Raw genomic sequence first — 131,867 nt, 5'->3', positions numbered from 1 at the left:
TCAGTGATACCAGAAGCAGATTATTCGTGTCAGCATTCCAGTTTTAAAAAATCACATTTATATAGTTTGGCACAGGCCACACTATCAATGCTGGAGTGTTTTGATAGATAAGCTATTCTAGCCATTGACTATTATAGTGAACACAAGGATCTATGAGGTATTTAATCTTCTTGATCATTTATTTATCTATTTGTTTATTTATTTATCTATCTAGCTATCTACTTATTCATTGAGATACAGCATGAAATAGGCCCTTCCAGCCATTCAAGCCGTGCTACCCAGCAATCCCCTGATTTAATCCGAGCCTAATCATGGGACAATTTACAATACAAATTAGCCTACCAGCTGGTGGGTCTTTGGACTGTGGGAGGAAATCAGAGCACCCAGGGGAAACCCACATGGTCAGGGGGAGAATGTATGAACTCCTTACAGACAGCAGTGGGCATTGAACCCGGGTTGCCTGTATTGTAAAACGTTGTGCTAACCACTACACTACTGCGTCATTTTGAATCTCTGGAGCATAGTTCACAAAGTTGTTGACCTCAGAGGTAAGGAATCATTTTGCGAAACACCATACCATAAGATATAAGAGGAGAACTAGGCCATTTGGCCCATCGGATCTGTTCCTCCGTTTCATCATGGTTAATCCATGTCCCTCTCAGCCCCAGTCTCCTGCTTTCTCCCCGTATCCCTTCATGCCCTGACTCATCAGGAACTTATCTACCTCTGACTTAAATATGTCCGATGACTTGGCCTCCACAGCTGCCTGCGACAACAAATTCCACCAATTCACCATTCTCCAGCCAAAGAAGTTCCTCCTCACCTCCATTCTAAATGGACATCCCTCTAATCTGAGGCTATGCCCCTTGTTTATTTAAAGAGCAACAACAACAACGACGTCTTTCAGTTATTCATCCAACTACCCTCCCCTCACCACCTCCACCCAAAGCAGAATTCCTTACAGGGTAGCCCTCAACTCCTCAGCTAAACTGCAGGACTCTGAGCAGTTCATCTACAAGATCAGAGAGCGGACTAACAACACTTTGTCTAATCAAGGATCTGGGAAGATTATTTTCAGCCAGGTGTGAAATAATGTTAGAGTGCAACATAGGTGTAAAATATTATATTTTCGTCATCTTACACAAAATACCAAGCAACTTTAGAATGTGGAATAAGGTTAATTTCTCTTTTAAACGCAGATAACGGTAACGATTGACCTCATTCAGTCAGTGATCATAACATCAGTGACATCTAGTTAAATATAGCAAGATTGATTTTTGCGCTTAGAATTTTCCATGACTTTGAGGACATTTAATGAGAATAGCATGGGTTGTTTGTGTGGGTAGTGTGAGATTTTTCTCCTTTAGTCACAGCTTTTAATAAAAAGCTGATGCACAGAATTTGACGGTGAATGGCAACTGTGATCACTCATAAATATTTGAAATTATTTCCATTTTTAGATTCCAGGATCCTTTCAAGTTCAAAGTTATTGTCATAGGCATACTTACGCAGGGTATAAGTGCTATAACTATTGAATCTTTGCAGCAGCGGTACAATACATAACCAACATGAATCAGAAACAGATTTAATATCATAAGACCATAAGACATAGGGAAAGAATTAGGCCATTCAGCCCATCAGGTCTAATCCGCAATTTCATCATGGCTGATCCATTTCCCTTTCAACCCCATTCTCCTGCCTTCCCCCGTAACTTTCACACCCTGACTAGTTACGATCCTATCAACCTCCGCCTTAAATACACCCAATAACCTAGCCTCCATAGCCCCTTGAGCCAAAAACTCCACGGATTCACCGCCCTCCATTTAAAGAAATTCCTCCTCGTCTCCTTTCTAAATGGGCATCCCTTCTATTCTGAGGCTATGCTACCTGGTCCTAGGCATCCCCGCCATAAGAAACATCCTCTCCACGTCCATTCTATCTAGGCCTTTCAATGTTCAATAGGTTTCAATGAGATTCACTCTCGTTCTTCAAAACTCCAATGAATAAGGCCCCAGAGCCATCAATCACGCCTCATACGATAAGCTTTTCGTTCCTGGAATCACTCTCGCAAACATCCTCCGAACTCTCTGCAATGTCAGCACATCTTTTCTTAGATAAGGGGCTCAAAGCTACTCACAATACTCCAAGGGAGGCCTCATCAGCGCTTTATAAAGCCTCAGCCTTACTGACATCCCTATTTTTATATTCTAGTCCTTTTGAAATGAATGTTAACATTGCATTTGCCTTCCTCACCACCCAATCAACCTGCAAATTAACATTTAGGGAATCCTGCACAAGGACTCCCAAGTCCCTCTTTTGAAATTTTTGAATTTTCTCTCCATTTAGTAAATAGTCTACGCTTTTATTTCTTGTGTTCTTGACCATACACTTCCTGACACTGCCACTTCTTTACCCTTCTAACCTGTCTCAATCCTTCTGTGACTTCTCTGCTTCTTCAACACTACCTACCCCTTCACCTATCTTCATATTGTCCACAGACTTGGCCATAAAGCCATCAATTCCTTCATCCAAATCATTGACATATAATGTAAAAAGAAGCAGTCCCAACACAGACCCTTGTGGAATACTGCTAGTCACCAGCAGCCAACCAGAAAAGGCTCCCTTGATGCCCACTCTTTGCCTCCTGCCAGCCAGCCAATCCTGTAATACCTTGGACCCTTAACATGTTAAGCAGCCTCGTGCGGCACCTTGTCAAAGGCCTTCTGAAAATCCAAGTACACAACATCCACTGATTCTCCTTTATCCATCCTGCTTGTTATTTCTTCAAAGAATTCCGACAGATTTGTCAGGTAAGATTTTCCTTTTCGGAAACCATGCTGACTACAGCCTATTCTATCATGTGCCTCCAAGTACCCCGAAACCAGATCCTTAACAATTGACTCCAACATCTTCCCTACCACTGAAGTCAGACTAACTGGCCTGTTATTTCCTTTCTTCTGCCTCTCTCCCTTCTTGAAGAGTGGAATGACATCTTTACTACAGTTTGGGGTCTGTGCATAACTCCCATCATGAGCTTTTCACCCTTGCATTTTCTTAATTCTACCAATAAGGATTCTACATCTTCTCACCCTATGTCACATCTTTCTAATAATGTGATTTCATTTTTTACCAACAGAGCCACCCCACCCCTTCTGCCTACCTGCCTGTCCTTTCAATACCATGTGTACCCTGAGATGTTAAGCTTCCAACTATGATCTTCTTTCAGCCATGACTCGGTGATTCCCACAATCTCAAATTGCACTGCAAGATAATTTATTCTATTCTGTATACTGCGTGCATTCCAATATAACACGTTCAGTTTTGTACCCATCACTCTTTTTGATTTTGTCCTCCATTTTACACTGAAACTCATCCACCAACCACAATTTTGCCCTCTCATCTGCCTGTCCTTCCTGACAGTCACACCACACACCGCCGCTACTTGTAAACCAACAGGCCAATCACTCTGGTTCCCGTACCCTTGCCAAGTTTGTTTAAATCCTCCCCAACAGCTCTACCAATCCTGCCTGCAAGGATGTTGGTCCCCTTCAGGTTCAGGTGTAATCCATCCCCTTTTGTACGGGTCATACCCTCCCCAGAAGAGATCCCAGTTCTCCAGACATCTGAAGCTATGCCCCCTGCACCAGTTTCTCAGCCACACATTCATCTGCCAAATCATCCTATTCTTAACCCCACTGGCCTTGTGGCAAAGGCAGCAATCTGGAGTTTGCTAACCTGCAGGTTCTGCTTTACAGCTTTCTACCTAGCTACCTAAGTTCTCTCTTCGCTTTTCCTACCTATGTCATTGGTGCTAATACGTATGTACCAAGTCCACTGCTCTCCCTCCACCCTTAAGAATGTCATGGATCCGATCCGAGAAATCCCCGACCCCAGCGCCTAGGAGGCAACATACTATCTGGGTGTCTCTATCATGTCCACAGAATCCCTTGTCTTCTCCTCAAACTATGGAATCCCCTGTCATTACTGCAGTCCTCTTCTTCCCCCTTCCCTTCTGAGCTACAGCACCAGACTCAGTGCCAGAGACCCGGTTGCTGTAGCTCCCACTCTGGTAGGTTGCCCCCTCAACAGTATCTAAAACAGTATGTTTATTATTGCAGGGAATGGTCACGGAGGTACTCTGTACTGGCTGCCCATTTCCTTTACAATGAGATCTAGGTGTCCTCGTTCACCAGTCACTGAAAGTAAGCATGCAGGTACAGCAGGCAGTGAAGAAAGCTAATGGCATGCTGGCCTTCGTAACAAGAGGAGTTGAGTATAGGAGCAAAGAGGTCCTTCTGCAGTTGTACAGAGCCCTGGTGAGACCACACCTGGAGTACTGTGTGCAGTTTTGGTCTCCAAATTTGAGGAAGGACATTCTAGCTATTGAGGGAGTACAGCGTAGGTTCACAAGGTTAATTCCCAGGATGGCGGGACTATCATATGTTGAAAGATTGGAGCAACTGGGCTTGTATACACTGGAATTTAGAAGGCAGAGAGGGGATCTTATTGAAACATATAAGATTATTAAGGGATTGGACACGCTACAGGCAGGAAACATAGTCATAGTCATACTCATAGTCGTACTTTATTGATTCCGGGCGAAATTGGTTTTCATTACAGTTGCACCATAAATAATAAATAGTAATAGAAATAGTAACAGTAATATTACTATTAGTAAATAGTAAATAGTAATAGTCATAGAAATAATAACTAGTAATAGAATAGTAATAGAAAATAGTAATAAATAGTTAAATAGTACTATGTAAATTATGCCAGTAAATTATGACATAAGTCCAGGACCAGCCTATTGGCTCATGTTCCTGATGCTGGGGGAGTCCAGAACCAGAGGCCACAGTTTGAGAATAAGGGGTAGGCCATTTAGAACGGAGTTGAGAAAAAACTTTTTCACACAGAGAGTTGTAGATCTGTGGAATGCTCTGCCTCAGAAGGCAGTGGAGGCCAATTCTCTGGATGCTTTCAAGAAAGAGTTAGATAGAGCTCTTAAAGATAGTGGAGTGAAGGGATATGGGGAGAAGGCAGGAAAAGGGTACTGATTGTGGATGATCAGCCATGATCACAGTGAATGGTGGTGCTGGCTCGAAGGGCCAAATGGCCTACTCCTGCACCTGTTGTCTATTGTCTATTGTCTTTTTCTCTCCTGACAGTTACCCAGGTACCTGTCCCTTGCAACTTAGGGGTGACTACCTCCCTGTAGCTCCAATCTATCATCTCCTCAGTTTCCCCTGTGAGCTGAAGGTCATTGAGCTGCAGCTCCAGTTCCTTAGCACGTTTCCTGTGAAGTCGCAGCTCGGTGCACCAGGTGCAGATGTGGTTATCTGGGAGGCTGGAGGTCTCCCAGAATTCCCACATCTCACACAATGAATGCATCCCCTGGAGTCATCCTCACTGCCTGTAACTATGCACTAACAGATGAAGAATGAAGAAGAGGAAACTTGCCGGATACGTACCTTGCACGAGCTTGTTCCCACCGAAGTCTGATGAGCCAAAGCCTCCCCATTCTAACACTGGTCCACTTCAACAATGACCGCTCTACTTGCCCCACCTTATTTTTATTTGCCATTCCTAATGAGACCTCCTGCGCCGATTCGACTGTGACTGCACTGCTGAAAAACTCACCGTGAAATTTGTTGTTTTGCGGCAGCAGTACAGTGCAATACACAAAAAATATATATATTAAAATCAAAATTATCTTAAGATCAAAATTAGTGAGTTGGTGTTCATGGGTTCTTTCATTCTTCATTCAGAAATCTGATGGCAGGGAGAAGAAGTAGTTCTTAAAATATTGAGTGTGTGTCTTCAGGCTGTTCTACCTCCTCCTTGATGGTAGCAATGAGAAGAGGGAATGTCCTACTTGATGGGGTCCTTAATGTTGGATGCAACCTTTTTGAGGCATTGCCTTTTGAAGATGTTCTCGAAGTTGGGGAGGCAAGTGTCCATGGTGGGGCTGGCTGAGTAAACAACTTTCTGCAGCTTTTTCTGATCCTGTGCCATGGCCTGTCCATACCCGATGGTGATGTACCCAGTTAGAATGTGCCCCATGATACATCTGTAGAAAGTTGCAAGAGTCAGACCAAATCTCCTCAAACTCCTAATGAAATTGGATGCTGTAATACCTTTGTAATTGCATCAATATGTTGAGCCCAGGCTAGATCTTCAGACATGTTGACACCTAGGAACTGGAAACTTGCTTCCGGTCAAGATGGCGCCTGCGTACAACGCACCCACAGTCAACACCTTCTGGATAGACCAGAACATAATTTATTTCACTTCTTTTATGTCCTTTAGGTCTGCTTTTCTATTTGAATGTGCTTCTGGAGCTGTGGATGCCTGGGATTTTCAGTTTGGAGACTGTTTGGGTGATCCAGTGCTTTGCTGTCTCCGAGAGGAATCTGGGAGGCAGTGAGCGTGAACCTCGTGGTGAGAAGGCTGTGGGCGCGAGCCGATGTTCGACTCCATCTTGCCAATTAAAGCTTCCATTGTTCGCTGATTAAAGCGACGGGGGAGATTGAAACATCGAGGCAAATGTGGAAGGTGAGGGCCGGCTGCCTGTCTTTTGATCGCTGGTGGGATCGCTCTGCTGCTGGAGAGTGCCCGGAGAGTGCTTTTGAGGTTTTCTGCGTCTTGGATATGAATCCGGACTATAGACTCTGGACTTCAGTCTTATAGTTTTCTATATTCTGTGTTTTTTGCCTGATCTTTCTCAGTTTTTTTCTGTGGGGAGGGGGATTTGGGAACTGATGATCACGTACTCATTCTTTTTTTTCTTGGTTTCGTGCTATCTGGAGAAGAAGAATTTCAGAGTTGTATACTTTGTTAATAAAAGAACCTTTGAATCCTTGCCACTGCTGATCCCTCGAGGAGGACTGGTGTGTGTTCCCTCGAACTCCCCTTCTTGAAGTCCACAGTCAATTCCTTGGCCTAACTGACGTTGAGTGCAAGGTTGTTGTTGTGACGTCATTCAACCAGCTGATCAATTTCACTCCTGTACACCTCTCCATCACCATCTGAAGCTCTCTCAACAATAGTTGTGTCACTGGCAAATTTATAGATGGCATTGGAGCTTTCGCCAGCCACACAGTCGTGGGCATAGGGAGAGTAGAGCCGCGGGCTAAGCACCAGCCTTGAGGTGCACCAGTGTTGATTGTCAGCGAGGAGGTGATGTTATTTCCGATCGGCACTGTGAGGAAGTCCAGTTTCAGAGGGGGGTACAGAGGCCCAGGTTTTGGAGCTTGCTGATTAGTACTGAGGGTATGATAGTGTTGAATGCTGAGCTGTCATCAATAAAAAGCAGCCTGACGTAGGCAGTGCTATTGTCCCAGTGAACCAAGACTGATTGGAGAGCCAGAGAGGTTGCATCCATTGTAGACCTATTATGGCAATAGTCACATTGCAGAGGGTTCACATCCTTGCTTAGGCAGGAGTTGATTCTGGCCATGACCAACCTCTCAGAGCATTTCAGAGAGTGCAACTGGGCGACCGCCATTGAAGGGCAGCCCATCCTGTTCTTCGTGGGCACTGGTATGATTGTCCCCCTTTTGAATTACTTGGAAACCTCCAGCTGCAGCAGTGAGAGATTGAAGATGCCCTTGAACCATGAGGGCCTGACGCCTTGCGAGGGTTCACCCTTTGGAAAGACGTTCTGACGTCGGCCTCCGAGACAGAGATCACGGGGTCAACAGACGCTGCAGGGGTTCGTATAGGGGTAGTTTTATTCCCCCTTTAAAAGTGGGTATAAAAGGCATTGAGCTCATCTGGGAGTGAAGTATCACAGGAAACTCATGATATTAGGTTTCGCCTTGTAGGAGGTAATGGCCTGCAAACCTTGCCAGAGCTGACGTGCATCCAATTCCATCTCTATCTTCAATCAGAATTGTTGTTTCCCTCTTAAAATAGCCGTCCGTAGCTCATACCTGGACTTCTTGAATAGTTCTGGATCACCAGTCTTAAATGCTACAGATCTAGCCCACAGCAGACTACAGATCTCTTGGTTCATCGATGGCTTTTGGTTTGGGTATGTCCAGTATGACCTCAAAGGTACACACTCATCCACACAGGCCTTAATGACAACTGTGGCATATTCATTCTGATTCTAAGATGAAGCCTAGGATATTGGTAGAGGCAATAATTCCCTGTTAATATTCAGGCTACAGTGCATCTGTGACTTACAATACATATTGATTTTCCATGTGGCACCCTTACACCTAGAATCTTTGAAATCATTGTGGCTCCTATTGAATTACAGCCAGTTTTTCCACTCAGCTGCTAACTGCACGTCAGCAATATTTGATATCCTGCAGGTTGGTGGCAACAGGATGTGGTGGGGCATGGCATAGCACTGATAGGGGCATTCATGCTGAAGCTTATCACATTAATTTCACTAAAGTATCATGAAAGATATAAAAATAGCATTTGGCTCAAAGATTCCTGAAAGGGAATAGAAAATACACACAGTTATAGCTATATGCACAACTTATCTCAATTTATATTTGCTTCTGTTTGTCAGCAGAAGGTTTCATGCGGGTTAGTAGGTTCATTGGTCACATGGTTGTCATTGTGCAGTGTGAGTTTGTGAGCTGGAAGAACTTGTTACCATAGTGTATCTCCAGATATGACAAATAACTTCAGCCAATAGTTTCTTATGAGAAACAACATTGAACGCCTTCTGAAAATCTATTTAACTTGAGTCTATCGGTGAATCCCTGTCTATTAGTAGGTTATTTTTGAAAATCTTGAAGTAATAATTATCTTTCGACACAAAGTATCAAGGTGCATGAGGGAAACAGTCAGGGCAGACGATCAGATGTGCTTGGTTGAACAATGGCAGAGGCTATGTGGACCACTACTCATCAAGTCATAGAGAAGTACAGGCCCTTTGGCCTACCTACTCTGTGCTGAACCATTTAAACTGCCTACTCCTATTGACCTGCACTGGAACCACAGCCCTCCACACCCTTACCATCCAAACTTCTCTTAAATGTTGAAATTGAGCTCACATGCACCACTTACGCTGGCACTCTCACGACCCTCTGAGTGAAGAAATTTCCCCTCACGTTCCCCTTAAACTTTTCACCTTTCACCCTTAACCCCTGACCCCCAGTTATAGTCCCACCCAACCTCAGTGGAAAAAAGCCTGCTTGCATTTACCCTGTCTATACCCCTCATAATTTTGTATGCCTGTATCAAATCTCCTCTCAATCTTCTACATTCAAAGGAATAAAGTCCTAGCCTATTCAATCTTTGCTTGTCACCCAGGTCTTCTAGACCTGGCAACATCCTTGTAAATTTTCTCTCAACCTTATTTACATCTTACTGCATTTTACTCCTGTTACTGCCATAGTTTGCTTTCAACTCATATACTCAGTGAGCACTTTATCGGGGACACATACTCGTTAATAGAAATACCTAATCAATCAATCTTATGGCAGTAACTCAAAGCATAAAAGCTTGCAGACACAGTCAAGGCATTCAGTTATTCAGACCAAACATCAGAATTTGGAAGGAATATGATCTAAGTGACTTTGACCATGGAATGATTGTTGCTGCCAGATGGGGTGGTTTGAGTATCTCAAAAACAGCTGATCTCCTGGGATTTTTACACACAACAATCTCCAGAGTTTGCAGAGAATGGTGCAAAAAAACAAAAAAAATCCAGTGACCAGTGGTTCTGTGGGCGAAAACACCTCCTTAATCAGCGAGGTCAGAGGAGAATGGTCGTACTGGTTCACGCTGACAGGCATAAAAGAACCATGCATTACAACATCAGTGTACAGAAGAGCATCTCTGAATGCGCAACATGTCGAACCTTGAATTGGATGTTCTGCAGCAGCAGAAGGCTACATCAGGTCCCACTCCTGTACCTGATCAAGTGGCCACAGAGTGCATTTCTTAACTTGTTGTAAGTTTTAATGTTAAGCATTAATCCTTTCCACATTTAACTGATAGTTTAATTACATAGTTACTCTTTGGTGCACAGTACTTTCTGCTCTAAGAAGAAAAACAAAGCAAATTTAATTACCCATCCGACTCTCAGTCTAAGCTGAGGCCAGGACCCTCACAAGCCTGAGGTAAAGCAACTCATCGATGTGAGGCAGTCTTCTGGACTCAATAACAAATTCTTCAGTTTTACTTCACTAACTCTTCCCTTCTATCTGTATCAGAACTGGCCTGTTCTGACTGACATCATTCCGGCTGATATATTTTGCTTTTCACTTAACATTCAAAGTTCAAGGTAAATTTATGATCAAAGTACATATATGTTTCTATATACTACCTTGAGGTTCATTTTCTTGTGGGCATTTGCAGGAAAAAAAAATGAAATACAACAGAATTTTACAGAAAAAAAACTATATGTAAACAGATAAAGATTGTCAAACTCCAACATGTGAAAGAAGACAAACTACAAATAAAATAATACTTGGAACATTGGTTAAAAAGAGGTAATTTGCACTGTGGTTGAATGCCCAAGTAGATACACTTTATATTTTATACTTTATTGTCGCCAAACAATCGATACTAGAACATACAATCATCACAGCGATATTTGATTCTGCGCTTCATGCTCCCTGGAGTACAAATCGATAGTAAATATTAAAAATTGAAATTATAAATCATAAATAGAAAATAGAAAATGGAAAGTAAGGTAGTGCGAAAAAACCGAGAGGCAGGTCCAGATATTTGGAGGGTACGGCCCAGATTCGGTTCAGCAGTCTTTTATTGATTTGTTTATGGTTATTATATAACTTTTACTGCTCAGTGGAGGGGGTAGATGCTTTTTTGCTGGTGGGGGAGGGGGGTCATCGTTTTGCTGCTGCTTATTGCGTGGGAGAGGGGAGTTGGGGGGTCTTTAGGGTTCTAGCATTTAATTGTCATTCCTGCTGTGGGGTACCACTCTATTTTTGTGGATGTCTGCGAAGAAAAAGAATTTCAGGATGTATATTGTATTCATTTCTCTGACATTAAATGCACCTATTGAACCCATTTCTGTTTTGCACTGTGTTTAATCTATTTATTATACATATCCATACTTTGCACAATCTATCTATGTATGTATGTATTAATTTAATTATCTATTCTGTATTATTATGTATTGCATTGTACTGCTGCTGCTAAGTTAACAAATTTTATGACACATACCGGTGATAATAAATCTGATTCAGCTTCTGATTTTCTGATTCTTTAGATTGATTTGAGTATGACCACAGGAAAATGAATCTGAGGGTTGTATATGTACTTGGATAATAAAATTTACTTTGAACTTTGGAAGTGAGTCTGGAGGTTGTAGAACCAGTTCCGGGAGGTGGTGAGTGATGTTACACACGCCAGTTCAGGAACCTGATGGTTTTAGGGTAACAACTGTCGCTGAACTTGGAAGTAAGAGAAGTAACACACATAAAGTGCTGGAGGAACTCAGCAGATCCAGCAGGATCTATGGAAAAGAGTAAATAGTCGATGTTTCAGGACTGAGAAGGAAGGGGGGGAAGATGCCTGAATAAAAGAGGTGGAGGCAGGGGAAAGAGGCTTGGCTGGAAGGTGATGGGTGAAGACAGGTGGGAGGGAAAGGTGAAAGGCTGGAGAAGAAAGAATCTAATAGGAGAGGAGAGTGGACCATAGGAGAATGGGAAGGAGGAGGGGACGCAGGGGTAAGTAATAGGCAGGTGAGAAGAAGTGGAAGGTTAGAGTTTTTATTCAGGGATCTTACCCCTTCTTTCTGGGAAGGGTCTTGGCCCAAAGCGTCAGTTATTTTCTCATTTCCATAGATGCTGCCTGACTTGCTGAGTTCCTCCAGCATTTTGTGGGTGTTGCTTTGGATTTCCAGCATCTGCAGGCTTCCTCGTTTTGGTAGTATAAAATTGAAGGCTTCTGCACCCCCTACCCTATGGTAGTGATGAGAAGAGTGCAAGGCCTGGATTCCGATTCAGGTTCATTTATTTATCACATGTACATTAAAACATACAGTGAAATGTGTTGTTTGTGTTAACAACCTCCCTAAAGATGTGCTGGGGACAGCCGGTAAGTGTTGCTACACATTCGGGCGCCAACATAGCATGTGTAAAAGGCTTGGCAGAACAATATGGAGCACGACATATCAGAACACAACAAGCAACAAAACAACAACCGTGAAACAAGCCCCCTTCCTCCCTCTCACCCACCCGTCTGCTCAAACCCAGGGCAGGCCTCCAGGCCTCCAGTGGAATCCCGCAGACATCGGGCCTCTGACTTACCCAGTAAACTTCAGATGCGTAAACCCAGGGCTTTATCCATCGGCCTCAAAGTCCGGACTTCCAATCAATCTTCAGGCTCTGAACTTTGGATCTGAACCCAGGACTAGCCGGTGAAGTGACCCTGAGTTCCAGGCCTCAGGCTCTGGACTCACTCATGACAGGGCCCTGAAATCCAGGCTACGAACTCCAGGCTCACTGATCTGCGTGCCTAGAGGAGGCACGTCCCTCATCCTGGGGCAATGAACCAATAATATCCACATAAAAGGGTAAATGGTATTTGGGTTGCTTCTGCGGAAGGGGCTACAAGGCACCTGCTGCTTGGAGCAGGGGCTCTTTGATGATGGATGCTGTTTTGTTATGGCAATGCTCCATCTAGTATTTAATTTAGCATAGTCTGGTCAGCTGGGCACATGCTATAGCATTGGTATTAACAACACATTACAAAGACCATGAAGAATAATATGCTTCTAATTGCTACTCCACTACTGAACTGTGCAAAAGTCTTTGGCACATATATATAGCTAGGGTGCCTAAGACTATTGCACAGTACTGTATTTGTCAATGTGGAGTGGACAGCGAGTTTGTAAATCTGGCGGGAGCAAAGGATGTTGGGAATATTGAGGGTGCAGCATCGCGGATGGGCAGTGGGACAGGTGGCAGAGAAGGAGTGCCGGGGTTGGGGGGTGGTGTGGGTGCAGACACACCCAGCCCTGAGACATCAAGCAAGGTCATTTGAATCCAAACAATTGGTTTATTGATCATTATGGAAAGTTCCTCTGGTGCTTCCTGCTCCCTCCCCTCTTCCTTCTCTTCTTCCCAACCATGATTCCCCTCTCCCTGCCCCCTTCCCACTCTCAGTCCACAATAGAGACCCATATCAGAATCTGGTTACTACAGTACTGTGCAAAAGTCTTAGGCACCCTAGTTATATACATGATCCTAAAACTCTAGCACAGTACTGTACATTGACTCATGTGGTGTCACGAATTCTGAGATATTCCCCTTGTTCTCCCAATCCCTCCCCCATCTTCTCTGCTCCTGAAAATTAACTTACTTTCTCTTTTCCAGTGCTAGCCTGAAATGTTAAACATTTCTCTTCCCATAGATGCTGCCTGATCTGGTTCCGGCATTGTCTATTTTTGAAACAAAGTTAGGATTTCTTCATCACATTCAGTCAAAGTCATGCCTATTGTCATTTGCGCAAGTATGTGTAATGAAACCTTACCTGAAGCAGCATCGCGGGCGCATAGCATCATCTACATAGACTTCATGAGAAAAACATATGTTAAACATAAATTACACACAACTTTTGCAAGAAGGAACACTATTAGAATACAAAAAGATCAATCTTAGTGCAGTGCTCGAAGTGATGTATAGTGCTGCTAAACTGTTGCGAAGGCTGAAAATACTGTATATATTTGGTGAGGCAAATGAGAACAAGTGCTAATTCGTATAAATTATTGGGAGGGGGGAGATGGGAATAGCGTAAATGGAGCAGTGCTTGAGGCTAGAAACGAGTTGGTTCAATATTGTATTTGAGTATCTGCTTACTGACCTTGCCTGTTCTCATAAGGTCATTACATTTCTCTTCGTCCTTCACAAAGGCCGACTCTGTATTACTCCTGGTGTCAGGGGGTTCATTGCCTCCTCCAAGTGTGTTCCAAGATATCTCTGCTATTGTCATTCCAGCTGGGGACCATTAAGAAACCCAGGAGAACATCATGAACTGAATATGAATCAAATGCTGGTCCACCGAAACTGCTGCTTGCATCAATAATTCCTGCTTGTCCGAGTCACATTGACCAAAAGAGATCACCTCGCACTATTGTAACTTGCTAACTCACAGTCAGGTAGAAACGCGTGTGTTTGAATTACACACTCAAAATCCTGGAGGAACTCAGCAGGGCCAGGCAGCATCTACGGAAAAAAGTGCAGTCGACGTTTCAGGCCGAGGCCCTTCATGAGGACGTTTCTGGATATTACACCTGTGTTACTCTGGATTTCCAGCATCTCTCGTGTTTATGCGTTTTTGAATTAAAATGGGAGGCTATTCAGTTAAGTGTGAAACTGGATGTGACCGATTGATTTGTTCCTGATTTTAAATATAACATTATTGATCAGCTAATCCAATTCATACAATAAGGACCTCACAAAACCCACTTTATCCATACCTTTACTTAGAAATGCATAAATTGCTTCAGAAAATTTCAGAGGAGCTTGATTCTCTATGAATGCAAACTCTTTGTTCTTTTTGTTGCAGTGTTTTAGTTTAATTGTTTTGTAGGCAGTGTAGAATATCCTCCAGGCATCACGGGGGTGTTGATTTAGACCATTCTTCTTGCAGCCTCAATGCAATCCAATGGAAATTGATTTATCTTTTTGTATAAATGCTGCAGTGACAGAGATCAGAACACTCACTTTTGGCATTACTTTAGCACAGACTTCTACTGCAAAAGTACCTTTCGGTTTCTTCCCCTTTTGTCAGTGGATTACTGATCCTATATCATGGGTAGATAACCTGAGTGAGTTTACTTTCTGCAGCCAGCGCCTTCTCTGGATTTAACAAAGGTCAGTGCCTGTTATACTCAGAAAACTGCATTCGGGTAAATCTGAGCAGCATTCACTATAATGACGCCGCCATGTAGAATTTTATTTAAATCATAGATTCTTTTAGGTGCCGAATCACTAAAATGACAGAAAAGGTATTTTAAAACAGATAATAAATACATTGAAAAGCGTAAGGTATAGCTTAATACAGTGCCTGTTATGCTTTAGTGTTTTAATTTGACAACAGTGTTTTGGTATATTAACAATTAATAACTGTGTGTACTGGACATGAAAGAAAATGTTTTCAGGTCAGATTTTCCAGTCTTCCAACATGCTTAAATAGTAGGATTGTCTAAGAAGTCATACATCTCTGATGCGATATTCCAAAGCTACGTAAGAGTGCAATCAAGAAGGTATTTTACCTCTGTTTATTTTCTGATTTTCTGGTTTTTCCAGGTGTCAAAAATGGCAAGCAGTTTTAATTCTAACAATAATGTATTTTAGAGTACAATCAAACATACAAATACTAAGTAAGGAGTTTGGAAATGATGCTGAGAGGTGAATGTGATGACAAAAGAATAAAGAAGTAAAAGATGGTGCCTCTGAAAAATCTGTTACCTTTTTTAACCCAGAAATTTCTTAGATATGAATAAACTAGTTAATAGGCTACATAATTAAAACAATTACATCACATGGGTAATGTGCTAATACTTAGCCAGTGAAAAATGAGAAAGATGATACACCGTTAGTTTAGCTGCTATACCGATTTCTGCCAGTGAGTGGGGATGAACCACCACATACCGTGAAAAATACTTGAGTTTGTTAAAAAGTACAAATTTTATATAAAAAATGTGGTTTCCAACAAAGGCCTCTCCAAACTTTAGACATTTGATGCTGATGAGGCAGTTATGTGGTTGAGTGTGGAACAAGGGTTCTGCATTGATTCTCCCCCCAGTTTAATATCCCTAGTCCACAGGAGATCCATGTCCCAATTTTCCACCTACTGTCAACTATTGATTCACTCTTTGCCCCGTCTGGTCTCCCCAACTTTGTTCAAGTTGAAATAAAGTGACTTAGAGCAGGTTTTCTTGGCACTGCAATGTTAAGATGCAGAGTGCTTTGGCAATGTGCTGTTATTCCATCTGTCTTTTGACCTTTAAAAACTGTTATGACATATGGTAATCTGTGTGTCGGTATTTTAAGATATTGTAGAATCTTGTTGCAGCATATGTGACAAGGCGGGACTCACGCCTTTAGTATTCAAATCAGGCACAATTAATCATAAATGCACTTCCACGTGCACAGAGAAAGTCATACTTCTCTGTCTTAGCGAGCTCCACATGCATAAATCTTTGTTGGGAACTTTTCCCTCATTGCTACGATCCTATGAACCTGTCTATTTATATACAAGCCTCGTATGATTCCTTCCCTCACCCTTCTAACTTTAGTATACACCTGAGCTCTGAATTTCTGCTGTGAAGGTATTCAATTCCAAGATGAGTTAAACTTTACAAAGGCTGATACAATCGGGATACTTAAAAGACTCTTAGATGGGCATATGTTGTAAGAAAAGGGGAGGGTAATGGGCTGTGTAGGAGAGAAGAGTTGGACTAATCATGGAGTGGGTCTATACAAGCCAGGACATCAGGATGGTTTGAAGGGCTCATACTGTATTCTGCTGTGTTCTATGTTTTAAAGCACCTCAGAATTATTTTTCTATTCAATGTGCATTAAAAGAATTGTGATGAAAAGCAAGGCTGAAAATATGCACACTTATAGATGGAATGTATTGAAGATCATTGTAGGGACAAAGAAGATATATTTGATTTCCAAACGATTCATAATCCTCCCTCATTCGTAACAACGATTATTAAAATGAATTTAATTATTGGTTTGTGAGGTTATGATTTAACTCTATCTATGTGACACGTTTCAAATATTATCTTCTGTCATTTAGCTGAATATATATTCACATATATTCCACATATATTCTAGGGCCTTCTAGTCCCCGACCTGTCGGTTAATAGTAAAGCTTCATGACATGAAAAAGGTTGTGAACCTCTGTTCTAGGGTATTTATTGGTAACAGGTACTTTAAATAGGTACTCCCTAGTATAATTTTGTCAAATAGTTCGCAGAAGATTAACTTGTCAATCTCTTTTGGTGCAATGGAGTGTTCTTAATGTATAAAATATGGGACCATCAAAGAATCATTTGTCCCACCCAGACTGTTCCATAATACCATGAATGATCTGTAATTTAATTCCAACTATGGATATTATGTTGAAATTGTATAAGACGTTGGTGAGGCCTAATTTCGAGTATTGTGTTCAGTTTTGGTCACCTACCCTCAGGAAAAATGCTACTAAGTTGAAGGAGTACAGAGAAAATTTACAAGGGTGTTGCCGGGACTGCAAGACTTGCATTATAAGGAAAGATTGAATAGATTAGGACTTTATTCCTTGGAACGTAGAGGATTGAGAGGAGATTTGATAGAGCTATATAAAGCTATGAGGGGTATAGACAGGATAAATGAAAACAGGCTTTTTCCACTGAGGTTGGGTGGGACTACAACTAGACGTCATAGGTTAAGGGTGAAAAGTGAAAAGATTAGGGGGAACATGAGGGGAAACTTCTTCACTCAGAGGGTCATGACGATGTGGAACGAGCTGCCAGAGCAAGTGGGAGCATGCAAACTCAATTTCAAAGTTTCAGAGAAGTTTGGACAGGTACATTGCTGGTAGGGGTATGGGCCCGGTGCAGATCAATGGAAGTAGGGCAGTTTGAATGACTCAGCATGGACTAGATGGGCCAAAGAGCCTGTTTCTCTGCTGTACTTTTCTATGACTCTAAATACCTCACTTAACAAACCTGTCAATTTAAATGCATCGAATTATTATCTGTTGATCAAATTGCGTTTCTGACATTACAATCATCTCTGTTATCAGGATGCCATACTGAAATAAAGCCGTGAGGATGGGCGACTGGAATTTCCTTGGGGGGATTTTGGAGGAAGTGCACGTCCACTCCACCATTGTTGGGAAAATATGGCTGACCATCCTTTTCATATTCCGCATGCTGGTCCTTGGAGTGGCCGCTGAAGACGTGTGGAATGATGAGCAGGCTGAATTCATCTGCAACACAGAGCAGCCTGGCTGCCGGAATGTGTGCTATGACAAAGCTTTCCCGATCTCCCTCATTCGCTATTGGGTCCTGCAGGTCATCTTCGTGTCCTCGCCATCGTTGGTGTACATGGGCCATGCGCTGTATAGACTCAGGGCACTGGAAAAAGAGAGGCAGAAGAAGAAGGTTGAGTTGAAGGGCGAACTCGAAGAGACGTACGCAATGGATGAGGACAGGCGGAGGTTGGAGCGTGAGTTGAGGCAATTAGAGCACAGGAAGTTGAACAAAGCACCACTGAGGGGGTCTCTTCTGCGCACCTACGTGTTTCACATCCTCACCAGGTCCGTGGTCGAGGTCGGGTTTATGATGGGCCAAATTCTGCTCTATGGACTTGAACTGGATCCCCTGTACAAGTGTGAGCGGCTTCCCTGCCCCAATATCGTTGATTGCTTTGTCTCAAGACCCACCGAGAAGACAGTGTTCATGGTATTCATGCTGGGCATTGCCGCGGTTTCCCTGTTCCTAAACATCCTGGAAATCATTCACTTAGGCTGCAAGCAGATTGAGCTGGGGCTTTTTGGATACTACCCCAAACTGAAAGACGACATGAGGGATCTCTACATAAATAAACCGCAGAAAAACTCGAGCGTTCAGCAAATCTGCGTCTCCACCTCAAGACCTTCGCAGACAATGATCCCCACTGCCCCCAGCGGTTATAACCTGTTGCTTGAGAAACCGATGGAGTCCACCATGTACCCAATATTTACGCCGCCGCCTGGATTCAAGGCTCTTCAAGATGATCAGAAACCGTTTCAGAAAGTTGAGGAGCAGGAGCCAGGGGCCAATCAGTTTAACACAAACTGTCATTCCAGCGCCGGTGAGAGGCAGAAGAAGTCCAGTGGATCAGAGAACCCAAGCCAGCGTGGCGAAGAGCTGGAGCAGCCAACCACTGCCTCCCTTCCCGTCTGCGGCTCCCATCCAGCCAGTCAGATGGAACCATCGACGGCCGGAGTGTTGTACCCGCCCCTTCCCGCAGGTATGCCTTCATTCCCTGTCATTTCAGCCAGCTCCAGTCGCAAGCCACGTCGAGTCAGTGCCACCCTGAACTGTGCCACGGTGGCAGAGCGCAGCGGCTCTGCCACGGAATCTGAACCGAGTGACGGGGGAAGATGTGGCTTCGGTGCCAGGGCGGCTTCGAAATCAGACCTCAGGCGGCCCAGCAGATCCGACACCCCCGATTCCATCTGCGAATCCAGCTCAGAGTCGAAGCATAGTGGAAATGGCGACAGCCCCCAGGCTCTCTCTCCCTCACGGAGAATGTCATTGGCAAGTAACGCCAGCGGCAGGCGTGCTCCCACCGATCTTCAGATATGAGCGTTAGTTTAATTAATACCTTATCTCTGTTGAATACAATTTGGTTTTTTAGCAACCTAAGGTTCTGTTGTCTCAAATTCTTAGTTTACCTTCGGATTAGGGTTGTTTGATTCCATATGAAAATCTGGTCAAGATATAATGAATAGTCTCTACAGCCCAAACCTCTCGTTGACATATATTCTATACATATTAAGACAACTTGAACTTCAAACGTTTATTTTTCCCTTGAGAAAGAAGTGAAAGGGTTGAACCCCATTGTGTCAGGCACAGTCAACAGTTCACACAGGTAGCACACACAAAATGCTGGAGGAACTCAGCAGGTCAGACAGCATCTATGGAAATGAATAAAAGGTTCACGTTTTCCAACCCAGATCTGAAGAAAGGTTTAGGCCCCAGAGGTCAACTGCTTATCCATTTCCATAGATGCTGCCTGGCCTGCTGAGTTCCTCCAGCAGTTTGTGTGTGTTGCTTTGCAGTCGTTCTCCAGTTTATAATTTAAACAGGTAATTTAGAGATTGAAAGTTAAAGAAAACTGTAGATGATGGAAATCTGAAATAAAAGTTAAAGACAAGCTGGAAAAACACAGCAGATCAGTTAGCAGCTGAGAGAAATATTTAGGAACTAGTGGTTAGCTGATGCCTCTTGATTAACGCATGGAAAGAGGGACTAAGGGAACTCAGTTCTGAAGTGTTTTGAAGTGTTTTGAAGTGTTGAAAGCACAGATTAAAATAGACGTGGGCACAATCTTGTGCCTTGCTTGACACAGTCCTCAGTGCTGCAAATACATTTTAACAGACCAATAACTGAAGTGTGAAACTGCTGTCAGCCGCAGTGCAGGCTTGTCAAAATGGTTATTGGATATCAGCTTTGACTATTGACTTCAGGTAGTCTTTCAAGATGCTTGGTACACATTATGTACGGTTTGGTCTGTGCAGTACAAGCAATTGATTGTAGATTATCCAAGGATGCTCCAAAGAGATAAAGTAACATAATGGTTATTCAGATAATATCATGAAAGGCATTTTCAAAAAAAAGTTTTTCTTTGCTTACTGATGGGGAAAGTTATTTGGATCAACTGAATTCATCAGTTAGATTCATTATTTCTTTTGTAGAAAGCCGTAGATCATTAAGGGGGTCGTTTCAGAAATAATTCACAATGATAAACGAGTTACTGAAAATTTGCAGATTTTCTCTTGTTTTTAAAAATTTCAACACCATTTATTCTGTCAGAGGAGGTTTTAAACAATCCTTACACTACTTATAGGGAGCAACCAATATGATGAATGAAATTGTGGATATTAATTGAATTTTCTGCGGAGCCAACAGGCTAACTTTATATGTGCCTATCATTGACACCATGAACACTAATTTAACAACTGACTCAGCATATTACATGTTCTACGAGGAAATGTAAGAGCAAGTTATGAAATGTAGAAGTCTGATTCTGAACCTTTTTTCTCAATTTTATGTTATTTGTGTAATGTTGATAAAATGTTTCATAATCAGCTTAGTGCATTTCATTAATTCTTAACAAACAAATGTTCTAATCATTTCATTCTTTTTCTCTGAAACGATAGTTTCATTTAATAAGATTGTCTGAATGTAGCATGCTGCAATTAAGTAAAAGCTTTCATCTCGTTTAAAGGTAGGATTTTAGCAGATCGGGCATCATATAAGACCATATAGATATAGGAGCAGAATTAAGCCATTTGGCCCATCGAGTCTGCTCCTCCATTTCATCTTGGCTGATCCAATTTTCCCTCTCCTGCCTTCTCCCCATATCCCTTCATGCCCTGACTAATCAAGAATCTACTAACCTCGGCCTTACAAAGACATGTAGACTGCATCCAGATGCTGCAGAGGGATAAACAGTCAAAAGAGTCCTGATGAAAGGTCTCAGCCCAAAACATTGATTGTTTATTCCCCTACATAGGCTGAGGGTAGCAGACACCAACAGAATCAACAATGTTACACAAATAACATAAAATTGAGAAAAAAGGTTCAGAATCAGACTTCTACATTTCATAACTTGCTCTTACATTTCCTCGTAGAACATGTAATATGCTGAGTCAGTTGTTAAATTAGTGTTCATGGTGTCAATGATAGGCATTTGTAAGGCCAGTGATGTTGTGGGGATGGAACTGGACTCTCTGACGGTGGTATCCAAAAAGAGGATGCTGTCCAAGTTGCATGCCATCTTGGACAATGTCTCCCATCCACTACATAATGGACTGGTTGGGCACAGGAGTACATTCAGCCAGAGACTCATTCCACCGAGATGCAACACTGAGCGTCATAGGAAGTCATTCCTGCCTGTGGCCATCAAACTTTACAACTCCTCCCTTGGAGGGTCAGACACCCTGAGCCAGTAGGCTGGTCCTGGACTTATTTCCATCTGGCATAATTTACATATTACTATTTAATTATTTATGTTGCTATATTTATACTCTATTCTTGGTTGGTGCAACTGTAACAAAACCCAATTTCCCTCGGGATCAATAAAGTATGTCTATCTATCCATCTATCTATAGATGCTGCCTGACTTGCTGAGCTCCTCCAGCATGCTATGTGTGTTGCTCAAGACTTCCAGCATCTGCAGAATCTTGTGTTTAAAGGAAAGGTTTTAATCCTTTCAAGGACTCACCATCCCATGCAATATTGTGATTTTAGGCGAAGGCAGGAGCTGGTTCTCTTTCATTAAGTGCATTTGAGATAAAGTCATAAGCACCTCCTTGCTGCTGAGCATATTATTAATCTAAATAGGTGATTGTGGTTACTGATCCGCTCATCAGCAAGATGCTTATGAACCGTGCCATCTACTGGAATAAAGTGAGAGTGCAAGTTAGTGGACTGATAGAAACATAGAAACATAGAAACATAGAAAATAGGTGCGGGATTAGGCCATTCGGCCCTTCGAGCCTGCACCACCATTCAGTATGATCATGGCTGATCATCCAACTCAGAACCCTGTACCTGCCTTCTCTCCATACCCCCTGATCCCTTTAGCCACAAGGGCCATATCTAACTCCCTCTTAAATATAGCCAATGAACTGGCCTCAACTGTTTCCTGTGGCACAGAATTCCACAGATTCACCACTCTTTGTGTGAAGAAGTTTTTCCTAATCTCAGTCCTAAAAGGCTTCCCCTTTATCCTTAAACGGTGACCCCTCGTTCTGGACTTCCCCAACATCGGGAACAATCTTCCTGCACCTAGCCTGTCCAATCCCTTTAGGATTTTATACGTTTCAATAAGATCCCCCCTCAATCTTCTAATTTTCAGTGAGTATAAGCCTAGTCGATCCAGTCTTTCATCATATGAAAGTCCTGCCATCCCAGGAATCAATCTGGTGAACCTTCTTTGTACTCCCTCTATGGCAAGAACGTCTTTCCTCAGATTAGGGGACCAAAACTTTTACCAAATTTGCTAATTAGTCCTAATTGGAAATACTATTTAGAGGAACACAACAAGGAATCAAACTTGTTTATTGTAGAAATTATTTTTAGAAATATGTGTTGAATTTGCAAATAATGTATCAAAGGTTTTCCTTAAATGGTTGATCATGCTGCTTGATGGGCCACATCTGATATTGCAATAAAAATACAGGTTTTTTTGACAGTTTGTGTTGCTATGAAAGAAAGTTTGCATATTGGAAGCACAGTGCATCTGTTTTAATTTTATTATTATCAATACATCTTAGTGGTACTTATGTGTCATTGAAAAATGTCCAGTAATAATGTTCTGCCATCTGTTGAAATGTAGTCTGTTTCTCAGCACGACCAGAGAGCTTTAATGAAGTGGATCATGTTTTGGAATGAGAATACTGGCAAATGTTCTCCAGGTGCTTATGAGCAAGTGCTCCATCTGCGTGTGATCAAACATCCAAGAAGGGTCTCGGTCCAAAATGGCAGCTGTTTATTCCTCTCCATACATGCTGCCTGACCTGCTGAGTCCTTCCGGCATTTTCTGTGCCTTACTTCTACTATCATCAGTTTTCATGTCAGAATGAAGCAATAAAGTGGACGTTCTAGAATAATTTTTTCAGATTCAATTTTGAATATGAGAAACAATGATGGAATGTGCCATGAGCAGAGAATGGGAGCTGGTTCGATGTCAAGTAAACAGACTTGCAGTCTACAGGAATGAGAAAACAAAGCTTCATTCTAATGGAGATGTGTATTATATTTTATATATTTCTTGGTAGTATGGGAAAGGGTATTAAGATATTTGGAACCCTCAATGGAAATCCTAGTTTTTGACTTTCCCATTTCTTCCCACTGCCAAAAATTCCTTAATAAATTCTTCCTGAAGTATGCATTTTTCTGATCTTTCTTTCCTAATTATTTTCACTCAATGGCATCTCTTTATATTTTACTTAATATAAACATGAACAGATATGTAATTGAGATCAGGGAATTTAAGCCCTTTCCACTGACAAGCCATATACTTTGGGCTCTTTAAGTAGCTCGGACATATAGAACAGCACAGCAAAGGAACAAGCCCATCTGGGTAGCCTTTAACCTGATGGCATGAACATCGATTTCTCAAACTTCCGGTAGTTGCCCCCCACCCAACCATTCCCATTCCCATTTCACTCTCTTACCTCATGTCCTTATCTGCCTATTGCCTCCCTCTGGTGCTCCCCCCCGCACCCCACTTCCCTTTCTCCCATGGTCTTCTATCCTCTCCTATCAGATTCCCCCTTCTCCAGCCTTTTATCTCTTTCACCAATTGACTTCCCAGCTCTTTGCTTCACCCCTCCCCCTTTCCCGGTTCCCCCTACCACCTACCATCTTGTACTTCTCCCTCCTCTCCTCCCACCTTCTTGCTCTAACTTCTCATCTGTTTTTTCTGTCCCGACGAAGCATCTCGGCCTGAAGCGTTGACTGTTTACTCCTTTCCACAGATGCTGCCTAACCTGCTGAGTCCCGCCAGCATTCTGTGTGCACTGCACATATTAGCATCGGCCGTTCCAGAAATAGTGATCCCCCCCCTCCCCCCCGGCAAAGTTTGTCCAACTTCTCCTGGTGGGACACGCATATAATCCAGGCAATATCCTGATAAAACTCTTTTGCATTCTCTCCAAATCCCCCACATCCTTCCTATAATCAGAACTGAACGCAGTTCTCCAGGCCAGAGTTTTATAAAGCTGGAAGATAACTTCCTGAACCTTGAACTGAATTCCTTGATTAATAAAGGCAGGCGTGCCACCTGCCTTCCTTACCAGCCTATCAACCCATGTAGTCACTTTCAGGCAGCTATCCATTTCAACCCCAAGATCCCTCTGCTCATCAGCACTTAAGGATCTTGCCTTTAGCAGCGTACTGTCTCTTCAAATGTGATCTCCCAAAATTCAACACTTCACATTTGGCTTGATTAAACACCACCTGCCGTTTCTCCACCCAGCTCTTCAACTGATCGAGGTCCTCTTGTATCCTTTTCCAGTCTTTGTATCATCTGCAAAGTTGCTTTGTGTCTTCATATTAAAGCCAAAGTAAAGGCATCCGTTAGTCTTGCGAGACCATGGATCTGCGCCTGGAAAGTCTTCACTCTCCAGGGCGCAGGCCTGGGCAAAGTTGTATAGAAGACCAGCAGTTGCCCATGCTGCAGGTCTCGCCTCTCCACGACACTGATGTTGTCCAAGGGAAGGGCATTAGGACCCATACAGCTTGGCACCAGTGTCGTTGCAGAGCAATGTGTGATTAAGTGCCTTGCTCAAGGACACAACACATTGCCTCGGCCGGGGCTCGAACTCACGACCTTCAGGTCGCTAGTCCAATGCCTTAACCACTTGGCCACGTGCCCACACATCTTCATATTATCGGCAAAGTTACTAACCCACCCTGCTACATTATCATCCAGATTATCCATCTGTAATCAGGGGTTTGAATGTAGAACGCAGAAGTCTACAGCACATTACAATGTTGTGTGGACCATGTAACCTACACTAGAATTACCCTACCAGATACCCTTCTGTTTTCCTAATCTCCATGTCCCACCTTTTTTTATGCCATGGACTCCTACCATTAACCAGGCTGGGAACCTCTGATCTATCTATACCAAACCATAACCTAGATGGATGGGTTAGTCGCTTTGCAGATGATATGAAGATTTGTGGTGTTGTGGATAGCATGGAAGACTGGCAAAATACACAGAGGTCCCCGTACAGATCCCTACACAATACCACAAATCACAGACCTCCAGCCAGAGTAAGTCATATCAACCACTGCCCTCTAAAGGCAAGCCAGGTCTGAATCGAAGAAGTCAATTCACTGTGGATCTCCTGCTACTTAATAGAGATGATCTGCTTTACCTTCAGCTATACATCTGGGAATACTTAGGCAAACCGTACAGTACAGCATTCTGAAGAATCTTCTTAAAGACAGTAATCAGTAAATATCTAAATATGATACTGAACCTTGTTCCAGCTTAGATGTGGTGTGTAGGAGGGAGGAAGAATAAAGGCGGAGGTGGGGTGAGGGAAAAACTGATTCATAATGCATCAGTAAGGAAGTCTTGTGATCTTGTGTGGTTTGTTGACTTAGAGTTTTGGAATCAAAGAATGAGATGACTTCTTTAAGGTTCACAATATGCTGAATTTTAAGCTCGGTGGGTTGTGCTACTCTTGATTCTTTTTATCCTTCATGATTTCATCAATCATCTTCATTGATGTGCAACTCTAAAACAAAAGTGAAACTGAATCAAATAGTAGGGTTGTTGTGATGGGAGATTTTAACTTTCCTAACATTGACTGGCATCTCCTGAGAGCAAGGGGTGTGTTCAGGAAAGTTTCTTGACGCAATACGTAGATAAGCCAACTAGAGGAGAGGCTGTACTTGATCTGGTATTGGGAAATGAACTTGGTCAGGAGTCAGATCTCTCAGTGGGAGAGCATTTTGGAGGTAGTGACCACAACTCTATCTCCTTTACCATAGTGCTGGAGAGTGATTAGAGTCGACAATTTGGGAAAACGTTTAATTGGGGTAAGGGAAAATATGATGCTAATAGGCAGGAACTTGGAAGCGGATGTTCTCAGGGAAATGCATGGCAGATATGTGTCAATTGTTCAGGGAACATTTTCATGGCATTCAGCATAGGTATGTTCCTTTGAGGCAGGGTAAGGATGATGGGTAAAAGAACCATGGTGTACAAAGAATGTGGAATATTGAGTTAAGAAGAAAAGAAAAGCTTACGAAAGGTTCAAGAAACTAGGCGCTGATAGAGTTCTAGAAAATTACAAGGTTGCCAAGAAGGAGCTTAAGAATGAAATTAGGAGAGCCCAAAGGGGCCATGAGAAGGCCTTAGCAAGCAGGATTAAGGAAAACCCCAAGGCATTCTACAAGTATGTGAAGAGCAAGAGGATGAGCCGTGTGAGAATAGGACCAATCAGGAGCGAGAGTGCATGGAGTCGGAGGAGGTAGCAGAGGTACTTAATACTTTGGTTCAGTATTCACTAGAGAAAAGGACCTTGGCAATTGTGAGGATGACCTACAGTGGACTGAAACACTTAAGCATATAGACATTATGAAAGAGGATGCGGTGGAGCTCTTGAAAATCATTAAATTAGATAAGTCGCCAGGACCGGACGAGATGTACCCCAGGCTACTGTGGGAAGTGAGGGTGGAGATTGCTGAGCCTCTAGCAATGATCAATAGGGATGAGAGAAGTACTGGAGGATTGGAGGGTTGCAAATGTTGTTCCCTTGTTCAAGAAAGTGAGTAGAGATAACCCAGGAAATTATAGACCAGTGAGTCTTCCTTCAGTAGTGGGCAAGTTGTTGGAGAAGACTCTGAGAGGCAGGATTTATGAGCATTTGGAGAGACATAATCTGATAAGAGATAGTCAACATGGCTTTGTCAAGGGCAGACCGTGCCTTACAAGTTTGATTGAATTCTTTGAGGATGTAAGAAAACACATTGATGAATATAGAGCAGTGGATGTAGTGTATATGGATTTCAGTAAGGCATTTGATAAGGTCCCCCATGCAAGGCTCATTCAGAAAGTAAGGAGGCATGAGATCCAAGGAGACCTTGCTTTGTGGATCCAGAATTGGCTTGCCCACAGAAGGAAAAGGGTGGTTGTAGATGGTTTGTATTCTGCACTGAGGTTGGTGACCAGTGGTTCCACAGGGATCTGTTCTGGGACCCCTCCTCTTTGTGATTTTTATAAATGACCTGGATGAAGAAGTAGAAAGGTGGGTTAGTATGTTTACTGATAACACAAAGGTTGGGCACGTTGTGGATGGTCTGGAGGGTTGTCAGAGGTTACAGCGGGACATCAATAGGTTGCAGAACTGGGCTGAGAAGTGGCAGATGGATTTCAACCCAGATAAGTGTGAAATGGTTCATTTTGGTAGGTCAAATATGATGGCAGAATATATTGTTAATGGTAAGACTCTTGGCGATGTGGAGGATCAGAGAGATCTTGAGGATCAGAGGACACTCAAAGCTGCAGCGCAGGTTGACGGTGTTGTTAAGAAGGCATGTGTTAGCATTCATCAACTGTGGGATTGAGTTCAAGAGCTGTGATGTAATGTTACAGCTATACGAAACCTTGGTCAGACCCTGTTTGGAGTACTGTGTTCAGGTCTGGTCACCTCACTACAGGAAGAATGTAGATACTACAGAGAGAGTGCAAAGGAAATTTACAAGGATGTTGCCTGGATTGGAAAGTGGGCCTTATAAGAATTGGTGAACTCAGCCTTTTCTCCATGCAGCGACGGAGGATGAGAGGTGACCTGACAGAGGTGTATAAGATGATGAAAGGCATTGATCGTGTGGATAGGCAGAGGCTTTTTCCCAGGGCTGAAATGGCTAACACGAGAGGGCAAAGTTTTAAGATGCTTAGAAGTAGGTACGGAGGGGGTGTCAGGGGTAAGTTTTTCACACAGAGTGGTGGGTGGGGGGAATACACTGCCGGCAATGGTGGTGGAGTTGGATACAATAGGGATTATTAGATAGGTACATGGAATTTAGAAAAATAGAGGGCTATTGGGAGGGTAATTCTCGGTAGTTGCTAGAGTAAGTTACATGGTCGGCATAGCATTGTGGGCTGAACAGCCTGTAGATTTCTATGTTCTATATTCTACTTTGGGAGATCCTGGTTTTATCCTCTGCATAAATAGGAGGATGTCTTCCTTTAGGAAGGAAGTACTCATGCTTTATTCTGGCCGGTGGTGTAGTGGCATCAGCACTGGACTGCCGGGCAAGTGGTCCTGGGGTCAAATCCGGCTGGCTCCTTGCACGCTTTCCATCTATAAAAAACAGACGAATGCTAAAGAAAAGCTTGCCGACTGATGCACCACAAAGTGCAGAGAGGATTAACAATAATAATTCACTCGTTATCTGGCAAACTGAAATTTTACAGATGCCCTCATACCTTTGAACTGGCTGGTCCAGAGAATGAAATGAACACTTTTCATCATTGATCCAACAACATGGTAAGGAAAGGGTTATTTTTAGAGCTTAGTATTTTTAGTGTTATCTGTCTGAATATAATAACACTGATTACTCAAAGACAAGACTTTCTAAGCATCTAATTAATCAATAATTGAATATCTCATCTGAAGTTTGATGGTGACCAATAGATTCAACATTAAGTATTTTTAACACGACAGGATCTGCAGATGCTGGAAATTGAAAATAACACACAGAAAATGCTGGAGGAACTCAGCAGGTCAGGCAGCATCTATGGAAAAGTAAACAGTCGATGTTCCAGACCGAGACCCTTCATCAGGACTAAATATTTAAAATCTTTTTAATGGACAAAAATCATGGAAACAAATAACTCTGTGTATATTGTATGTTTATGAACTGTCTTTAAAATGGAAAAATGTCCCAAGGAACCAAGAATGAATGTAATTAAATGATGTAATAACTTATTTAAATCTACAAGTTTGTCTGTAATTAGTATGATCTTACTTGGGAAAACACTAAAATTGACTACAATTAGTCTACAGCTGCAACACGTTGAAAAAATATGGCAATTTATTCCTCCTCATCTTTCAGCTATAAGATAAATGCTAAAATTGCATAGTCCCTGTGGCGTGTTCATTCATTTCTCCTTTTCTTCCCTTTCAGATCACAGTACTTCAGCTCTTAACCATTATGAAAAAACAGAGTCAGTGACCAATGGCTTTAGGAGCTGCTGAAATTTTGCATTTGAACTGGAATGAATTATTGTATGTTCTCCACTCATTGGGAACGCAGTAAGTCCCATGCTTAATGGGCTAAGAGCAGACAGCTGTCTCATTTCACTGCGCTGAGAGGCTGTGGAGATATTCCTTTTACCTGACATTTGTAAGGAAGGAAAGTGCTGCAATCAGTGTTTTAATGCAACTTCTGTCAACTGTGCTCCAATTGTCCATCTGGATTTTGGAAAGACCTGATACTCATGCCATACTATGGCTGTAGGATTGATATAATATTGATAATAGAGCAGATATGGCCTCAGAGGCTGGTGCAGTGAACTATAGTGCTGAGGGCAGTGGATAGTCAGTTTTACTTTACAATATGCCAGGTGGTGGATTTCAATGCTCACCTCACATCCAGGGATTTCTGATCTTCTGTGGAGCATCTTCCCCCACAGAGACAGCCAGAGATGATTAAAATTAATGAACTACCACACTGCTGCTACCTCTGTAAGTCATATAAGGATAGCCATATGCAAAGACTTGGCAGAAAGTTACTTAACCGATAAACGCTTATCAGCGTTTATTTAACACTGGAGAATTTAACACCGAGCAAAAAGATTATGATAATGTTTTAACATTTTAATTATGACAATTTCTTTAGGTTCTAGCATTACCAGTGAACATTAGTAATGAACAAGTATTGATAAGCACGTCTGCTTGTTTGTCACCATACTCATTGACAATTCACAGCAATGCAATGATAAAATGAAGTTTTGTTTTATCTACATTGTCCTAACATTGAATTCACATCTTTAGTTGTGCTCTTGTTTCTTCTCATGCCTTTTGTAAGACCATCTTTTTTTCAGGAAATATCCCCCGAGTATTGATTTTTCACTCTCCAAATTCCCTTGCACTGAATCTCCCCCATGGCAGTCCTTGAGTTAGCTGATACTTTGAATGTCCTGCTCCCTTTCAAAGCTCTGCTCACCTATTCTCTTTTCAGAAACAAAACATGCTTGATCTCTCTAACTCAGTAAGCTATTGCTTTGTCCCTAACTTAACAACAATGCCAAAAGTTCTTGGAAGTTATGGGAATTCCAATTCCATGCCCATCTCTCCCATACTTATATCTTCGGTTTCTTCCAATCATGTTTCTGTTCCTGCAACAAAACTGAAATAGTCCTGATGAGACTCACAAGTAACACCCAACATGGTTCTGGGTATGGCAGATTATCTTTTATATTCTTCCTAACCAGTTTGCAACATCTGCCATGGTTGTTAATACCATCTTCCTCCAGTTGTCCGGGTATCAGGGACATCCTTGTGCTTTCAATCATTGGTTGTCCTGATCTATCTCCAGGATCACCTGCAATGATGTTCCTTCATGTTCTCATTTCTCAGAAGTCCCGGAAATATCTACTCCTATCTCCTCCTAGTTTTTACCTATTTGCCTTCTTGCAGTGACAACAACATTTCTAAACGTTAACAGTGGTGTCAGCACCACCACTTTTGAACTCTGATGTTTGTCAGACATCCGGTTCATGATTAGCATAAATTTTCTCCAAGTAGATTTTGGTAAAGACTATTGCCCTTGATCTTCACCATAAATTCTATTCCCAAGTACTGTAACTTTCCCTTATCTATCTGAAGTAGTCATGACGTTTGTACCTTGGTGTCATATTCAACCTGAAGATAAACTTCCAACTCCATATCTATGTCAATAGCAAGATCACCTGCCTTCAATTCCATAACATTGTCTAACTTTGCCCCTTCCCTAGCTCACCTGTTGACGAAAGTGCTACCTTCAGATTACATTATTTCATTCTTCTTTCTTCTGGCCTCCCATCTTACACATTATCTATCCAGAACTTTGCTACCCACATCTTAACTCACGCTAAAATGCGCTCCTAGCAATCCAGTGTTAGTTGCTCTGTTTTGCCAGTGCACCAGTTTTATAATCAGAAGATTTAATTTAAAATTCATTCACAGCCTCACCTCTCCTTACTGCCTCCACTATCCATTAAGTATTTCTTTCTACTCTGTTGTTCATCTTTGATTTTAATCACTCCACTGTTGGTAGCCACAACTTCAACGGTCCAAGTCTGTCAGAAAATGACTAACAAATATCTCTGTTTTCCTATCACAATGTCCTTTAAAACATTACTTAAAATACAACTCTTTAAGACCAGATCGGTAAACTGCCCTAATAGGTCCTTTTGAGACTATGTGTCAGGGTTGTTTTGCTAGCTCCTTTGGGATGTATCAGAGGGTTTTTTATTCCATGAAAGATGCTATAAATGCAAGCTGTGTTGCTACCAAGTAAACACTTCTCAGGAGTAACACACACAAAATCAGGACCTGATGAACGGTCTCGGCCCAAAATGTTGACTGTTTACTCTTTTCCATAGATGCTGCCTGGTCTACTGAGTTCCTCCTGCATTTTGCTTTGGATTTCCAGCATCTGCAGATTTTCTCATCCTTGTGATACTTCTCAGGAGTAGTCTGATTAAAAGTGCATGTTCTCCTTCTCAACATATTCACTCTGAACCATTTTTCCCAAATGCTTAATACATTGGGCTCTCCCTGTCCCTCTTGATATCTCCCAATACATCTGATCTCTGTTGACTCTGAGGATTATTGCATGCAGATTTACTCTATCTCATAAATCTGATGGACTCTTTACAATGACCATGTGTGCATTTTTTAAAGTAACATTTAAGCTGTTATCAGCACTTAGAAAAATAATGTTGATAAACTTATTTCTGCCGTTTTCCCTATTTCACTGCAACAGTATCATTATAATAGGTTAGGCTGTACTAATACATAATAATAATGGATTTTCACCACTCAACAAAATAGCTTTAAAAAGGGAGCATTGGTATAGGTCACTCATAAAGTTTATTGCATATGTAACCCTCAGGTTCGACTAGCGGCTTACTCAAGGGAAAGACAGCCCTCGACCCGGCCAGACTTGAGAAATCTTGTTTGGGTGGATGCTGCTTGATGCGTCCCCTGTTACAAATCAGTACCACGAAATAACAAACAGTACACAATATACAATTAAACGATTGAGCTTTATAATTCTAAATTTGACTATAGGGTTAGTAAAGAAACAACAAAAAAAAGGGCCCATTCTCATGAAACAGTCTACTTCGCAATGTTGGAGCTCACGGTTTTCCTGTCTGTTCGTTTTCCATCAATCTTCTCCCGGGTGTTGACTCCTGACCCCATTCTAAGTCCACTTCGCCCTGCAGTCCACAACTTCCCCATTCTGGCATCTTCTCTCTCCAACTTCCGTCAAACCAAAGACTGCAAAACCCCTTCTCTCAGACTCACAAGAAAGAATAACCTGCCTCTCACATTCCAAAACCCCCATTATCTCTAGTCATAACCCAAACATTGCTGCTACAGAGAAACCATTACATTAGCAGTGAAACCTTACAGCGTGTTACTCATAGTTATTATATTTATAATCAGCTAAAAGAATGAAATTTATAATACTTAATAATATCATTGCCAAGAACAATCATGGTCATAAAAAGACCAAGATCACCCATGTCATACGATACGGCACATAACGAACGAAAGAATAACATCATTCTGAAAATCTAGATTTAGCTTACTAACTTTCAGTGATTACAAATCTATGAAACAATTTCTAATTTAAAACCAGACTGATGCTCTTTTTAAAATCAAAAAAAATCCTTTTTAGTTTCTGCAAGATAGGATGTATATCAGAAATGGGTATATTTCCCTGTGCTGCCCTTCTGCCAAATCTGCCTCCCTCAAAACTGGAAATGTTTCGGAGGAGTAGTAGGCTTGGCTGCAACATTTTCATTTTTTTCTCCCCCTTACAATGTCTGCTGCCCCTCTCCTGCCTATCCTGTTGTAATGAGATGGTGGTGATTCAAGAAATGCCCAAAAATGATTCAACTACGAAGTTGCATTCTCAAGTTTATTTAGGTTCTTAAACTCTGGAGCAAGCCTTCAGAGAGAAACTGGGAAGCATAATAAAGAAAAAGTTCTGCTTCAACAATGAGGAACCACTGGAAGTTTGAAGAATTGTTTGTCCAATAAGTTGCCTCCAACAGGGAGAAACATGTGATCTAATAAACAAAAGGATTCATGTTACTATTTTCCTTTGTACTTGGGTTGTTGTTCTTAAAACTGTTGACTGCAACCTCAGCATTCTGATACATCTGGTGCATTCACTATTTCATAAATTCTTAAAATTACAAAAATAGCATGTTTGTTTCTCATTTAGTGAATGAGTCATTTAAATAACAGAAAAGTCCAGCATGAACGTCTTATAACATTAAAGTAACAGATTATACGAAGGGTGATTGATAAGTTCGTGGCCTAAGGTAGAAGGGGTCAATTTTAGAAAACTTAGCACATTTATTTTTTGCTACATTTACACACTTAGTCCAGCAGCCGTGGAGCATACGGATGCCTTCTTTGTAGAAGTCGGTGTCTTGGACCTCCAGAAAGTGGTCCACAGCTGGGGCGATTGATAAGGTAGAAGGAGATGAATTATTAACCTCAAAGTTTCTGCATTTTCACTCAAACAGTTGAGCTGCACATGCATGTAACGAGAGCTGTATAATTCAACTCCTTCTACTGTAGGCCACCAACTTATCAATCACCCCTGCTGTGGACCACCTGGAGGTCCAAGACGCTCTCGTTACATGCACGTGCAGTTCAACTCTTTGAATGATAATGCAGAAAGTTTGAAGTTAATAACTCATCTCCTTCTACCTTAGGCCAAGAACTTATCAATCACCCCTGCTGTGGACCACTTCTACAAAGAAGGGATCTGTACACTCCACGACTACTGGACTAAGTAGGTACATATAGGAGGGGACAATGTTGAAAAATAAATGTGCTGGATTTTCTAAAATTGACTCCTTCTACCTTAGGCCACGAACTTATTAATCACCCCTCGTACATTCACTGTATCTCTTGATTATGGCCAAGGTCAGTTTTAGTGATAAAAAGCTGAAGTTTCTGTAACTCAAAGCAATAACCTGATAAGGCAGAGCAAAACCATTCAACACAATAATAATTGACTCAACTTTTTGGTTTGTTTTCCCCAGTAATTGGGATCTGGGATCAGCCACGATGGAATACAGAGTAGACTTACTGGGCCGAGTGGCCTAATTCTGCTCCAAAGTCTTATGGTCTTATTGAATATGTCTTGAATAGCCTTTTAGCTAACTCATTCTCTCTTGTGACACTTTCCGCTTACTCATCGTTCTAGTCTACATTATCATCTCTGATTGTGTGAAGAGATAAAAGTGGAGTTGGTGATATCTTTCCACAATGTAGTATTGACCCTAGCCTACATCTATAATCAGTGTGATTTTTGTTTTCCTTCAGGTTTAGAATTACCAATTAATGAACCAGATGGAATGCTTTGCTTAAGTTACAGTTCATTTTACCCTAATTGCAGCTGGTGATGACACTTTTATTAATGATACTGCAAGTGTTACACAAACTATGAAAGATAGCGTTGGACTTTAGTCAGGCACCTTCAGAGGTAGTTACTGTAATTGATCAAATACCATCTGTGTGAAAGCAAATGCAGGAAGCAACTGTCTCCAGGATTTACCACAATTACATCTGTAGAGTTTTTGTAATCTTGACAGAAATTATTTTAGAATTTCTACTGGTCACTCCAATAGGTGCCATAATGACAGAAAAACTTCTGATAAAAACAGAACGTCTATGCTTTACATAAGGAAGTACTGCATGATCAGAGTGAAGCTTTTAGAGGAAATCTCAGAAAATCCCTTTTGGTAAACTTGCTCATTTTACCAAGAACCTGAAAGTCAACCATGCAAAGTTATGAGGAAATTGATTCATATTTCTGTATGGGTCAAAAATAATTATTCTATTTTCACATTTTATATCTTGTCACATATGTAAGCCATTCAGTTCCTCAGGTTTTTTTTCTGCCATTTAATGAAGTTTTGGCTGATTTGTTTAGTGCTTTATTCACTGACATTAAAGAAATGTTTATTGATCCCAGTCTTGAAAGCAAGAAAGCACCGTCCATCAATAGGGACCCCCACCACCTTCTTGCTGTTGCCATCAGGAAGAAGATAAAGGAGCCTCAGGACTCACACCTCCAGGTTCAGGAAGTTATTACCCCTCAACCATCAAGCTCCTGAAACAAGAGGGGATAACGTCTCTTGCCCCGTCACTGAACTGTTCTTGCAACCTATAGACTCACTTTCAAGGACCCTTCATCTCATGTTCTCGATATTTATTGCCTATTTATTTATTATTATATTTCTTTTTTCTTTCTTTTTGTGTTTGCACAGTTTGTTGCCTGCCCTGTTGGTGAGATCTTTCATTGATTCTATTATCATTACTGAGTATGCTTGCAAGTAAATGAATCTCAGGGTTGTATATGGTGAGATATATGTACTTTGATAGTACATTCACTGTGAACTTTTCAGTTGTTCCAACACCCACAACTTTTTGCAGGGGAAAGTTCCATACTGCTGCTGCTGTTGATGGTTTTTCAAAGTGAGGTGAATGGAACCTGGCTGGGAGTAAAACTTCAAAAGTACTCAGAGGCCCATCAGCACATATTCATTAATGTAAAACACTCACAATTATTTGGAGATTCCACTTGCTTATTGGTGGCATTCAATGGGTTATAATCTCTAAAGACACATCATTGACCAACAGATATCCCCTGAATGAGATAAGTTTGAAACGGTCACAGCTCAGTTTCTATGGGACAGACTCCATTTGCTGCAAGCAAAGAATATATTGGTTTTCATTTTCTTTTCGACTACCTGTTATGTAGCGGGCAGCAATGAAGGTCCTTCATCTCCGCCAGTTTCACTGTGTGTGTCAATATCTTCCCTTTGGTTTTCACTACTGCCAGTCAAGTAAGTCCTGGGTGGAGACTCAGGAATACCGTCACACTCAGATATCGGATTCTTCATTGCTGTTTCTGTAATAATTTTGTTTTATCAGTCGAGGTTGCTAGCCCTGAGCTGAACCACTGAACCTGGAGGACTGGTGGACCGCTCTTAGTTTGGCCTCTACCCTATGACCTTTTTGGCATGGGTGACCATACCAAGAGCTAAAGCACGAAGCCCTGACTCCAGCCAACATTGGTCATTGAGGTACGCAAGCCTCCAAACCAAGACAAGGGAGGTATTCATATTATGATGAGCCATAAAGACGACTGGAGTAGTGAATGGGAGCAAGACACTGGTGCCGGGAGGATGCCCTTCTAGCCAACAGAGACGTAAACACTCTTCCTGTTCTACCAGTCCTGAAGAGTGCAGGAATGGAATATGTGGTTAATTATCCTAACACAAGTATAAAAGGATTAATCAAGGCTGTCCATTTGGAATTTCTGATGCCTATCATAGCCCTGTTCCCCATTATGCCGAGTGTTGCTTCTCATGTAAATTCAATACAGCATTCTGTAGAAGTTAATAAGATGAAATAAAGATAAAGCCATGTTAATATCTGCAGCCTTATGTTGTCTACATGAAAGATAAACTGACATTCCTTTGCAGCCTTGTTCTATCAAATTTGAAACAAAAATGTTTTTGTTATTCATTTAGCTCTCGAGTCCATGGAGCTGGGAATTTGGTGATAAAGCAGGAATTTACTGGCTGTCACATTTTAAATGAGAAGGATTTCAGCCTGCTCACCTTTGCCTGGGACGAAAACTGCCCTTTTAAATATGGCACTCTTAAAGCAGTTTCAAACTGAAGTTCAGGAATTAATTAGGTTTTGAATGATCTCATTTAGAAACAGGGCAGGAGCAATGGATGGAGAAAAAAAGCAGAGAGAGAGTCAGAATAGAAGAGAGAGAAATGACTTGTGCTTGAAAACCTTTCATATTTGGAATTGTTAAAAAAAAATCAAGCATTACCGAAAGCTGCAAACTAATATCACAATTTATTTTGGAAAAAGCAAAGACGTAATGTCAAGACTTTATAAAGCACTGGTGAGGCCTCACTTGGAGTATTGGCGAGGCCCCACTTGGAGTATTGGCGAGGCCCCTTATCTTAGAAAGGTTGTGTTGACACTGGAGAGGGTTCAAATGAGGTTCACGAGAAGGATTCCAGGATTGTTTGGCTCTGGGCCTGTATTTGCTGAAATTCAGAATAATGAGGGGTGACCTCATTGAAACCTATTGAATGGTGAAAAATGTTGATAGAGTGGATGTGGCGGGGGGGATGTTTCCTTTGGTGGGAGAGTCTAAGACCAGAGGACACATCCTTAGAATAGAAGGGCATCATGTGAGGAGGAATTTCTTCAGCCAGGTTGGGGAATCTGTGGATTTTTTCCCTCAGGCAGCTGTGGATGCCAAGTCTTTAAGAATATTTAATGAAGAGGTTGATAGATTCTTAATTGGTCAGGGCATGAAGGGATATGGGGGGAAGGCAGGAGATTGGGGCTGAGAGGAAAAATGGATCAGCCATGATGAAATGGCAGAGCAGACTCGATGGGGCAAATAGCCCAATGCTGCTCCAATTTTTTATGGTCTGAAATATTAATTTGTTTACTGAAGGCTGACTCTTAGAAGATATATTCCTCCATTCTTTCCCACTCCTGCCATATTAAAATATATACTTTTCTCTTTTTACTCTGTGCCATTCCCTGAGTGAATGGTAATAAAGAAGACTCCACCAGGAGCTGTAGTGATGCACACTAGATGTCTTCTTCTACAAATTATCCTTGTGTGACGATTCCCTCTAACGATATCTGGAACGCTGAAAGGGAGGGTTACTGAGATGAACTTGCAACCTACCCCAATGCTAAACAAAACGAAAAGGGAACAGATTTGGATTTATATGCGGTGACAATACCCTTCAGTTGCATAGTGCTTTTAATGTGGTAACATACGCCAAAGCACCTGACGGGGTGTTATCAAAATGTGACACAAAGCCACATGAGAAGATATGACAGTCAGTGGCTAAACACTTGGTTGAAGAGATAAGGGAACCTGGAAGGGTGAAAGAGGGGCAAAGCAGTAGAGGGCTTGGTGGAGAAAATTTAAGAAAGAAAAGTATCTAGGGTGCTGAAAAAACAGCTTCCAAAATAGAACAACTATATTAATCAACGGGCAGAATGCGAGGAGTGCACATATCCACATATCCCAAAGGCTTTTAGATCGGGAAGGGAGGGGGCAATAATACAGTGGGTGAGAATATTCAGAGATCTGAAAGCAAAAATGATAATTTAAAAATTATGGTATAGTTTAACTCCCTGCCAGTACAAAGCCTCTCCAACAGCAAGCCTCATGTAGTGCCTCCTCGCTGGCGACACACGGGAACTGAACTCCTTTCGGACTCAGGCTGAACTACAGAGGACGGGGAGGAGGTCTGGCCCCTGCACACTTAGCACGCAAGCCCGCCGGTGTGTGGTGCTTGTGAACCAGATCCCTGGCTATGGGTAAGTAGCCCCACTGCCTTGTGGGCAGCCTTGGGACAGACGGAGGCTACAGGAGTAAATCCAGACAGCAAATCCGGAGTGGAGCTCCTACGGCGGCTGGACATCATTCTGGCAGCTCCTGCAGCCAAGCTGGTCCAAATATACTGCTTCATAAACTTTCCGTTGGACTACACTGGTAAGGCCAAGGGGGGATCTTGATGATTGGTCATCTTAGGATCTCCATACCTTCCGCCCAGGCTTGTGATGAAGATTATCATCACCCATTGTCCTTCCAGACAGACAGATGCCAACCAACACACACAAAATGGTGGAGAAACCCAGCAGGTCAGGCAGCATCTGTGGAAATGAATACAAAAGTAAAAACATCTCTTCAGCATTTTGTATTTGTTACTCTGGATTTCCAGCATCTGCAGAATCTCTTGTGTATATGGTATAGTTTAACCAAGATGTACTGTTGGGAGACAAAGCACTGAAGTGATGGATGAATGAAATTTAGAGCTGTGGATCAATACTTAAGTAAAAAGAAAAGATCCAAGAACATATCCTTGGAAACATTTGATGTATTGTTATGGGAATAAAAAGGAATACCACTGTTGGTAACTGCATATGACTGGACAGATATAAATGGAACCAAGAGACTGTAGTTTCACTGTAGTTATCTAGGATGAAACAGTAACCTTGATCTATAGTTCAAAGTTGATTGGAGATTTCAAGTAAAGAGTTTAATGTGATGAATAGAAATTTGGAAGGGTTGGGACTATTACACGTTAAAGGACTTCGGTGCCTTTGTGATCTCAGAATACTCTGATGAAGAATTTTTGAATTTTAGTCGCGGCTGCAACAAGAACATCAACATTCATTCCGTTGTCATATTAATGTCCAGAGACAATTTTCAAACTTGGAAACACTGAAGGGTTCTTTTCACGAATGTTTGGATTGTGATGTTTAATGAGATGTTAATGTTTAACCAACTTTGTAAAGGATCAGCAGTAAAGATCCCATTAACCAGAATGGTGAGGGGGCGCATGGATTTCTGTGGAATCAGTGATTTTCACAAGCCGTAACAAATAGCAGCTTCCTCGCCATACCACCTAAAAATGCAACTTAAAAGAGAAGAGATGCCAGTTACAATAAAAGAAGATTTATTGTAAAGGAAAAAAATCAGTAACTACTTTGTAAAAGAGAACTATTATTTTGCTGTAGATATGCACATTGAAAAACTTCTTCACACAGAGAGTGGTGAATCTGTGGAATTCTCTGCCACAGGAAACAGTTGAGGCCTGTTCATTGGCTATATTTAAGAGGGAGTTAGATATGGCCCTTGTGGATAAAGGGATCAGGGGGTATGGAGAGAAGGGAGGTACAGGGTTCTGAGTTGGATGATCAGCCATGATCATACTGAATGGCGGTGCAGGCTTGAAGGGCCGAATGGCCTACTCCTGCACTTATTTTCTATGTTTTTCTATGTGTCTTAATGGTAATGGATCTTACAATAGTGCACAACCCACTGATTAAAATTATATATTCATGCTTTGTACCTGACAATAGTTTCTTATGATACCAAGTTAAAATATGCAATGCAATAAATGTACAGAAAAACTTTCTAAAAATTATAATCATTTCCTGAATCACTTACATAAACTTTTATTGTAATACAATAATATAAAAATTGGAAAAGGAGTTTTCAAATGGGAAGGGTGTAAACCAGGACCATTCCAGCCATGTTGGCTCCCAATCACTTTAATCTCACTCTCTATTTTTTTTGTATCCCTGCAAATTATTCTGTCCCACACAGGCCCATGAACTCCCCCTGTGAGTTCTCTTGCCACTGAGGCAAAATCTACAGTAATCAATTACCCAACCAGCTTGTCTTTTGGGATGGGAAAGGAAACCCAAGTGCTGGGAGGAAAGGCACGCAGTCGTGAAAAGAACAGCCAAATTCTGCACAGAGGTCAGGATCAAAGCCAGGCTGTTAGCACAGTGAGGCAGTATCTGCTTGTCTTATATAATACAACACATGAAGCATTACAGTTTTATGAATTTATAGTATTCTCAGGAAAATATCCAATAAAATGTTTGTCAGAATACTGATGGAACTCAATACTTATCAAAAGTATCAAAATGGCAAACATTGATGAAAATACTAAAATATTTAATATACGAAGATGGATATGGGAAAACCTGAAATGAATCTGAAGTATTCAGCTGATTAATTAAAATCCTTCATTGGGCTTCCCACATGTATACTTTGTAATGTGTCAGAATGGAATCAAAGAAAAAGATCTCAGAGATACACAATACAATAAATCATCTAGAAAATTGACTATATCTTTGCCTAGAAATTTGATTTCTTCTTTGTTGGTATGCTAAAACGTTGTTGTATTTATTGCTAAAACTAAATAGGGTTCTCCCAAAGATTTAAAATTGAGTGCTTTCCGCGCAAAGTAATTTGGTTGTGACCTGCAGAGTTCCCAATGGAAACATCAGAATTTGTTGGATCGTCAGCACAATTTTCCCTTAGCAAACAGGGAAGTCAGGCATACGGTGCATCAGTGGCTACGAGGCTGGAAAGGCCATGATGAGAGTATGCAGAAAGGCATAGATGTGTTAGTGAATATTATACTCACCAGGTGTTAGAGCCCATATATAACAGAGCAAATGCTGAAAGCAAAGCACAGTGACCTCAGCAGATTTGTCAAGCGATCACACTAATGCAACTTAACACCAAAAAAAGCTTCTTAGCATCATACAGACTAAAATTCCACATATAACAACAATTCAATTTCTAGGCACAAAATCCACATTATTTCACACGTAATACAATACAAAGTTCCGTTATCAGGCTATACAACTTATACAGAACACCATCCCACATAGAATAACAAGGCAACTTGCAAGTTTATTCTGTTTTACTAGTCTTGGTTGAGAGAAGAATAATCAGTTGAAATGCCAAGGTCTCAACGATAGTTGACTGTGTGCTCCAGAATATTAAAGCAAATCAAGGACAATGATTTGCAATTATTTCAATTTTTTTTTGCATTAACAATTAATTTTAATTTTGTTTCAAAACGATATATTGTCCCACTTGTTTGGAGGTTGTCATGAGATATTTGTACTTCAGTGCTTCAATATGTGAATATGCAAAAGACTGATCAATTTCTGGAAGGAAGAGTCTACAATTTGGAATGCTGTTTCTCTTCACAGAGATGGGGTCTGACTATTTCAGCATATTCTGGTTTCATCTAGAAATAGACCTTTTTATTTTCATTGACCTATAATTTTTAAAATTATATTAATGTGATATAAATTACATAATGTATATCAGCCCCAGTAATAAATATAGAAAGTGATGGAAAGAGATGTAATGAGCTCCTTTCCTCTGCTAGCCTGCAGGTCACCCTTGGGCAAGGTGTTTAGCCCACCCGATTAGGGTCATGAGAAGCCATGGGAGCAGGTGGTGTGCATCACAGATCCTGCTTATGCGACCACTGATGCCAGGCAGGCAATCTCTGAAGAGTATTGGTAACAGCTGGGGTCACTTGTCTTGTAAAGACACTGCCCAGAAGAAGACAATGGCAAACCACTTCTGTAGAAAAATTTGCCCAGAACAGTCATGGTCATGAGACCATGATTGCCTACGTCATGCAACATAGCACATCACATGATGATGATGAATATGTTCTCCAGATTAAAAAAAATATATATTAATTTCTGTTTTGCAAATCTTTTCATTGGCTCTAATGTAAACTTACTATAATTTAATGGTACACCTTTCGTATATATCAAATTTGCCTCACGTTCAAAAAAAGTATTACAAAAGGACGCATCATTACATGAAAGTTAACTCACAGCTGATAGAAGGTATCATCTGTATTTGAAAACATCTTTTATGCTTGCAATTAAGTTTTCGTATAAGACGAGTTGGACCATATGTAGAAAATAAAAAGAGAACAACTCATTCACAGTGATCGCATTAACGAGACGTTAGGCTTAACATTATTATACCTTCAATTTCAAAGAGTGCTCATCTTGACAAGTAATCACCACTTTAAAAAGTAGGCAGTGCATTTCTATCACTATGCCATTTCCCAACACAAGCAGAGCGTAATAGATCACAATTTTAACAGCTTTAGTTGTTTTGGACATTATTTTAACAGGATCCAATATAAAGTTTTATATTCCTTTATAAACTGTCACAATAAGCTTCCTAACACTTTATACCAATGGTATTTTAAGTGTAATCACCATTGTAAAGTAGGAAATATGACAACTAATTTTTTTGTAGCAGTGCCCCACAAGGATTTTACTGCTGTTGGTTAAGCAATATATCACAGGCAAAAAGCTGGATACAACTGGTTTTCTCTTCTATAAATAGTGAGAGAATCTTTTTCTGTTCACTGCATTTTATCCTTTTTACTGAACAGACGGCATCTCTCACAAATGACACCCTGCACGTACTGCAGTGGGATATATTTAGGTTTTGTGCCCAGGTCTCTGTTTCTCAGAAAGGATAGTGACACTGACTCAAGGCTGACAGACTCCTATGATCTGGTTTTGGCTTCTACCCTCTTCCATTCCAGTCCTGACAAAGGGTCTCGACTCGAAATGTCATTATTCATTTTCTCCCATGGATGACACCTGACCTGCTGAGTTCCTGCAGCATCTTGTGTGTGTTGCTGAAGATTTGCAGCATCTGCAGAACTTCCTGTGTCTCCAGTTAGCTGTAGTTTGAGGATTACCTCATTACATCACCTGGCATGCTGTCACTTGGGCAGATGGCTGGCAGAAAAAAACACACTAGCTTCTTCTTCACACAGAAGTCCAGATCATCTCATGGGATAGTTCGCACTTACAGAATTACTGAACCCTGTGTAACAAATGGGCCCAGATGCAGTTTGCCATTGTTTGATGATTGTAACATTGGCCATGGAAGCAACCACCTGCAAGATGCAATCAATGACACACCCCAAACGGCCCCCTTCAATCACTTCACCCTTAACTTCAAGCTAACAAGCTCCTGGATAGAGTTTTGTCACGGCGGTGTTGTACATTGCTGCTCCTCACATCCCCATGTAAATTATTCTTTTGTGGTCCCTTCGAGCCTCCAGTCCTTTGTCCACAGGATTTTTTCTTTGCCAAGTGAGCCAAACGAAAAAAGAGACCTTGGCCCAAGCTACATAATAGAAATACATTCTGCCTACTTGATCCAGGTGCATTTTAACTTGCAGCAATAAGATGATGGAAATCAGGGTTTATTTATCACAGATTTTTTTTAGATTATGAGGACACGCAGTCCTCTTTTATTGGCATTTAGTAATGCATGCATTAAGGAATGATAATGTTCCTCCAGTGTGATATCACAGAAACACAAGACAGACCAAGACTGAAAAACTGACAAAAAAAAACATAATTATAACATATAGTTACAACGGTGCAAGCAATACCGTAATTTGATGAAGAACAGACCATGGGCACGGTAAAAAAAAGTCTCAAAGTCCCGATAGCCCCAACATCTCACGCAGATGGTAGAAGGAAGAAACTCTCCCTGCCATGAGCTTCCAGCGCCGCAAACTTGCCGATGCAGCATCCTGGAAGCACCCGACCACAGTCCGACTCTGAGTCCGTCCAAAAACTTCGAGCCTCCGACCAGCTCTCCGACACCGAGTACCATCTCTGCCGAGTGCTTCAACCCCAGCCCCGGCCGCCAGCAACAGGCAAAACCGAGGATTTGGGGCCTTCACCTCTGGAGATTCTTGATCGCACAGAAGCAGCGGCAGCGGACCCGGCATTTCAGAAGTTTCTCCAGATGTTCCTCCATGCTTCTCACGTCTGTCTCCATCAAATCAGAATTGTGCACGGCATCCTACTTACAAATACGATATCATTCACCGGAGAAGCCACGCGTGCTGCGTCGCGCCGTCATCTTCTCCTCCCTCCCAATTTTGATTTCTGAATAGCCTGAGTGATGCTGGTCGATACAGAAGATAAGTCTGTATAATCACTGACCGATTTTCTCAGTTGTAGCACTGATACCTCAAAGTCTGCCTCAGCCTAGAAATGAAACACATGATCCACACCTAAACCTACGCATCACTCTAACAAAGAGTAATTGTCATTTGGCTGGGATATCAAACTCAGGACCAACCTCCTTGTTCAAAAATCACATGGTGCTCTTCAAAGGTCAGAGAACTCCACTGATATCTCAGTTAATGTTCTCCCTAACTGAACTCATAGTTGATAGCTTTTCAACTGTTCCGTTTCATAAACGTTTTGCCTCTGCAAAAAGTAAACTTTAGAATAAAATGCTGTAAACTGTGCAGAGCGTACAGAGATATACTTCTTTTCACTTGTTTGTCAAGAATGGAAAGGCTTCCATGAGCTACATAATTTGAAATGAAGTGATTATGTTTAATATCGTCTTATCGCTTAGAATGGCAGTACTTCATGTGTACTGATTCATATTCTATTTTATTTTAAATTGGTTGAAATATTAATACATGTACACTGTGTCTGTAAGGAGTTCATATGTTCACCCTGTGACCGTGTGGGTTTCCTCCGGGTTCTCTGCTTTTCTTTTACGTTCCAAAGATGTATGCGTTAGTAGGTTTACTGGTCACATGGGTGTAATTGGGCGGTAAGGGCTTGTTGGGGCAGAAGGACCTGTTACTGTGCTGTATCGCTAAATACATAAGAAATGAAAATATGATGGCACAGTGGTGCTCAGATAGTACTGCTTCTGCAAAGCTTTGAGGACTTACAGTCAATCCCGACCTTGGTACCGCCCAAACAGAGTTTGCCACATTCTCTCTCTCTCTCTCTGTACTCTGGATTACCCCAGCACACCGAAGAATTGCTTGTAAGTTAACTGACTTATACCTTGTAGGGTAAGATAAAGGAAAAAAAACACTAAACAAGGGTGATTAGCATAGACCCAACAGGCCAAATGACTTTCTTTTGTGTTATATGCATTAAAAACTGAATGTTCATAATCAGAAAACAGTGGTTTAAAAACTATAATCCTCATGAGAAAATTTCTATTTTTAATATAGTGGTTCAACAGTCATTTCTGTGCTTTGCAGAAGAAATCGATGTCCCCTTCCCCCATGAGATCTTATTTCACTATCTACAAGGACATCGTATTAATGCTTCCTGTTGGCCAAGGTGAACACATACTGTGTTACAAAAATGGGAACTGGCTGAACAACAAAACTCTCAGTTCTCCCAACTTGACTGAATTTAACCTTAATTTTGCAACCATCGCCTGAAATTTGTTTGGCGACAATAAAGTATAAAGTATAAATGGAATTGTAATCAATGCTGGCTGTTGCTTCAGGCTTCCAGGTCTCATGCTCAGCAATTCTCTTTCAAAAGCTTCACTATCTTACCAGTTTTAAGATCTTTTTGTTAAATGTACTTCCATGAAAAGTTTTTAGTCTTCTCTTTGGCTTAGTTTGACTTTTCCACTTATGTCCAATAATGTACGTGTTGAAGATGCTGTAAATATGATTATGATTATGAAGACATGTAGTCCCCTTTTATTGTCATTTAGTAATGCATACATTAAGAAATCATACAATGTTTTTCCAGAATGATATCATGAAAACACATGACAAACGGACTTAAAAGCTAACAAAAACCACATAATTATAACATATAGTTACAACAGTGCAAAGCAATACCGTAATTTGATAAGAACAGACCATGGCACAGTAAAAGTCTCAAAGTCTCTCGAAAGTCCCATCATCTCACGCAGACGGTGAACCTCCAGCTCCGCAAACTTGCTGATGCAGCATCCCGGAAGCACCCGACCACAGTCTGACTCCGAGTCCGTCCGAAAACTCCGAGCCTCCGACCACCTCTTCGACACCGATGCACCGAGCACCATCTCTGCCGAGTGCTTCGATCCCGGCCCCGGCAACAGGCAAAGCCGAGGATTTGGGATCTTCATTTCCGGAGATTCTCGATTGCACAGTAGCAGCGGCAGCAAAGTGGGCATTTCAGAAGTTACTCCAGGTGTTCCTCTGCGCTTCTCACAGCTGTCCCCATCAAATCCGGATTCTGCACGGCCCCCTAGTTACACATAATCGATATTCATTCGGAACGGCCGCGCGCGCTGCGTCATGCCATCTTCTCCTCCCCCATATATTGTCTTAGAAATTCCATTGCATTGGACTACGTTTATACATGATACATAGCAGAGTTTCCTTGTTCAAAGCTTTGTTTTAAGTTGTTCACGTACATGATGTGGCGATACCCGGATTGCTGAATGTGGAATGAGGAGTCCCATGCATGTCCAGATGCTTCTTCCATCTTTGGTGTTTGCACATCACTCATGCAGAAGTGAGTCTTTGCGAGATCTTGAAGCGTGCTTTAGCGTAACTGATCAGGCTGCAGCCCAGGGTGTCCGACGCTCAAGTAAAAACCCATCCTCCATGGCCGCACTTTCAGGTCTCCAGTTTGCTGCTCATCCTTGATAGCAACCCCGACCGAAATTCTTGTGTGGATAACATTAATTGTCTGACTTGATCCTAGAAATCCCAGTTCCTCTCCTCCCCAACTAATACCTTGACCACTCTTACACCTATCTGTCCCCCCCCCACCCCTCTCTGGCTCTCTCGGTACCCCTGCATCCATCACCTATTATCCATAAACAAAACCCACACTTAATTCATTTACCCTGCTCATTTCGCAATGTTGAAGTACAGGAACAAAATTGAACATGGAGCCTCAGGCCTGATGTGCAATTGAACTGTGCAACGATGAGCCTTTGGGGGGGAAAAAAGATGTACAGAATCAGGCTTATTATCGTTGACGTGTTGTTTTTGTAGCAGGAGTACAGTGCAAGACATAAAAAAATTACTGTAAGTTACAAAAATAAATGAATGGTTCAAAATAAGAATTACGAGGTAGTGTTCCTGGACTTTCAAAACATATGATGGTGAAGGGGAAGAAGCTGTTACTAAAACATTGAGTGTAGGCCTTTAGGCTCCTGTACCTCATCTCTGATGGAAGTAATGGGAAGAAAGCACATCCCAGATGGTGAGGATCCTTAATAATTTGTCATCTATGTGCCTTGAAAATGTCCTTCCTTCATGGTGGGAAAACTTGTGGCTGTGCTGGAGATGGCTGAGTGTATAGCCCTCTGCAGCCTCTTTTAACCCTGCACACTGGAACCTGTGATGCGACCAGTCAGAATACTCTCCATCACACATCTGTAGAAATCTGCAAACACGAGGAATTCTGCAGATGCTGGAAATTCAAGCAACACACATCAAAATTGCTGCTCCTGTCCCATGATCCTCTCATATCCCTTTTGCCAATCACCTGTCCAGCTCTTGGCTCCATCCCTCCCCCTCCTGTCTTCTCCTATCATTTTGGATCTCCTCCCCCTCCCACTTTCAAATCTCTTACTAGCTCTTCTTTCAGTTGGTCCTGACGAAGGGTCTCAGCCCGAAACGTCGACTGTACCTCTTCCTAGAGATGCTGCTTGGCCTGCTGCGTCAACCAGCAACTTTGACGTGTGTTGTAGAAATCTGCAAGAGTCTTTGAGCCACAGTGAACCACATTTTAATGCATTTTTTTTCCAGTCCCTAAAGAATTTGTTCTTTATAACAAGATCTAATTCTTAAGGATGGATAAGCAGATAGCATTTAATTCTTGCAGCATATTTTCAGAAAAGAAAATGACAGACAACCTTCAAAATAGAGTATTTGTGTTGTATATTTTCAGGAAAAAATACATGACAGATAACAATAATCTACAGTCAAACCAGGCGACTTAACAGTTACTGCCTTACATTAGTTAAGCAATTCAGGGATTTGTTGCATATTGGTTAAACAAATCACTCCTTACAGTCACATGATGCACCTTGTACTCTGATCACAGGGGCTGCAGTCCAGTCTTAGTGCCAGAATTCAGCCACTTCCTTTCATCCTACTTTTTTCCCTCAACCATCAGCACTCCTCGCTATCAATCAGCTGTCATCCCTCCAATTCCACCTGACTCCCCCTTTGCTCCATTGCCAAACGCCGCTTCCTGGCTCAGGAGGAAGTCAGAAGTGGTCTGGGCAAGTCAGGTGATTTTAACACATGACAGATGCCACCAAACTTGACGGCCCCGAGCCCCCGATGGACACCGGGTTTAGCCAATGGACGTGAGGCACCGTGCGGTAGGGGTTGACGCAGTGGGGAGACGCGGCCAATAGGCGGTGAAAGCGAACAAGGAGGAAGCAGGGTGTAAGGTGAGGCGGGTTAGGTTGCACGGTTCGGGAAGCTCGAGCGCTGTTGTCCAGCTGAGTGCGGCCGAGTTCGGGCAGGGAGGCAGCGGCGGCGGCTCAACCTCGCGGGTCGCGACATGTCCATACAGTACGGTGACGAGGAGCCGCTGGCTGGCAGTTATGGCGGGGTGGACTCGTTCCCCAAGGACTTCGGTTATGGGGTGGAAGAAGCAGACATGGAAGGGAACGAGTCACAATCGGACAGCAAGCCCCGCATCCTACTGATGGGCCTCAGGCGCAGTGGCAAGTCGTCCATCCAGAAGGTGGTCTTCCATAAGATGTCCCCCAACGAGACCCTCTTCTTGGAGAGCACCAATAAGATCTACAAAGACGACATCTCCAACAGCTCCTTCGTCAACTTCCAGATCTGGGATTTCCCTGGGCAGGTGGACTTCTTCGATCCCACCTTTGACTATGAGATGATCTTCAGGGGCACGGGAGCGCTCATCTTCGTGATAGACGCGCAGGTAAGAGCTAACCGCATTGACGGAGGGCTTTGCAGTGTAGACACTTATTCCAATGATGTAATCTGTTTAAAATGGAGGGGAGGGAGCTGATAACTTCAGCCATGTATCTCCACCTCTTTTCTTCTCCCCCCTCCCCTTTTGAGTAGCAGCATCATGTGCAATCCTAAACAGATGTGTAGGTCCCCTCGCGTATTTTAAAAGAAAACATCCACCTTACTTGGTTTTATTGACTTCAACAGCTAGCCATATCTTGCGGTGCATTGGGATTATCTGGATATGCTTAAGGAGCTTTGGCCCAGGAAAACCTTAAGTATTATTTCTCACACAGTGTAATAGATAAATAGCGCTGATATATTTGGGATAGGTACTGTTCAGCATTTGTTCTTTTACAAATGTGATACTTGCTTTTCTCTATGGCTCACTGACAAGTTTTCAGTGATTTTTCCACATGATGTGCTTATTTTGAAATACCTTTAGAGGTGAACTGCATATCTAATATTGTTTTATCTGTTCAACTTTGGTTGCAATGAAAGCCTGAAATAATAGCTTGTTTAGGTATGAACAAACCTTGGAAGTATTTTCAAACTTCTGAATTTCTTTAGCCCCAGTAGAATGTCCTAAAACAATTGATTCTAATAGTATTCTATCCTTTAAGTTCTTTAATTGTATTTTAAATACCATCATGTTTATCAATGGAGCTGCCGTCTAGAAGTTACAGAACCTGGCTGCATACTATGATCAACCCCAATTGGCATCTCAGTGATAAACTGGATATACATTCCCACCTGCTCTTTTTTAATTAATTCTGAAATAATTTGAGCTGAGAAATATTTCTGTCTTTATCTAGGCTTTGTGAAATGTATCGTGCTTTCCTAAAGAAAATGGTAAACCCTTTTCTGTAGAAAGTTATGCCAGTCACTACCTTGCATAATTATTCATGGCCTTGGCCTTCTGTGGCTCTTGGTGTACTGTGGATAATAGAAAGTAAGCATTCACATTTGTAGAATGTATTCAGTCCCTGACTAACAGAATTCTTAGTGCAAAATGATCAAAATATAGCAACTAAGATCAAGAGAAAATCTGTAGCTGCTGGATATCCAAGCATCACACAAAATTGCTGGAGGAACTCAGCAGGCCAGGCAGCATCTATGGAAAAGAGTATCGTCGACATTTCAGGCAGAGACTCTTCGGCAGGACTGGAGAAAAAAAGATGAGTAGATTTTAAGTGTGGGGGAGGGGAGATAGAAACATAAGGTGACAGGTGAAATGGGAGGAGGTAAGGGATGAAGTAAGGAGCTGGGAAGTTGATTGGAGAAAGAGATAAAGTGCTGGAGAAGGGGGAGTCTGAAGAAGACAGAAGGCCATGAAAGAAGAAAAGGGAGCAGGAGCACCAGAGGGAGGTGATGGGCAGGAAAGGAGATGAGGTGAGAGAGGGAAAGGAGGATGGGGAATGGTGAAGGAGAAGGGTGGTAGGGAGGGGCTGTTACCAGAAGTTCAAGAAATCGTTGTTCATGCCGTCAGGTTGGAGGCTACCCAGATGGAATATAAGGTGTTTCTCCTCCAACGTGAGTGTGACCTCATCACGACAGTAGAGGAGGCTATGGATTGACATTTCAGAATGGGAAGTGGCATTAAAATGGTTGGCCACTGGGAGATCCCACTTCTTCTGGTGGACGGAGCGTAGGTGCTCCATGAAACGGTCAACCAATCTACATTATATAAAATATTATACAAAATATAGCAACATTAGGATTCTTTCAGTACAAGTAGTCATCTTATTTCTGTTCCATTCTTTGTTACACAGCATAATTGCTGCATCTTTCCTTAAAATGAGAAATAAAGATGATGGTGACAAGTTTATAGGAAAGGTTCAGGCACAAGTACTAGTTCTTCTAACTTTAACATTTAACTTCATGTACACTTCAAAGCCTTAGAATTTCTACCTTCCGTGGTTTCCGTGATATTTTTGAGAATATCAAAGAAGAAGTTTCTTGAACTTTAATTTCTGACCAGGTTAGTTTGGGTAGCATATTGGAATGGCTGGTATATCTGAGATCTATTGTTAGAAATGAAATTTACAAGTAACTTCCTGGTTCTCTTCTAGTTGAGTTTTGGGCTCTCATTCTCCTGATTTATGGGATGGGATTATTGTATTTAAGTTGGAGCTTTAGTTGTGACATGCCTTCATCTTTGATCTGGCAGCCACTAACCAAGTGCTCAACATGCAGCTGTGAAGGTAGGGGAATTCACTTGCCACTTTCAGATCCTCTGGTGCTTGAAGTCATGTTAGCAGGAACAAAAGTTGTCAGACATTACTATTGTATTTTTTTTTAACAAATGCTGAAATATGTAGTTCCAGCAATTAAACACTAATATTTCTGTTAAGTTTGGAATGTTATTGGTTTTCTAATGATAGTTTCTATATCTGAAATATAAATTTTTTACATTATCAATGCTCAAACTAAGTATTTTCAGCAATTTTCTGTTTTTAGTTCTGATTTGTATTCTGCAATTTTTCTTTTAGCTTTTGGAATGTATTGGACTGTCTCTGTGCTCTTATTTATACTCTTGATCAAATAACTAGACTCTAATTTTTGAATCTCTTCCAGATAATAGAGGAATCCTTGATCTTTTTGCAGCTGGATGCTTCAATGGCATTCCGATGTGTTGGGGTTCAGTACCCTGCAGTTTGTGTTGAGGCTGAAAATGAAGTGTCCCATTCTATGTAGTTTAGTAGTTTTAAATTTTTTGTTAAAATTCAAATTGAAATAAAAATGTTAATAGAGATGGCAGTACTGATATCGAACTAATAGTTTGAATCTGGATGCTATCAACTAAGAATTAATGCAGTTAAGGGAACTATGATCTTAAATGAAGCTTTTCTGTAGAAAAGGTGAGAGTGTTTCCATTCGGTGGGAGGAAGGTGCAGATTTGTAAGTTACACTGAGGCAGGCTGACAGTTAATGTAACACAGCATAATCATTTTAAGTTTATACCTGGATGCCAGTGATGGTGCAGATAGCAATCATTCACTTAACTCTAATAACTTTATCAATTTCTGTCTGATATTTTGATCCTAAGGGAAATATTTTTTAATGTTATCTCCTTGTAGTTTCTCATCCTATATTCTAATTCTTCCTCTCTTCTACAGACTGCCCCCTCCAAAAAAAACCTGGGCTCCCAACACATGAAAATTTAATGTAAGAAGTTGAATAACACTCAATGATTTAGCTCCTTTCTTTGAACTACTTTTACGTGAGATCAGTTGGAAGTGATAGTTGCCCACACTTCTTAACGTGGAATACATTTTTTTTGCCAAATGAAGCTGAAGGTTGTCAACTTGAATTGCATACCATGCCACTATAACCTTTAGAAACTTGCTCTGTCAGCATTGCAATCAGCAATAATTCGGCCTTCGATTGTGCAGTCTGATCAGCTGTGTTCTTTTGCTTCTGTGAAACTTCAGCTATCGGTTGCTTTTAATTCCTAGCACGTCTAATTAACAAGATAAATACTATGCATTGGAAGATGCTAAGTTTTCCAGATTAAGTATAGGTCTTTTGACTTGAGCAGCAATTATTCATTTTGGATATAGTAATTCAATACACTAAAAGGTGTTGCATCTTGTTTGTGTAACTGAGTTAATGCCACTCTTCTTCTGTCACATACTTTTAGATAGTGGCTTCTCTTCAATAGGTTCTATAGGTAGATTTAATGTCAGAAATGTATACATATGCATCCTGAAATTCTTTTTCTTTGCAAACATCCATGAAAACAGAGGAGTGTCCCAAAGAATGAATGACAGTTAAACGTTAGAACCCCAAAGCTCCCCCCCAGCTCCCCCTCCCACGCACACGCAGCAGCAAGGCAATAACCTCTCCCCCACCAGCCTAAAAAAAAATCAGCACCCTCCACCAAGCACTCGAACGTGTAGCAAAACATCAGTAAAGACACAGACTTGCAGTACCTCAAAGACCACTTGTTCACCTGGTAATTCAACATACCACAGGCTCGCTCCTTCCCTAATAAGGGAAAAAGAGGTGTCCCCATTTCACAGCGAGAGGGGAGACATAACAAACAACTCACAGATTTATGGTGTTAAAAGTCTGTTGCGCCTACAGAACCGACCCCGAGACTCAGGTCTCTGGACACACAGCCGCTCCTGATGTTCTGTGTTCTCCTGTGACGCCTCATCAGGGCCACCAGCCTTGAATCAGCCGTCTCCAGAGCCACGAAAATCCAGCACCCTGTAGTTGTGCTAGTCTTCCAGGCCGATCCTTGGGACATCAAAAAAACGGCCAGTTGTGAGGCCCTGCGAGCAGGTCCCATTCCCACAAAGAATCGAAGTCAGAGTGTAACTCCTGCTGAGGGTCTCCAAAAGAACCTTGAAAAGGGGAAAAAAAGGAGATATCAAAGATAGAAATAGAGCTGTTTCCGAAGATGCAAGCAAAGGAGTTGCTGTTTAGCGCCATTTTGACTTTGCTTCGCCTCAGTATTAACTAACTATACAGTATGTGAAAAGCAGTTTGTGCTCCTTGATTCTGTGCAGTTACCATATCATTACAGTGACTAGTTTGCATGATTGTAGGTGTTGATCAAATATGGACAACTAATCTCCAGAATTGAAGTTCTTCTTTTGCTCTTTTTATTTAGGGCAATATTCTTTTGAATATATAAAATAATTTTTAATGTCAGAAGTTTACATTGATATTTCAATTGTTTGAAAGTAGAAGTTTAGGAGGTGGTGTTTTTAGGTACTTTACCACTAACTTCAACTTTCTACACCTTCTATGTCCTCTTTAAACAGAAAAATAAATGTTTTAATTATGGTGCTGGCAGATGGAGGTAAAATTTGGAAAAGATGATGAAGCACAAGTGAGAATGACAACTGATATCAAGTTTTGAAACATAAGTTTCTGCCATGCCATTAGCTGTCCATTGTTAGCTGGCCTGCTGCGTTCACCAGCAACTTTGATGTATGTTGCTTGAATTTCCAGCATCTGCAGAATTCCTGTTGTTAGCTGTCCATTGTTAGTCAGTTTTCAGACGTCTTTAGTGTTCAGTGCTTTATGTGATGCATGTAAGTTAAAGTACCAGTGACTTGTTTCTCATTTTGGAAGTACTGTGATGTCACAAGACTTGTATATTTAAAATAAAATCTGAAATGAATTTTATCCTGAAGTTTTCCACTTGCACTTAGTAAGAAAATGTTTCTCTGCCTTCAAATATGTATTTTGTACAACTATAATAATAAGATTATTGCAGCTTTGAGAGGTGCGTTGTGGATTGCAACGTGGAGCAACATTCTGTGCATTCCTTGTTTTTTTTGAATTAGGGATTGAATTAATTAATATAAGCTAGTATATGAAATTGGAAGTTTTCACGGATGATTTTGTACTTGAGCTGGAAAATTCTAAAGTTATCAGAATATCTCAATTTTGAATCTCAGTCTCAGTCTTGCAGGAGGGTGGGAACCAGAGTGCTAGAACAGATAGTGGAGAGGTTGTGGAGACGTTATTCAGACCTCAAACAAAGTCAGGAATCAAAATGTTGAGCATGGTGTGACTAATGTCCTGAGCTCTGTATATTTCAATTCAAGAAGTATCGTAGGAAAGGCAGATGAGCTCAGGGCATGGATCAATACAGGTTTCCCCCGCCATCCGAAGGTAGAGCGTTCTTATGAAACGGTTCGTAAGCCGGAATGTCGTAAAGTGAAGAAGCAATTACCATTTATTTATATGGGAAAAATTTGTGAGCATTCGCAGACCCAAAAAATAACCTACCAAATCATGCCAAATAACAGATAAAACCTAAAATAACAGTAACATAGTAAAAGCAGGAACGATGTGATTAAATACATAGCCTATATAAAGTAGAAATTCTTTTCTGCAATCATTGCTGCACTGTCCACCGTAGTGAAAATGCAAGCGCTCTTGGCTGAAACACTCGGCACAAATGCTCTCGGCAGAAACACTCTCTCCAGTAACCTTTATGAAGCTGCCAAATCATACCAAATAACACATAAAAATACACAGCCTATATAAAGTTAAAATAGTGTATGTACAGTGTAGTATCACTTACCAGAATGGGGAAGACAGCGAGCACACTGATGGTGTGTTAGGTTGAGTTGTCGGAGGCTGGGGTGGTGGGACACTGGGGTGTCATCTCATCGTCGTCTGTTTCCATCAGGGCTGGTAGGTCTTCTTCTATGTCTGCCTGCCTCGATGTCGAAGGTCGAGGTTTGTCATCTGCTGTGGCTGATGTGGAAGGCTTGAAAAACGACAGTATGCTTGACTGCTTAGCTTCTCGCCGTTTTCTATCATACAGTTGGTTGTAAGCACTCAAACCATCCTGCAAATATGCCCTAAACCTACATACCCTTTAAAATTAAAGTCGTACTCTTCTGCAATCATTGTTGTCAATTGCAGCGAAAATCTCACGCAGTTGCTTCAAGTTCAGTTCCTGGACGACTTCACTTTCGGTCCATTTGCTACTGCATTCGGTTTCGATTGTTACCCTTTCCTCTTCCAATTGCATCAGCTCTTCATCTATCAGTTCTTGGTCATGGGATGCCAAAACCTCTTCAACATCATCTTCGTCAACTTCCACAAGCCAAACTCTCTTTGTCCTTACTTCGTTCACCACAATCAAAACGCTTAATTATGTCTAGTTTTAAGCTGTGTGACATCCTTATGAGCTCTTTTAGGCTTTTCCGATACCTTAGAACAGGGGTCCCCAACCTTTTTCGCACTGTGGACCGGTTTCATATTGACAATATTCTTGCGGACTGGCTGACCGGGGGTGGGGGGGGGTGCGGTGGGTGGTAAGGTTGCCAACGAACAAGAGTAGCAGTCAAATACTGTACGTTGTTTACCCCGAGAAAGACTACAATGACCATGAAGCCTTGCGCGGGCACCAGTGTGCATGTGTGTACGTGCTGATTTTTTTCTACAAATCGTTTTTGGCGATTCTGCTGGGGGGGTGTTAATCACGAATGCAATATAGGTGATAGGTGGCTAATACACTCAATTTCATTTCTAAAAGGGTTTATCTAACGAATTTAATATTAAACACAGCGCATATTTTCCTTGCATGAATATAGCGATAAGTCAATTATCAGGGGAGCTTGAAGTAAGTGTTGAACAAACTTCCAGTAGAAGTGGTAGAGGCAGGTTCGGTATTATCATTTAAAGAAAAATTGGATAGATATATAGACAGGAAAGGAATGGAGGGTTATGGGCTGAGTGCAGGTTGGTGGGACTAGGTGAAAGTAGCATTCAGCACAGACTAGAAGGGCAGAGATCGCCTGTTTCTGTGCTGTAATTGTTATATGGTTATATAAGTCAGTAGCATCATAACATTTTAAGTAACGTTTGGATGTTAAACACAGAGCACATAATTTCCCCGTATGAACATATAAAATCATTGCAACACACCAATATCGCTGAATCAGTGGGACGCCTGGGATTGTTTTCCTTTCACAACACGGTCCTATTGAAGAGTGACGAGAGACAGCGATACTCGAAGGAGGTTCCTTATGTCCAGTCTATTCCGCAATTTAGTTTTCGTTGCATTCATTGCAGAGATATGTTGGAAATGGAAGCAACGTTTTCAGTGCTTTTGTGGCTATCTCAGGATATTTAGCTTTGACTTTGATCCGGAATTCCGGCAGAGATGTTATGTCAAACATGCTTTTCAGCCCGCTGTCATTTCTAAGCTCGAGGAGTTGATCTCCTTCCCGTGCTGACATGGATGACGCGTGCGTAATGACCTCGTGTGCATTCAAGCTCAACAGTTGGCGTGACAGGGATTGTCACAGTCATACTTTATTGATCCTGGGGGAAATTGGTTTTCGTTACAGTTGCACCATAAAATAAATAGTAATAAAACCATAAATAATTAAATAGTAATATGTAAATTATGCCAGGAAATATGTCCAGGAATGAGGAAAGGTGCAGCTGACTCCTATCGCTAAATCATATCGTTTCCTCGCGGCCCGGTAGCGCATGCTTTGCGACCCGGTATCGGTCCGCAGCCCAGTGGTTGGGGACCGCTGCCTTAGAACTCATCCTGCTAACGGATGCTCAAAATGAATCGAGATAAAGCACAGATGCTCATAGGCACGTGTTTAAGCAATGCTGACAAGAATGCAGTTCTGGGGGAGGAGCTTGGCTGCTTGGGGCGCGCACTGCCTTTTTTCGTCACAGTGAAAACACCTTCTGTTAGCGAAAACAGGTAACTAATGTAGGTCTTTCGTAACAGCGAGGTGTTGTAAAGCAAATGTTCGAAAAGCGGGGGACACCTGTACTTGGAGTTATGATATTGTAACTATTAGTGAAACTTGGTTACAGGAGAAGCAGGACTGCAGTTCAATATTCTGGGGTTCCATTGTTTTAGACATGAGAACGGAAAGTATTAAAGAGCAGGGGTGGCGTTACTAGTCATGGCAGTGCTCAGTCAAGACAGACTGGAGAACTAATTTACTGAGGAGTTACGGGTGGAACTGAGGAATAAGGAAGGTATGACGACGTTAATGGGCTATATTACAGACCCAGCAGTCCGAGGGATTCAGAGGAACACACTTATAGAGAGATCATAGACTATTGCAAGAAACATAAGGTTGTTATAAAAGGTGATTTTAACTTTTCATATAGTGACTAGGACTCCCATACTGTAAAAGGACTAGATGGGATAGAGTTTGCCCAATGTGTTCAGGAAAGTTTCCTTAATCAGTACGTAGAAGTCCCAATGAGCGAGTGCGTGATACTTGATCTGCTAATAGGGAATGAGATAGGGCAGGTGACAAAGTTTGTGTAGGGGGACACTTTGTATCTAGTGATCATAATGCCAATAGTTTTAAAGTAAATGTGCAAAAAGAATTCTGAACTTGAGAAAGGCCAACTTTGACGGTATCAGAAAGGATCTGGCAAATGTGGAGTGGGACAGGCTGTTTTCTGGCAAAGGTATACTTGGAATTTTGAGAGTACAAGGCTCGGATGTGTCTGTCAGGGTAAAAGATAAAGAAGCTTTAGGGAACACACACAAAATGCTTCTAGTTCTGTGAAATTCTTGAGCCGTCTTGCATGCACTGCTCTTTTGAGGTCTATCCACAGATTCTCAATGATGTTTAGGTCAAGGGTCTGTGAAGGCCATGGCAAAACCTTAAGCTTGCGCCTCTTGAGGTAGTTCATTGTGGATTTTGAGGTGTGTTTAGGATCATTATCCTGTTGTAAAAGCCATCCTCTTTCCATCTTTGGCTTTTTTACAGACAGTGTGATGTTTGCTTCCAGAATTTGCTGGTATTTAATTGAATTATTTCTTCCGTCTACCAGTGAAATGTTCCCTGTGCCACTGGCTGCAACAAAAGCCCAAAGCATGATCAATCCACCCCCATGCTTAACAGTTGGAGAGGGGTTCTTTTCATGAGATTCTGCACCCTTTTTTCTCCAAATATACCTTTGCTCATTGCGGCCAAAAAGTTCTATTTTAACTTCATCAGTCCACAGGACTTGTTTCCAAAATGCATCAGGCTTGTTTAGATGTTCCTTTGAACCTTTTGAATAGAACTGTCTGTGGGGAAAAAAAAGAAAAAGCCAAAGATGAAAAGAGGATGGCTTCTACAACAGGATAATGAACCTAAACACACACCTCAAAATCCACAATGAACTACCTCAAGAGGCACAAGCTGTAGGTTTTGCCATGGCCCTCACAGTCCCCTGACCTAAACATCATCGAGAATCTGTGGATATACTTCAAAAGAGCAGTGCATGCAAGACGGTCCAAGAATCTCACAGAACTAGAAGCCTTTTGCAAGGAAGACTGGGCGAAAATCCCCCAAACAAGAATTGGAAGACTCTTAGCTGGCTACAAAAAGCGTTTACAAGCTGTGATACTTACCAAAGCGGGTGTTACTAAGTACTGACCACACAGGGCGCCCAAACTTTTGCTTCAGGCCCTTTTTGTTTGTTATTTTGAAACTGTAAAAGATGGAAATAAAAAAGTAATCTTGCTTAAAATATTAACAATGTGTCATCTTTAATTTTGTCTTTTGGAAATCAGTTTACCTTTTACTCGCTTAGCTATTCACAGTAACAGAAATCTTGACGGGGGTACCCAAACTTTTGCATGCCACTGTAGACATCAGTAGATAAGCTGTCTCCAGAGACAGAGATAAAGGAAAGGAAGAGAGATGTCAGAAATGGACCAGGTAAATTTGAGGGCAGGGTGGAAGTTGGAGGCAAAGTTGATGAAGGCAATAAGCTCAGCATGCGTGCAGGAAGCAGCGCCAATGCAGTCGTCGATGTACTGAAGGAAAAGTGGGGGACAGATACCAGTATAGGCTTGGAACATGGACTGTTCCACATAGCCAACAAAAAGGCGGGCATAGCTGGGATCCATACGGGTGCCCATGGCTACACCTTTAGTTTGAAGGAAGTGGGAGGAGCCAAAGGAGAAATTATTAAGGGTAAGGACCAATTCCGCAAGATGGAGGAGAGTGGTGGTAGAGGGGAACTGGTTGGGTCTGGAATCCAAAAAGAAACGGAGAGCTTTGAGACCTTCCTGGTGGGGGGTGGAGGTATATAGAGACTGGACATCCATGGTGAAAAGAAGACGATAGGAGCCATGGAACTTGAAATCATTGAAAAAATCCAGAGCATGAGAAGTGTCACAAACATAGGTGGGAAGGGATTGAACAAGGGGGGATAAAACAGTGTCGAGGTATGCAGAAATGAGTTTGGTGGGGTAGGAGCAAGCTGAAACAATGGGTCTACCTGGACAGGCAGGTTTGTGGATCTTGGGTAGGAGGTAGAAACGGGAACTGCGGAGTGTGGGAAGTTTTAGGGAATCTTGGTTTTCAAGAGCTGTTGAGGCCTTGTTTAAGAAAAGCGCATAGCAAGTATAGGCAGGTAGGAGCAAATGAGGTGGCTATGCAAGAGAACACTTAAGAAAGTAATCAGGAGGGTGAAAAAAAGTATGAGGTTGCCCTAGCAGGCAAGGTGAAGGAGAATCCTAAGGGATTCTACAGATATATTAAATGCAAAAGGATTGCAAGGGACAAAATTGGTCCTCTGGAAGATCAAAATGATAATCCATGCGTGGAGCCAAAAGAGATGGGGCAGGTCTTAAATTTTTTGCATCTGTGTTTACTAAGGATATGAGTCTATAGAAGTGAGGCAAAACAGCATCAACTTCATGGACTGTATACAGATTTGAGGAGGTGGTGTTTGCTGTCTAGAGGCAAATTAGGGTGGATAAATCCCCAGGGCTTGACAAGGTGTTCCCTCAGACCCTGTGGGAGGTAAGTGCAGAAATTGATGGGGCCTTTGCAGAAATACTTAAATCATCCTTGGAGACAGGTGAGGTACTAGAGAATTGTAGGATAGCTAATGTTCTGCTGTTTAAGAAAAGCTTTAAAAATAAACAAGGAAATTATAGTCCAGCGAGCATGACATCACTAGTAGGAAAGTTATTGGAAGGTGTTCTAAAGGACTGGCAATACAAGTATTTGGATAGACATGGACTGATTAGAATTAGTTAGCTTGACTTCTTGTGTGGTAGGTCATGTCTATTCCAGTCCTATAGCTTTTTGAGTAAGTTAACAGGGAAGTTGATAAAAGCAAGCCAGTGGATGTTGTCTACACGGACTTCAATGTGGGAGGTTGGTCAAGAAGGCTTAGTCACTCAGCATTCAAGATGTGGTAGTAAATTGGTTTAGATACTGGCTTTGTTGGAGAAGCCAGAGAGCGGTAGTAGATGGTTGCCTCTCTGACTTGAGGCCTGTGACTTGTGGAGTGCCACAGGGATTGGTGCTGGGTCTATTGTTGTTTGTCATCTACTGTATATCAACAATTTTCATTAATACTGTGGTTAACTGGACCAGCAAACTTGCAGATGACACCAAGGTTGGGGGTTTAGTGGACAGTGAAGAAGTCTTTCATGGCTTGCTATGGGATCTGGACCAGCAGAGGAAAAAGGCTGAAAATTGACAGATGGGATTTAATGCAGACAAGTGTGACTTGTTGCACTTTGGTAGGACTAACCAGGGTAGGTCTTACACAGTGAATGTTAGGGGTCATGGGTTAAGGGTGAAAGGTGAAAAGTTTAAGGGGAAAACATGGGGAAATTTCATTTAGAGGTTCTTGAGAGTGCGGAACGAGCTGCCAGCGCAAATAGTACATACGAGCTCAATTTTAACATTTAAGAGAAGCTTGGATGGTCGGGGTATAGAGGGCTATGGTCCCAGTGCAGGTTGATGGGAGTAGGCAGTTTAAATGGCTTGGCATGAACTAGATTGACTGAAAGGTCTGATTCTGTGAATGCACTGTTTCCAGAGGAGAAAAATCTATTTATGTAAGTGCCTCAAAGATATTGAAAGATAAATATAATAATCTGTTTTTAAAAAGCTTCAGATTCTTTATTAACTTTTAATTTGAAGCAGAAGAAAGATGAGTTTATTTTCTTTACTGAGAATCACAAAATACTTATTTCTTTACTGCTGCTATTCCTAGTGTAAGGTCAACCAATCATTTTTTAAAAAAACAAAGGAAATATCATAAGAATCAATATTTGTTTCTATATTTAGTTTTTTCTACATTATACTGTGGGATCTAACCCCTTTGGGGGTGGGGGGGGAAGCACATTTTCCAGTTACAGTGTGGGGAATGATATTGTCAATTGGGATTGCAATTTTAATGTTAATGCTGCTACCAATATCATGAAAAGGTCAGTTTTGCATGCACGACCAATATCCTGCAATTACAGTCATTTACTTTGACCATTATTTGTTGAATAACACCATTGATCACTTTCTTAATTGAGTTTGTTACTGCTTTGCCTGGCATTAAATTGGTAATGCTAACTTTGGCATACAAGGCAAAATCACCATTTCCTCGGAAATTCTCATGTGGAAGTATTTGTACTTTGTACGCTCCCAGATGGCAACAGTACATCATCAGTTTCTTTCATGTGCTTCATAGAATGGTGCACTAGCTGGCTGCTGGTTTTCAATTTGTCATTGCACCGGAATAGAGTATTCATTGTTGAATGTAATACCTTCCAGCTGTGACAGTCTGCTACAGAATACTTGGCAAATGTGCACATCTTCATTGTTGAAGAGTAGTGGTCACTTAAGTACCAGCAGTTGAAGGGAAGTCCAATAATTTGCCGTTAACCAGCTGGCTTTCAAACAGCTGGAGTTTGATTTCAAAAGTCCATACATGATTAAACCCGGCAAGCCTTCATTGAGAATAGTCAGTTTTGTGTGAAATGTGTGGTTTCCAGTTTGTGTTGCAATGAGTACTTGCTGGGTTTCTCTTCCCCAAAGAGGTGCATGTCTTTGTGTGAGACAATGCAAAGAACTGTGAATACTATACTTCATTTGTGTCACCTTGAACTTTGTATGGTATAGGCAACTTGCATTATGCATTTAAGTTCATTGGATTTACTGAAGTCACTTGCATAACGTCAATTTTATTTGCCATTGTATGGTATGATAGATGGTAATTTCAGCATGAGTTGGTTTTGCAAACCTGCAACACATTATTTTACAGAAATATAAAAAGTATAGCATATTCATTGTTGGACAGCTTCATGACAACTACCTTAATTGCATGTGTTCCCTGTTGTGCTATCAATAACCAGGCTGCTTTGCAGCATCTGATAACTTTAGGATTATAAATGTCACCTTGGGATATAGAGAAGATTGTATTTTGTTAATAGAAACATTCTGTGCTAGTAGTGGAATGGATTACTGTCCATTGTTGAACTTGTAAACACATGTAGATGTTTATGGTTCCTTGCATTTCTTAACAACATATTGCCAATGAGTCCATTTGATTTGAAGGAATGACTGGAAGATGGTTAGCTGGACATTACTGCTGTTTTAATTAAAGCTGTACCAGACATGACCTTTTTTGATAACTTCATTTATTGATGAACAATGTATTTCTGAGTATGTGTTGCTTGGTAAACTGTAACAAAAGCGAATTTAAAGAAGCTTGTCTCAAGATACAAGGTATCAATAAAGACAACGAACAAAGCAATGGGATGTACAGGATCGCCTGTGGGAGACTGCATCAAGAACTATGTTGGCCAGTCAGGATGTGTAAACTCAACTCGTTTGCGGGAACACAAGCTGATGGTACAGGGACGTGATCTACTGTCACTGATCTCGGTACATGAAGACTGAAATGGACACCACTTAACTGGGACACAACGGAGATTCTGGCACAGGCAAACACGAAGTAGGCATGTGACTTTTTAGAAGCATCTTTCTCTTATGGTAATTCCCTAAACAAACATTGAAATAGATGCCATGCAGAGAGCCCTAAGAGCCAATGAAATGTGAGCCAATAGAATTCAAAGATCAACTGAAGATGTAGCCAATCAGGACTGAGGCAAGTAAATGGGGGTGGGGGATGCTGTATAAATGCAATCACTCCCAAAAAGAGACACCAGCAGCTGTGCACTGTGGATGTCGCCTTGACTGGTGATGAAACGTCTGCAAGCTAATTGCCGAGCTCGGTGAATACCTCAACATCAAATGTACTGCATCTTCTCTGGGCAGACGGAATCACAATCTGGTTTAATAACACTTGTATATGTTGTGAAATTTGCTTTGCAGCAGCAGCACAGAGCAATACTAAAATTACTATAAATTACATTAAGAATATGTATGGTGCAAAAAGAGTGGAAATAGTGAGGTAGTGTTAGTGGGTTGATGGACCATTCAGAAATCCAATGGTGGAGGAGAATAAGCTGTTCCTAAAACATTGAGTGTGCGTCTTCAGACTCCTGTACAACCTCGTTGGTAGTAATGAGAAGAGGGCATGTCCTGGATAGTGAGTATCCTTCATGATGCTGTTGCTTTGAGACACTATCTTTTGAAGATGCTCTCGATTAAGTGGGTGGCTAGTGCTCTGATGGAGCTGGCTGTGTTTACAGCCTTCTGCAGCTTTTTATTATCCTGTGCATTGGTACATCCATACCAGATGTTGATGTAACCAATTGGAATGCTCTCTATGGTATATCTGTAGAAATTTGCTAGTCTTTGACAAATCAGATCTTAAACTCCTAATGAAACAGAGCCTGTGGTGTGCCTCTTTTATCATTTCATCAATATGTTGGAATGAGGATAGATCGTCAGAGATGGTGACACACAAGAACTTGAAGCTGCTCACCCTTTCCACTGCTGACCCCTCAGTGAGGATTGGTGTGTGTTCTCCTGTCTTTTCCTTTCTGAAGTCCACAATCAATTCCTTGGTCTTACTGACACCAGTTAAGTAGCCAATCTGTATCACTGCTGTTCGCCTCATCAGCATTTGAATACCCACACAGTTAGGTGTGTTGAGAGAGTAGAGAAGCAGGCTGAACACACATCCTTGAGTTGCGATGGTGTTAATTCAGTGAGGAGGAGATGTTATTTCTGATTCTTTTACCCCTTGCTGGCCTCCCCATGAGGAAGTCAAGGATCCAGTTGCAGAGGAAAGTAGAGAGGCCTGGACTTTGAAATTTGTTGATTAACAAGGGGATAATGGTGTTGAATACTGGGCTATAATCAATGATCAGCAGCCTGACATACTGTAGATATGTCCTGATGCTTCAAGTCCAAGCAGAGAGCCAGTGAGATTGCTTTGGCTAGAGAGCTGTTGTGGTGGTAGGCAAATTGCTCAGGCAGTATCTAATTCCAGCCAATACCAAACACTCTAGGCACTTCACCACAGTAAATGTGAGTGCTATTGGGCGATAGACATTAAGGCAGGTCATCCTGTTCTCCAATACCAGTATAATTGCTCATTTGCAGTAGCAAGTGAGAATCTCTTAACTGCAGCAATGAGAGGGCGAAGATGTCCTTGAACATGCCAGTCAACTGGTTGGCATAGATTTTCAATGCCCTGACAGGCGAACCATCAGGGCCTGATTCCTTGCAACCATTCACCTTCTTGAAAGATGTTCTGACGTCGGCCTCTGTGACATGTCACAGGATTGCTAGATGCTGCAGGTTTTTGCACTGGTGTAGTCTTATTCTCCCTTTCAAAGCATGAATAAAAGGTGTTTAGCTCATCAGAGAATGGAGCATCACAGCCATTGATGTTAGGTTTCACCTTGTAGGAGGAAGTAATGGCCTGCAAATCCTGCCATAGCTGATGTGCATCTAATTATTTCACTCAGAATTTCATTTTTCCTTCTTAAGACATCCTTCCATAGGCCATACCTGGACTTCTTCCAGAGTTCAGAGGTTCAGAATCATTGGTCTTGAATGCCTCAGATCTCCCCATAGCAAACTGTGAATCCCCTGGTTTATCCACAACTTCTGGTTTGAGAATGTCCCGTATGTTTTCGAAGACACACACTGGTCCACACAGGATGAAGTCTTGATGACAACTGTGGCATATTCATTAAGATCTAAAGATCAATCGTGTTATCCACTGTTCTTACAAAAAACATGCTGATGTGGTCTTTGGAAGCACCTTAGATTCTTTATAACTTATGTCCCTTAGTTTTTTGTGGCAAGCTGAAAACATTTAAGGAGTTATTTTTTTCAATTATTGACTATTTCATGGATAAAAACTATCTTAACTTTGATTTGTGTGAAGACCAAGCAGTTATGCAGTAGTTTATGGCAAGGAGCATGGGTATTGTGCAGTTGTTTTTATAAAATTGTGTACACGTCTTGAGGAAAATGTCCCTGCAACTATTTTAAATTACTCATGAAATCTGTTGTTCAAACTTGGCAGTTATTGCATGATACACACAAAAAATGCTGGTGAATGCAGCAGGCCAGGCAGCATCTATAGGAAGAGGTACAGTCGATGTTTCGGGCCGAGACCCTTCGTCAGGACTAACTGAAAGAAGAGATAGTAAGAGATTTGAAAGGGGGAGGGGGAGATCTGAAATGATAGGAGAAAGACAGGAGGGGGAGGGATGGAGCTAAGAGCTGGAAAGTTGATTGGCAAAAGGGATATGAGAGGATCATGGGACGGGAGGCCTAGGGAGAAAGAAAGGGGGGGGAACCCAGAGGATGGGCAAGGAGTTATAGTGAGAGGGACAGAGGGGGAAAAAAGGGGGAAAGAAAAAAAAAATAAGGGATGGGGTACGAAGGGGAGGTGGGGAATTAACAGAAGTTTGAGAAGTCAATATTCATGCCATCAGGTTGGAGGCTACCCAGACGGAATATAAGGTGTTGTTCCTCCAACCTGAGTGTGGCTTCATCTTGACAGTAGAAGAGGCCGTGGATAGACATATCAGAATGGGAATGGGACGTGGAATTAAAATGTGTGGCCACTGGGCGATCCTGCTTTCTCTGGCGGACAGAGTGTAGGTGTTCAGTAAATGGTCTCCCAGCCTGCGTTGAGTCTTGCCAATATATAGAAGGCCGCATCGGGACCACCGGATGCAGTATATCACCCCAGCCGACTCACAGGTGAAGTGTTGCCTCACCTGGAAGGACTGTTTGGGGCCCTGAATGGTGGTGAGGGAGGAAGTGTAAGGGCATGTGTAGCACTTGTTCCACTTACAAGGATAAGTGCCGGGAGGGAGATCGGTGGGGAGGGATGGGGGGTACGAATGGACAAGGGAGTCGCGTAGGGTGCGATCCCTGCGGAAAGCAGAGGGGTGGGGGAGGGAAAGATGTGCTTAGTGGTGGGATCCCGTTGGAGGTGGCAGAAGTTACAGAGAATAATATGTTGGACCCAGAGGCTGGTGGGGTGGTAGATGAGGACAAGGGGAACCTTATTCCTAGTGGGGTGCTGGGAGGATGGGGTGAGAGCAGATGTGCGTGAAATTGGGAAGATGCGTTTGAGAGCAGAGTTGATGGTGGAGGAAGGGAAGCCCCTTTCTTTAAAAAAGGAGGACATCTCCTTCATCCTGGAATGAAAAGCCTCATCCTGAGAGCAGATGTGGCGGAGACGGAGGAATTACGAGAAGGGGATAGCATTTTTGCAAGAGACAGGGTGGGAAGAGGAATAGTCCAGATAGCTGTGAGAGTATCCCTTTTGCCAATCAACTGTCCAGCTCTTAGCTCCATCCCTCCCCCTCCTGTCTTCTCCTATCATTTCAGATCTCCCCCTCCCTCTTCCACTTTCAAATCTCTTACTATCTCTTTCAGTTAGTCCTGACGAAGGGTCTCGGCCCGAAACATCGACTGTACTGCCTAGCCAGCTGCGTTCACCAGCGTTTTTTTGTGTGTGTTGCTTGAATTTCCAACATCTGCAGATTTCCTCATGTTTGAGTTATTGCATGATTTTTTGGCATTTTACCGTGCGCTGTGATTATTGGAATTTGTACAATATTCCAGCCAATGTATTGTGAAGGAGGCTGCTCAAACAACTTGCAGTTTTTTTTCCTAATCTTGTAACACCTGGTTTTTCAAACTTTGTTTTGCAGAAATTGTCATTGGATGATTTTCTATTGTGTTTTTAAGATGCCCACACCAGGCCATTAGTGAACATTTCTGGGATAGATGGAAAAGTTGGACTTTTGTCTGATCGCTGTTGTCCAAGGGTTGTTCATGTAATGCTTATTCAACTGGCTACAAAGCAATAACTTGTACATCTGCAGTAATGAGTAAAAAATCCTATAGTGTTCAATAAACTGGAAAAATATTTTGAAGAGAATATCTTGACAGGTTAATTTTCTAAGTATTTCATCCATATGCTATCTTGCAGAGTACAAAAAATCCTAGTTCCATCCCCAGTTTTGGAATGGTGCAAGATGTTAACTCAATCTTGAGTTATCTTTGATTTCCTGGATTATTTGCCATCATACATAGTTGTGAGGTTATTTCATTGTATTGTGGAAGTGGTAACTGCTTTGTCTATATCCCAAGCTCTGGAATTCACCTTCTCAATCTCACTTATTTCCAAAAGTGTTTTATTTAATTTATTTTTTTGGCGTGTGCCTGCGTGTGTGCGAGTCTCTGTGTGTGCGTGTATCCGTGATGTCTTTTTCATGGCTTTTACAAGGCGCAGAGCGAGAGAGAGACTGTGTGGCGCTCCACTCCTCACACAGACATTTTCACAGTATTTTTCCCTTTTATTTTACGAGGTCGAGTTGCGATCTTGACACACAACCCGGCACGGATGGATCATCTCAGATCATCTAAAATGATTTTGACTTGATAAATTTGAATATAAATGAGCCTCATAATTAAAGGAAATTAGTAAAACTTGACACTTAATATTCAGTCACTGGTAGCTACTGTATTTGAGGGAATATTGTGTAGTTAAGGTGTTGAGAGCTGGAGAACCATGCAAAACACAATCTGTATTACCTTTCCTGTCTACTTGGACTTCTAGTCAAATCTTTCCATTATAATTCCTCTGCTCACATTCAGTAATTGAAACTACTTGTGAAAATTTATAACTCCGCCATGGACGGTCCCAAGCCCGGCTGCGAAAGGAGGAGGGTTGGTCATGGGGCTTGCAACCCCATCCCTTTTTAAAAAAAAAACCCAGAGCTCCAGAAGCTCCAGAGACCTTACTCCAGGGCGAGAAAGGATCTTCACCTAGAAGACGTATGAGGTCGTGTGCTGAAAGGGGAAGCCGCAGGGCTGATCAACCTTCTTTTGACCCAGGGCATAGATGGCCTGTGCCCCAGTAAGGGTAATGGGCTTAAGATGTAAATATATCTGCAATAATTTCAAATTAATGAAGACCATGGATGGGTGGTTTCTGTTATGAATTTACTCAACTCTCAATCTTGCGCTGTAGCCTCCTCCTGCATTGACATCTTGGAGTGTGTCGTGTTAAAAGCAGCCAACAACAGTTAATGCAGATACGAGAGCAGTTTCTTGACTTTAAAATGATTGACGTGCCTACGTATCCTGGTTTAATTAACCTCAAGCAACACACATCAAAGTTGCTGGTGAACGCAGCAGGCCAGGCAGCATCTGTAGGAAGAGGTGCAGTCGACGTTTCAGGCCGAGACCCTTCGTCAGGACTAACTGAACGAAGGGTCTCGGCCTGAAACGTCTCTCTTCCTTCAGTTAGTCCTGACGAAGGGTCTCGGCCTGAAACGTCGACTGCACCTCTTCCTACAGATGCTGCCCGGCCTGCTGCGTTCACCAGCAACTTTGATGTGTGTTGCTTGAATTTCCAGCATCTGCAGAATTCCTGTTGTTTTAATTAACATCATTCAGTTTTAACTAAATGTAATACTTGGTGCTCCCTATCTGTGCTAGACAATTCGTATATCAGACTTTCCTGAAAGTGGAGTGGAAGAAAGTAATCCTTAATCCCATGGGACAGGTGAGGACATAAAGACAAATAATTTCTCTGAAGATTATGTGAAGGTTCAATTACTGAGGTTATCAACAGATGTGAGACTAGTGAAAGAAATTGACCTTAATGGTGAGGAGAAGAATGTCCTTATTTCTGATTCTTACGCACATCACGCCACCCACTCTGTCATGCCCAGCACACACTGGCTCTTGAATTTTCTAACTCCCTACACCCAAGTACACTCAGTTTTTCTCTGCCCTCTTCTGCCTTTGTGCTCTCCATGTTTGCTTGTGGACATTAGATAGGTTCAGGATATAATATCTCTCTGGACTCGTATTTCCAAGAGGAACACTCCTCAAGCTTCGAAGGAATAAAAGCAGAAAAGGCCGCATGAAAAATTTAACATTTCAGAACAATGGTTTTTCCTCATACTTTGAAAACTTTTAAATTAAATATTTTCCTTAATGTAGAGAAATTCTGGTGGGGCAATTGAAAAAAGGTATTTGTGATGAAGTTGGGGACTGGAGAGTTTAAACTAGACAAGTAGTGGTGATGCTGGCTGAAAGTGGTAAAGATTAGAGAATAGAGCTAAATGGAGGTGGTGTAAAAAGGAGGTGTTGAAAAAAGGAGGTGTTGAATGAAGTTCGAAATACTAGAGAAGGGTTTATTTTTAAAAATCTGTGAAAAAGTACAATACAAGAATGAAAGGCTTATCGAAAATTAAAATTCACTAAGGTCAGTGGGAGTTGAGTGGAGTATTGGTGACAACATCCAATTGCCTATAACTTTAATTCTCCATCCTACACTTACTCTGACATTCTGCCTACAAAACTCAATGTTAAGTTTGAGGAACTTGACGCATAGCAGTCTTCAGGACTCAACAGTGAATTAATAATTTCAGATGAACAGCCATTCCAGTCTTGTATTTGTTTCCTTTATCAACTTGTGCCTGGGATGAAATGGAGGCCCGTCTGGGTCGGAGAGAGGGTAAAGGGGCTTGTTTTGCTGTTGTTTCTTGTTGCTGCTTGTATTCTGTGGAGGATTGTGGTGTGCATGCTATTGTTGGTGTCAGAATGTGTGGCGACACTTGGAGGCTGACCTTAACACATTCTTGGGTGTGTTGGTTGTTAACACAAGACACATTTCACTGTATGCATGATACACATGCACTATACATGTGATAGATACAGTAAATCTGAACTTCAGATACAATTTACGATCTTTCTTGTACACTGGCTCCAGACACCTTTTTGTTATTCATTAGCCCTTACCATCCTTTTTCAGCTGGTGCTACCACCCCATGTCGTTGTCTCTCCCCTATTTGCATACAATTGGATTTCGATTTTCCCTTTCTCTCCATTGCTTGTACACACCCCCACTCTTCCCCCCCCCCCATATTTACAGCAGTAAATATGAATTAATAGTGACGCACATAAAATGCAGGAGGAACTCAGTAGGCCAGGCAACCTCTTTGGAAAAGAGTAAACAGTTGATGTTTCAGGCTGAGACCCTTCATCAGGACTGGAAAGGAAGGGGGAAGGAGTCAGAGTGAGGAGAGGAAGAAGTACAAAATGATAGGTGAAACTGGGGAGGTGTGAAGTAAAGAAATGGGAAGTTGATTGGTGAAAGAGATGAAGGGCTGGAGAAGGGGGAATCGAATGGGAGAGGACAGAAGACTATGGAAGAAAGGGAAGGGGTGATGGGCAGGTAAGGGAAGGAGTGAGAAGGAAACTGGAATGGGGAATAGTGAGAGAGGATGGGGTGGCAATTAGTGGAAGCTCGAGAAATGAATTACTATTTCTGTCAGGATTAGTATTTGGCTTCCATCAGGAAAACATACAGGGCCTATAAAAACATTTAAAAGTAACTAATAATAGGTGTATAGGATTTGTTTTTTCTTGTTTCTTCATCTTTCCCATTGCCAAGTACCCTTCTAATGTTTTATTAACCCTAACAGTGATGGTTGGATTGACAGAAAAATAAATTGAAGAGGACAATGATTTCTGGTTTACAAAAAAATGTTTTGATTTGCTTTTTCAAACGTGCGCTCCAAGTAGCTTTTATTTTTGTTAGCCTCCATTCAAATGGCAGATTACTGACGAGTGTTGTTCTTGACAGGATGATTATATGGAAGCTCTAGCAAGACTTCACCTGACAGTATCACGAGCATACAAAGTCAATCCTGAAATTAATTTTGAAGTATTCATCCACAAAGTAGATGGTTTGTCAGATGATCACAAGATAGAAACTCAAAGAGACATTCACCAGCGAGCCAATGATGACCTTGCTGACGCTGGTTTAGAGAAACTCCACCTAAGGTAAGCGGTGTTGTTATTGGACATGCCAGTAGTAAAATGCACTGTTCTTTCCCCAAAGAAATACAGCATGGTAGTTTTGTGACTGAGGATCTCTGAAGTAAAAGGCCTTGGTTTATACTCGCTGCTTTCAATGTTGTGATTGTTCTGAACCCTAAAATATTTTTGTAATCCTTCTCTAAGTGATGGACGCTGTTAATTTGAGTAAATTCTTAAAAAAAAGTGAAGTTACTTTTTAGAAATTGGTGGCCAGTTTATTCTATTTCACCATTTGCTTTGCGTAAGCAACATCTCACCTTTTGTTTCTAAATTTTTAAAGAGATTTCTGAATTTGCATATTAATTGCTGGTTAAATTTGCCACAAATCTTTCAGGTTGGTTGGAATAAAGTCAGGGATTTTTATTTGGTCTTTTTTTCCTGACTCAATTGAATATTAATCCTTTTGGCATTTCATTTTGACTTATTCTCTCTACTCAGTGGATTGGAAAACATAATGACTTCGACAATCACTGTCAGTGAGTTCTATTTGCTGAGTTCCCACCTGTACCTTTCGCTCTTGCATTGTTAGCAACCTGTATTTCCTACAGATTGCAGCAGAAAAAGTTTTAAATAAAGGATGCAGGAATGTATTCAATTGTCTGATCACCTGGTTTGTGTAGTCATCATTTTCTCAACTTTGCTTTTAGGTTCTCAGCATAATTTTTATTTTCAATTTATTTTTGACACGTTGGTTTCAGTTGTTTCTCCACTGTTTATACAGTGGATTCCAGTTAATTGAGACACATCAGTACCAGTACATCTTGGCCCAATTAAGTGGCTGCCCCAATTAGCCAAGGTTTCCTGGAAATGGTTCATGAAAAAAAGACAAACTACCATTTAATTGAGTAAAAATTGTATATTTAAATGAAATACAGAACAAATTAGAACACTGTCAATACTACTACAGTACTTTAAAATTATATTAGTTTCTAACAGTTAATGGAAGAACTGTGAGTACACTGTGTTCTTTTGACTGTAAATGAACGAAATCAGTAAGTAGTGAAATCATTTAATTTTCGCTCCTGGCCTTTCGTGGCATCTCCAAGCCTGAATGCTTGAAACCGTAGTTCTGAACTGTCTTGAACAAAAGAAAATCTGGAATGCTGGAAATCTTCTGAACTGTCTTGCTGCTTATTTCTCGCCAACTATGAGTGACAAAAATCACTGCTTCTTGAACACAAGCACACGCAATTGGCGCTATTTAGAAACTGATTGCTCTAAGCACAGTATAGTGTCTAAAGCCATACAAGTGCGCATGCCTGATAGTTAGAAACTGTTTGGCGACGGCCTCCTGCCCCAATTAAGCGGCATAGTATTCTAAATAAATAAAAGGAATCCTGGCTATTTTCTCAATTTAGTTTTTGTTCTTTAGAAGTTGGACCAAATAAGCAGCTGCTCCGATTAACCGATGGCCCAATTAACTGGAATCCATGGCATTTCTATTCGGCTTTCATTGCAGTTCATCGTTTCGCACTTATCAATTTGTTTGAGCTTCAGCTAAACTTGCATTACAATTGCTGTTTACCTTACCTCTTGGACAGGTGAAGCTTTGCCTAAATAGGTTAAACTACAGCTCTAGAATGATTTCTCCCTTGGAAAGTCCTTCCCAAACATCTGGGGGACAGGTGTCTTAATTGTGAAAGATGTTCCTCATGGTTGACAGTGATGCACAGAATCGTACTGTGCAGTTAAGATTCCATCAGTGTCTGAGCAAGTTAACCTCAGAAGGGGAGGGATGACAGTATACAGACAGGTGGAAGTAGCTGTAGATGTCCTCAACACTGACCACAGACCCCACAAATATAGTTGATGCTAGCTTCTGATTATTAGCTACTAACCCAGATAATTGTGAGTTGTTGCACTTTGGTAGGGCAGATGTAAGGAGACAGTACACTGTTAAAGGGCAAGATCCTTAATGATGTTGCTGAGCAGAGATATCTTGGGACCCAAGTTCATAGCTCCTTGAAAGAGGCTACGCAGGTCGATAAGGTGGTTAAGAAGACTTGTCAATGCTAGCTTTTATTGGTCGAGGCATTGAGTTCAAAAATCATGAAGTTGTGTTGCAACCTTGTAAAACTCTGTTTAGGCCACATTTGGAGTATTGCATGCAGTTCTGGTTGCCCCACTATAGGAAGTATGTTGAGGCTTTGGAGAGGGTGCAGAGGACATTTACCAGGATGCTGCGTGCATGGTTTAGAGGACATGTGCTACCATGAGAGGCTGGAAAAACATGGGTTGTTTTTTTTTCTGGAGTGGGGGAGGCTGAGGGATCAGTTATTATGGGAGGCATAGATACAGTAGACAGGGAGTAGTTGTTTCGCAGGATTGAAATGCCTAATATCAGTGGGTATGCATTGAAGGTGAGGGATTAGGTTCAAAAGGGATGTGAGTAGTAAGTTTTTTTTTCTCAGTGGTGGATGCTTGGAATCTGCTAACTGGTATAGTGGTAAGAGGCAAATACAATAGAGGCTTTTAAGAAATGTTTAGATAGGCATATGTATGTGAGGAAGACTGAGGGATATGAGCACTGTGTGGGTAGAAGGGATTAGTGTTTGTATGTTTTGATTTACTTTTTAGCTGGTTCAGCAGAACACTAGGCTGAAGGGCCTGTAACTGTTCTATGTTCTCTATCGTCTTTAATGTTGAACTGCACTTTGAGTAAACAAATGGTATGGACATCTGGTGGGTGACATTAGTACTTGAGTAATTGAGCTGGCAAAGTCTTGCAGGATCCAGCTGCAGATGGGCCTGGGTGTCTGGTAAAAGTATTTAGCCCCCAACCCTTTGTTCATGTAAATAAGTTGATCAAAATCCCTGGTTGCAATACTTGAACTGAAAATTTTTATTTGTGAATCGCCTTTTCATTTTCTCACAGAACTAAAAAAAAACAGAAAATTGTAAAGCATGGAAAAACTAAAAATTCAAAAATTGAAATGCCAGCCATCCTGCATTGCACAATGTAATTGAACAAGATTTGCTCAGTCCTCCTTGCAAAATTGCTCAAGATGTGCCAGGTTAGTTGGGGAGCGGCAGTGGGCAGCAGTCTTGAGGTCTTAATTGGGTTAGGGTCAGGACTTAAGGACATCAATTTTCTTCATTTGAAGCCACTCCATGGTTGCTCTGGTGGTGTGCTTTGGGTCATTGTCCTGCTGAAAGACTAATCCTCCCCAATTTAAGCTTTCTGGCAGAAGCTAGCGGGTTTTTAACCAGGACATCTCTGTATTTAACAGCATTCATCTTTCCATCAATCCTGACCAAATTTCTAGTCTCTGCTGCTGAAAAGCATTTCCATTGCATGATGCTACTTCCACCATACTTCCACCACACCATCCATACTATAATTTGGCTGATGCGCAGTATTAGATTTAAGCCACACGTACCGCTTTGTGTTGAGGCTAAAATGTTCCACTTTAGTCTCATCTGAACCACAAGACCTTCTTCCATATCTTTACAATATCTTCTAAGTGACGCTTTGCGAAGTCTTTATGGATAAGGATATGCTTTTTTTTAAAAACCAGGTCTTCTTCCTTGCCTCTCTTCCATAAATACCCCTTTTGTGCAAGGCTTGGAGATTGTGGAGCTATGAACTTCATCTCCAGTTGCAGCCACTGACTTCTGCAGCTCACCCAGAGTGACTATTGACATCACAGTAGCCTCTTTTATAAGTGCTATTCTTCTCCAGCAACTAACTTTAGAGGAGTTGGTTGCCTGACCTAGGCAGTGTGGCTGAGGTTTCATATTTTTTCCACTTTTTTATGATGGAATGCACTGAACTCCAAGGTATGTTTAGTGCCTTTGAGGTGCTCTTGTACCTTTCCTCAACTTTGTGCTTCTGTTAGAATTTCCCTGACTTGGCTTGAATGCTCTTTTGTTTTCATTTGACCATAAGATTTAGGAGCAGAAGTAGGCTACTCAGCCCATGTCTGCTCTGCCATTCAATCATGGGCTGATCCACTTCATCCAGTCATCCCCACTCCCCTGCTTTCATCCCATACCCTGGCTAATCAAGAACCTATCTCTCTCTGCCTTAGATATACCCAATGACTTGGCCTCCACAGCTGCTAGTGGAAACAAATTCCACAGTTTTATCACCCTCTGAACATAGAACATAGAATAGTACAGCACAGTACAGGCCCTTCGGCCCACAATGTTGTGCTGACCTTTAAACACTGCCTCCCATATACCCCCCCACCTTAAATTCCTGTATATACCTGTCTAGTAGGCTCTTAAATTTCACTAGCATATCTGCCTCCACCACTGACTCAGGCAGTGCATTCCATGCACCAACCACTCTCTGAGTAAAAAAACCTTCCTCTAATATCCCCCTTGAACTTCCCACCCCCTACCTTAAAGCCATGTCCTCTTGTATTGAGTTATTTCTCCATTTGGTTTGTCTGTTGAAAATCTACCATACTGTCGGACCTTACAGACAGGATATTTATGGTGATCCTCCAACTTCCCACATTAACAAATTGGGTAAGTTAGTAAGGTAATATACCGTATTGCACCTGAGGAAAGTGAGCGTAGTAATTACAAAGAGGATGAAACTTTTCAGCCTCAAGTTTGGTTTATAATTTTTAGTAAATTCTTGACAGGTTTTGGAATTTTTCTTTTGATTTGATATGATGCACAATGTTGTAGATTAGCTCAAGAAAAATCCTTCAATATATTAAATTTAGAAAGACAGTAAAATGTGAGAATAGTTATAGGGGTGGAATAATTTTACAGTGCACTGCAGGAAGCAAAAGGAATGAGGGGCAAGCAATCTTGACTCTTCCTTGCCAGTCTTCCTGTGGCAGTTCATTGTTGTCTGCTCCCACTGCGCAATCTTTGTGGAGGAGTTTTTCGAGGAGGTATCAGGAAAGTGGATGAAGGGAAGGCAGTGGATGTTGTCTACATGGACTTCAGTAAGGCCTTTGACAAGGTCCCGCATGGGAGGTTAATTAGGAAAATTCAGTCACTAGTATACATGGAGAGGTAGTAAATTGGATTAGACATTGGCTCAATGGAAGAAGCCAAAGAGTGGTAGTAGAGAATTGCTTCTCAGAGTGGAGGCCTGTGACTAGTGGTATGACACAGGGATCGGTGCTGGGTCCATTGTTATTTGTCATCTATATCAATGATCTGGATGATAATGTGGTAAATTGGATCAGCAAATTTGCTGATGATACAAAGATTGGAGGTGTAGTGGACAGTGAGGAAGGTTTTCAGAGCCTGCAGAGGGACTTGGACCAGCTGGAAAAATGGGCTGAAAAATGGCAGATGGAGTTTAATACAGACAAGTGTGAGGTATTGCACTTTGGAAGGACAACCAAGGTAGAACATACAGGGTAAATGGTAAGGCATTGAGGACTGCAGTAGAACAGAGGGATCTGGGAATACAGATACAAAATTCCCTAAAAGTGACGTCACAGGTAGATAGGGTCGTAAAGGGAGCTTTTGGTACATTGGCCTTTATTAATCAAAATATTGAATATAAGAGCTGGAATGTTATGATGAGGTTGTATAAGGCATTGGTGAGGCCGAATCTGGAGTATTGTGTTCAGTTTTGGTCACCAAATTACAGGAAGGATATTAATGAGGTTGAAAGAGTGCAGAGAAGGTTTACAAGGATGTTGCCGGGACTTGAGAAACTCAGTTACAGAGAAAGGTTGAATAGGTTAGGACTTTTATTCCCTGGAGCGTAGAAGAATGAGGGGAGATTTGATAGAGGTATATAAAATTATGATCGGTATAGATAGAGTGAATGCAAGCAGGCAGGGAGAAAAAAACCAGAGGACATGGGTTAAGGGTGAGGGGGGAAATGTTTAAAGGGAACATTAGGGGGGCTTCTTCACACAGAGAGTGGTGGGAGTATGGAATGAGCTGCCAGACGAGGTGGTAAATGCGGGTTCTTTTTTAACATTTAAGAATAAATTGGACAGATACATGGATGGGAGGTGTATGGAGGGATATGGACTGTGTGCAGGTCAGTGGGACTAAGAAAATAGTTCGGCACAGCCAAGAAGGGCCAAAAGGCCTGTTTTTGTGCTGTAGTTTTTTTTATGGTTTCTATGGAGTCCCAGCCTCGCACTGAGGACATTAATGCCTTGTATTATTTAGCACCAGTTGTACGACATGGTGTACAAATCACAACACATCTTGCACACCTGGAGGTCTGAGGTGCTATGAACCAGCTACAGCAGCAAAAATTAAATACCACTACAATACGTAACCTGCCGGCAGGAATATCCTTCAGACCACTGTTATAGTTATGCCAGGAGATAACATTTAAATGAAAAATGCAGGAGGATACACCAGAATTGGCACTTGGCATGAAAAGATGCTAACCTTTTCTTTTTGAAGTTCCATCACCATGCTAAGTGATCCCACGAGCAATATTTCCAATTGAGGACCTAGAGATCTGTCATATCTAGTTGGAAATGGTGTATGATTAAATAGTTAACTGAGAGGAAGCTTCCATCTGTCAATGCTTCAAGTGAAATTGTACAGGTATGGAGCATTCACAAAAAGCAGGAGGAGTTTATTCAGATTCATCACCAACCAGTGAGTCTGTTCTCTATTAGTAATAGAAGATGTAGTTGATTCCGTTGTCACATAATGCATGGGGAGGGACCAATCTCTCCATAAATAGCTAATGTGAGTAACATTTGGAATGTAATTATTTGTGGAAACACTTTCTAAAATGGTAAATAAAAGCAAAAAAGTTTTAACACTCCAAGTCATGCAGTATCCATATGTAGAGAAACATAGTGGGTGTTTCAGATTGAGGATCCTTCATTAAAGTGGAAAGAGTGTGAAAGCATCGTGCGTTTAATTGCGGGGGGGGGTGGTGGTGGCCGTAGGGGTGGTGCATGGAAAGAATGGGTCGAGGAACCAATCTTTTTAAAACTGGCAGAGATGAGTTTAAAAAATATAAAGTAAAAGGAAAGTACAACCGTGTGTGTGGAGAGATAAATGTTGTTACCTGAAATTATTGAATTCAGTATTGACGCCTGAAAGAATGCAAGATGAGGCACTGTTCCTTCATCTTTGTTAGAACAGTGTGAGAAGGTTAGGTTGGGACTGGGACTGAGAATTGAAGTGACAGGTGACTGGAAGCTCTGTCATCCTTGCAGACTGAACTGCAGTGTACAGCAAGCTATCAACCAGTCTGTACTCTCCAGGAACGCTAAGTTCCAGAAATAAGCTACCTTTCAGTTTAATATTAAACCAACTTGTTCCTGCTGGTTACATATTCTCATTTTCTTTCCATTTTTACGAAAAAGGGAGTTAAGTACATATACTGCATTGTGGCAGCGTGTGGAAGCTTTACCTGAAAAAAATAATTAAATGGATATTTCTTCCCCAGCATTTACCAATAATGCAAGAGAACATGTCCAAGATGACCAGTTTTATACTTTTCAGACATCAGCATGTTATTTCTCTGTATCTCCATGACTGTACAAGGTGAGGTTATCATATGAGGAGCTCTGCGTAGAAACGGCTAAAGATGAGCTTGAGTGCACCGTAACCTTGGCACATTCACTGTATGCAACGTAGGCATGAGAAATTCTGCAGATGCTTGAAATCTTGAGCAACACACAAAATGCTGGAGGAACTCGGGAGGTCAGGCAGCATCTATGGAAATGAATAACAGTCAATGTTTCGTGCCGAGATCTTTCATCAAGACTGCTGCAGTTCTGTTGCACATTCGTTATCTCCCATTTGTAACATAAATTTGGTATGATATAAGATGGAACATTAGAAATCAAAACTTTTGGAAAAACTTAATCAAAACTTATCAAAAACTTACCTTGGACAGGCTTGTTGCTGCTTATAAAGCAACAACTGCTGAAACAGTTCGGGCAGATATTTGTGGCCATAGTTGTGATTATAGATGCTAGTGAAAATAATGTCATTCTTCCATAAAAACCAGTCCATTCTGTATGGTAATGATGCGATCTTGTTGCTTAGGTGCTAGTCAGGGAGAAATTTAACCAACCACTGAGCTGGTATGTCTGATAATCATGTATCTTCCTTTATAGAATCTCTGAAAATTAAACAAATGATGCCCTTTTGGCTAAAATACAGATTAATATTGTGAATTTTCATGTCTCTATGGCTATACATAAGGGGAGACACGGTAAAATAGTGGTTAGCACAACACTTTACAGTACAGGAGACCGGTGTTCAATTCCCGTTGCTGCCTGTAAGAAGTTTGTATTTTCTCCCTGTAACTGCATGGGTTTCCTCCCATAGTCCAAAGACATACCGATTGGTAGGTTATGGTTATTTAAAATTGTCTGGTGACTAGGCTAGGATTGTATTGGGGATTGCTGTGTGGTGTGGCTCAAAGGACCGGGAGGGCCGATTTTTGTGCTGTATCTCAATAAGTAAGTGTTTGCCCAGTAAAACTGTTTCACCAGTTCTTGCAACAGCTGGCCTATTCAAGGAAGTGCACAATGTATTTGATAGGCTTCTCAAAAATGATGGTGACTAATATTCCTACCTTTTTTAAATTTGGGTGAATATACTTCTGGTTAGCTTCATGTTTTTGACTTGATGGATTTAGATCTGTTCATTATTACTAAAAATGTTCCCTTTTCTTTTTCAGCTTTTACTTAACCAGCATCTATGATCATTCAATATTTGAAGCATTTAGTAAAGTAGTACAGAAACTTATCCCACAGCTACCAACACTGGAAAATCTACTTAACATCTTTATATCAGTGAGTATCTGTTGCAGAATAAAGAATGAAGATTTTACTTAAATAAAGACATTTTATTTGACACTTTGGTGCACTCTGAAGTTATCTGTTATGGTAAAACTATCAGTTAAACTCAATGTGATGTGTCTTAGGTAGTTTTGTTGATCCATCCCAATAATACATCAACTGCTTCCATTAGTTTTGTGCCTTAACACATCAAGAGCTCTCACAGAAAGCAGTCTCAGACAGAAATTCTCATTAAGTTATGTAAGGAGAATTTATTATAGATGGCCAAAAGCTTGATAAAAGAAGCCAGTTTTAAGAAATACCTTACAGGGTGAGTTTTAATGAGAGAATTCAGAACATGGTTCTAAGTCTGCTGGAAGAGTGATTTTTAAATTTGAAGGTAATGACAGCAGAATTGGAGGAGTACAGATATTTCAGTGCTCCAGTGCCAGAGAAGATTATAATTAGGCTATACCATAGAGAGATTTGAAAATGGGGATGAGTTTTAACATTTAGGAACCAGTGTAGACCACTAAGCTTTGGTGATGAATGAGCTAGGTTTTCAACAGCAGTTTCGAAGTATTCTTGGAAAAGGAGGCATAAAGATCACTTGCTGTGGTTCATTTACAGGCTCTCGGGGCTACTCTTCATTTAACAAGATTGTGAGAGTTTACTTCTGAAACTGGACGTCTGAGCTGTAAATGAATAATAACAGACCCAGAGATGACTTGTTGACTCCTGATTTTTCAATGTTTACTTAGTTTACAAGCATTTTTTCCTATAATATTTGAGGTTTTCTCAGACCAAGACTGGATCTGTAATTGATAGTTGCCTAGATCATAATCCTAGTTGTCACAACAGTGGGATGCATGCAATGTGTTAACAGTTGTCTGAGAAATAGTGCAACCTTTCATGTTTTTTTAACATATTTTCGGAATAACACAAGCTGCTTTTAGCTGCCCTATTTTTCTCTAATAACCTTTCTCTGAAGATTTTTCATCAAATTCACTCCTCCAGCACAGTGAATTAAATCGTTAAGTTTTCAACAAAATACTTGATAGAGGTTGGTATTTAATGGATTACTTAATTAATTAGAATTCGCAAATCTGCAGTCTTTCCTATTAACTTGCTTTGCCCCTCCAGCCCAAGGTTTTTTTAAAAATTGGTAAGTAATGTTGTTCAAAACTATTTAACATTGGAGTTATAGAGTAATAATACTTAAGTGCTTGCATCTTAATTTTAGAATAATTTAATGAAGCATTGATAATAATTCAGTAAATGGGAGCCTGGTGTTGAAAGAATTGAATTATTACATCATAGGAGTGGCATCCATTTATTCAGTGCAGGGAAAGCTAGAACCTAAGAGACAAGTTATTACTTTCCCGAGTGCCCCCTCCTGTTTGCATCATCATCTGAGCAGTTTTGGCATCTTGTTGTACTGACTGCTGTAACAGTTCAGGAGCATTTAAAAAAATTGCAAAACTTATTGAAGCTTTATGTTGATTTTAAGTTATAGCAATTGTTAAGAAAACTTAAATGTTCAAACTTTTTTTTCCTTACAGAATTCAGGAATTGAAAAAGCCTTTCTTTTTGATGTAGTCAGTAAAATCTATATTGCCACAGACAGTTCACCTGTAGACATGCAGTCATACGAGTTGTGCTGTGATATGATAGATGTGGTGATTGACGTCTCCTGCATTTATGGGTAAGCAATAATGAGCATTTGCAATTCTGGATCAATTTCTGTACCATGAAATCAGACAAAGCAGTTAATCACTGATGATTGTAGACTGGGGAGGGGTGGTAAAAAAAGGTGGCACCTACATTCTGCCAGTACTTTTAAATTGTACATAATTTACCGAGATACAACACAGAGCGTCACAGGAAGTCATTCCTGCCTGTGGCCATCAAACTTTACAACTCCTCCCTTGGAGGGTCAGACACCCTGAGCCAATAGGCTGGTCCTGGACTTATTTCCTGGCATAATTTACATATTACTATTTAATTATTTATGGTTTAATTACTATTTAATTATTTATGGTGCAACTGTAACGAAAACCAATTTCCCCCGGGATCAATAAAGTATGACTATGACTATTTGAGGATATTCTGCAGGCATTGAATGTTGCATCACAAAATGATGCCATTTGGACCATTATCTGTTCTGGCTCGAAGAAATGATCAGTCTTGGTCCTTGTCCTTTTCCAAACAGCCCAACTCATTAATTTCCCTTTCAAGAGGGAAGTGGATGAACAATCACTCACTTCCCTTTTGAAAGTTATTTTTGAATCTCTCCATTTTTTTTGTGCAGTGCATTATACAATTACAACTGTTGCTTATTTTATACCAAACTTTTCACATCTTCCCCAGTTCATTTGCCAATTATTAAGTCTGTGGCGTACTTACCTTGAGCATTGTGAACAGTTTTGGGCTCCTTATCTAAGGAAAGATGTTCTGGTATTGGAGAGGGGTCAGAGAAGGTTCACAAGGATGATTATGAGAATGAAAAGGTTATCATACGAGGAACATTTGATAGATCTGGGTCTCTACTTGCTGGAATTTAGAAGGATGAGGGGTTTGGATCTCATTGAAACCTTACAAATGTTGAATGGCCTAGACAGTAGATGTGGAAAGGGTGCTTCCCATTGTGGAGGAGTTCAGGACAAGAGGGCACAGCCTCAGGATGGGGGGGGGGGGTCCATTTAAAACAGCAATGTGGAGAAATCTGTTTAGTCAGAAGGTGGTGAATTTGTGGAATTTATTACCACAGGCAGCTGCTGAAGCCAGGTAGTTGGGTGTATTTGAGGCAGAGCTTGATAGGTTCTTGATTGGACACGGCATCAAAGGTTACGAGGAGAAGGCCAGGGAGTGGGTCTAAGGAGGGGGAAAAAGGATCAGCCATGATTGAATGGTGGAACAGACTTGACGGGCCAAATGGCCTAATTCTGCTCCTATGTCTTATGGTCTTATTTGGTTACCTGCTCTTTGACAGAAGAAATGGTGTGTATTTACTTTCACTAATTAAAATAGTCACAATTGAGAGTATTCTTATTTTTCTGTATCTGTCCAGTCTAAATCAAACAACCCCAGTTTTTCTGTAACTGGGGTCTGGTATTCATGGTAATATTCAACTAAGTATTTTGGTCAGTCTTTCTGACGCTGACTGTTTTTCTAAATTGTAATGCCTAGAATTATACATAAACACAGCAAGGGTGTAGCCAGCTGGTGGCATAGTGGCTCCCGAGTTCGAATCCAGCCGGCTCCCGTGCACGCTTTCCATCCGTGCTGGTTTGAGTGTCGAGCTAGCAACTCGACCTCGTAAAAAAGAAATTGCCTGCTACAGAAACATCAACAGCAAAAAGTTGATGGCCTATGCTCTCTCGTGAGCTTAAAAGACAATTTCCTTCCTTTTTTTCCAGCAAGGGTGTAATGTGAATACTGGCATAATGATTATTACAGGATTATTCATCTAGAGATCTGGCCTAAATATCAAATGGTAACACTTCAAGACCATCATAACAGCCTGGAGAATTAAGTTCACATAATTAGTTAATGGGAAGGCAAAAACTGTAACCATAAAGGTGACCATAAAAAAATACTGAATTATTCACAGGAAAATAGATTTGTTGCCTTTACTGAATCTCCCTGGTGAATGAACCAGAGGTGAGTATATTTTAATTTAAAATGAGAAACATTTGCAATTATTCACTGCAAGAAGGGAGAATGAACACATTTTTTTAAGGTAAGAGTGATTATTAAAAGATAATCATGATGGACTGTTGAAGGATTGGGATTGGTAGTGTGATGGATTGAGACTTTATTGTGGTTGACTCAGAAAAGAGCTAATAGGCTCCTCAGTTGTATCAAACCACTATTATAAAATCTAAAGATGGTTCAAGAACCCAGTATCATTTTGAGAGCAGTTAGGTATGGGCAAAAATATGGCATTCATATTAGTAAATATGCTAATTTACTTTTTGTACTACTTTCTGCTTATGAAACCAAGAATTCCATGTTTATTTTTGAAAAACAATCTTAACATCAGTCTTGCCTTTTGCTTAGATATAAAATAACACACTGAAAGTCTTGGCATATGAGAATGTCAGTTTTCTAACAAAGCAGCATGCCCTTTAAATATGTAATGTTTTGAACTTCGGACTCGTGGAAGCTGTGTATATTCTGCCATCTAGTGGATGAAACTAAACACCACTCCATGTCATCTGAGTCAGTTTTTTGGACTCAAAGTATCTTGTACTCTAATTTTAAGGCCAAAGTGGGACTTGCAGACTCTGCCACTAATGAGGCAGGAGTTGATTGATGGGACAGATTTGGCAATCATACGATTGTGCTCTTGAGAAATGGAATCAAGTTTCTCATTACTGTTCTAAATATTACTGCTGCATTTAAACAGTCATGTATCAGGGGTTTCCACCAGTTGGTGGAGATATAGTACTTCAAGGAGCAATGAAAAATCCTTGAATGCTATTGTTTTGGAAGTTGGGTGTCAGGCCTAATGATACGATCTGCTTATGAGAATTGGGTATAATTAAGATTTCGACGCCAGCAATGGTGACTTGGAAAGGTACACTGACATTGGTGCCCTTATCCTGTTGGTGAATTTTGTGCAGACTTTGTTGGTATCCTTCCAGTGCCTTTAAAGTAGTCCGACTATGAGTCGTCATTATAGAGATGCATGAAGCTGGAAAAGACTACAAAAGTATTTGTAAAGTCCTGAGTATTCATCAGTCCGCAGGAAGAGAAATTGTCTATAAATGGAGAAAATTCAGTACTGTTGCTACTCTCCCTAGGAGTGGGCATTCTGCAAAGTTCACACCAAGTGCACAATATGCAATGCTGAAAGAGGTGAAAAAGAACCCAAGGGTAACAGCAAAAGAGATACAGAAATCTCTTGAACTTGCTGAAGTCTCTGTTCATGTGTCCACTATAAGAAAAACATGGAACAAGAATGGTGTTCATGGAAGGACAGCACAGAGGAAACCACTGCTCTCCAAAGAGGGAAAAAAAAATTACTGCATGTCTCAAGTTTACAAAAGACCACCTGGATGTTCCACAACAATTCTGAGACATTGTTCTATGGACAGATGAGACAAAAGTTGAACTTTTTGGCAGAAATGCACACCACTATGTTTGGAGGAAAAAGGGCACTGTACACCAACACCAAAACCTCATCCCAACTGTGAAGCATGGTGGAAGGAGCATCATGGTTTGGGGCTGCTTTACTGCCTCAGGGTATAGACAGCTTGCAATTGTTGTGTGAATAATGAATTCAAAATTGTATCAAGACATTTTACAGGAGGAAGTCAGGGTAGTGGCTCATCACCTGAAGCTTAATAGCAGTTGAATAATGCAACAAGACAATGATCCAAAAATCAAAAATAGAATGGTTTAAAAAGAAAATTTGTGTTTTGGAATGGCCATGTCAAGAGTCCAGACCTTGACTCAATTGAGATACTGGGGTATAACCTGAAGAAGGCTGTTTAGGCAAGGGATCCCAGAAATGCTGATGAATTGAAACAGTTTTGTATGGAGGAATGGTCTAAAATTCCTCCTCACTGTCAGCAGCTACAGGAAACATTTGGCGCAGGTTATTGCTTCTAAAAGAGGTTCTACCATTTATTAAGTACAAGGGTTTACATACTTTTTCCAGCCTGGACTGTGAATAATTAAACAATGTGTTCAATAAAGACATGAAAAGCACACTTTTTTGTGTTATTAGTCAAGGCAGGTTGTGTTTGCCTATTATTGTGACTTTGAAGATCAAACCACATTTTACAAGTAATTAATGCAGAGAACCAAATTACAAAGGGTTCACAAACTTTTTCTTGCAGCTGTAGTGTGTGGCAGCTATCACTTTTTGAAATCACATGATAATTTCCAGTCTGCTCATCGCAGTAATACTGCTGTGATTTGACATTTATTTCTGGAAGTGAACTTTTTAAAATACAATCTGTGGTGCCAATTACACACTTTTTAGCAGTTGAAATTATATAATCAGTATCTCATGAATGTAAAATTATAATGAATTATCTTGGTTATAGACTTAAAGAAGATGGCACCGGAAGTGCATATGATAAGGAGTCTATGGCAATTATCAAACTCAACAATACAACAGTTCTCTACCTTAAAGAAGTGACGAGGTTTCTTGCTCTTGTATGCATTCTGAGAGAAGAAAGCTTTGAAAGAAAAGGTAATATAAAGCATGATCTAGAATGACGAGCACCATAATGCACTAAAATTTCCCCCTACCACATTTGTAAGATCAATTAATTCTATTGTATTTTTTCAGAGCCTTGGTTACACTAGTTTCTAGTTCTGAGCTCTTGGTTCCAGCTGTTTACTTTATTTTTCCTAATTTATTTTAATGGGCTTTGTTGGTTTTCCTCAAGCTTCACTAAACAGTCCTGAGTTTGAGGTAGTTTGCTATAATTAATGTTTAACCTTAAATATGTTAATGTGGTTTCTGATCATTGGTACATGATATCTGAATGTCAGATCATGTTGAACATAAATTCTCTGGTTACTTTACTACTAGTTTGGTTTAAATTTCATTTTTTAAATGTTTGAGCCATGTAGAAATAGTACTGAAGATAAACGGGCTGTTGAATGTCTTCTGTGGTGAATCATTATACTCACCAAATCTCCCTGTCATTAATCACATTAACTTTCACACTTGTTTGATTTAAAGTAGTTTACCTGTAGATCAATTAATGAAGAAAATTCTCTTCTCCCAAATTGTACTGGGTGAGATCAAGGAGTCTTGGACTAATACAGCAGGGATACAGGCTCTTTGGCACTACCAGTCCATGCTGACCGAATGCCCATCCAGCTATTCTGAACTTCCTTTGTTCGTAGTCAGTATCTCTCTAACCTCCTCCCTTGCGTGTCCACTTGGAAGTGCTTGTTAAATGATACTGCTATATCTTTCTCTGGGAGCTCATCTAATATACTTACTGTCCTCTGTGTCGGTGGGTGTGTCAAATTGCCTCTCACCCTAAACCTATACTCCCCGGCTTTGAACCCTTCCCTGAGATACTGTCCAACTTATCCCTGCCTCTCGTAATTTTAAACACTTAGGTTGCCCCTTTATTCTCCTATGTTGCAAGGAATAGAGACATATCCATTATAGGCCTAACCTGCATTTTGTTTTTAAAAAAAGCCGAATTAAGTGTAAAATGTCTGCTTTTCTAGAGTGGAGGAAATAAACAACTTGTGGTAACGAAAAGCATTTTAAATTGGGTATTAATATTTCAGCCTGTTCACCCTCCAAATAATGATCCCCATCTCTGCCTGTGTTATTACTGGCATTAGTTAAGTCCATTAACTATGCAATATTCTAAGTAAAGTCTAACCACGGGCTTAGAACATAACTACATTATTTAATGGTCTGTTCATTTTTTTCTAATACTTCTGCAGTAGCCACACCACATTGTGCATCTAATATCCTTTTGCTATTGATTACCTTGAGCTTGCTATCATGCCTGATGCTGATCTACTCCTTGGCATTTCCTCTTCCCTTGTGAATACAACATGTGTCAGTATTAAAATCTGCCAGAGGTGGACCCGTTTCCAATAGCTTCTCGATCTGCTTGTAATTTATTTATCTCATATAAAGGATAACTCCTGCATGCACAGTGGATTCTGATTAATTGGGCCGACAGTTAATTGGTGCAGCCACCTATTTGACAACTCTTAAAGAACAAAAACTTATTGAAAAAATAGCTGGGATCCCTTTCGCTCATCTGGGACTCTATGCCACTTCATGGAGACAGGAGACAGTTGCCGAATAATTTCTAACTAGTCAGTCAGATGTGCACAACACCATGCTTGGAGATGCCAGAAATGGCCAGGAGTAGGAGTGAAACTGTTTTACTACGAGTTAGAAACCGCAAAGAATGTGAACGCACTGACAATAATCTTGAATGTTACGATGGAAATGAAGATTTGGAGGATGTAATCGTCAACAGGATTGTATGAAGGCGGTCTATTATTTGCGCTAGGTGTCTGTGCTGATTTTGTTCACATACTGTCAAAAGATCGAGACGCCATTGAACTCCTCTGTCAATAGGTATTAGGAACTAATGCACAGTTTTATAATACTTTAGCAGTATTGGTGGTCTAATTTGTTCTGTTTTTCATTTAAATACATAATTTGTTACTCAGTTAAATGGTAGTTTGTATTTTTTTAAAAACCTTTTCAACTATTTCCGTGAAACTTCTGCTAATTGGGGCAGCTGCTTAAATGGGCCAAAAATATATCCCAATTAACTGGAATCCACTGTATATTGTATTATTAATGGCTTTATGAGATTGTACATTAAAAGAATGATCCTAATGGCACTTTGTATGAGAATGCATCCGTAACCAATTCCTACACAGAACTTTCATTGACTTTTCTTAATGAACATGCAACTAGTTTTGTTCAATTCAGTTCTAATTCTGATATCACGAGACAATTATGTTTTGTTGTCATTATGCGAGTGATTTGTTCTTTACCACCCACTGGAAATTGTCATAAAATGTGTTTGGACCCAAGACTGCACTTGAAAGATTTAAATTGTACTGTATGTCATTGTACATTGGAACACTTAAGGTATAGATATGTTATTCTCATTCATTGTACCTTATTCTAAAGTTACTGCATGGTTTTCTTGTTCAGTTATTAGCATAACTTAGTCTTAAACATAACCACCATGATAGATGGTTTTAATGCAAAGATAAATATTCAATAAAGTCATTTAGTTTCCACATTAGAATAGTGCTCTAAAATCTCTTGGATCTGTGCTCCTGATCTTGACAGAATCTTACACTTCCAACAAAATTGTTTAGGTAAGATACAGAATGGATAAAAGTGGAAAACTGAAGTTTCTATGTTGCTGCTGTCTTTTACAGGTTTGATAGACTACAATTTCCATTGTTTCCGTAAAGCCATCCACGAGGTATTTGAGGTTGGAGTCAGTGCTCATAGACCAAGCAGCCACCAAGTCAATATGCAGAACATGAAGACAGTAACTCACAATGGCACACCCAGAGCTGCTGTGTAGCCAACCAAAGGATGACTGTGCCAACGTTCCTGTGATTCAAGTCTGCTGGTGCAGCAGTAGACAAAAAAATGAAGCAGAGCACATCAGGACTTGCATTAAGGACTAGAGTGGTGCCCTCTCGAGAAGAACATTGTGTACTGAACTTTTGTGGATTAACGCTAAGCAATTCTGTAAGCTGTATCTGTACACTGGGAGGTCTAGCTGTGTCAGTACAGTGGTGGCTTTGCAAAGTACCAAACCCACAATCATGCCAGAATAACATTTCCATTGGATTAGCCTTTTGATCTGATTTGTACTATAGTACAGATAGAAAAAGTGAACATCATTATCATGGCCTAAATATTTTCTACAACTCTTTTGAATTATTGTTATAAATACTCTTACCTCTATTCCACTGCCTCCCATTATTTTGTTTTTCTCCCCGTGTCCCTTTATCTGAAGGCTTTGGTTTGTGGACCCATGGTGAAAGTGTAGCAGCACATATATGACCAGAATGTTAAAATGACTGCAGTCACCTGACCTTTTGTGAAAAGACCACTTATGGTTATGAGGGATTTAGGCAGGGTCACCTAAATGCTATCTGCATTGCCTACTGCTTAGAATGATTCCAAATTTGTGTGCAAGTATTGGCACTAACATCATTCCGTTCAGTACGTTGCAGAATGCAGTTTCTTTCCAGCCACAATTTCTTTTGATGACCAGTTTCACGGCAAATGCAGGGGGAGCAAATGCACAACTGAAATGCATAGAATTTTGGATTTAATTGAAATGAATGGAGCCTTGAGTGAAGTAAAATAGAAATGCTGAACCTACTGTGTGGTTGTGTGTAGTAATTGTCAGCACTCTGCAAATTGTATTGCAGCTGACGTGGTTTTGTGTTGGAATCTATTGTCACAAGTTTATTTAATTTTGATCCAATTCTGTTTGGTGCAGAACATTCCGCATACATACTAGTAATGAGGCAAATTGAGTGTGAAGCCTATCTTTGTTTTATTGAATAATATTTCATTCAAAATCCACCAATAATGGCCACATGCATTGATGGCCATTATTGGATTTCATCATTAATAATACAAAGTGAATTGAGACGTAGCTTTGATTAAAGGAAAATACTCAGTCACTTGAAACTATGGCTAGTTGGCCAATCAAATAATATGGGTGAAAGAGGGAGATATTGCAAATAATAACCAGCATGTGTTTAATGATACTGTTATGACTTTACAACAATATTGCATATCCCAATGCACATTTCTTGTTACTACTTGTTCTGTGTTTCACACTCCCTAAAAAAAAAATGCCACTGTATGCTTGTATGCATTCACAGTGTGAATAGATCTGATTCTGACACTGCAGGTGATTCTTGACTGTACTGTGATGTTGAATTGCTTCAGTATTCACTTAAAACTCTCCATATTCCTCAGCTGGAAATGTGATGCCTTTTTTTTATTTATAGCTTTCTTTCACAAAACTGTTTTAAACTTGGGTTATCAATAAATCTGTAACTGGCATTGGATGTTTTGTACTCTTCATGAAATCCTGAATCTTCTTGGCACTATTCTAACAATTTAAGTGAGTATGATAGATAAATCGGTACATTTCTTTCATTTAACAGGAGTAGAGATTTGTAGGTATTTGTTTGGAAATTTTCCATTGGTCATCAGAAAGACTGCTGTTCAATGGTTAATGTGCAGACCTTTGTTTTAAAAAAAAGACCTGTTTCTGAATTTTCCATTTCTAGAATTGTATTTCCACAACTGAATTTGCTTGCTCTGAAATGGTGAATACAATCTGTCAGAGAAAATTTATATGATAATATCTTGAAGAAGGGAACAGAAGCATAGTTTTAGTTGCCCTAGATCTCTTAATTATAGTCAAAAGGGTTTGAGAAACTGCTGAAGTTTTTTGATAAAATGTTAAATTCTAAAGGATATGCAGCATTGTATGTGATTGTGGTCTAATTGAAATACTAAGTCAGGTCTTTAAAGTTAATCTAAAGTTTCATTTGCATTGTAATTTGATTAGTAATGGTTAGAATGATATCGGGGTTATTTTCAAGATAAATTTATTGGGAAGTCTGGTCAACTTTATTCACTGGAACACACCCAGTGTCTGATGGCTTTTGGGAGAGTCTCTGGTATTGGTCATTTGCTGTTCCTGTTCTAAAGTGATGGGTGAAAATGGGGACCTAAAAATGGAAGACACACTTCCTTTAAAACTGCTTGTGCATTGGCACCCCGTACCAAAAATGGAGCCTACTTGCCTACTGTCAGCTGTGAAATACCTTGCTTTAATATTTCACCAAGCTGATTGTTGTAATTCCCATGGTTCATTATTGTGTAATGATACTATATATACACATGGCCTACTGAATCCTTGTATCATCGCCAAAAGGAACTACACATTCTGATGTCAGAATGTGTTTGTGCTAGAATAAATCTGTAATTTTTCACCTCCAGCGTGCCATTGTTTTCTTTCCCTTTTCCCTGTTATTCCATTCCCCACAGAGGCATTCTGATGTCCCTAATCTTAAAAGTATCAAAATACATTTTTTTTGGAAAAACAAACTTGTGATACCTGTAATTGAAATTACAAGGTAATGCTGTTGGGTCTTGCCGATAGTGTCAAACTTGAGAACAGTAGTTAATGAATTGGTAATGAGTTATCTCATTTAGTGGTAGCCATCTTGAATATTGTTTACAGATGTCACTTGACAATCTTTTGTCAGTTATCTTTGATAACTGGTCTTATTTTAATAGGAATAGTTAATATTGTTAAATGTTTCTTGCTCCTTTTTAGGATTTTGTGTATGGTAATAGTAGCAGCATTCCAGATATGGAATTAGCCTGATCAAATCCACAAACACCATCGAACCATGAAACGTTGGAGAACTTGTATAGTTGATAGCATCCCAAAGTAATGTGGCACATGTTCTTTGTACTTTGATATGTTGGACAAGAGGCCTATTAAAATCCAAGTTAATGGGGCCCAAAGTCTATTCAAAATTACAGTAAACTGATGCAACTCATTGACTTTTTTAGCAATAAACACCATCTTCACTGATTTGAAGTTAAGATTAGAACTTGTGTGTATAGTTCCAAATTGGAACCTATAGCTGTATCTAGTTCAAACTAACACACACAAAATGCTGGAGGAACTCAGCAGGTCAACCAACATCTATGGAAACAGATAAACAGTTGCCATTTTGGGCTGAGACTTCTTCAGGACTGAGACAGAAGGGGGAAGGTGCCAGAATAAAAAGGTGTGGGGGGGGTGGGGAGGAGAGGTAAGTTGGAAGGTGGTGGGTGAAACTAGGTGGTGGGGGGGGGACGTCAGTGGCTAGAGAAGAAGGAATCTGATAGAGGAGAATTGACCACAGGAGGAGGGGACCCAGGGTGAAGTAATAGGCAGGTGAGAAGAGGTAAAAGGTCAGTTGGGAGTGGAAGGAGCTTAGTCTACTAGAAGGAGAAATCAATGTTCATGCCATCAGGTTGTATCTAGTTCCTTTCTATGAAATTTTAATTGTTTTAGGAAATATCAGAAAAAAGGCTTGTTAAAGATCTCATCTTTTTAATCGGTTATTTACCTACAGCAGAAAGTAGGGATCTACCTACTTGAAAGATCTAATATTTCACGTCCTGGTCTGCATTCATCAAAAACTTCGACACATTTGGATAGGGATTAGTTTTGTTTTGCAAATGTTACTGTAAACAATGTCTGAATTTTGGCTTTATTGTGCTGAGTTCTACATTTCTTGCGTATCCCTGACAACTAGAAGAAATAAGCTTTCAAATGTACAATTCAGGGTGCAAACCCAGTTTCAGAATTTGTCCTCAAAATGCCAAATAAGCAATGTGCACTGCAAGCTAGCCAAAGAAATGGAAGCTAAAAATGTTCTTCGCCAGCCGCAGGATTTCACTGGGTGCACCTTGGCCTGTCCTGGCCTGTTAGCCTGATATCAGTGGTGGGGAAACTACTAGAAGGACGGTCTCATTAGGGGGAGTCAGCATGGCTTTGTGACTGGAAGATTATGCTTGAAGAAACTTGGATTTTAAAAGGGGTACAGGTAAATGAGGTTAGGGCAGTGGATATTGTCTATTTTGACTTTAGCAAGACTTTCAACAAGATCTTGCATGGTAGGCTGGTCTGGAAGGTTAGTTCCCTTGGAATTCAGGGGGAGCTAGTTTGATCGATTCTGAATTTCCTCAAGGTAGGAAGTACAGGGTGGTGATTTTACTTGAAATCTTGGCCTCAATATCTCCTTGTGCAAATGGATTCTGGATGTCCTTGCTTATAGACCCCAGTCAGTTGGAATTGGCAACAACATATCCTCCACAATCTCCATCAGCACAGGTGTGTGCTTAGCTCCCTGCTGTACACTCTTCACATCTATGACTGTGTGGCTAAGTACTGCTCCAGTACCATATTCAAGTTTGACACCACTGTTGTGGGCTGAATCAAAGGTGGCGACAAATCAGCTTACAGGAAGGGGACTGAAAATTGCTCTGAGTGGTGTCATAAACAGTAGTGTCTCACTCAATGTCAGCAAGACCAAGGAACTGATTATAGACTTGAGAGGGAAACCAAAGGTCCACGAGCCAGTCCTCATTGGAGGATCAGAGATAGGGAGAGTTGACAACTTTAAATTCCTGGGTGCTACTATCTCAGAGGACCTGTCCTGGACCCAACACGCAAGTGCAATTGTGAAGTAAGCATGGCAGTACCTTTACTTCAGAGTTTGCCGAGATTTGGCATGACCTCTAAAACTGACAAACTTCTACAGATGTTTAGTGGAGAGGAGATTGACTGGCTGCATCACAGCTTGGTATGGAAACACCAATGCCTTTGAACAGAGCATCCTCCAAAAGGTTGCGGATTCTGCCCAGCACATCATGGGTAAAGCCCTCCCAACCATTGAGCACATCTACTGTATGCAAAATGCTGTCATAGGAAAGCAGCATCCATCATTAGAGATCCCCACTATCCAGGCCGTGCTCTCTTCTTGCTGCTGCCATCAGGTAGAAGGTACAGGAGCCTCAGGACTCCCAACCACCAGGTTTAAGAATGGTTACTACCCCTCAACCATCAGGCTCTTGAACGAAAGGGGATAACCCCATCACTGAAATGTTCCTACAACCAATGATAAGGACTCTATCACATTATCTCAGGTTATTTATTGCTGTTTATTTATATTTGCATTTGCACAGTTTGTTTTCACACTCTGGATGATCTTTCATTGACCCTATTATGGTTGCTATTCTATAGATTTGTTGAGTATACCAACAGGAAATTTAATATCAGGGTTGTATATGGTGACACGTATGTTCTTTAATAATAAATTTACTTTGAAAGGTGGTTTCTCAGAATGGGTGCCGGTAACTAGTAGTGTCCCACAGTGGTCGGTGTCGGGACCTTTTGAAGTTCATTATTTAGATAAATGATTTGTTTACAAATACACCAGGCTTGATCGGTAAGTTTGCACATGACATAAAATTAGATGTTGTTGATGGTGCAGGTCACACAGGGATTTTGTCACTTAGGGAAGTGGGCTAAGGAGAGGCGAATGGATTTCAATACAGATAAGAGTGAGATGATGTACTTTGGAAACCAGCATGGACGTGGACAATGGATCGTAGGGCACTAGTGAGTGTAATAGAACACAGAGACCAAGGATAAAATAGATACTTTATTGATCCCAAAGGAAATTAGTGTCACAGTAGCATTACAAGTGCACAGATATAAACATTAGAAGAGAAGTAGAACAAATTTTAAAAAGTCTAACCGGGGGGGGGGGGGGGGTGGTCATTGGCTCTGCAGCTATAGGCTAACACATTGTGGAGCCTAATGGCTGTGGGTAAGAACAACCTCGTATTAGCGCTCCTTGGATCAGCGCAGTTGTCTTACAAGTGCATAGTTTGTTGAAACTGATATGGAGGAATAGGCACTTGGCACACTCCCTTCATCAGTCAGGGTACTGATTGTAGGTGTTGGGACATGATGTTGCACTTGTATTAAGTTGTTGGTGAGGCTGCACTTGAGACCGGTGTAGAATTTTGGACCCCCTGTTACAGGAAAGACAATGAAGTTGGCCAGAGTGCAGCAAAGGTTTGAGGATGTTGCCAGGACTAGAGGGCCTGATTAGAGTTTGTCTAGGCTAAGTCTTATTCCTTGGAATGTAGGAGAATAAAGGGCAACCTTTCAGAAGTGTTTAAAATGTTGAGGTTATCAATCTGGCTGAAGGTAAGTAATTTTCCCCAGGATCGGAGCCCAAAACTAGGGCACATAAGCACACGGTAAGAAGGGAAATGTTTAAAAGGAACCTGAGGGCAACTTTTCTCACAGCGGGAGTGAGTGTATGGACCAAGATGCCAGAGGAAGTGAATAAAGCAAGTACTATAGACTCATTAGAAGGACCTGGACAGGTAGACGGAGGGTCAGGGCAAGAAATATGGACAGATTGCAGGAACTTGGAATGAGCTAGTTGGGCACTGGGGTTCACATGAAGCACCTCTGCAATATCTCCCCACCTCTACTCCTCACTCTGACCTTTTACCGCTTATCACGTGTCCATTACTTCCCCCGGGTCCCCTCCTTCCCTTCCTCCTATGGTCCACTCTCCTCTCCTGTCAGATTCCTTCCTCTCCAACCCTTGACCTTTCCTACCCACCTGGCTTCTCCCATCACCTTCCAACTAGCCTCCTCCTCCTCCCCCCACTTTTTAATTCAGGCATCTTCCCCCTTCCTTCTCCATCCGGAAAAAGGGTCTTGGCTCAGAATGTTGACTGTTTCCTCTTTTCCATAGAAGCTACCTGACCTGCTGAGTTCCTCCAACATTTTGTGCGTGTTGCTCTGGATTTCCAGCATCCACACATTTTCACCGTTTATACCTGAATCTGTGCTTCATTACTCTATAATTTTTATCCTGGATCCAGGATCTTCTGAATTTGCTGCTGCTGCTTGTCCAGCAATGAGATTAGCTCAAAAATCTGGTCCCTTGTGTTATTCAAGCTATGTTAAAACATACAGCAGGAAGCAGGAATGGGCCTATCTGTACACTGAGGTCAAAGTTTGGTGAATCTTGGAGCCCTGACTGCACACTCAACATCTTCTGTCAGTTTTGATAAAGGGGCTTGATACTGGGGTGAGTGACATCTGCAATCTCCAGTCTCGCCTGCCTTTCACTGCCAATCCTGGTGTGCATGGTGGCTGGAGCTGACGATGTAGAACAGAAGCATGCCATCCCTCCTTGATCCCTGAGCCTTTTGTCCTAGGGTGGCATGGTAGTGTAGCAATTAGCACAATGCTTTACAGTGCCAGATTCAATCCCACTGCTGTCTGCAAGAAGTGAGGAGGTCCTGAGTGCTCTGGTTACCTTCCACTTTCCAAAGGCGTACAGGTTAGTAGCGTACATAGAAAGCTGGAGGAACTCAGCAGGTCAGGCAGTGTCCATGGAAATGAATATACAGTTGATGTTTCAGGCCAACACTTCTTCAGGACTGGAAAGAAAGAAGGCAGACACCAGGATAAAAAAAATAGTGAGGGTGGGGTTTGGGAGGGGAGGGAGGCTAGCTGGAATGTGATAGGTGAAGTCAGGTGGGTGGGAAAGGTCAAGGGCTGGAGAGGAAGGAATCTGATAGGAGAGGAGGGTGGACCATATGAGAAAGGGGAGGAGGAGGTGATAGGCAGATAAGAAGTGGTAAGAGGCCAGAGTAGGGAATAGAAGTGGGAAATAGTAAGTTGTGGACATGCCGTGTTGGTCCCAGAAGCATGCAGACATCGGTGGGCTTCTGCAACCCATCCTCAGCCTGAGTTGGTCGTTGATGCAAGCAATGCATTTCACTCTTTTGATGTGGTAGGTAAGGCTAATCTCTTTAATTCACCAGTGGAAGCGTTCTCACGTGTTCACTAGACAGACCTGAGGATATAATTATTGACTGCACCTCTTAGTCCCACTTCCTTTTACCATGTTCGTGTGCCCCGCTCTGCAGAAAGAGCTGCACGTCATTCCCTGTTTCACTTTCATTCCCTTCCCATATTCCTCCCATTTGGTTCGCAAATCCCTGCGCTCCTTCCTCTCCACACCAAGTTTGATTCTCTAATGTAATCAAAAATGGTAATTATTTCAATTTGCAGTTTGTCTGTCAATCTCAGCGAGAGATTTGCATTTGTCCCGATAATTCAGGGCTCACCCGTCTAACACAGCAACATTCAAATAATGGTGTATATCTGGACAAATGTAATCAGTTGTTCTAGGCAGTGCCAAAAAAAAAAGTTCCTGGAAGCTGATACTGTGATTTATTAACAATCTGTTTTAATTTCTCTAGGACAACCAGACGTTTATAGAAATGGAGTTTCATTCTGCATGGTATTTCTTTTCTACAAAATAATTAATGAGTGTCTTAACATTTGATAACCCTGGTTTAAACTTTGCAAATGATTTGGGATTTGACAACTAAATTTATTGCACTCATTGTTGTGTTGGCCCTGCACCAGTAGAGGGCAGGAGATGCACAATAGTATAAATGAGTGGCAATGTGTTGAACGTTTAACAGGGGATGGCTGCTCTATAATACAAGAAATGGATAACTCTTGGGTAGAGTTTCAGACAATACTACCATGCAGAAGTCTTGGGCACATATATACAGCAAGATGCCCAAGTCTTTTACACAGTACTGTAGATATTTTATGTATTACACTTTACTGCTGCAGCAAAAAAAACCAAATTTCATGACACGTGTTTGATGATAAACCTGATTCTGATATGTGTCTCTATTGTGGATTTAGAGTGGGAAGGGGGCAGGGCAGGGAGGGGAGAATTATAGTTGGGGGGGGTGGGAAGGGAAGGAGGAGGGTAGGGAGTGGGAAGCACCAGAGAGACATTCTGTAAAGATCAATAAACCAGCTTTTTGGAATTAGATGACCTTGCCTGGTGTCCCAGGGCTGGTCACCTGCACTACCCCCTCGCCCCACCCCTGGTACTACTCCTCTGCTACCCCTCCCACATCGCTTCCATGGTGTTCCACCCTCACCATTCCCCACATCCTTTGCTCCCACCAGATTTTAAAAACTCGCTCTCTTCTCCACATTGACAAACACTGCACTGTGCAAAAGTCTTAGGCATCCTAACTCTGTATATTCAAGATGTTTGCACAGTAATGTATATGTTTTGCTGCTGACATCAAGTAAAATTGTATTGCATTTGGTGAGAGCAGCCTCTTTGCAGCTACTGCGAACTTGTCAGAACCCCACCGTTAAAAACATGTGATTGCAGCCACCTCCATTATGTTTCGTTTGATTTGATACAAAGCCATTTTGACACATCTATCATTATGTCAGAATTGTCATCTCATTGTAATCTAATTGCGCAAGGGTTTTAATACGAAGATACCCATCTTTAATCGTTCACACGCAGTTTCAGCTCAACTGGGAAAGCTCCAAAACACTACTAAGAGAAACAGTTCAAGTACCCTGCTATTCTGGCCCACAAGCCCCTGCCTCCCGTTGGGGGGGAGGGGGTGTGGAGGGGGTTCTCCTATACCTTTGGAAAGGTAAATGTGTTACTAGATAGCAATATACTCTTTTATTAATAGCAGCGACATCATCATTTACAATTCAAACTCACAAGTTCAAACATGCTACCAAAATTACAATCTCCTGTTCAATTCCCTTCAGTTGCTAGGGGATGTTTCGGAACTGATGGATGCAGAATACCATTCGTAGCAGGACCCAAGGGTGATGACCAGTCCTCTTCCTTAAAGGAATAAAGTGCAGATTGAAGAAGTTGAAGAATTTGAAGACACAAACACATTGTCCCAGGTGTGCAAGGCTGGCGATGGTGCAATTTGCTTTCCCCTCCTGTGGTGGGGAGGCATTTAAGTGGGGCCAGCTTTGTTACTCTCTACTTATGACTGAAAAGGTGTTGGTATCAGCCATTTTAGATGATTGGGAAAGACAAGGCCAATAGACCAGTGGTTGTTAAACTCTGGTGAGTGATTTTCAAATGGCTCTCTCTAAATCTGAGTTCTTCAAATCATAAGGCAGAATCCCTGAATCAAAAGCGGAGAAAAATTTAAAAAATGGACTTTAGGTCCTTAACTGAAAAATTTAAACTTTTTCATTCATTTCATCTCTGCCTCCCCTCCAATGGAGGTGAAAGTAAAAAAAAAAAATGGCAACATCGCCGGCCTTGTACGTACAACTGAGGCAACAGTGTAACAGGCACCTTCTGTTTTTAATTGCTTCAAGATCTTCTGTAGTTTATTCCTTTGAGAAAGTGGTTGGGCCATTGTGTTTAGGTCCTGCTGCCAATGTTAATCTTTAACCATCAGTTTCAAAATATTCCCTTGCAAATGAATTGGAGTTTATAATTTTGGTAGCACGTTTGATCTTGTGAGTTTGGACTGCAAATTGTGTTGTAGCTGATATTACCTGTTTCCAGATCTGTAACAACACCTAGCCTGGCCCTTGTAGTGGTCCATCCACCGCCAAGAACTTCATTCCTTCACGATTGCACTGTATAATTTGGCTAATCCCTCTAAATTTGAGATAATTAAAAACTTGCTGCCTGTGTTTGCTGACTTGTATTGAGTTCCACTCACGAAACATCCCCATGATTATTCACTAGTACAGCCTCAGTTTTAAAATTCCCATCCTCGTTTTTGACCCTCTTCATGGCCTCTGAAATTCCTGTCTCCTCTTGACTTCACTCTTCAAGGTATCTGCGTTCTAGAATTTTATTTATTTAATGAAACGTAGCGCGAAACATAGCACTGGCTTTTTGGGCTGAGCTACCTAGTCATCCTCCCCCATTTAATCTGAGTTTAATAATGGGACATTTACAATGACCGATTAACCAACCAACAGGAATGTCTTTGGACTGTCGGAGGAAACACACAGTCACAGGGAGAATGTATAAATTCCTTACAGGCAGTGGCAGGAATTGAACCCCGGGTCGCCTGTACTGTAAAGTGTTGTGCTAATCCCAGTTTATATTTTTCACCATAGCAAATATGTTTTCAGCTACCTAAACTCTGGAATTCCTTTTCCTACCTATTTCTTTGCCTGTTGAAGTGTACTTTTTTTTTTTAAAATGCGCGCTCTCCCTGAGTTTTCCCTTGTGTGGCTTCGTGCCAAATTTTGCTAATTTTGTTAGCTGTTTTGGGCTTTATCAGTCTTTGCATTTTTCTTAAAAGATGCACAATGTATTCTAGACCCAACAGAACATCTTTGCAGATTGAAGTATTTGCTGTTCTCCCAAGGTGCGAAATTCATTTGTTCAATTCCTCAGAAATGGCTAATAAGCAAGTTAATTATTTGGCTTTGAATAATTCTCCAGCTCCGACCTGAAAACATTGGCAACACACAAAATGATGGAGGAACTCAGCAAGTCAAGCAGCATATGGGGGGGATAAAAAAGTACAGGCGACGTTTCGGGCTGAGACTCTTTGGCAGGACCTTGAATCATTGCATTTTTCTACATGGACGCTGCCTGACCTACCCAGGTTCGTAACTTTTGTTGCAGACTTCCAATATTTGCAGTATTTATATTTTTGTATTAGTTGTAGAAATGTCAGTTTCCTCTGCCAATCTGCAAATATATATCTTTTGAAAAGGCATATTGATTTAATTAGAAATATTTCATAAATGAAAGGAATTGAAGTTTATGATTGACAGATAATGGAGATAAGAAATAACATTAGAGACAATCACATGCACGCAATGAGGTCAAAGCATGTCACCTATCTGTCCAGGAGCTAACATGCTAAATTTAATCTTTCATTTTCCTGTTACTGAATTTGGAGAAACAAGAAAATTTGCAAATACTGGAAATCCGAGCGACACACAAAATGCTGGAGGAACTCAGCAGGCCAAGCAACATCTAGGAAAAGAGTACAGTCGACGTTTCGGGCTGAAACCCTTGTGAATGTTTCCGGCCCAAAACTCTTTTCCTAGATGCTGCCTAGCCTGCTGAGTTCCTCCAGCATTTTGTGTTTGGACAAACTAATTTACTTTGGTTGCATTTATGAGATGCGTCGGCAGGTGGCAGACTTGATCAGCAGATCCTCATAACTAAGCCTGCTAATAACTCGCAGGCATTAGTAAATGATTACTCTATTGTTTAAGTTAACTCTTTTAATTCTAGACTTTTCAACAAATACTCCAATACTCCTAAAGAAATTTCATATAATATTCGTTATTTGATGCAAATAAATTTATTGGCCCTAAATCCAAAACTTAATATTTATTTGAAATAATTACGCTGAATTATATTAACAGCTATATGAATCTGGCGTGCTCTCAACAGCAATATCAGTTTAATAAAACTGACAATAAATGATGGTTATCAAACACGGAAATAAAAATATTATTGAAACAAAAGCACAGAAATTCTTTAAGCTTTATACAGAAAAGTATAGGTTGAATCTGGTGTATTTCAATATGAAAGTAAATTAGCAGCCCTTAAGTCATAAACAAAATGTAATTAGTAAAGAAAGCAATGTGAAAAATGTTGATTAATGAAATAATTTTTCATAATTTGCACCCAGCATGATTTTCTACTGAAATCTAACCACCTTCTGACAGACATCGAATTTCTACTCAGCCTATTATTGCAGTACTTCATAAAGATTAAAAAACAATTTATGCCAAAAAATATTAGGCAGTCCCTCAGGTCTCATTAAACTGGTGACATGACATTAGAAGGCAGCATCCAGAAGTGATGTTCAAGCAGCTCTTTTCCAGCTGATCTGCAGGAAGCCACTTTGACTGGGTACACCTTAGGTTTGTAGGAGCTGTTTTCTATCGTTGACGCTAATTCGTTTTAATTGCTTTGATATGATGTGGGCAGTCTGAAACCATCATGCGAAGCAATTTTGAAAAGGTCAAGTTCATTTGCTGATCCATTAAACATTTTATTTCTTTTTTTTTGTTTTGCATTTAAATGCCTCGCAGCGCCATGTCTTGACAGAACAAGAGTGTGTCATCTTGAGCAGTTGGCATATGAAAAGCCAGTGCGAGAAATGACACTTCAGATTTGTCAAGGACTGCAGTTCCTGGGCATATAAATAGTTTCAAAATCAATACAGGTTTAATATTTACAAGATGGGCTTGGGAGCGTTTGAAATGGGTGGCTGCATTCAGCAGGTCAGTCGGTGTGTGCCGTGGAGAGCAAACGATCTAGGATCTGAATTTGCATTCTTCAACACTGAACAGCATATTAATAGGATCAGAAAAAGAAGAAATGGATTGGTAAACAATCTATTAAAACTCCTGATTCTCAACCAAAAAAATATGCTATTAAAATGTATATAAGGAACTAAAGGAAAATGTGAGAAGTTTAGAACCAGGAAGTTGGAGGAAGAACCAAGTTTGGAACTTTGACTATTAGCTACAGTGGGCTTGCTGTTAGTTAGGAGCAGGTCAGGAAGGGTTTAGTGCAGAGAGATTGCATTTTCTATTGACAGGTTCTTTCTCTTACTGAAGCCTCCTGAATAACTGAAGGTGTCGGTTGCTGTTCTGTGAAAGGTTGTAGGCGCGCTATGTTGGTGCTGGAACGTGTGACAACACTTGCGGGCTGCCCCCAGCACTGCCTGGGGTATGTCGGTTGTCCATGCAAATGGTGCATTTCACTGTGAGCTAAGTCCGGATCTGAACCTGTTGTGCTCGGCGTTGCTGATCTTGAGTGCAGATCACAGCATCCACGCAGTATCATCCTGCCTCTGGTTGTAATCCAGTAGCTCACTAGGAAATGTGAGCATCTCCAGAAACTTAACCAGACCAGCTACACACGTACAAAGTCTAGAGAGGTGGGTGAGGAGCCCATCCTTTTAGTTTCCGTTCTTTCCACTGCAGTAGAGAATAATGGAATACTATCCGCTTAAGGAAGTTGTCAATATCAAAGCAAAGCAGCTGCCTGCTTACTGCCTCATCCACTACCTTGAATGTTTCCACCTTGCGCCACAAGGCTAGAGCATCTGCCATCTTTCGTATGCACTCCAGAACCTCTGCCTCCTCTCTCTGCTACTCAATGAAGCAAAGGCAGTAGTTGTGTGGGTACCGTATAATCTCAAAGTCCTCTGCCATGCTGATTTGCAGCCCCTATTTCATGGCTGGGTCGAAGTCTCAGGACTTTCTGCCCGACATTACCGTAGACGTTTCTTCATGACAAGGCCAGCAGTGTGCTGCTGCTGTGTCCTTGAGGGAATTTGCGGATGGGGAACACCTACTGGTCTTCACCCCGTGGATGACTACGCTTTGAAAATGTCTTCTCCTATCAGCCGGTCGGGCTTTTCTCTGGTCAGTCTATGCCTGAGTTGCTGGCAGTCGTTTTCCAGGATCAGTAACAAACAACGGACCTTTGAGCAAAATACTGAGGGGTGATTGGTGCCTGTGGAAACACTAATCAGCATTTACTTAAATTTTAACAGGAGGCAAGGTTAGAAAATTAGCCAAACCGGTTGGGTTAAACAAATTAGACTTCTTTTATTCGTTTCAATTAACCCATTTATGAGACATTTGCAAGAGCAGTTCTAGGAATTACGTCTGATAATTTGGCAAAGGAGGATGAGAAATGGCAGTGACTTCACTTGAAGGAGTTGGGAGCAATATTACAGAGTTCTATAAGGAAGCTTTTGCATTTCCAAGAAATGTGTTCTTCGCTTTCCCAAGGAACCCTTATGTCGACAATAATTAATGCTTCTATTTATTGCAGATGGGAATTTACAAAGCATGAGATTCTGTCTTCCATTCAGTAATTCAATTCAGAATCAGGTTTAATATCACCGGCACATGTCGTGAAATTTGTTAACTTTACGGCAGCAATACAATGCAATACATGATAAACACAGAAAAATCACAGTAAGTATATATCTATATAAACAGTTAGGTTAAATAAGCAGTGCAAAAACAGAAATACAAAAGTAAAGTATATTGAAAATTTTAACACAACAAAATTCATTATAAGTATAAACAAGATTAATATTCTAAAATATGCCTTTGTCTTTAGGTAACTGTGTTTCAGGTAACAATTTAGGGCTAGTAAGAGGATGAGCTGCAAAGCCATCTCTTCATATCACCTGAGACATAGCTGGGCTCTTTCTATTCATGGGTTCAATGAAAAATCTTTTGAAATTATTATATAATTTAGTAAATGTAAAATTTTCTCTTTTTAAATCACATATCCAAGATACAACACACAAGGTATGGTACCGTCACCTGGATTTCTTTAAGAGACAACAGCCATATGCTTACTAATACTGCAGACTGGTTATCAAAAGTTGCACTCAGAGGACAAAAAAAGATAGAACTAGGCTGAGTCTAATTCCTGATCTCGGCATTACTGCCTACCTCTTGTGCAAAGCCAAAAAGGTTTAAGGTAGAAGAATTACAAACGTGAGAGAGTGTGCAGATGCAGGAAGTCCAAAGCAAAGCATACAAAACGCTGGAGGAGCTCAGCAGGCCAGGCAGCAACTGTGGAAATGAATGAGCAGTCGACATCTCAGGCTGCGACCCTTCATCAGGGCTGAAGGTTGAAGAATTCTCATGAAGCAATTTTACAAGGTAAGCTAATAAAGGGGATAGTAATTTAGGCAAGAATTTTGAATTTTCTTGCTTAATTTTGCTTTGGTTTTAATCATTAAGAGTGAGATAAAGTTGCATGAGAAAAAAAGCTGCAGATGTGAATTTTGTTTAACATCCATAAAATATACGGTTTGACAACTTCTCACTTGCTCACTACTAGTAGAACTGTTAGTTTAGAGGGCCCAACCTATCTGCTTCCAGTGGGGAAGAAAACAGGTTGTGGTAGCTGGATATCCATTTACACAGGACCAATTTGTTCAATCTATTCATTCATGGACTAGAGCCATAGGGACCAAGGCCAAATTGGTAACTGCCTTTGGAGAGCCACCTCCTGAATCACTGTAGTACGTATGGTGAAGATGAACTAACAGTCAGTGCTGCGTTCCTGGATTTTAACCTAACCTCACAGACGGAATGGCAATGTATTTCCAAATTGGGATGCTGTGCAGCTCTAGGGACAAGTTTTAGGTTGACCAATGTGCCCGTTTTAAATCGAGGTAACAGAGGAGCTGACCTGGTCAGAATCACTGTCATATGTCGTGGAATTTGTTAACTTTGAGGCAGCAGTGTCAGGCAATACATCATAATATAGAGGAAAAAATCAGTGAATTATGGTAAGTGTATATAAATACAGTAAGTTCAAAGTAAAATTTATTCTCTTCTCTTAGGCTTCCGTTAGTCTCGTGAGACCATGGATTTGCACCTTGGAAGGTCTCCAGGGTGCAGGCCTGGGCAAGGTTGTATGGAAGACCAGCAGTTGTCCATGCTGCAAGTCTCCCCTCTCCACGACACCAATGTTGTCCAAGGGAAGGGCACTAGGACCCATAAGCTTGGCACCAGTGTCGTTGCAGAGCAATATGTGGTTAAGTGCCTTGCTCAAGGACACAATATGCTGCCTCAGCCAAGGCTCGAACTAGCGACCTTCAGATCACTAGACCGACACGTTAGCCACTTGGCCACGTGCCAACACTAAAAAAATTTATTGTCAGAGTACATATGTGTCACCACAAATAACACTGAGATTCTTTTTCCTGCAAATCTATAGAATAGTAACTGTAAACAGGATAAATGAACAATAAATTGTGCAAATGCAAATATAACTAAATAGCGATAACTAACGAGAGCATGAAATAACAAGGGTCTTCTGGGAAGATGGCGGCTCACTCGAACGCAGTGGCCACCTGGGGGCCAACCAACGGTGCACTATTCTTTTGAAAATATGTTGCTTACGATCGTAGGTCTATACTGGATTCCAAGAACAATGGTACAGCGGGTCTACCGCATCAGTGGTTTGTTCGTTGTGTGGAGCCGCCGGCCGTGGTGTCAAAGGAGCCGGCACTCTGCTGGGAGAAGGAGAAAGCCGGCAGTCAGCCAGGAGAAGGTTCAGAGGAGCTGACCAGGGTGCAGAACGTGTTGTTGCCTGTTACTCAAAGGCGTCGGAGTTTGTGCATGAAAGCAGCGTGCAGCGTAACCGTGAGCGACTGACCTGGGCGTTTCTCTTGCGATCGCGAGACACTGTTGGGCATTGATGATGTAAGATGCCACAGGCCTGCTTCCCTTGCCCGGTGGTGAGACTGGCGACGAGGCAGCAGCGAGGCCTCAGCTGTAGCGAGGACTTGGCCTCAAGCGGGCGTGCCTGCGGCTGCAGTCCAGGTGAGGTGACGCTGGAGGCGATGTAGCGTGGAGTCCATGATTGGTTGGGAGCTGGCTGCTCCTGTCAGTGCTGCCCTCCAGTGTTTAACCAGTGGAATGGCAGGCTGAACTGCCAGGATCTGTACCATCAATTTGCATTTCGCTCAGGGTCTCAGACTATACATGGGTTTTCTTGCATAACAAAGTGTGTGTGTTTTTTTTCTCTCTCTCACTATCTTGTATGTATCTTAAGCACCTCAGCCCCAGAGAAACGGCGTCTCGTTCGACTGTATCCATGTATGATTTGAATGATGATTCAACTTCATTTGATAAAGAGTCCTTAAAGTGAGATCATTAGTTGTGGGAATATAAGAAATGGAATGAATGTAGTTATCCTCTTTTATTCAAAAGCCTAAATAAATAAGTAGTGTAAAAATGGAAATGAAGTAGTGAGGTAGTGTTTGTGGGTTCAACGCCCATTCAGAAATCGGGTGGCAGAGGGGAAGAAGCTGTTCCTGAATCAGTGAATATTTCTGAGCATCTCGTGTCATTGCAGCTACTTTAGGGTACGGGCATGTGGGCAGCATTTGATCACACCTTCTAGATGGCAGGACGCCTTTCAAATTTCCAAGGTGAGCCACTCGTCACAAAATAACTGACCTCTAGCTTCCCCGTTGAGCAGAATTCATTCCGGATATTGTTGATCTGGGATACTGCCAGGAGACACTTGCTTCTTAATAGAAAGTGGAGTGAATTGTATTGACGGAAGACTGGCTTTGATGCCGCAGAGGAGGCCGTTCCTGTTCTTACTTACCTCACGTTTCTGATGGAGGACGGTTGGAAATAGCTGAGCATTGCATCGCACGCAAAATGCTGGAGGAACTCAGCAGGTCGGGCAGCATCTGTGGAGGGGGAATAAAGAGTCGCTGTTTCAGGCCGAGACCATCAGGGCTGGAAAGGAAAGGGGCAGAAGCAGGGAGGGGGAGGGGAAGGAGCTGGAAGTTGATAGGTGAAGACATGCGAGGGGGGTGAAGTAAGAATCTAGAAGATGCCCTCCCAATTCACTATCACTTCATTGTCCCTACCCCTCTTTCTGTATCTTTGCTATTCTCAATACTTCTTCCAAGTACGGAGGTGTACGGATTTATCATCTGAAAGAGGGAGCAGGTGATAATTAGGGAGAGCTTTTTTTTTGGATTATGAGGACACACAGTCCTCTTTTATTGTCATTTAGTAATGCATGCATTAAGAAATGATACAATATTCCTCCAGTGTGATATCACAGAAACACAGGACAGACCAATACTGAAAAACTAACAAAAACCACATAATTATAACATATAGTTACAACTGCGCAACAATACCATAACATGATGAAGAACAGGCCATGGTACAGTAAAAAAAGTTCAAAGTCTCTTGAAAGTCCCACATCTCACGCAGACGGGAGAAAGAAGAAAACTCCCCCTGCCATGCCCGACCACAGTCCGACTCTGAGCCGAAAACTTCGAGCTCCGCACCAGCCCTCCGACACCGAGTAACGAGCACCATCTCTGCCGAACGCTTTGACCTCAGCCTCGGTCGCCAGCAGCAGGCAAAGCCGGGGACTTTGGGGCCTTCCCTCCGGAGATTCTCGATCGCTCAGTAACAGCGGCAGCGAACCGGGCATTTCAGAAATTTCTCCAGATGTTCCTCTGCTTCTCATGTCTGTCTCCATCAAATCAGAATTGTGCACAGCATCCTACTTACAAATATGATATCATTTCACCGGAGAGCTGCGCGCACAGCATCGCGCCACCATCTTCTCCTCCCACCTCCCGCTTCTCTTGCCTGGATTGGAACTGATGAAGTGTCTGGAGTCAAAGTAGAGGCATCCGAGGCAGCTTCCCTCTGAACGTTTACCGCTGCACCACACTTCCTGTGAGAGATCACATAACCAGGATTACTTCTACTGGAGTCTGTGATGTCTAACGTAGTCCTAATGTCTCGGGCAAGCTAGCTACTGGGCATTCTGCAGGAAAGCAGAGAGGAGGATAATTCAGGATTAACCAAGTTCAAAACCTCTTTTGTTGCTATAGAACTGGCTACTGGGGCTTTGCTAGGTTGCCCCAGTTTTATTCTTATTGTAGACCTTCATACTATGTTAATAAAAAAAAACAAATGGTTTGCAAGGACACGTCAGAGGTCAAATTACTGGGCCAGCTTCCATTCCTTTGGAACGGAAAGTGGTATTGGAACAGCATCAGGAGCTTGAAGAGATTGTCACCCAAAGCGCTCGCAGATTTCTACAGATATACCGCGGAGAGCATTCTGACTGGATGCACCACAGTCTGGTGTGGAGGAGGTTGGAGGGGGCTACTGCACAGGATCGAAGTAAGTTGCAGAGAACTGTAAACTTAGTCAGCTTCATCAAGGGCACTAGCCTCCATAGTATCCAGGACATCTTCAAGGAGCGATGCCTCAAAAGGATAGTGTCCATCATTAAAGACCTCCATCACCCAGGACATGCCCTCTTCTCATGGTAACTATCAGGAAGAAGCTTACAGGAGCTTGAAGGCACACACTCAGTGATTCACAGACAGCTGCTTCCCTCTGCCATCAGATTTCCAAATGGACATTGAACCCGTGAACACTACCTCACAACTACCTCAAATCTCTTACTATCTCTTCTTTCAGTTCGTCCTGACGAAGGGTCTCGGCCCGAAATGTCGACTGTACCTCTTCCTACGGATGCTGTCTGGCCTGCTGCATCCACCAGCATTTTGTGTGCGTTGCTTGAATTTCCAGCAGCTGCAGATTTCCTCGTGTTCACTACTGTTTTCTTTCTGTTTCTGCACTACCTATTTAATTTAACTATTTGACATACCTAGATATACTTTCTGCAATTCACAGTTTTTTCTATATTTATCATGTTTTGCTTTGTATCGCTGCTGCAAAGTTAAGAAATTTCATGATATATGCCAGTGATATTAAACCTGATTCTGATAACACGTGACTAACAAGCTACCATTCTTTCTCACCTAGTGAGTACTGTCTGAACAATCTCTCCACATCGCACTCTTAACTCAGTAGTGGGACTTGAAGACACGAAAACAGGAACGCTAGGCAAGTGGGTGTACTATATTATCTGAAACGTACGATTGTATTGGAATCTTTAATTTCCTGAGCATCTCTAACTGCATTTATGCAAATTTACTGATCCAAGTGAGTTAAGGCAAACTGACTCCCCATGTTCGTTTCTTTGTGACTGCTCTGACACCGTATCATTGGCATTGTGTAAAAATCAGAAAACCTAGCTGCCTAAGCTGGGCGATTGCCGTTACTAGATCGTTGAGTTTGACTGGATGGAAGAGGAAAGGACACTTGAGCGATGCACTACACCAACCATATATGATGCATTCCAGAGTATAGTGTCAGTGGTTTATTGTACTGATCCCAGAAGCCTTTAAATGGTGTGAAAATACAACATTTTCTGGCAAGTTAACCCTCAGCCTTGACTCGATTTGGGACAAATTAGCAGCCCAGCTCAAGTCATTATTCATTATGTCATAATGTGTTAGGCACTTAACTCCTGTGCTACATAATTTAGATCTAATAAAAAATCTATGACAGTATTCTTAGCCACTTCATTAGGTCACTAATTTCTTGTAAAGAATTGTACATTAATCCTTTTCACAGCTTCTTAAAAAATGGCATATTGTTATTTTATGCTATTATTTCTAAGCTCACGTGCTGGCATCCATTTCTTGTCTGCGAGAAGATTTTCTTTTCCATTCACGTTTAGCACAATTTCACTTTGAGCAAGGTCTAATATTTTCAGCCCAGTTGTTTCCAATTCACTTAGAATACTTGTGCTTGCTGGTTTAATATTAATATCATTAATTGGCTTAAAACTCTACTTTTGACTGGAAGTTGTCATTGTGCCTCGAGGCAGGTTTATTGTCGTGCACACATGAATGGTGAGGTGCAGGCACCTGGTGTAACAATGTATTTATTGCACACGCCTCGCGGTAGCGTAGTGGTCAGCACAGCGCTTTACTGTACCGGTGACCAAGGTTTAATTCCCGCCGCTGCTCGCAAGGAGTTTGTACGTTCTTCCTGTGACCACGTAGGTTTCCTCCGGGCACTCCAGTGTCCTCCCACGGCCCAAAGATGTACCGGTTGGTAGGTTAGTTGGTCATCGTAAATTGTCCTGTAGGATTATATCAGGGGATTGCTCATTGGCGTGGCTCCAAGGGCCTATTCCACGCTGTTTCTCAATAAGTAAGTTAAAAAAACATTCATGGTTCTGGCGGACGTGGCAGTGGGCTGAATAGGTTCTGAAGGGAAGCTCAGAACAGTGTGCTGGGTACATCACCGGGTCCAGGCATTAAAAGTAGCTCGAAGGCCTCCCTTTGCAGGGCACCTCCTGGTAGCAAGCCTCTGTCCATCCGGAGGTGCTAAAGGGGCCCAGCAGCCTCAGCATCGGGCCTGGGAAGGGAGCTAGCTCCTGAAATTCCCCCGTCGGAATTGCCACTGCCTTTGCTTAGGAAAAGTTGGGACACAGCGGGTATTTTATCATGGTTAGGTTGGTGAATTTTCCTTCCTCCTTTCAAGAGCAACAGCTCTATAATTATCTTAACAAACTGAAATACCACAAGCTGGTACTAAGGATCATCAGCTTTTGGGCCGTATGAGCAAGTAGTTGGACTGGTGTCCCAAAGGTCGCTCAAGGTAAAAAGTTCCAGAAAGCGAGATAGTGGGGGAGTGAGAAGGTCAGGAAGGGACTGTTAGAGCTGAAGTTGCTGATGCTGTAAACTATCTCTAGATTTAATGCAATGACTTGACCAGTACTGTGCAATACTGTTCTATGCCGGCTGGGAATTGAAAGAAACATTTTGTGATTACCAGCATCAGCTGTTTGCTGCGTCTGCCTGTGTACTGCAGCACAGAAAAAGAGGCACTTCACCCCATCTAAGACATGCCAAACTGCTATCCTGCCTAGTCCCAACAACCTGCACCCGGACCATCGGCCTCCATACCCCTCCTATCCATGTACTTACCCAAACTTCTCTTAAATGTTCAAATCAAATCTGCATTCACCACTTTGTTGGCAGCTCATAGCCCATTACACATTCACATTCACCCTCTGAGTGAAGAAATTCTCCCACATGTTCCCCTAAAACATTTCACCTTTCACCCTTAACCTATGATCTCCAGTTCTAGACTCACCCAGCCTCAATGGAAAAAGCCTGTTTGCATTTACCCGATCTGTAATCTGCATAATTTTGTATACCTCTGTCAAATCTCCCTTCACGCTTCTACACTCCAGGAAATAAACTCCTAACCTACTCAACCTATAGCTCAGGTCCTCAAGACTGAACAACATTGCTGTAAATTGGGAAGTATTCAACTATTTGGGCCAAAACTAGCTGCCAGTGTCATCACACTCCGGACTGTCCATGTGATAGCTAAAACTTTACCCTTTGCAAACCTGACATTGTTAACTTGTGCTCTTGATGTGACCTGATCTTCAGCCTCAAGGCCCTAAACAGTGACAGGGCGATACTCAGGGGTAGAAAATTTCCCGCTTGCCACACCAGGGGTAGAAGATTTCCCGCTTGTAAAGCTGGCAAGAGGCATTGAAAATCTGAATATCTCTGAGAATTTGAATAACTCTGAAAATTATTCAAAACTTATTTTAAATTAATCATACCAATAAAACATTAAAGTTTAGATATTTTTAAAAAAAGAATTGAAAGCTTAAAACATCTTAAATGCTAGAAATACATAAATTGGAGAAACAGTTACACAAAGGAAGAAGAAGTAAATAATCGACTGTGTGCAAAATAGTTCTCGCAAGTAAACAACTTCACAACAAGGTTTCAAATAGAGCTTTAATTAGTTGTGACTGATGGACATCACTGGAGGCGAAAGGGGTCCTGATGGCCTCAGGTTTGTCATAATGAATTTGGAATGATCGTAAATATTGAGATGATAGTAATGGCTGTGGGAAGGTAGACGTCATCTTGCTGGCAGTTTATTTATTATTTATTTTATTGAGATCGATTGTGGAATAGGCCCTTCCAGCCCTTTGAGTCACGCTTCCCAGAAACCCCCGATTTAACCCTAGCCTAATCACGGGACAATTTTACAATGACCAATTACCCTACCATCTAATACGTCTTTGGACTGTGGGAGGAAACCAGAGCACCCGGAGGAAACCCGTGTGGTCATGGGGAGAACATACAAACTCCTTAAAGGCAGCAACAGGAATTGAACCTGGGTCACTGGTACTGTAAAGCGTTGTGCTAACCACTACACTACCGTGAAATGGTTAACTTAAGTAATCTATGGAGGGTAAAGTCGACAAAATGTGAACTGGAAAGTTGCCGGGAAGGTGGCCCCGTTTAGATTTACTGCTCGTTTTTTTAAAAATAAATCTGCCACGAAATCGTTCCAAAACAAAAGATCTAAATTTGATTTGAAATTCACCAGGGCATTTTAATTGGGGATTGACGAAGGACTAATCTGAAGAAAATTTTAAGACCAATATAAAACCATTTTCTCTTATAGATTTCTTCCTCCCAAATTCACAGTAGCATTCTCCAAAGGTTGTCACCACTTTCTGATATCCCAGCAGGAGCCTGAGACTCAGCATTTGTGGAAACAGTGAGAGATATTCATGTTTTTTTAATGGGAGGCACAGGTGGTTTGCAGGTAACATGTAGAGAAAGGATATGAACTATATGGGTGACAGGGTAGTTTAGTAAGTACATATATTCTTTGAAGGTGTTTATGGGTTCCATATTTCCAACTAGCTGTTAAAACTCTGCCAAGGCATTTTTAAAGATTTCACACAAGTATAAATCCTCCTTGGCCTCTACCATACCCTTTCTCTGCAATCTTCTCAGGACCCATTATATCTGCATTCTTCCAGCCCTTGCCTTCTTTAATATTTTAATTCTCCAAAACTGCTGCTTTTCCATTTCAGCTGCCAGAGTTCCAAGCTCTCCTCAAGCCTCAATTTTTCACCTCTTTACCCTCGCTCCTTCGAGATGCTCCTTTGACTTTCCTTTTGATTAAAAAGTTGTAACATACCCTATGACATGATTGACAACAATATTCCCTTTAAATATCTTGCATACATTTTGTAGTGTTATAGTCATTACGTAAATGCAGATTGTTGTATCACTCTTACCAATCTGTCTGTTGACCTATTTTTGACCTTGTTATCCCCTCCACTAGTTTTTTTTACCTGCCTGCATCTTTCCCTTTTGTGCTAAATACGTAACTTACTTTTAGTTAATTTTTGATAATATCCAGGTTGGTTTGAATTGGACTCAAGTTTTGTATTTGAGGACAGCTTTTGATGGTCAGGTTTTTAAGAGTTCAGACCCAGCCATTCCACAGGCCGACAAGATTTTCAATCTGATCATGTAGGGTTATAACTCACGACTCACACAGCAGGGAGTTAACAATGTGAGATGCTCTTGCAGTTACCAAACCACATTAGGCAGGCAGTGGGCACAGAGCTGTTGTTACTACTTCTTCAGCCCTGTGGTGTTTGACTTGGGATCAGCTTCTTGCCGCCTTTGAACGAACCAGAATTTTAAACTGCGGTCAGCGTCGATCTATTCCCAAAAAAGAAGTGTGTGTGTGTGTTTTTTTCCCCCTTCTTGTGCTAGCTGAAGCAAATTGCCTGCTTTATATAGTGATCCTTCTTGTATCAGGGCTGGGTGCAGGCAGGGAACTTGGGTCCTTGTTATAAATATCAGCTCCCAGGTTGGTCAAATGTCTTTTGTCATTTTGTTGTTTCATCAGCTGGTTTGTGTAACTCGGAGCCAACACTTGCCCCAGCACTAGGTCCGGAGACAAGAGCGTTAGCTCCATTGCAAATTTTCCTATTACCACTGACAGTTCAACAGAGCACATAGAAGAATATGCGGCAAGCCTATTAACCCCATACGTTGCGAAATCAGAACTATTATTTGCTTGTTGTTCAAACAGTCCTTCCAGGTGAGGCAACGCTTCACCTGGGAATCTGCTGCTGCCGTCTGTTGCGTCCGGTGCTCTGGAAGTGGCCTCCTCTACATTGGTGAGACGCGTCGTAAATCGGGGGAAGCTTCCTGCGTCACCTCCGCACTATCCGCCTCGTGGAACTTCTCGGTGGCCAGACTTTTTAATTCTGATTCCCTTTCCTGTTCCGACACGTCGGTCCATGGCCTCCTCTCGTGCTACCCTCAGGATGGAGATGCATCATCTTCTATTCCGCCTGGGTACCCTCCAACCTGACGTTATGTATATTGATCTCTACTTCCTGTAAACAAACTCCCATCCTCCTCTCTATTCCCCACTCTGACCTCTTACTTTGTCTCACCTGCATATTACATCCCACTGGGTCCCCTCCTCCTTCCCTTTCTCCTACAGCCCACTCTCCTCTCCTATCAGATTCCTCCTTCTCCAGCCCTTGACCTTTCCCACCCACCTGGCTTCACCTATCACCTTCCGGTTTGCCTCCTTCCCTTCCCCACACCTTATTATTCTGGCACCTACCCCCTTCCTTCTCAGTCCTGAAGGAGGGCCTTGCCCTGAAACGTCAAATATTTACTCTTCTCCATAGATGTTGCCTGACCTGCTGAGTTCCTTCAACATTTTGCATGTGTGTGTGTTTGTGTGTTGCTTTACTGTTTTTTAAAAAAATATTTCTGGCCTTCAAGTTGTCTTATCCTCTTTTGTAGTCTTGGCGTAGGTTTTCGACATTCCATCGCTGATGGTGCTGGTGTAGAGCCCCTGTAGTGTGACTGAGGAATTGAAAGAGATGGTTTCATTGGCCATCTCTACCTATGGTAACAACAAGGGCTTGTATAGATTTTTGCTGAAGTTCTTGAAATTCTTGTTACATCCTGAGTTTCTCATTACAGAATTACATTCCACATTGGCACCACATCTGCATTCAAATATGGATCTGGCAAGTACTGACAAGAATATCAAACTAGAGGAATTTTCTTCAGCTTGAGCTGTTTTCAATTCTAAATTTTATTGTGCATTTTTAAGATTTTTGCTACCATATTTAAGTTTACACAGCTAAATTCTGGTAAGGGAATGTGACAGGTTACATGGGATCAGAAATGGATTGCATTTATCCAAGAAGTTGCATTTATAAGATGTACAGGAAGAAAGTAGATCTTAGTAGGAATGGCAACAGCATGGAGGGCCTCTGCAAAGTTTATCTTGGCTTCAAAACTGAATTTCATATACTTTCATTTTGTTAAAGTATTGATGTGTTAGCATTAACTTCTGTTTAAGACCTGAAATTGGCTAAAAAAAAATGTTTGAAACAGTACTTGGGTAACTTAAACCCAGTTTAAGCATATACCAAACAGGGCCTAACTAGTCCAGGTTCAACTTAAATCTAAAGTTGCTGACAACTTATTGCACTTTTATGTGCAGTCTCCATGACAACCAGTGTAGCGGCCACAGCAGGGTAAATGAGAAAGAAAGAGGGGAGAGAGCAAGTGCTAGAGAGGGAGAGGGAGCACACACTTCTCCACAACCCCTTCTCCATCTACCCAATCCCTTCCTCCGCACCCCCTTCAGGTTTCATACCTCCCTATTCTTCCTACAGAATGGAGGAAATAAAAGAGGGAGGAGGACGAGGGGTGGGTGTTACTGCTGAGACGATAGAGCATTGTGGTGCCTGGGAGACTGGTAAGCAGATTTTATTAGAAGGGTCTGAGTCACAGGGAGATACATGGGGCACTAAAGGGCAGCAGGGGTCAGATGATGGAGCAGGGTATAGAATGAGCTCATCTCTACTGTCCCAGACAATTCAGATGAGGACCGGGACTGAGATCCTACCACAACATTGTTGGTAGAAACGCACTGCGAGGAAGCTGGTAAATGGTCAGGCCTGCCTTACCAGGTGAGGCAGACAAGCTACACAGCAGAGCCCATCTCCAAACTGATGCAGGAGGTTGTGTGCCAGTCACCTCTCTGACTGTTCTTGGGTGATTGTAGATGGAGCTACTGTGCTTCAGATTGGGTCAATAAGGTCATTTAGATTATGAGAACACTCTTTTATTGTCATTTAGAAATGCAATGTTTCTCCGGAGTGATCTCACAGAAAACAGGACAAACCAAAGACTAACATTGACAGAACCACATAATTATAACATATAGTTACGGCAGTGCAAAGCAATACCATAATTTGATAAAGAACAAACAATGGGCACGGTAAAAGAAAAAGTCTCCAAGTCTCTGAGTCGATCGACTCCCGAGTCCCGGATAGCAGGTGGCAAAAGGGAGAAACTCCCTGCCATAAACCTCCAGGCACTGTCAACTTGCCGATGCCTTGGAAGCAGCCGACCACAGCCGACACTGAGTCCGTCCGTCCGAAAACTTCGAGCCTCCGAGCAGCCCCTCCGATACAGCCTCCCGAGCGCCTTCGACCTCGCCTCAGCCGCCGAAACACGCAAAGCCGAGGATTCGGGGCCTTCTGCTCCGGAGATTCTGGTTACCAGCGGCGGCAGCGAAGTGGGCATTTCAGAAGTTTTCCAGATGTTCCTCCATACTCTCACGTCCGTCTCCATCAAATCAGAATTGTGCACGATCCCCTACTTGACAGATTACAGATATCATTCACCGGAGAGTCCGTGCGCGCTGCCATCGCACCGCCATCTTCTCCTCAGGAATGAGTAATGTGAGAAAAGCAATATTATTTGGTGTCAATTCGATGCCAGAAACATGTCTGAACTGCCACAATGGAAGTGAAAATCTGAAGCAAATTGCAGATGATGACAATCTGAAACCCCATTGGCCCAAATATGGACGCAGCTGTGCGCAAATTATCTGCCATGTTCTTGACAAACAACAGTACTTGCACATCAATAAAAGAGTTAATTATCTGTAAAACATCTTTGGCACATCTTTCTGCAGATGCCGTCAGACCGTGGAGTATTCCCGCCGTTTTCTGTTCGGGGAAGTGTCTGGTTTGATTTTCTACTGGGAAACATTTCATCCAGAAGTGATTGCTGGTGCAGTCAATAATGAGTTAAATAGATTGTTCTGCAACATGTGCATAAAAAGGTGTGTGATAATCAAAACCATGAGGGAGTCTGTAGACGTTGGGATTCTAGAACAACACACACAAATGCTAAAACAACTCAGTAGGTCAGGCAGCATCCATGGAAATGAATAAACAACCAATGTTTCAGGCTGAGACCCTTCAGGACTGAAAAGGAAGAGGGAAGATGCCAGAATAAAAAGATTTGGGAAGGGATGAAAGATAGCTAGAAGGTGAGAGGTGAAGCTAGGTGGCTAATCAATCCAATGGAAGGGTTTCAGTTTGAAATGACTACTGTACTTTTTTCCATAGATGCTGCCTGGCCTGCTGAGTTCTTCCAGCATATTGTGTGTGTTGCTCGGATTTCCGGCATCTGCAGATTTTCTCTTGTTTGTAATCAATCCAAATTTCAAGGCTTAGATTGTTTTTAAAGTTCTGGGTAGAATTGACAATTCTGCACAACATCCAAGAAAAGGTAGTGATGCCATCATCTTTGTCCCAGAACATGCTGAAGTGTTTTACAATTATGTCCTGTTTGGTAGTAAATAAACTGCTGTTTGTTGAAAAGAAGCACGAGAGCCCACAGAACAAGTTTCCAGAAATAGCACTGTAAATTTGACCGAATAATATATTTTAGTGGTTTTGTTTGAGGGGTTTCTATTGGACAGAACATCAGGAATAACCCAATGGTAAATCCCAAAGGCCTTCATTCCATCAACGGGCAGTGACTTCATACAGGATCATGCAAATGAAGGAGTAGCCGGTGGGGGGAGCTTAAAATGCACAGGTCCATCTTGCATACCCTGCTGTGATCCTGGAGGGAGCTCCCTACAGGTCTGGGATAGATTGGGTAGAGGCTGTTGTGTACAGATAATGATCTTCATACAGGCTCATGTGGACTTCATGATGGTAAAAGCCTCACCAGTGAGGCATCCTGGTACCTTTTTAAAAAAAAGTACTTTATTTTAAGCAGGAAAAAATTACCACCGTTTTGCTAAAGGGGTATTTTATCTGGGGATATTGTTTAGCAAGATCTTGATTACTTGCAATTTCATGCCATTAACAGAACTTCTCTCAATCTAATATTTCCTACAGAGGCAAATGCAACAATGTATATGGATAATGGACTGCAATTTGGGTATCTGTTCAGCTCAGATATTTGAATAAACATAGTGACCATTTGCTAATAGTGCTATATTCGAATAATTTTAAATTCATATTTGGTGCATCCCCCTAACCTTTGAGGACTGGAAGAGCACTTTTGCATTGAAATCAAACGGAAGATTTTATTTCATGCCAAGAGCACTATGAATTGTTTAATTCACTGCAGGTCTCTGACTTCGATTATAATCAACATTAGAAATTGATTCATTGTTGAAGATGAATGAAAGAAAAGGACACACTTATTTTGAAGATTCAAATAATCTAAGTATTCAGACTGATAATAAATAACCAGCACTTATCTTTTGAAATGTAAAACCATTCATTCTTTGAACATAATGTTCCAATGTAATCAGGAAACAGCACTAGGTCTTTACAAAGCTGCCTTTGTGAATTAAAGTTTCACAGCAGAACCAAAGGATCTGGTATAGCTTCTCTCTATAAATGCAGTAGACAATGATTTTAAAATTATTTTGTCACGGAGGTTTGGGAGTGCCAATGGGAATTTTTACATCCAGCCGAAGATGAAGAGTTTAAAATGCTGAGCAGCAGAGATGAGTCTACATGAAATGCAAGCCCACCGTAGCTTGGAAGTGGTTGAAACCAAATCGGCTTGCTTATCTGGAGGACTTTAGGACACATGTCTTTTACTAAAAATGGATGCTGAATGGCACAAAGGCACAGATCTCCATGTCTGCCATCTTTGTAAAAGAGTGGGTTTTTCAAACCTTGTCATTTGATACTGCTGCAACAGGGTTGTATGCTTCTTGGTACTTACCGTTAGATCACCTCACATTCCATCTAGGTAGTCTCCAACCTGATATTCCATCGAGATGTCTAGGTAGTCTCCAACTTGATATTCTATCTAGGTGTCTATGTAGCTTCCAACCTCATATTCCATCTAGGTAGCCTCCGACTGGATGGAATGAACATCGATTTATCCCTCCAGTAATTATTTTCCCTCTTCTTCTATTCGCCAATCTGATCTCTTATCTCTTCTCCTCATCTGCCTATCACCCCCCCCTCCCGTGCCCCTCCTCTTTCCCTTTCTCTCATGGTCCACTCTCCTCTCCAGGTTCCTCCTCCTCCTCCAATCCTTTGCCTTTTCCACCTGTCACCTCCCAGCCTCTTACTACTTCACCCATCCCTGACCCACCTGGCTTCACCTATCGCCTTCTAGTTTGTTCTCCTTCCCCTCCCACCACCTTTTCATTCTGTCATATGCCCTCCTCCTTTCCAGTCCTGATGAAGGGTCTCGGCCCGAAACATTGACTGTTTATTCTTTTCCATGGACGCTGCCTGGCCTGCTGAGCTCCTCCAGCATTTTGTGTGGGTCGCTATGGATTTCCAGCATCTGCAGACTTTCTCGTGTTTGTGCTGCCTGACCTACTGAGCTCCTCCGACATTTTGTGAGTGTTAGAATCCTGTTCGGGTTTGTCCAAAATCTACTATGAACAAGAGAGAGGTTCCATGTGAATTGAGAGGTCTGCGGTGAAGAATATCTAACTCGTGAAAAATGTATGGAGGTGGTGAGTTCTATTTCGCTGCATCCTACCCTGTCTCTTCCACTGGCTAAACTGGTCTCTAAAGACCTATAATTCAAGGCCTCCAGATTCAAAAACTAAAATATTTGAATGATTATTGGTGGTTCTCTGCATTTTCCTTAGATTCATGTTTCTACTGAATATTGAAACATCACAGCCCACAACAGATTGCTGAAATGCAAGAAAATGAATGGCCATTGTCTACCCCTCTGTACTAGATCTGGACTCTCAGGCTAACTAAGAAGAATGCTCAAAGAGCATCCTGGTTATAAATACAGAGAGGAATGATTATTAGGCAGGAGGAGAAGGTGGTGGCGCGACGCAGCGCGCGTGGCCTCTCCGGTGATGATTATCTGTTATCTGTCAAGTATACAATCCTGATTTGATGGAGGCAGACGTGAGAGCACGGAGGAACATCTGGTGAAACTTCCGAAATGCCAGTTTCGCTGCCGCCGCTACTGTGTGATTCGAAATCTCCGGAGGGGAAGGCCCCGAATCATCGGCTTTGCCTGTTGCTTGGCGGCTGGGGCCGGGGTCGAAGCGCTCGGTGGAGATAGTGCTCGGTGTCGGAGTGCAGGTCGGAGGCTCGAAGTTTTCGGACGGACAGGGTCGCACTGTTGTTGGGTGCTTCCAGGATGCTGCATCGGCAAGTTTATGGCGCTGGAAGCTCATGGCAGGCAGAGTTTCTCCCTTCTACCGTCTGCGTGAGATGTTGGGGCTATCGGGACTTTGAGACTTCTTTTTTTACTGTGCCCATGGTCTGCTCTTATCAAATTACGGTATTGCTTTGCACTGTTGTAACTATATGTTATAATTATGTGGTTTTTGTTTGTTTCAGTCTTGGTCTGTCTTGTGTTTCTGTGATATCATACTGGAGGAACATTGTATCATTTTTTAATGCATGCATTTCTAAATGACAATAAACGAGGACTGAGTGTCCTCATAATCTAATCTATTTAACTTTGAACTGTTGGCTTGCTTCTATTGTTTACATGATTTGAGTTTTTTTTTCTCTCATTCTCTGCGCAGTGGTTTTTGGCCTTTTTTTAAAAATTGGGTTCTTTAGGTTTCTTGCTTTGCCTGTAAGGAGACAAATCTCAAGGTGTATCATTTATACATTCTTTGATAATAAATGTGATTTGAATCTTTGAATTAGCAAGCAGGAAACTACAAAGGTCCACATATAAATGCAATCCTTTCACTGTGCCCAGGACACACAGTTCAAAAGTCCCATGAGAAGTTCATTACGGTAAAAATGATCTTTAAAAAGTTGCTTATTTACTTGACTGTTTAACTTGTATCTCTCTCTTATTTACTTTGACTGTGTTGTGATAACGTGGGTGGTGATGGTGGGATGATAGCTTGAAGCTGAGTTTCCATTTGTATTAAAACGATATTAACCCAGGCTTACTTTTCAAAATATATCTTCAACTCCCTAACACTGATGCGCTTTGGTGAGCTGTCCAGGCAGAAACTCAAATCCTTGTGCCAACCTGTATCATTTAACCAAAAAGGTTAAATACAAAAATCAATGAAAATGAATGGAGCAGAACAAAAGGAGCTCAAAACAAATTCTATGTGAGCGTTTGATTTTTAAAAGGGTTCTTTATGGAGGGGCACTTCATTTCTTTCTAGTGACAGGAACGATCGGGGCCCAAAGTATAGTGTCCCTCGCAATTTTTCATTCCTTGCATTTTTTTCTGTTTAAGCTGTTAGATGATGCAACTGAAATGGAACTGGTGGATTCTGAGATGCACGTATTCGCATTCACCTTTGCCTGTTCCTGGTGGTGGGATTAGCCCATTCATTTGAGACGGACACAGACAGAGATGCATAGGGGCACAAACTTAGTTTATGTCTTGGTGTAATCTATCATTAGCTCTTAAATCGATAGGTTTACAATGTACTCCTTCCAATGTTGCCAAGCCCACCATTTCTAACAGTAGGTGCAGTGTAAGTGAGGATTCGTATCATTCTGATCCCATTAGAGAAAATGGCTCATTAAAATCCGTTAAAAGTGGATAACTTGTACAGATGCCTCTCTTGGTTCAGGAAGTAAACTTGATGAAAAACTGTCTAGACCGTTGGGATGGATGCATTAGGCAGCCAAACCAACACCAAACAAGCAGGAAAATATCTTTGCTTATCATTTACTTCCTTTCAGCTGATATGTAATCAGCCATTGTTGCCAGCAACACGTGTATTCAGAGTGAGCTAAACAGCTGCAATGCATCTTAGACCAGAAATCCACACGACGTAGGAGCTGAATTAGGCCATTTGGCCCATCACGTCTATTCTGCCATCCCATCATGGCTGATTTACGATCCCTCGCAGCCCCACTCTCCTGCCTTCTCCCCGTAACCTTTGACACTCCGACTAATCAAGAGTCTGTCAAACTCTGTTTTAAATATACCCAATGACTTGGAGTCCACAGCCGTCTGTGGCAATGAATTCCGCAGATTCACCACCCATTGGGCAAGGAGATCCTCCTCATTTCTGCTCTAAAGGTACGTCCTACTATTCTGAGGCTGTGCTCCCTGGTCCTCAACTCTCCCACTATAGGGGACATCCCCTCCACATCCACTCTATCTGTGTCCTCTGGTCCCAGACTCTCCCACTATAGGGGACATCCCCTCCACATCCACTCTATCTGTGTCCTCTGGTCCCAGACTCTCCCACTATAGGAAACATCCTCTCCACATCCACTCTATCTGTGTCTTCTGGTCCCAGACTCCCCCACTATAGGGGACATCCCCTCCACATCCACTCTATCTGTGTCCTCTGGTCCCAGACTCTCCCACTATAGGAAACATCCTCTCCACGTCCACTCTATCTGTGTCCTCTGGTCCCAGACTCCCCCACTATAGGAAACATCCTCTCCACGTCCACTCTATCTGTGTCCTCTGGTCCCAGACTCCCCCCACTATAGGGAACATCCTCTCCATGTCCACTCTATCTGTGTCCTCTGGTCCCAGACTCCCCCCACTATAGGGAACATCCTCTCCACGTCCACTCTATCTGTGTCCTCTGGTCCCAGACTCCCCCACTATAGGGAACATCCTCTCCACGTCCACTCCATCTGGGCCCTTCAATACTCAAAAGGATTCAATGTGTAAGAGGATCATTTTACTCAAGTAAGCAGTTTATTCTCAGAATTAATTGTGCATATTGACCCAAGTTTTAGCCATCTTAAACTGTATGCAAGTTGCTTAATTTTTCCCAGCACACTGATTTGGGAATCCAACCTCCACTAAATTAATCTAATGCAAACCATAAGGCTATATTTCTTTTACAGATTTATTTGCTAATCAGCTTCAACATCTTACTGAGGAATTTGCTAAGGTATATAGATTCTTAAATATTCTGCTTCATAATGAAACGGGGAAAGCTTCAGAATAAAAGCTAAAAACAATAACTTAAAACTTCGGAACGGCAAATTAAGGACTTTAGGAGAATAACTATTTTAAAAAATATATATATATTAATTGGTGGCTAACCTACTAATCTGCACACCCCTTCTCCTGCTCAGATGTTTACACACAAAAGTCATTACTGGCAACGACATTGTGGCTCGATCTGTCTCCAAGGTAGCTGTCAATCATAGTCTTTTTCTTTCCCAGAGGAATTAATTTTGCCTAGAGACAGTTGCTGAATGCGTGCTCTCCGGCTGCAGAGCAGCAGATGGAGCATACCTGTCAATCATTGTCACTAATTATTAACTTCTGCCACTTACCAGATCGCAATGTATTTTCCCCTGATCCTTGGCGATTTGATGTTATAAGCAGCCACAGAAATAGATACGTGATCGTTTTACTGTGTGTCACACACAGCACTCTAGGAGGTCAGCACCCCGATCTCGCCGGGTGACTATAATTACTTTTTTGCTCCAAAGTAGAACATCTGAGAAACATTTTCCAACAACACTGACGCGCGGCTAACGTACAAAATGAAAGTTTTAATTATTTGGGTTTTAACTCCTTTTTAAAAAAAATCCTGTTTTTGTTTTGCGGAGGAGAATTTTTTTTTTTGCAAATGTATTAAAGGGGAGGTGATGGCACATTAGGCAGGGTATCCGCTGGCACAGTTACTGAAATATCTAGTCGCCCACAGACTGAAAGAGTTCTGTAACAGGATTGGCACCTTGATATTATTCAGGTTGATGCTGTAGCTTCCTCAACATCTCTTTCAGTCGTTTTGTCTTGTATAGGCATACGCTGTTTTTAAGAGTAGCAAATCTTTAGTGACAAAATTGACCCGCTATAATTGCACTGACGACTTTCGGCTGAACTTTTGCACGTAAGTGACATTAATTCCGAAAAGGCTGACGAACCGAGTAACGTAGGGTGCCGCTTTGCGAGTGCTTTCTTGCACGGGGAAAATTAGAGGAAGAGTCGAGATGGAGATGTCACCTTGTCTGTCACTCTCGAAACAAAACATGCCACCAAATCAGTGGGAACATGCTTCGCCCTCCTCTACAACGCTCTCATCACCCAGCCTTGCAGCTAAAGCACACAGCGAGAACCCACTGTGGAATATAAAGGGGAATCTGAATGTATAAGGAAAAGTTAATAAAGGATACATTTTAAACTGGCGAATTTCCCTCCATCTTTTGTCCACAGGTCCGAGCAGTATTTCTTCATGCACTAAGGGACCATTTATGAGAGTTCAATGAACATAAGCTTGGAGTAATGGAAGAACTGTATTTAACCACTTTAGCTATCACTGTATTTCTCCAGCTTCACTATGGTGGCCATGGTAACGTGGCGGTCGGCACGACGCTATTACAGCTCGGCGCGTCGGAGCTCGCAGTTCAGTTCCGATGCCATCGCCGAGGAGCCGTACGTCCTCCCAAAGGAACGCGCGGGATTCCGCCGGGTGCTCGGGACTCTTCGCGCAGTCCGAGGACGTGCCATTAGCCGGTTAACTGGTCATTGTAAATTGCCCTGTGATTAGGCTAGCGTTAGAGAGGCGGGTTGCTGGGCTTTGGGCTGGAGCTGTCTGCTCCACACTGCATTTCTGAAGAAATAAAACACTTCTAAGATATCACTCGATAAAGTTTTTGGCGAAGTCCGTAAATTTTAAGATGGACTTTCTGTAGAGCTTGAGCTTGATTAAGTGCTCAATTAAGTTGCACTTCTAGTAACTCCTGGCTGATGTTTTATGAACTGATTTATTATCCCAACGCAACAGATCACTGACAGCACTGGTCAAAGAATACTATTACTCACACAGAACCATATAATTAAGCTCTTGGGATTATGTATATGAGTTCTCTAATTCCACAGTTAAAAATACCACAGCAATTCAAATCGTTTTCTGTACATTGGAAGGACTGTTTCTTACTCTAAGGTTTTGAAGGGTATAAAGTACTTTTTAGCATTTTGCCAGGAACTATTATTGCCAAATTCTTCACGATATTATCTTGTTCACTGTTCAGTTCATTTCTTTGCAAGGGAAGGAAATGTAGTGTGATACATGGTGCTGCCTTTTAGGAAAAAAAGACAAAGCACACGTACTCCTGCTGGGCAGCTCCAGAGTCAATAGCTCAGCTTGATGCAGAAGGTAACCTCTCCCTGGTCAGCGGCACTGAACACTCCAACGATTAGAGATGGCACATTGCAGACTGGCTCCAAAATTTAGAAATGAATGGTGGATCCATGGTATAATGCATTGCTGTTAATGTTTAGAGCTCCTGATGGATGACAAATTTCATGCAATGAGCAAACTGATCTGCCAATCATTCATCATGATATCAGGAAGGTTGTTTGAGCTGTGTCAGCTAGGGATGTTTCCTCCTTATCCACTGCATGGACCAGCTGGTATCAAAATTTCCATTCAGTGGCCGTCCTAAGCAATCAAGATATCACTCCGTATGTCATTGCACTTTGATGGCATGCACATTGAGAGTGAGGCCAACAAAGTCTGAGGAGCTTGCACTGCCTTTCAGCATTAGGATCACACTGTAAATGCAAACGTTGACAGCTTTGATCTAAATTACCAAGTGTATTAAGTCACTGAACAATGCACTGTAAAACGTAGTGTCTGGAGTTCTTAATCTTCAATGGAGCCATCTGTGGTCATCACTGTAGATCTCCAAACTATGTTTATCTCTCCCACAGCCCTTCTCTGGTTGCCGCATGGTCTATATCTCTTGACTGGATTCTTACACTTCTTACATTCAATTCTTACATTTGCAATGGGCACGCATAAAAACGCTAGTATTATCTTTCTTTCTTCTTGACCCAAAGTCACCCCTCATTGATGATATTGGTTGGTATAGAGGAAATCTTTCACTCACATAGGCGTGATGCCAGCTTTACTTTCTGCTGCCTCTTTTGCCCCTTTCATCACCATTTTGCTCCTTGATGACTTGACTGACTTCAAGTCTTGGAAGTGGAATTTCATTGATCTCAAACAGACAAAACAAAAGCTATAACGTTCCACTTTTATCTTCTAAAACAGCACTTTCCCATAAAACAATGGTTACTCGATTGGATTAAATCTAAATCAGATTAAGTTGAATTATGACAAGGGGCGGGTGGCAGTGTAGCAGTTGGCACGATCGCTTTACACCAACAGTGATACCCAACCTGGGTTCAGTTCCTGCTGCTGCCTGCGAGGAGTTTGACCGCGTGGGTTTCCTCCGGGTGCTCGGGTTTCCTCCGGGAGCTTCAGTTTCCTCCCACGTTCCAAAAATGTACGGTTAGGATTAGTAAATTGTAGGCATGCGATGTTGGTGCTCTAAGTGTGGCGACACTTGTGGTCCTCCCAGCACATTCTTCATTGATTTGATTTGATGCAAATCAAGCATTACACTAGATGTTTCAATGTACATGTGACAAATAAAGCTAATCTTAGCTAATCATATCCTATCACTGTTGTGGTATTGTCTCATCACAAATGGTTTGCTCTGTTCTTGCTTTCCCTGAACCTGAATGATATTACTTCTTCTCTCAGGAACGTCTCCATTCAGTTCATGTAATGGACAAATAGTTATGATAACCTATTCTCCTTCCCCAGCTTTTCAACATAATGACCAAACCAGCCCTGCATCCATCACCTGCCTTCTTTACCACTCTTCCTAGATAGCCCCAATAATATCCTAAAGGAACTATCAAAGTAACTTATGCAGGCTTTTCTGAGTGTATCTACACTCAGTGTCCAGTTTATAGGTACAGGAGGTACCTAATAAAGTGGCCACTGAGTGTATGTTCGTGGTCTTCTGCTGCTGTAGCCCACCCACTTCAAGGTCCAACGTGTTGTGCGTTCACGGATGCTCTTCTGCATGCCACTGTTGGAATGTGTGGTTATCTGCGTTACTGTCACATTATCTAAGTATTTATGATATTATGATTATGACGACACGTAGTCCTCTTTTATTGTCATTTAGTAATGCATGCATTAAGAAATGATAAAAATGTTTTTCCAGAATGATATCATGAAAACACATGACAAACAGACTTAAAAACTAACAATAACCACATAATTATAACATATAGTTACAACAGTGCAAAGCAATACCGTAATTTGATAAGAACAGACCATGGTACAGTAAAAGTCTTAGAGTCACTCGAAAGTCGCATCATCTCATGCAGACGGTAAACCTCCAGCGCTGCCAACTTGCCGATGCAGCATCCTGGAAGCATCCGACCACAGTCTGAGTCCGTCCAAAAAACTCCGAGCCTCCGACCACCTCCCGACACTGATGCACCGAGCACCATCTCTGCCGAGTGCTTCGGCCCCGGCAACAGGCAATAGGCAAAGCCGAGGATTTGGGGCCTACGTATCCGGAGATTCTGGACCACACAGTAGCAGTGGCAGCAAAACAGGCATTTCAGAAGTTACTCCAGATGTTCCTCTGTGCTTTCACAGCTGTCCGCATCAAATCCAGATTGATGCACAGCCCCTAGTTACACATATCGATATTCATCTGGAACGGCCGCGCGCGCTGCGTCGCGCCACCTTCTCTTCCCTTCACCATATACTGCATTGAAATTCATCTTCTTGTCCGTTGTCCATTGTCCATTCAGAAACCCGATGGAGGAGGAGGAGAAGTTGTTCCTAAAACATTGAGTGTGTGTCTTCAAGCTCCTATACCTCTTCCTTGATGGTAGCATTGAGAAGAGGGCCTGTACCGTGTGATGGGGGTCCTCAAGGATGGATGCCAGCTTTTTGAGGCATCGCCTTTTGAAGGTGTCCTCGATGCTGGGGAGGCTGGAGCCCATGATGGAGCTGGCCGAGTTTACAACTTCCTGCAGCTTTTCCCATTCCTGTGCAGAGGCCCCACCAGACAGTGATGCAACCGGTTAGAATGCTCTCTAGAGCACATCTGTAGAAATTTGCGAGTGTCTCTGGTGGCATACTAAGTCTCCTCAAACTCCTAATGAAGTATAGCCACTTGTCGTGCCTTCTTTGTAATAGCATCAGGATAGATCTTCAGAGTTGTTGACAGCCAGAATCTTGATATTGCTCAGTCTTTCCACTTCTGATCCCTTGATGAGGACTGGTGTTATTTCTCTCGACTTTCCCTTCCTGAAGTCCACAGTCAGTTCCTTGGTCTAACTGATGTTGAGGGCAAGGTTGCCACTGCAACACCGCACAACCAGCTGATCTACCTTGGCCCTGTGCAGCTCCTTGTCACCATCTGACATTCTGCCAACAATAGTTGTGTCATCTGCAAATCTATAGATGGCATTTGAGCTGTGCCTAGCCACACAGTCATGGGTGTAGGCAGACTAGGGCAGTGCACTAATATACATCCTTGAGGAGTGAGATTGTTGAGGAGGAAGTGTTATTTCAGATCCGCACTGACTGTGGTCTCCAAGTGAGGACATCAAAGATACAGTTGCAGAGGGAGGTACAGAGGCCCAGGTTCAGAATCAATGAAAAACTGCATGCAAACTAAGACAGATGAACAACAAATGTGCAGAAGACAACAAATTCTGCATAAGGTTCGTCCATCGTCATCGATGAAGACCTCGATGCCATTAGTACTTTTTACAGGGTCGCATTGCCAGCTTGACACTCAACCCGGCACGGATGGAAAGCATGCCTGGGAGCAGCCGACTGGATTTGAACTCGGGAACCTTCGCTCCCGGAGTCTGGCGCTGATGGCACTGCACCACCAGCCGGCTTGATGGTGTCGAGACTAGCGCTTGATTTGGATTTAAGTGAGGGAGAGTTGCCTCACTCTCTCTTCCTAATTCCCATCTGGAACCAGTGGCAAGTCAAGAGTCGAGACGGCTGGAGATGGGGCTAGGCACAATGGATGACCAGGACATTTTCTGTGTCTTGTCCTGCTCTACACGTTCCACGATGCTTGCAGAAACCGCCTTCTTGACCGTTGGACCTTCCATTCGTCTCGTCCGCTCAATCCGCCGGAGTCTGTCTTCACATGCTGGGATAGACAACTCCCTATCTCACCGAGGGTTTGAGACCCATCGGCTACCCTCACCTGGTTTAGCCGGCTTGTCAAAGCCGTTGCCTGGGCTGTGGCCGCTGTCGCATGCAAACAGCTACGGGGAGCCACAGGTGAGAGCTGAGTGCCAGGTGGGGATCAAAGGTGGACTAACCGCCCCGAAAAGGACGTGACATGTTCCCCCACCAGAGGTGCTACCCCTCCCTGACACCCCATACACCCCAACAAATTCTGCATATACAGTACTTAAAAGCAAAAATACAAAACAATAATAAATATTCTGAACGTGAGTTATAGGGTCCTTGAAAGTGTGTCCATAGGTTGTGGAATCAGTTCAGTGTTGGGGTGAGTGCAGTTATCCACTCTGGTTCAGGAGCCTGATGGTTGAGGGGTAATAACTCTTTCAGATCTTGGAGATTTGGGACCTCGTGCTCTTGGCAGGAGCAAGAAGAGGACATAGCCTGGATGGTAGGGGTTCTTGTGATGGATGCTGCTTTCCTACCATAGTGCTCCTTGTGGAGGATCGGGCTGTATTCACTAACTTTTGTAGGCTTTTCCATTCAAAGCGTTGCCTCATTCGTTGACAGGGTGTTTTCGCCCACAGAGCTGCTGCTCACTGGATGTTTTTGCTTTTCGCACCATTCTCTGTAAACTCTAGAGACTGTTGTGCAGGAAGATCCCAGGAGATCTGCAGTTTCTGAAACAATCAAACCACCCCATATGGCGCCCACAATCATTCGCGGTCAAAATTAATTAGATCACATTTTTGCTCTCCATTCTGATGTTTTGCTTGAACGATAACCGAAGCCCTTGACCAAGTCTGCATGGTTTTATGCATCGAGTTGCTGCCACACGTTTGGCTTAGGTATTTGCATTAACAAGCAGGTGCACAGGTGTACCTAATAAAGTGTCCACTGAGTGTAGCCCCAATAAACAACACTGAGATAAAAACTTGAACAGACATACGGATCAATGTGGTGAGGTGAAACTCAATGAGAACAAAGATATAAATTGACAAACAAATCTCATTAAAAATTAATTTGAAAATAATTTTAATATCTTTGTTAGAATTAAGTACCACACTGCTATTTAATACTCCAAATTTTCTCATAATAATAGCAAATAAATTTATATCAGTCTACAGTACTGTGCAGAAGACTTAAGTGTATGTGTGTGTATATATATATATCTAACTCTAGGGTGTCTAAGACTATTGCACAGTACTGTAGTAATTGTATGTATTGCACTGTACTGCTGCTGGAAAAATAAATTCACGGCATAAACCTGATATGGATCTCTATTGTAGATTGAGAGTGGGAAGGGTGTGGGGAGAGGGGAATCATGGTTGGAAAAAGGGGAAAAGAGAGAGGAGGGAGCAGGAAGCACCAGAGAGATATTCTGTAATGATCAATAAATTGTTTGGAATCAAATGACCTTGCCAGGTGACAGGGGGTTGAGTGTGTCTGTACTCATGCCATCCCGGGCACTCCTCCTATCCTACCTGTCCCACGCCCCGCCCGCCGTCTCTTCACCCTCACCATTCCCAACATCCTTTGCTCCCGCCAGATTTA

The 131,867-nt window shown here is 41.7% G+C and overlaps 2 protein-coding genes and 1 long non-coding RNA gene across 3 annotated transcripts; 2 read left to right on the top strand and 1 right to left on the bottom strand.

Moving 5' to 3' along the window:
- Positions 1 to 17,764: 17,764 nt before the first annotated feature.
- Positions 17,765 to 19,285, top strand: gja9a (gap junction protein alpha 9a). Its single transcript, XM_063033971.1, has one exon. The coding sequence runs from the start codon at positions 17,765 to 17,767 to the stop codon at positions 19,283 to 19,285; it is 1,521 nt and encodes a 506-aa protein (XP_062890041.1).
- Positions 19,286 to 33,388: 14,103 nt separating this feature from the next.
- Positions 33,389 to 48,883, bottom strand: LOC134338116 (uncharacterized). The gene is made up of 3 exons (XR_010016149.1): positions 48,703 to 48,883; positions 39,076 to 39,186; positions 33,389 to 33,521 (listed from the first exon to the last, which is right to left on the bottom strand). It is a non-coding gene; the product is annotated as an uncharacterized LOC134338116 (long non-coding RNA).
- Positions 48,884 to 49,070: 187 nt separating this feature from the next.
- On the top strand, positions 49,071 to 92,394 carry rragca (Ras-related GTP binding Ca). The gene is made up of 6 exons (XM_063033664.1): positions 49,071 to 49,593; positions 71,931 to 72,130; positions 80,763 to 80,877; positions 82,425 to 82,567; positions 86,922 to 87,070; positions 89,773 to 92,394. Exons 1-6 carry the CDS (start codon positions 49,204 to 49,206, stop codon positions 89,922 to 89,924), a joined length of 1,149 nt encoding a protein of 382 aa, XP_062889734.1. The 5' UTR covers positions 49,071 to 49,203; the 3' UTR covers positions 89,925 to 92,394.
- The last annotated feature ends 39,473 nt before the right edge of the window (positions 92,395 to 131,867 follow it).

Source organism: Mobula hypostoma, chromosome 26 (assembly GCF_963921235.1).
Source record: "Mobula hypostoma chromosome 26, sMobHyp1.1, whole genome shotgun sequence".
Classification (NCBI taxonomy): Eukaryota; Metazoa; Chordata; class Chondrichthyes; order Myliobatiformes; family Myliobatidae; genus Mobula; species Mobula hypostoma.
This window is presented reverse-complemented; position numbering and strand designations above follow the sequence as displayed.

Bases quoted from the DNA above. Each gene is read 5' to 3' on its own strand.
- gja9a (XM_063033971.1), top strand. From the start codon at position 17,765: ATGGGCGACTGGAATTTCCTTGGGGGGATTTTGGAGGAAGTGCACGTC.
- rragca (XM_063033664.1), top strand. From the start codon at position 49,204: ATGTCCATACAGTACGGTGACGAGGAGCCGCTGGCTGGCAGTTATGGC. The intron at 82,568-86,921 runs GTAAGCAATAAT...TCTTGGTTATAG, and splicing joins GACGTCTCCTGCATTTATGG to ACTTAAAGAAGATGGCACCG. The intron at 87,071-89,772 runs GTAATATAAAGC...TGTCTTTTACAG, and splicing joins AGAAAGCTTTGAAAGAAAAG to GTTTGATAGACTACAATTTC.